At 37.7% G+C, this 121,896-nt stretch overlaps 8 protein-coding genes and 1 long non-coding RNA gene across 17 annotated transcripts; 3 read left to right on the top strand and 6 right to left on the bottom strand.

Moving 5' to 3' along the window:
* Nucleotides 1–5,240: 5,240 nt before the first annotated feature.
* On the bottom strand, nucleotides 5,241–20,768 carry LOC127979425 (KH domain-containing, RNA-binding, signal transduction-associated protein 1). 2 transcript variants are annotated; one of them, XR_008158790.1, is made up of 11 exons: nucleotides 20,491–20,768; nucleotides 18,910–19,031; nucleotides 13,755–13,871; nucleotides 13,373–13,519; nucleotides 12,763–12,899; nucleotides 12,431–12,638; nucleotides 12,234–12,301; nucleotides 10,991–11,049; nucleotides 9,857–10,046; nucleotides 7,798–7,859; nucleotides 5,241–7,449 (listed from the first exon to the last, which is right to left on the bottom strand). XR_008158790.1 is itself a non-coding variant. In XM_052584879.1 (9 exons), the coding sequence occupies exons 1-9, from the start codon at nucleotides 20,582–20,584 to the stop codon at nucleotides 9,940–9,942; spliced, it is 1,059 nt and encodes a 352-aa protein (XP_052440839.1). In that variant the 5' UTR covers nucleotides 20,585–20,768; the 3' UTR covers nucleotides 8,809–9,939. The 2 variants fall into 2 exon arrangements, 1 of the variants encoding a protein (XP_052440839.1); XM_052584879.1 differs by lacking the exons at nucleotides 5,241–7,449; nucleotides 7,798–7,859 and having other exon boundaries at nucleotides 8,809–10,046.
* A 10,331-nt stretch (nucleotides 20,769–31,099) lies between these two features.
* Nucleotides 31,100–36,625, top strand: LOC127979426 (tetraspanin-13). Its single transcript, XM_052584883.1, has 6 exons — nucleotides 31,100–31,345; nucleotides 32,570–32,737; nucleotides 33,699–33,779; nucleotides 34,405–34,518; nucleotides 34,762–34,872; nucleotides 35,722–36,625. Exons 1-6 carry the CDS (start codon nucleotides 31,283–31,285, stop codon nucleotides 35,794–35,796), a joined length of 612 nt encoding a protein of 203 aa, XP_052440843.1. The 5' UTR covers nucleotides 31,100–31,282; the 3' UTR covers nucleotides 35,797–36,625.
* A 1,097-nt stretch (nucleotides 36,626–37,722) lies between these two features.
* On the bottom strand, nucleotides 37,723–39,728 carry LOC127979427 (anterior gradient protein 2 homolog). Its single transcript, XM_052584884.1, has 8 exons — nucleotides 39,562–39,728; nucleotides 39,283–39,409; nucleotides 38,977–39,040; nucleotides 38,814–38,866; nucleotides 38,621–38,697; nucleotides 38,227–38,290; nucleotides 38,053–38,136; nucleotides 37,723–37,964 (listed from the first exon to the last, which is right to left on the bottom strand). The coding sequence occupies exons 2-8, from the start codon at nucleotides 39,398–39,400 to the stop codon at nucleotides 37,915–37,917; spliced, it is 510 nt and encodes a 169-aa protein (XP_052440844.1). The 5' UTR covers nucleotides 39,401–39,409; nucleotides 39,562–39,728; the 3' UTR covers nucleotides 37,723–37,914.
* A 2,908-nt stretch (nucleotides 39,729–42,636) lies between these two features.
* Nucleotides 42,637–53,735, bottom strand: LOC127979429 (serine/threonine-protein phosphatase 1 regulatory subunit 10). Of its 3 annotated transcripts, none has more exons than XM_052584887.1 (19): nucleotides 53,661–53,735; nucleotides 53,212–53,500; nucleotides 48,602–48,717; nucleotides 48,424–48,510; nucleotides 48,206–48,341; nucleotides 48,072–48,123; nucleotides 47,900–47,986; nucleotides 47,633–47,761; nucleotides 47,133–47,238; nucleotides 46,866–46,969; nucleotides 46,654–46,757; nucleotides 46,386–46,545; nucleotides 46,147–46,290; nucleotides 45,721–45,967; nucleotides 45,403–45,478; nucleotides 45,087–45,293; nucleotides 44,863–45,004; nucleotides 44,005–44,361; nucleotides 42,637–43,921 (listed from the first exon to the last, which is right to left on the bottom strand). In XM_052584887.1, exons 3-19 carry the CDS (start codon nucleotides 48,706–48,708, stop codon nucleotides 43,797–43,799), a joined length of 2,370 nt encoding a protein of 789 aa, XP_052440847.1. In that variant the 5' UTR covers nucleotides 48,709–48,717; nucleotides 53,212–53,500; nucleotides 53,661–53,735; the 3' UTR covers nucleotides 42,637–43,796. The 3 variants fall into 3 exon arrangements, with proteins under 3 accessions (XP_052440847.1, XP_052440849.1, XP_052440848.1); XM_052584889.1 differs by lacking the exons at nucleotides 53,212–53,500; nucleotides 53,661–53,735 and adding exons at nucleotides 51,670–51,743; nucleotides 51,954–53,182; XM_052584888.1 differs by lacking the exon at nucleotides 53,661–53,735 and having other exon boundaries at nucleotides 53,212–53,654.
* LOC127979430 (uncharacterized) lies at nucleotides 53,671–55,884 on the top strand. 3 transcript variants are annotated; one of them, XR_008158791.1, is made up of 6 exons: nucleotides 53,671–54,714; nucleotides 54,782–54,879; nucleotides 54,965–55,033; nucleotides 55,110–55,176; nucleotides 55,272–55,332; nucleotides 55,466–55,884. It is a non-coding gene; the product is annotated as an uncharacterized LOC127979430 (long non-coding RNA). The 3 variants fall into 3 exon arrangements; XR_008158793.1 differs by having other exon boundaries at nucleotides 53,671–54,444; nucleotides 54,580–54,714; nucleotides 55,110–55,332; XR_008158792.1 differs by having other exon boundaries at nucleotides 54,465–54,714; nucleotides 55,110–55,332.
* Nucleotides 55,885–56,122: 238 nt separating this feature from the next.
* On the bottom strand, nucleotides 56,123–69,055 carry LOC127979428 (ATP-binding cassette sub-family F member 1). 2 transcript variants are annotated; one of them, XM_052584885.1, is made up of 27 exons: nucleotides 68,842–69,055; nucleotides 68,548–68,594; nucleotides 68,158–68,235; nucleotides 67,689–67,827; nucleotides 67,572–67,606; nucleotides 67,315–67,422; nucleotides 65,654–65,713; nucleotides 65,309–65,410; nucleotides 65,143–65,211; nucleotides 64,588–64,671; nucleotides 64,371–64,472; nucleotides 61,607–61,729; nucleotides 61,430–61,530; nucleotides 61,237–61,322; nucleotides 59,373–59,512; nucleotides 59,111–59,259; nucleotides 58,927–59,010; nucleotides 58,579–58,703; nucleotides 58,376–58,488; nucleotides 58,120–58,291; nucleotides 57,969–58,043; nucleotides 57,805–57,875; nucleotides 57,616–57,648; nucleotides 57,368–57,536; nucleotides 57,213–57,277; nucleotides 57,057–57,129; nucleotides 56,123–56,916 (listed from the first exon to the last, which is right to left on the bottom strand). In XM_052584885.1, the coding sequence occupies exons 1-27, from the start codon at nucleotides 68,897–68,899 to the stop codon at nucleotides 56,750–56,752; spliced, it is 2,628 nt and encodes an 875-aa protein (XP_052440845.1). In that variant the 5' UTR covers nucleotides 68,900–69,055; the 3' UTR covers nucleotides 56,123–56,749. The 2 variants fall into 2 exon arrangements, with proteins under 2 accessions (XP_052440845.1, XP_052440846.1); XM_052584886.1 differs by lacking the exon at nucleotides 65,654–65,713.
* A 1,306-nt stretch (nucleotides 69,056–70,361) lies between these two features.
* LOC127979432 (uncharacterized) lies at nucleotides 70,362–76,582 on the top strand. Of its 2 annotated transcripts, none has more exons than XM_052584891.1 (7): nucleotides 70,362–70,552; nucleotides 71,305–71,555; nucleotides 72,696–73,370; nucleotides 73,543–73,631; nucleotides 74,220–74,420; nucleotides 74,494–74,563; nucleotides 75,229–76,582. In XM_052584891.1, the coding sequence occupies exons 2-7, from the start codon at nucleotides 71,457–71,459 to the stop codon at nucleotides 75,397–75,399; spliced, it is 1,305 nt and encodes a 434-aa protein (XP_052440851.1). In that variant the 5' UTR covers nucleotides 70,362–70,552; nucleotides 71,305–71,456; the 3' UTR covers nucleotides 75,400–76,582. The 2 variants fall into 2 exon arrangements, with proteins under 2 accessions (XP_052440851.1, XP_052440850.1); XM_052584890.1 differs by having other exon boundaries at nucleotides 70,366–70,552; nucleotides 71,310–71,555.
* Nucleotides 76,583–79,188: 2,606 nt separating this feature from the next.
* On the bottom strand, nucleotides 79,189–93,153 carry LOC127979433 (large proline-rich protein BAG6). Of its 2 annotated transcripts, none has more exons than XM_052584893.1 (24): nucleotides 92,743–93,153; nucleotides 92,117–92,207; nucleotides 91,788–91,905; nucleotides 90,756–90,985; nucleotides 90,556–90,627; nucleotides 90,254–90,376; nucleotides 89,978–90,129; nucleotides 88,291–88,420; nucleotides 88,002–88,205; nucleotides 87,689–87,917; nucleotides 86,489–86,793; nucleotides 86,054–86,132; nucleotides 85,655–85,914; nucleotides 85,289–85,571; nucleotides 84,961–85,130; nucleotides 84,350–84,403; nucleotides 84,163–84,265; nucleotides 83,725–83,849; nucleotides 83,501–83,635; nucleotides 83,345–83,413; nucleotides 82,150–82,344; nucleotides 81,899–82,006; nucleotides 81,653–81,799; nucleotides 79,189–79,961 (listed from the first exon to the last, which is right to left on the bottom strand). In XM_052584893.1, the coding sequence occupies exons 2-24, from the start codon at nucleotides 92,192–92,194 to the stop codon at nucleotides 79,866–79,868; spliced, it is 3,465 nt and encodes a 1,154-aa protein (XP_052440853.1). In that variant the 5' UTR covers nucleotides 92,195–92,207; nucleotides 92,743–93,153; the 3' UTR covers nucleotides 79,189–79,865. The 2 variants fall into 2 exon arrangements, with proteins under 2 accessions (XP_052440853.1, XP_052440852.1); XM_052584892.1 differs by having other exon boundaries at nucleotides 85,655–85,971; nucleotides 92,743–93,151.
* Nucleotides 93,154–96,458: 3,305 nt separating this feature from the next.
* Nucleotides 96,459–121,512, bottom strand: LOC127979434 (visinin-like protein 1). Its single transcript, XM_052584895.1, has 4 exons — nucleotides 121,390–121,512; nucleotides 104,341–104,516; nucleotides 101,182–101,397; nucleotides 96,459–101,086 (listed from the first exon to the last, which is right to left on the bottom strand). The coding sequence occupies exons 2-4, from the start codon at nucleotides 104,500–104,502 to the stop codon at nucleotides 100,889–100,891; spliced, it is 576 nt and encodes a 191-aa protein (XP_052440855.1). The 5' UTR covers nucleotides 104,503–104,516; nucleotides 121,390–121,512; the 3' UTR covers nucleotides 96,459–100,888.
* Nucleotides 121,513–121,896: the final 384 nt, after the last annotated feature.

A 121,896-nucleotide genomic window follows, 5' to 3' on the forward strand; every position in this document is an offset into this window, starting at 1 on the left:
TGTACAAACTCAAAACTATTTTGTACAAACATTTTTTTTTTCTGGGATTTAGCAATCCTGTGAATCACTAAACTAATATTTAGTTGTATGACCACAGTTTTTTAAAACTGCTTGACATCTGTGTGGCATGGAGTCAACCAACTTGTGGCACCTCTCAGCTGTTATTCCACTCCATGATTCTTTAACAACATTCCACAATTCATTCACATTTCTTGGTTTTGCTTCAGAAACAGCATTTTTGATATCACCCCACAAGTTCTCAATTGGATTAAGGTCTGGAGATTGGGCTGGCCACTCCATAACATTAATTTTGTTGGTTTGGAACCAAGACTTTGCCCGTTTACTAGTGTGTTTTGGGTCATTGTCTTGTTGAAACAACCATTTCAAGGGCATGTCCTCTTCAGCATAGGGCAACATGACCTCTTCAAGTATTTTAACATATGCAAACTGATCCATGATCCCTGGTATGCAATAAATAGGCCCAACACCATAGTAGGAGAAACATGCCCATATCATGATGCTTGCACCTCCATGCTTCACTGTCTTCACTGTGTACTGTGGCTTGAATTCAGAGTTTGGGGGTCGTCTCACAAACTGCCTGTGGCCCTTGGACCCAAAAAGAACAATTTTACTCTCATCAGTCCACAAAATGTTCCTCCATTTCTCTTTAGGCCAGTTGATGTGTTCTTTGGCAAATTGTAACCTCTTCTGCACATGCCTTTTTTTTAACAGAGGGACTTTGCGGGGGATTCTTGAAAATAGATTAGCTTCACACAGACGTCTTCTAACTGTCACAGTACTTACAGGTAACTCCAGACTGTCTTTGATCATCCTGGAGGTGATCATTGGCTGAGCCTTTGCCATTCTGGTTATTCTTCTATCCATTTTGATGGTTGTCTTCCGTTTTCTTCCACGTCTCTCGTTTTGCTCTCCATTTTAAGGCATTGGAGATCATTTTAGCTGAACAGCCTATCATTTTTTGCACCTCTTTATAGGTTTTCCCCTCTCTAATCAACTTTTTAATCAAAGTATGCTGTTCTTCTGAACAATGTCTTGAACGACCCATTTTCCTCAGCTTTCAAATGCATGTTCAACAAGTGTTGGCTTCTTCCTTAAATAGGGGCCACCTGGTTCACACCTGTTTCTTCACAAAATTGATGACCTCAGTGACTGAATGCCACACTGCTATTTTTTTGAACACACCCCTTTCAACTAATTCAACTAATTGCCCAATTGCACAGCCTTAAGAGCGTGCATATCATGAATGCTGGGTCTCATTTGTTTTCTGAGAATCTACTGAACCTACTGGTAACTTGTTTGCCACGTAGCAATAAAAAAATATACGAAAAACCTTGATTATTCTGGTTAGTCACATTGTACTGCTATTATTTTGAACAATACTGTATAAGGGATAACTGATGTAAATGAAAACAGATTTGCCTCCAATTTTGGGTTTTTGTCATGAACTCCATTAATTCGGTCTGGAAGTGGAAAATCAGAGCTAAAATAGGCACCATTAGGAACATACAAATCTCATCGCCAAGTCTAACATTTACGTACCAATGTTTAATACTTCATTGCAATACACATTGGTTCAAATCCCAAGCTCAAAGTATGAGCAATAGTAATGCTTGTCTTAAAAAAAAAAAGCACCATTAAAAAGCACACTGTGGATGATTCCAGACTAAAATGAAATAAAGTTGCTGCTACCTACTGTATAAATGCAAATTACTCAAATTAGCAGCTCTCTTATCAGTTTTGAACTTAAAACCCCCAGACATAAACTGTTTAACCACTAGGGCTGCTCATATAGATTAACGGGAATGATAAATTCGGTTTTAAAAGCTTGTATCCTGGTACTCCTTAGGCAAAAGGGAAAATAAGGCTCAAATTGCTACACCAATATTCTCCCTGATGACAAATTGAGTATAATGTGATGTAAGGTTTATTGACTTACTTATATGTTGACCATTGTTTGATTAATCATCTATTCTAATCTAATGTAACATTTTTTGCATTTGCCAGATGCTTTTATCCAAAGCAATTTACACTGCATTCAAGCTATTTGTATATTTATTGAATCGAACCCATGACCTTGGTTTCAGTGGCGTCATTCTGTACTGTCAGAGGTATGTAATTTTGCGGCATCAAGCATAGTCTCTATTGCACATAGCCACAAATTGGCAGCTCTTATTGGAATGAATTTTCAGTCACTACAAAATGCTGTCATTGTGATGCCAATTATGTGTATAGATCGCTGTTTTCTTGAATGCATCTAAAATACATCTATTCACTTTCTATTAGTCTCCGTTTAAATTTTTGTTGTGTATGCAATAAAATATCCATCATACCTCCAATTTACCCAAATTATGTTTTCAATTGACACTCCAATACCAAAATTGCACTGGAATCCGACCCTTATTCTCAGTGAAAAGCTCTGATCTATGGAGAGGTGACTGAGTCACCGCTGCATCTGCTGGCTGGGTTTGCTGCAGGGAGGCTGATACTGAGGTAACAGGATGGGTAATTAGGTTGGAAGTCTGAGTCTCGCAGAAAGACCCTTCGCCCTTCCCCTGCTAGGCTTTCTTCAATCCTACTAAAATTAGAGCTGAGCCAAAGGCAAGGCACATCAACTGCAGAGGGTCAAACATGAGACCAGAGAGAGGAAGAGAAGGAAAACTGCAGGTTGGCAGGAGACTACGAGCAAGCAAGGTGAATTGCTAAGACCCGTAGAGAGCAAGAGAGAGGAAGGGAGAGACAGTCTGTGGTGGTCAGTGTTGTGACTAAAGCACAAGGGATGTGTGGGAAGCCTACGGCTCGGTAAAGCGCACACTTTCCCACCCCCACACACCTCCTTCCAAGGCAACTATTTAACATAAAAATTGATTTATATCGAGCCCTAAATTGCTTCCGAGGGATTCACTCCCGTGGAAGCGCAGACAGGGGTCTGGAGTCAAGTGTGTGAGCTAATGAGGCCCAGGGTTTCCATGTGAACAGGACAGAAGAGAAGCAGCATGCACGGACACGTCAACGAAGACCGCAGCAGTGACCTGTGACAGACCGTTGGGTTTAAACTACATTCCCAGCAAGAAGCGATCTTTAAAATGTGATCCTGGGGTTAGCTCGAGAAGGTGGATTTGCTTGGAATCACTAACGATAAAAAATATAAACGGCATCAACTGCAAGAACTTTCCACATGAAAATGCTCCTGGGGCTTTGCTGCCATTTCAGTCTCACTCAGAGAGAACATATTGGCAGCAGACCAGTGAAGAGGAAGGATGAGAGCGGGCGGTTTTGTACAGTCAGCGTGGGTTGTAGGTCAAAATGAGAACAGTTTCCTTTTTAGTCATTTAGCTTTGCCAAACTATGCTCTGAAAACACAAGGATGGAAGCAATTACTCATCTATAAATACATGAAGATGCGATGCAAAGATGCAACACCAAGAGTTTATCGGCAATAATGCAAAATGTACACAATGTTGCACAGAAGGGTTTCTGAAGTGGCATTTACACAGACGGTTTTATACAGATCGGAGGTGGCATGAATGCATTTACATGAAAAATTACAATTGTATACCTTGATACTAAGGTGGCTGAGGTGGGATGAAGCAAGCATAATATAGCTGGGATTGTATGCAGCATTGAATCTTTATACTGAGCAGGCACAGATCAGCCTTAACTTGGCTGTGTGAAGATACCTTAAGACATGATACTTGCTCTTGAACTTAATCCTTGTTGAGCACAGCCAAAGGGCAGACTGGCGCCCACTTCCCTTCAAGCTGTGTAGTGCTCTGCATGTCTCATTGATTCTCATCTGTTGCACCAGATACCTGAGCGCACTGGCATTTAACACACATTCCATTAAAAACACCACAATTGCTCAACAGACCCTGCTTACATCAAGGTTTTTTCTAAACATAGTTTTCTAAGTGCCCAGCTTGTGAAAGCACATCCTCGTTGTGCATTAAAAGTATTCAAGACTAAATGGGAGTCTTCAATTATTCACGAGGGCCACATGATGTACATCTTATCCATCCTTATTGGTTTCAAAACATGCTCAGCACAGCAACCAGCAGGACAAGTAGTTATTACACAGACTGTCTGAATGTTGCTTGCACTTACAATGGAAGTCTATGGGGAATCCGTACAACAGCTGCCTCACGGACATCCACTACAAACACATTTCTGCTGATTTTACAATCTGAGGTATGAGCCAGCATGATTTTCTGTGGTAATAGGCGTGCAACATATGTTATTCATAAAGCATAACCATAAAGGTTCTTTCTAATCATAAGTCTTCAACCCTGCTCCTCATAACTACAATAACCTTTCATAGTGAGCTAGTTAAAGGGACATCCATTTATATATAGTGATGTCCAAAACCATTGTGGACATTTTCGAGTGTACTCATTCAATGTCATAATGCACCTCATTTACAAGTGTACAACCAACGTACACTTAATAGCTGGCCAAGAGAGAACACCCATGAACTCTTATTGTATTAACAGTTCAATTTAGTTAAACTGCCCAACTCACTTGTTTTCATTCGAGGGACTATGTTAGTGATGCAATCTAGTGAATTCTGAATGAGAGTATAGGGAAGGGGTGTTCAGACTCAGTCCTGGGTCACTGCCCTACAGATTTTAGCTCCAACTTGACTCAACACACCTACCTGGAAGTTTCTAATATGCCTAATAAAAGCTTGATTAGCTGGTTCAGGTGTGTTTAATTGGGGTTGGAGTCTATCAATCCTGCAAAGTCGGTCTGCAACCTGCTTCAACACACCTGCCTATGATTCTAAAGTGATCCTTAAATATCTTTGTGTTTGAATAGGGTTGAAGCTAAACTTTGCATGCCAGTGGTTCTCCAAAAACAGGGTTGGAGACCTTGGCTTTATAGCACAAGGGTTGCATGGCTTAAAACAAAAAAAAAGAAATTATATATATATATATATATATATATATATATATATATATATATATATATATGGACAAGGGAGCCACTGACACCTAAAAATGAAAATGAAGTCAAATTACAGTAGCATTTGATAAAGATGGTAGCTGACTGAGTGCATTGCTTCATTCTTTAGCAGCCAAGTTATTGCACTGTATATTTTTCACTGAATTATTTTACTGTAAACCATTGTTATATTTGTGTCAGTTGTAGTCCATTCTTAAACCCTAAAGAGAACAAGCTATCAAGAGACACGAAGACAAGCTTTGAAATAGACACATAGGAGCCACTTTTTTAATCCAGTTTCTTTTTATTTTTGACAATACAAAACAGGTAAAAACATCTGTGAATTAAAGTATTCTCATTGTACAGTCGAACATAATAATATGCAGGCTGTGTGGGAGTGCTCTTGGATGCACCAACTACCAAACAAGTCTGAATGACTTTCAAATGTAAAGAAAAATTCTGTCCGCTCCCCCAAGACACCAAACAGTTTCTCTGACCCCAAAGGCTTTAGTTTGCTTCTACTGAGATAAGGCCAACAGCTAGGCACTTCAATAAGCTCAAATCCAGTTTAGTTGCACTGTAAATACAGGCTCATCAATCTCCTTAGGAAAACAAAAGAATTCAGACTCCTGGCACTTGTATTTCATCACTAATCCCAAGCAATTCCCATGGTTTCCCGACATTATGTTAGGTGTGTCTGCTTATGTGGATGTTGGAAAACATGCAATGGAATGTTACTTCAGCGACAGCCAAGGTGGAGGTGTCCAACTTTTAGTCCTGGAGGGCTACGGATAACTCGAGCCAGATTCCACATGGATGGATTCAATTCATTTTCATCACAGCACATTGAGAGAGACCTTTAGGAGGCTCAGTTATTACCCGCATTTCACACTAAAGGAGGTGGCCAGCGGCCACGGTTCTCCAGGACGCGAGCCAGAAACAGTCATAACTCCTCCCCGTGCACTCAAAACCCTGACTCCCTGGAGTGTGTGTGAACTGGTTAGGTGTGAATCTAGCAAAATAACCATGCAGGAAGATGGACAGTCAGTAGTGTAAGCATTTTTCAATTCCATTTGCATTCACAAAGCCATGCTTCCTGTTTTCGGCATGCACAATGTGTGTTAAAAAGGAAAGAGCTGCCAAGCCACAATCCCCCAGTTTCAGACCACCACACATGCCTTGCATATTACCCCAGAGGCATTCCCCCAGCAGCTGTAAGGGCACGCATGTCCAATGGAAACAGATATGACCATGTCAACAAAGACCCATTAAGTGCTCACAGTGGGTTTGAAAATTTCGTCCTTTTTGATAGTTTTCTTTAACCCCTAAGCATCTGTCTGCTTTTGCCATTTTTCATAACGGTGAAGTCTGCATACAAACCAGTCAATCCTCTACACACGCGTACCCATTTCCAATTGTTTGATTGAAACTTGAGCAGTGTCTGATGCTTATTAAAATCTTTGTTGAGGACTGATTTGTCTCTAATGCAATAATGCATTAGTCATGTTAGCCAGTCAGCAACCAGTGGTGGCTCTGCGGGGGAGGACACACACTGTTAGCGGTGGTAATTGGTCAGAATGACAGGCACGGATCCTGTGTGTGCTGGGGGGGGGGGGGGGGGGGGGGGGGGGGGGGGGTTTCAAGAGATGGAAGCTACAGTGATATACACTGACAACACCACATACACATGCACAGTGCAAAACACAGCAAGGATTTTAAAAAAACAACAGAATTTATGGAAAGCTCTCAAATAGGCCAAGTAAGACCTTTATCCAGAAGGTAAAAAACATTGGTATGATTTAGATCAACCGTTACGCTACACTGCAAAAACCTGGAGCTTTTTGTGCTTGGTTCATCAGACACAAGATTCATTTGTGATTCATACAACTGCAAGAGAGCACCGCCAGCATAAACCCATTCAAACATATCTACTCAAGAGAAAGATTAAAATTACCATGGCAATTAACGGACAAAGTCTGTGCTAAGAGATAGGGGCTGGACAGCTCCAAATTAGCATGTACGTTCCTCGAGCAAGGAACCAGGGAAGAAATGCTCGTCTTGCAGAATAAAGCACTGGAGTATTGTCAGAGGTAGACGTCTGGAGAGCCCAGACAGAATTTTTTGAGCTTGTTAAAATTATTTCTTGGCCAACATGAGCTGTAGTAGTCAATTTAAAAGATGAACACTGCAAATAAAGTGTGCTTAGAAAGCACTTGATGAGGTGAACAAGTATAAAGAAACTTTCAGTACAAAGAAAATGACCTTGCATAATGACTGGAGAGCCAATATAAACCGCACCAAGAGCTTAAGACTTTTCTGCTTTAACACATTACGAGGATGCTGTATCAAATGTTAGCCGACAGGACCATCGATTTCTGCCATTCCACACTGTTCAGAAGCTGTTCAGTCAGACTGTCCATGATTCCTTAAAGGCAGCTGGTGTTCAAAGGTAAGATTGCTCTTACACTGCGAACAAACGCTTGTCTTTTCCTGTAGGAGAATTACAAGTTGATCAGCAAAGCAAGCAAGATGAAGGAGCACACACACACACACAACACTGAGAAATCTAAATCTGCCAGTAGTCCATTCATCACATTTAGCCACTGGAGCTACCAGTAATTACAGAGCTGAGTATATAGTGGAAACCGGAAGCAAGCCCATTAGGGCAGTGCAACTTTGTGCCATTTAGCTCTTCTTGCAGAACACGCAGATTTGGAAAGCTTTGACTCATCAGAATTAAGATGGACTAAAACTACAGAAAACAAACATAGTAACAAAACTTTTTTTAATGGACTTGCATTGATGCAGCTTTCAGTTTCAGTGGAAAAGATAACTGACCTGAGGAGAGGTCTGAAACTCGATGAAATGTTCCATTTCCAGGAATTGCTTGGCATCACAACCTAAGGAAGAGAGAATGCTATGAGCAAACAGCCAAACATTGCTATGATAAACTATTTTGTATTGACGAAGCTCATGCAATCTGCCAAGTTTGAGTCATGCAACTCAAGCTTTTCCAGGTAACTTTTTCAGGTAGGACATTTGAGTTTTTCAATACGTTAAACAATTAAATCGCAAAAGAAAAAAGAAAAAAAAAGAAACAGGAGCAGCATTACAAACATAGATGGATCAAGATTTGACACTGAGCACTTTTAGCATGAGTTGCATTATAATTCTGCTCTGAAATGTTAGTACAGAAATATTATTATAAGCAAAATCTATTACTGCGTGTTTGTATATGTATATTTTTCCACTTTACTTTTATATTTTTAAACGATTGAATCTTTTAAAACATTGCACGCTGTTACCAAACAGTTTTAAGTATATAAATGTAACACTACTCACGTACAAATTTAGGGTTAGGGTTACCTTTACAATGCTGCACTTAAGTTTAACAGTCCTCTCCTGTCCTCTTTACTAAAAGCAGCCAACTTGTCTTTGCATCAGTCTTGACAAATATGGCCCCTGCATAACTTAACTTTTAAATTCAAATTATTTCAGGCTGTAATACATTTCCCATTCTGAGACCAAAAATAAAATGTCATTCAAGAAAAGTTTAATACATACCCAAGCATCGAATGCTTTAGTTCTCTCTATAGACATTAGGAAGCTATCCAGGTTATTTTAAAGAGCACAGGTCTTACCTCTAGGGTCCTTTTTAAGTATAAAAAGAGAGAGAAACATTAAAGGTGTGCTTTTAATTGTCAAATCAAACACTTTAAACAGACTCCTTTAGTGTAGTTTACGTCTTCAGACTACATGCATGGTTTTAAATTTAAAATCGATCCGAAGGTTATGAGTTATTTAAAAGGCCATTTCAGATTTTATGAAGACAAAGAAAAATAAACCAGGTTAAAGTTTCATAAAAAACAATCTAGGCTTTATTGACATATGCTGCAAAACATGTTTTGGACAGATTTAGTTACCTATTTAGGCAAGCTTACACAAGTCATTCTGCATTTTATGGAGAGGATACAAATACTAAATGGCAGTAAAGAACAGTTTGGATATGGGTTGTTTTTTTTCTTTAAATTATGTACAATAAGAGTCAGTTTTAGCTGCAGGATCCCTTTACATAAGAAAGAGATGACCCTTGTGGAGATTGTTGTCCAAATCCTTTTTTAAGCAGTTTGTGCATGCAGTTTATATAGCATGGTGTCATCCATGATAATCTGACTATTTTTCCCCCTTTAAACATAAGTAGCCAAACATGGGTTATTCTACAGAACAGTTTTGAAAAGTAACATTTTATTTTAACAAATTAAGGATTTGAGGACATTCCATCTCAACAGCGTCTAATTGGGCTATATTTCAAAACTCTAAAGATACAAGGAAAAATATTGAGGCCTAAATTAACATTTACAGCTTTTAAGACTATTTAAATCAAATTAGGAATAATCAATGGCTGTTGGAAATACCATTAAAGACATTTTGCATTTCAGTAATTTATACTCCTTATTACAAAACAGACATTACGTTTAGGGTATTTTTGATTTGCTAGTATTAAACAGAATTTTGAAATGTAGCCTACATGGGAATCTGCAACTGCACCTCAGCAGAGTTTTTAAGGTAACACAAAATTAAAGTGGTGTCCTGAGACACATAAAAAGTGGCTGTACAGTTGTTATGCTTTACCTTTCAGCTAAATACTTTTTCCAATCATTGGAACAAACGTTTACCATGGACAAATGCAAAAAAAGCAAGGGTAGGTATGAGCAGAGGAAGAGATATTGGCAAAAACAAAAATAAAATAAAAATAAAAATAAAAAAACAGCCATGTTTAAACTAATCCTTCTAAAGGTTATGTTGATTCTTGAGGCAATCAAATGCCATTCTGTCGAGTTTCTTTAAAAAAGTCCAGAGTAAAAAACAAAAACAAAAAAAACAAACGGACAATTACTTTTGTCGGGTTGCTTAAAGCGTGAGCTGCCATGGGAGACAGTTGTCATGGCGAAGCGTTGGGTGACGTTCCACTAATCAGACTTAGTATCGTCCATATGGGTGTTCCCTTAACCCAGGCTTAGTCTGTCTCTGAGTGGTAGCTTTTCCACCGCCAGCAGCGCGCTGTGTCCCGTTCCAGTCATCTTGAGCTGCGGGAGCAAACCCAGTTAAAAAGTGGGTGAAACAACAGCAAGCAATCTATAGCTCACCAAAAGATATCATGTAAATAAATAATCTCCACTAAGCCCCAAACAAATTTGTATTAGAATGGTTATAAATGAAAATGTACAAGAATTGTTTAAAAGTAGCTCTGTACGATTAATCGCATGCGATTGTCTCTTTACTAAAGCCGGTTCTGTGATTAGCAGTAAATATCCTTCACCTGCTTTCAAATGAAACTACACTTACTACCCAGAGTCGTAGTTCGCTGAAAAGCTACGCAATATTGCATTCATAACCGAATGTGATACATCTGCGATTATGACGCGGTATTGCACAGCTTGTCAGCGAACTACGACTCTGTGTAGTAAGTGTAGTTTCATTTGAAAGCAGGTGATGGACATTTACTGCTAATCACAGAACCGGCTTTACTGACGAGACACGCATGACGATCACATGCAATTAATCGTGCAGGCCTATTTAAAAGTCATTCAAAACATTGCTGGTAGGGCACTTGCTATAAAATAAGTATAAAGTAAACTGGATGTGTGCTTCATCCAGATATGGCTACTTCATAATACACAGTAGGTCAGAGTACCCTGACAAGTGTAGTTTTTCCAAATTCATAGTATTCAAAAAGTCATATTCATACCAAATATAAATGTACTTCAACAGTAATGGTAGACGGCATGCGATTTCAGACTGTCTGTGTGACGGGCTTTATTTCCAAACATATAAATATAACATTGGCCAGGACTCAGTAGGTAGTAATACTTCTGTAACCATCTTGAAATACAGGAACTGTTCTGTCCAGTAACACCAGTGTTATCAACTGTTACATTGTCCACACCCTTGAAGTAACTATAATAAATGTTTGAAACCATCAGCAACAGATGAAGGTTTGTGTATTAAATGACCAGAAAACTAAACTTACCGTAGTTTTCATAGCCCTCCTGTGTCTCTCCATGTCCATAGTCATAGTATTCTGGTTCTCTGAAATAAAAATAAGCAAGCACAAACACTGTTCAAATGAACAACTCTTACACAAGAGAACCTGGCCTGAATTTCCTCAAATAAACTAAGCCAGGGGTTCTCAAATCTACATTCAAAAGGTCCAAATCTGAATTTTCATCAATGTCAAAGGTCAAACAATTGTTTATTACAAAACATGCATAATAAAAAAAAGCCTTTTGCATTCAAAATACATTAATTGCCAAAGTGGCAAAACAATTTAAGTGTCAGCAACAGAGCTCGACTGATAAAGTGTTTTTCTCTGGCTGATGCTGATATTTAGAAATCAGGGCAGAGGATGGCCAATATTTAAAGCGATTTTTTGGCAGATTATTTTTTAATAAAATTACAAAAGACAGTATGAGTTAATGTTTATTGCAGGGCACAAGACAGTAATAGTAGTAGTAGCAGCCTCATTTATAGTAATAATACATGGCTCAAAACTTAAGCACTTTCTCAAAACAGTTTGTTTATGTTTGTTGACAGACACCAGCGTTTCCCCGGTAACAGCTGTAATCAAATAAGCACTGCGCGCTCAAACACCACTTTATCAGGCATTACAGGAAAGACTAAATGAAAATGACATCAAAGCTTTTCTGAAGAGGGTCTTTTCAAAGATGCATTCATTAAAAAAAATTTGAAATGTGCAGTGCTCAGTTTATTCAACTAAGTCTTTTGGGAAATCTATGTCTGTCAGTTTTGATATTGTGAAAATAAATCAATGTAATGAAAATACTGGACACTGCCATTAAGTCAACTGGGCATAATCTAAGTGTAAATATTTAACTCATTATCCAGCGGAGAAGTGTTGCCCGATTACATAAAACTTAAGCTCACTGCATATCATGACAACAGAATGTCACACAGCAAATCTTTAAACATCCTGCCTTCGCTTCCATTTCGGACCATCTCCAAAAATACACAAAGTAGGAAATATAATTAGTCTCTTGAAATACGAAATGGAGGGCCCTGATTGAATTCCCTCCGGGTCCAGATCAGAGTCTGGACTTTAAGAAGTGCTGAACTAAGCCAAGAACATCGCCCTTTCTCCAAAAACTCCATAAACCACAGTAATTATAAGATAAGTTGGTCTTGGGGAGGAAACCTGCACTTTCCAGGTCTCAAACCAAAAATAATATTAATAATAAATTGTACTATTAACTTACGCTTGTGGCTGACTGTAGTAGCTGTCATAGGATTCATAGCCTGCCTCTGTGTAGCTCTCGTCATAAGGCTGAAGAAATAAAGAAAAAAGAAATCAATCCACAGCAGCATAAACTTTGAAGATACTAGTGCACTCAATATCTTCAAAGCAAAATCATAAAATCTATTAAAAAAAAAAGAAAAGAAAAAAACAACCTACATATTCTTCGTATGACTCTTGAGCAGTAGGGTGAGAGGGTGGTGGAGGGGGCATCCTCTGAGACGCAGGGGCGGGTGGACGGGCACGGTTAGAAGCTGCTCCCCTGGGCGGCTGGGCTGATGGTCCTCCTCTTCCTGCAGGTGCTCCCCTTGTGGCTCCACCTCGAGGGGGTCCACCACGACCACCACGTGGGGGCATACCACGACCCCTGCAAAGATTAAAAGTGTTAGGTTCTCTCTGCATTAATACCAGTTTTAGAATCTAAATGCAAATCCAGCTCAAACCAAGTCACAATTAATCTTTTAAAAAGATGCATTCATTAGTGTGGGTACCTGGGTACTCCAGGAGGAGGAAGACCTCCACGGCCTCTGATTGGTGGCCCTCCTCGGCCTCTGCCCCCATGTTCCTGGCCACCGTTTAGAAACTTCATCTCCATGAATTGCTCCTGGCAAATCTCATCCATCATGTCCTGGGAGACAGGCACATAGCTTAGTAAAATTACACTTTCATCACATCAGGACATTGTATCTTTCCATAAATTCAGATGCTTAAAGAGTTGAACAGCAGGTGAAACCTAGACTTGCATAACTCATGAGGCCATTAGCACAATGTACAAAGGTTAAAGTAATTTGTAGTGGAAACGCACACACTGTTTAGTGAAACCTTTCGGTCACTTAGTTTAGGCACAGAAATGAGCTTGAAAACAACCAATTTATCATTAAATATTAATCTGCTGCCACAGGCAGAGCAAGTGGAGTTACAATCCAACAACGCAGGCGGTTTGGACTTAAACAATGCCCCATTTGGAATTCATAAATCACAGCGCTATAAATCACGGCACTATAAACGGAAAGCTTAGACAAAACACAATATCAGCACTTCACTGCAATGAACATGATCTGCTGCCCTTCTTGAATCTAGAGCAGATTTCTAAGTACTTACAGGGAACAAGAACTTTTTGATCTCCTCCATGGCATGAGCCATGCGCACATATGCCTCAGGAACAGGAGCAAACACCTCAATAAACACATGAAGCTCCATGGACAAATGTGCATACTTTGGTTCTCCACTTTTCCTCAAGCCTTCCTCCTAAAAAACACAAAGCAGTTCAGCAGATCCAGTTTACCCTTAGTTTTTCATTTAACCTTCATTCACAAAGACAGACAACCAGAATGTGATGCATCAAATAGCCTAGAATCATCCTTTTATTCCTTTAGAGATTTTAGAGCCATCTTAGAATTCCAACAACAAAAGTAGGTGCCCCTGGTAAATCGTTCTTGCAAATTAATTCAAACTTTTAAAAAGAACCTCAATAACACTTTACCTTGGTTTTGTCCCTCATGGATCCTTTCCCCAGTACAGAGATCTTAGCGCCAGTCTCCTCCTGCAGTCTCTTGATTGTGTTCCCCTGAGGTCCAAGGATCTTTCCAACAAAGTTAAACTGCACAAAGAAACAAAAACTTAAATATTAAACCCACATCGTTAGAAGAATTCTACAGTGCCTCACTTAGACTGACTGAAGTTGTTTTCAAGGACTAAAAACTCAATAGTTTTGATCTTCCTGAAGAGGACCAGACTAAATGCAATGCACAGAGATCAAAGGCCAGAGTCGTGCACTGCTTGACACGAAAGCGAAGGGTAACATTAGGCAGTCTGGGAACACAAGCATTAGGACACACAGCAAAAAATGATTATTTTTTTTTTATATATAAATCACACTTGGAAGACAAAAAAAAAAACATGTTTCTTTGCAAAAAACCAAAAAGAAGCAACACTTGGAAAAAAAAAACTAAGAGCTAGGTCCAACATTTAAAATTAAAGGAACTTTCAGCAGAGAGAACCAAAGAGTCTGCTACTGAATACATCTCAGGGATGGGTCACAATTTTTTATAGGGCTGTTTCGAATGCCATTTTTTGAGCTTCGAAGCTTAGGTGGCAATCAATATCGAATATTCGAAGCTTCGGTGGGTGGGGCTAAATATATAATAATAGTGTGGGTTTGCATTTGTATCATCTTTCACGACTTCACGTTTCACTCTTCGGCATCGTAAATGTGTTGCGGCAGACCCAGTGGAGTGCAGTGTTGCATTTGGTGCAATATGATCAGGTGGCACACATTTTTTTAATATTAATAAACATTTAATAATCTTTTAATTAGAACAGTTTCCGGTACGAATTACACGGGCAGGTTTATGCTCCGAAAACGGACAGTGCACAAGTGATACAAAACACAAAGTCTGTTGAGAGCAAGAACTTTAATAAGGTATTAATAACAAACATTTCTTTAAAACGAATCCCAAAACAGAAATTAAATTAGTAACACGCAGTGATTTCAACGAACTGTAATAAATAAAGAACACGGTAGCATGCTTATAAACAGTTGAATAAGAATAAATGAATTGTTTTTAAAATGACACAAAATGTAATATCTATTACAATTAGTTTTATTCTATATAAGGGATTTATTTTGTCTTATTCTGACTTTGTTAATTTAAATCTTTAAAATGCGCAATGCTTTTATTGAAAGCATGTTGCAATTAGCCTATTTATCATAGCAAATTAAGCGCATAAAAGCAGTTTGTTTTTGCCGCGTGCTACTTACAGAACTCAGGTGATTTTTCAAACTTGTGGTGCTGTTGTGGTAGGCCAGTTTCAAATCGCATATTTGACACACTGCCTTTGTCTTGTCATCCTCACTTAATTTAAAGTGCTCACAAACAGCTGAGGTCTTGGGCATTTTGTACCTATTCAGTATGAGATGAAATAAATCACTACGTTCGCCAACGGGCGGTTCAAGCATGCGTGAGAATGAATCCGCGACAGAAGTCACGTGTTGAAAAAACAAAAAGAATATTCGAATCTCAAAACTGAAAATCGAATGCCACCCCACCGAACGAATATTCGAATATTCGATTATTCTAGTACAGCCCTAATTTTTTTATATTCAATTTGTTGGTTTTTTAATAGAATATCAAATAGGCTTTCCAAATTGTTTTTTAGACAATAATTCTCCATGTTTTTGGTGCTGATGATGCATTCATGCGAGCAGAGGGTGGCGCTGCCAGTAGCACAAAAGTTCTGATGTCAAAGACAACAACATTGTCTCATGCGCATACTGTAGATTTAAGTCAAGATTAAACCACTAAAACTTTCTCAGTGGCCGATTTCCTTAATTCTAGCAGCACCCCACCCATGAAAAAAATGAGCACAACTACACTGAGTGCGGACCTGCTGTACTTACAACAGCTTTCAGCCTAAACTATCCATTGAGAAAAGCCGTTTGTCAGCCAGAAGTGTTTTGTAGCCTCAACTCGGCTGTTATGGTGCATTCACATCAGACTTGCAAATGAAGCGTTAAGTCAATGCAAAGATGCGATAGACATCCTGTAGCGCAAATTGAGCATTTCGGGCGTTTGAAGTGCGTAACGCGTGATTTGCTCAAGTTGAAAAATATGAAAATATGAACGATAATTCACACCGAGTTAACCAATCAGGAGCTTGCTTTAGTAGTGACATGATTATGACTAAGCGAGCAGAGGTAGAAATCCAAAAACAAATCGCCATCACTGTATGGGGATACCCAGAGCTGTACGCTACATCTTCGTACTTTTATAGAAACAAATGAGTGTCCACTCCTTCACTTTGGCTCTCACTCTTCCCTCTTCCAAGCAAGATCCCTTTTATACCTGCATGTAAATAGTTGTAAATATTCTTTATATATTTTTTTTTTATTTGATTTATTTTGTATAAATGTTCTATGATGCAGTCTACATTGGATGCGAAACGACGCCACAAATCCCTGAAAGTAAACTGCTGCTGCGTTCTATTTATGAAGAGTTGACATTTCAAATTATTTTCAACAGTTGCTTTTCGTGTCCAGTGTAGAAGTCTTTAGCTGATGCGGCGCAACATGACAACTGCCGCATCTCGGTGTTGACAGTAGTAAGGAGAGATGACTGAGGACGATGGCAAATGATTTGCAGATCCTTAGCACCACTGACAAACATATGATCTTGTAAAATGTGCGGCAAATACTGTAGCTCCATAGCATGAATAGAGTTTGTGCTATAACGAATCTCGAAAGTGATATAGAGACTAAAAAGCAATTGTGCATTTTTTAAAAAGGGGTGGGGGATCTGGATGCCAGTGCAACATTGTATTATCTATCAGCCATCAGCGATGGACGATAGCATCATCCATCGGCCCAACCTTAGCCAAGGCTGAACCAACAGTGCCACATTTCAGCCAGAATCGACCCAAATGTGCTTCCATATGGGCTTTCTCTGCATCCATACTAAAATCTGGATGAAGAGTGGAGGGCAATCTATTCACTAACACATGGACATGCTCAGTTTTTGAAGAAAAAAAATTTGAGATTAGGGCTGGGCGACATGACGATATAAATCAGATGGACGAAATTAAGTCTATCGATTCATATTGTGCTCTATCATTTATTTCGTGGTGGTGCAAAATACATTGTTTACGGCAATATGGTTTTCATTATTTGAATGACGGTAGTCTTACATGTATTACACAGATGCAGGCAGACACATGAATAACAGCATGCGCGCGCTCATGTGACGTTGCTCTGCCACGAAAACTTATTGATTGTCTGCGCTTTTAAGCACTGCCGTTTAAAACAACTGATTTTAGGCCTGTTTCTGTGTCAGAGGAGTGAGTAAGTCACACATCAGCTGCTAATAGAGCTTGTGAGCATTTTTGCCGCTTTATTGGCTTTGAACGGTTGCATAAACACATATGCATCCAAATACAAGTATCCTCAATCACAGTCGTTTAGGTCTTAAGGGAATGTAAACAATTGCGAGAGAAAGCACATGTGTAAAAGTATATGTTATCCTGACTTCAGTCTTAAAGGGGAAGCTGTCCAATATTTATCCTGTCTGCCATTCATGTAACAAGAATAAGAAAAAGTAAAGCTAATTAGATAAATTCTATAAATGTGTGTGTGCGTGTGTGTATAGATAACTAATTCCTTTACACACTGTATTTCTTATCTATAGTAGTCAATAGTTTTATTCCTATTGTCGTGTAATTAGTTTCTTGTTCTTATTTCATCACAGACTGTTTATCTATCTCCAGTGAGCTTGAGTTTTTTCTTTTTTTTTCTTGTATTAGTTTGATATTGACATTGGTGACAAGGATTATGAAAATTCTATGGTATCAAATCTTAATCATAAAAAAATCTTATTAAAAAAAAAAATAACTATATCAAGATTTTGCCTTTAAGATTTTAGTCATATCGGCCACCCCTAAAATAGATTATTGTTATGAAAAAATATGTAGAGTTGCAAAAAGATGGAACATTTCTAGTAAATTTCGGAAACATTCAATAAATTGTTAACTTGCTTCCAGGATTTTTGGAATATTCCAAGAAATTTCCCACCCCTATGCAACCCTAGAAGTTCAAATTAAAGTTCACATAAGCACCTTCATTCAGGTTGTTCACAATGTTTTAATGCATTTAGAGTGTCATTATGGCTTGAGATAATCTTCATGGATGAATTAATCAAACTTTTGATTTTTTTTTTAAATTGTTATTCATGTTCATGCTCAATTTCTTAAATGGAAATGTACTAACCTTATGAGCAGTTTATCGTAATCAACAGACAGTTATGTTAATAACTCCCATCACTCAGTTATATTAATATGTCTCAGCACATTAAAATCATTATATTGTGTCCAGCTGACAAGTTTGAGGCAAGTCATAAGCAAAGACCTAACATAATTTGCTGCCTCAAACACGGTCCACACATGGCACATCCTCATGACAATCCGTTTTTTTTTTATCAAATCTAAGCAAAAGCTTAATATAACAAGCTGTTCTAAAGAGAAACAGCATTTTTTCAATTGGACTTGAGCAGCATAATCAGTCAATCATTTTCTTGCATACCAATCTGATATTCATGTAATACTAAAAGAAGGGAAAAAAGCGCTCAAGATTGGATTCAGGGAAGAGGTGGAGAAAAATAAAATGTTACTTTCATCTCATCCCAATTTATCTACAAAGCAAACTTGCAAGGTCAAAAAAAAAAATACTGCTACTGCCTCTAAAAAAGCAGAAGACTCAATCAAACGGTCTGATCGCCTCTGGCAGGTAAGATATCACAGGACGTATACCAAAAAAAAACATGCATTTAGAAAATAACTAAAGTCTCTTCATGACAGATTACAGGTCTTTTGCAGTCTTCAATGTTTGCAAAATTTAAAAAAAAAATGCTTATGGTGAGACCAGAACTACTATTCCACTATTTAATGGTTCTTTCCAATACGAATGCAATACTTATCAAGAAATAGGTTCTACTTTCCTTTAATTTTTTGTACCCCTCAAGAATCCTTAGGTAACCTTTCCTTCCACTGAGGTGTTACACATTCATTCAACACCAGATCTGAAGCAGCGCACATGTAATCGAGCAAACCAGCACAGCATACATGTTCCTGAATACCACAGTGACACTCACCTTAGGGTACTGTTTGACTGGTATGAGAACCCTTTCCTTCAGTTTAATGTTTTTCTGGGTGAAGATGTCCAGGTAGCTTTCTGTATCTTTCTCGGTTTCTCCTTTCTCAACCCTCTCGATTTCTAAAAAGCCACACAAAAACAAAAAAAAATATCTGGCACCAGATTTGAAAATTTAAACGCAAAAATTAGAGCATCTCTATATATTTGAAGTTACTTTACCAGTCATTGCTTAAGTAGATTACTTGCATTACAAAACTCAAACACCAGAAACATTTGCGCACATTGCGTTTTAACTTCAATCAGATAACAAGATCATTAATATATTCTGTTTCAAGAATCAAGGTTTAACCCTTAAAAATGGCCATCAATAATCAGGAGTGATATTAACATACTTGGTTATATCACCCTCATTTAAATATGACTGGATTAGAAATTTGTGTTTACAGGCCTGGAAGATTTTCTCTAGCCATCTCTAGGTCATTTTACATCAATCCCACATGTGCTTCTGAGATTTAAGTGTTTGCTTCAGGTTGCAAAGAAAAGTGCTTGCCTCACTGGCAGCAAAAGCCATCAATCAATAGCCTGCTTTTTACTGCAAGTGTGATGCTAAAAACCAACACTTGCATGCCTCTGCAAAGGTAACTTAAGGAACTGATCTGCTAATATAAGCCACAAGATACGGTTAACCTCCCACTAGACTGATGATATAAGACGTGGTGAAATGAGGCCAGGAAAAGACATTTCCTACACCAAAAAACCATTTCATCTCCAGATGTAACACTTCCCGCACTAAAGGCACATATGGTCCGGAACATGTTTTTTATTACTACGAGTAATCTCAAACTTAAGACATTCAGCCGACTTCAATTGCATTTGATCAAACTTGGACGGTTTTCATCTAAAGCTTTCCAGATCTTTCCGTCTAGACATGAAAGATAAGTGAATGTAAGGCTGGGACTTGACGCGTAACGTTACAAAGAAACGCCACGTTGACCCCCTTAGATACAGAGCCCTCCTTACAAGCAAACAAAGGGCAACAAATATTTATATTAAACAAATAATAAATAGTTATAATACGACAGTCATTTTTTTATATCTCACTGAAATTTACTATAATTCTTATAACATTACAATACTAGTTTGCTGTGGTAGAGTTGTATAAAACGCGTAATCTGGTTCAAAAGTTTCCACTTCGAAGAACGCACAGCGGTTAACGTTAAACCGAATCCAACACGCGGCTCAAACATCGCACTGGAGCGGACACGGGACTGCTGCCCGGTGAATGAGGGGAGAACAACTCTACACCACCACGGGTTTTAATGGAGAAGGGTAAAAATAAATTTTATCACCCGGTTAAAGTGGATTTTGTCCCGCCGAGAAAAGCATAAAATAATCACTGAAACGTTTGCACGTGCCGCGCGCGCGCTGAAGCGAGACTTTGTAACGGTCGCCCTGCGTCCCGTGAAAGACTACCGTAGATTCACAGCGTTTCTCTAAATAAAATTACGATTTCTCTACATAGCAACACGTTCCCGGTTTAGCCTCCTCTCCTTCGTTTTCACAAAACAACGGCGTTTACCTGCGGTTAGAAGTTTCATCGCGTGCGTGAACGACGCGTCCAGGCTGTCGCGCTCCGCCAGCAGCTGCGGGAGGTATTTGTTCTCAGTCTCCATGTTCAGTTAAAGGAGGTTTCAACACCAAATGTCTGATGGCAAAACTACTTCTGTATCCACTTCCACCTCTGAGGTCCGAACACACGAGCGACTGCTGTGCTGCTGCTGTAACGTTACTGAGAGGCAATGGCTCCTGTTCTCCGGCTCGCGGTCACAGACAGATGAACAAAAGCTGGAGACGAGCGCAAGTGACTTGAGCTAGCGGAAATTACGTCACGAAACGAGACGTATGGGACCGCCCACTTTGAAAGTTTTTGGATTGTCTATACAAAATTGCATTTGCTTTGGGAAAACGCTGCCAGTCCCATTTAATAACACACACACACACACACACACACACACACACACACACACATATATATATATATATATATATATACATATATGTGTGTGTGTGCAGATCTCATTTGCAAAATGTTCTAAGTGCAATCTGAAATGGCTCCTTTGTTTACGTTCAGTTATTTCACTTTAATGGCAATAAAAAGAACCTATTAACTGGCATTAAAGTGAAATTACTGAACCTTACACACAGGAGCTGGCTCATTTTACAAGAAATGTTCAAATGGCACTTAGAGCCTTGTGTATCTGAACTCTTCATACACACACATACACATATTTCTTCAGATACACTATATAAGTGGTGCACTCCTCATACAAAAATTATCTGTGTTCTTCCAGTAAATATAAATCTGTTATGCATGAATTAATATGCTGTTATGCTGTCTGGTTCTTGGAGGCATCCACAGACGTTTGCATAAGCTTCTGGACTCATCAATGTGGTAAATTATGAAGGGAGGGAGCACAGTGCATAATATAATGTTTGCTGCCCCCCACTGGATGAAAATGGAAAATGATTTACTTTCAAGCGTCGGTGGTGAAACATTTAATTCTATAAAAATAGTAAACTTGATCGGTTGCATATCCTTTGATTTATAAATTATAGTTAATTTACATGCTTATTAATTAGTCACACTTACAAGACAATTCTGCCACAGTCTCATGATCTCTAATCTGTTTTGAATTAGAGAACATATGCTGCACTTTTACACTATTATTATTTTATATGCATCTTTCATGTAAACACAAGCGTGCTTGTTTTCCTTCATCTCTTCTACTACAAACACAGCTCCTCTCTGCCAGCGCTGGAGAGCAGTGAGGTCAACCATTGCTCAGCATTGCTAGGAGGCCAGTGAAACCTTTTTGTCCAGTGAAAGCTTTCAGAACTGTCACACCTGCTTAGGCCTTTAGCACCACTTGCACCAGCCTCCGCTCCCCTTCTCCCCTCAGCCTCGCTCAAGGTTAACACACTCTGTTCGAGCATGTCAGACTATTCAAACTCATAACGAAGTGGCTGCTGACCGCTGTGGCCTTTGAGATTGGCTAGCGTATATTCCTCACTTTTTCTTCTCTGCTGCTTTTGTGCTTTGCCTCACTCTTTCTCTTAACAAGGCCATCGATTAAATTCCCAGGATAAATAGTTACAGCAGACTACACCATAAAGGACTCCACAGAGTTAATGTGGTGTGGCAGATTGCTATTTGCTTTTACTTATTTTTTAACTTCTATTACTTTATATTGATATTCGTTTGTTTATTTCCTTGATGTTTCTTTTATATCTTGTAATTTAAAAAGCGTTTGAATATAATCAGGTGAGTTGTTTTGTAGCTCACTGTGTTCCCTTAAAATTTCTCTCTCATCTTCTCAGCACCTGCTATAGCCGGAAACTTATGATAAAACATCTTGTGACATGAGGCAAACACTTGAAATTTTGTTCAAAAGCTGGTGTAGCAACACATTTAACAAATCCCTTCTGTTCTGTTGATAACTGACAATTGGCACATTAATTATGTTAAGAAAACCTACTTTCCAAGACAAGTTGTAATTTTAGGTACTGAAATCTACAGAAGAACACAGCTTTAGAAACACAGCTAGATAACCATTATCTAATCAATAACACTACTGTTTTTTCATACCTTCCGCTAAACTATGAATCTATTTACAGTTACATTATTAATGTGAATAATGCATGATTCATTTTAAAGTTTAGATCATGAAAACCCACTAGCAAGGACTCAAGTATTACCAAATCTGTCAGGAAGGAATTGCACATTATTTGTAAATGTATTCTAAAGTGAAAAGCAGGACAACTCAATTTGCAAAGACTCAGGTCATTGTAAGCTTTTGAGGTTTTTGTAAGGTTTTGGGGGTGGCTGTACACATAAGTGTATGTAGTTTCTGAGTAGTTCCAGTATGAAAAAGAAACTGTTACTGTACTGTTACTGATTAATTAATCAGAGTTTCTTGTAAGTTAAAAGTAGTTACTATAGAATGGTAATATTGTGTAAACTTTAGTTCATGTGTAGTTAGTCATTAGCGATATAATCTAAATTGTTACTCATACAGTAACACAATAAACACACTGAGCGAGTAAGTCAAGTGATATGAGAACAGCTCCCATGGTTTAACTGCTGGTGTGTTGTTTTCCTGATGTTGGAGCTGCACATCAGGCTCTGACTTCACATTGTGAAGCCAATGAATAGTGACTTTTCAAGCCAATTTAGGAGGCAGATCTCAGTGAGGAACTGTTGGACTTGTTTCTCCCAGTTACTCGACATCCCAAACGGAGGTCATTCATCATTTTAATCTCTCCCCGTGTCCCTTAAAATGAATTGCATGGATAAAACTGAAAAAGCTCCACAAGGGTTTCGTAAGGTAAAAAATCAAGATTTTATAAATAACTTCAAACCAAGCAATCAATTTGACCCAAAGGGAAGCTGAATAATGGATTATTTTCAAGAAAATAAGTTAAAATTAGCTCTCCAGTGTGTTTGATGTGAAATAACTACAGCGCTGCTTTTAGAAGGTGCCTGTAACAGCACACTTTTCCACATGTCACAGCTTCACAGGAGCTCTGATAATTAATCAGCACAGGGTTTGATTCCCTTTAACCTGCTTAAGGGCCTCAAGCTAGATCTGTTTCCTGAGAGACCAAAAAAAGCATAAGATACACTAATGATGCTGGAATAATCACTTCAAGCGAACAACATTTTCAAAGCTTTTCCAAGCAAGCACACAAACATGTACGCACCGGCTGAGAGTGAAATGCCATGTGTAATGTGCTTTTCCCGCTCTCTCTTTGATCAGTTTCCATAAAGACGGCATGCCAGTGGCACTTTATCCGCTGCACATTGGAGCTCTGGTTTCACCAGTAGACCTAATGATACAGAGTTTGGGGGATGGGGGGTACGCTGCAGGTTCAGAGTCTGAATTGCAGTTTCAATGTTTCATTAATGGTTGGTGATTTCTCAGTTTTGGTCACTGCGGTACATGAGGTTAAAGTGCAACGAACACTGGACGTGTCGAGCTGAACTTGTGTGCAGGTTATTTGAAGCTCAGGAAAATAAAGGGCTGTTTTTAAAAAGAAAGCTGCTCGAGATGATGAGCACTAAATTATGAAAGATGGTGCCATGAAATTATAATGAGCAAATAAAAGTAGTGATAAATGGCATCTGTGAGAGTCTCAGTGATTTCAAATCACTATAGTTAGCACGTTCACTCCTTGCTCAAGTTAGAGGGAGTTTCAAGGGTATTCCAGCAAAGCAGAAGAAAGTGATTCTAACTCCAGAAGAAAGAAATGGCCACCTTTATTTTTCATCGACAGCATTACATGGAGATTACATATGCGTGTGTGAGGTTACATTATGAAATAATTAATTAAATGGTGAATTGTTACAATTAATAATGGCTTTGCGTTTCTTTTTAAATGGTATTTATTACTGTGATACAAAGCTGAAATTTCAGCAGCATTTAACAAATTTTTCAGTGATCCTTCAGACATCATTCTAATGTGCTGATTTGCTGCTTAAGAAACATTCATTATTTCTGGAAACGGTAAAACATTTTTAACATATTATGGTTGCATAATACATTTTCTAATAAAAGTTCAAAAGAAGTCTTGTGGAACGTTATAAACATTACTATTACTTGTCATCCATTTTATTTCTCCTTGCTTAATAAAAGTTTTCATTAAATTCAAACAAAGCTAATATATTACACACACTCTCTCTCACCTTCTATCTCTCTATCTCTCGCTCTCTCTCTCACATACACACACACACACACACACACACACACACACACACACACAAACTGATGTAATGTATTCATTTTAATAACCAAATACTCCTACTTTATGTCAAAAATTGTCTCATTTTCTATTTTATCATCTGAGACGATGATGAAAATTAATTGAAGCATCACTAAGAGCAACTTTATGAGGCGTTGCATTGTTTTAATCTCATCGTCTCTGTTTTTGTATCACTGGCTTGTTAATGTGTGAAGACTGAATTGTCTAAACTCGTCTTTATCTAAAAGTATCCACACACACCCTTCCTCCATAACGACTTTGAAACAGTGCTTCAATTGCTTCTTTCAGTGCCTTTGTGGACATGATGTGTGACTTCACTTTTAGTTTTTTGATTGGCTACTATATTCATGAAGCGTTATCTCAAGTCTGCTCAGGTGAATTTGACTGTCTAACTAGATCCATCAGGCTTGACCTTTTGTTTGGGTGAACGCTTGTCTTTCTCTTGTCCACCCGACTGATTCGAAACACACGATTTAGACAAGCAGTTTGAGGCAGCCGCGGGCATGATTTGCAGTAAACGGCGTACTGCCAACTTTACTTTGCACTTCACACATAAGCCCAGCCATGTGCACCTCAAGCCATGATCCAGAGCATCCCAGAAGCTCTGAAAGCCACACATCCTCAAACGAACCAACCAGATTAGGGTTAATAGCCAGTAATTTCCTTTTCTTTTTACTTAAAATGTCTTCTGTGCTATAGGTGGCCTCCATGTGGTGTTTGTCATTCATGTCATTCACTGAAGGCCTTCATTGGGCAGCGTGCCATCACATTAAAAGACTTTATAATTACTCGTGCATCAAGATTAGCATGCCCATCTGAACAGATTTCTCATATCCCCGCTGACTTAAGTCAATCTATATGTATTGAAACGAAGTAGACATTTAAGTATCTGCAAGGTCAGTGACATTATAGTTGCGTAGTTCCTTTGAGGGAACCTCTGTGGCTCCGGCACTAAAGGTACTAATTACCTCTCACACACGGTGCATTTTCAAAGTGCAGACAGGGATGAGATGCGAACGGGCTGGGGTGTGTGTATATGCATAATTCAAAAGCTAGGCTGAATATGAGCCTTATGTAAATCATCAGTGGCCTACAGTGGAGATTAACCAGAACAGAAAGGAAGGAGAGCGCCATGAGTAAACTATGCCACACTTACCATGGCCAGACTGTGTCTGATCCTAATCGCCTGTCAACGAATTAACAAGAGCCCTCAGCACTTGACAGCGAGGCCTTGAGTGCGGTTATCACCCTCGAGTCCCGTCTCAATGTCAGGCTGACCGTGTTTCACCAGCACATGTGCACACCCCCGCGCGGGCTCACTGCCTGCCAAAGACACAAACACTCGGAGGATGGAGGGTGTAAATGACCTTTTAGAGCAGAGGGCTGAAAGACAGCAAAGAGCGAAGCGGAATATCAAATCATCTGCTTGCTTCACATCCATTGTGCATATAATGTGTGAATAATTCAAATATACAAATTTAGAAAAAAAGCTTTATATATGATACAATATATTTACATAAATACATTTTTTTAACAAGTTCAGATATTTTTTGGACATTTTTAAATATTTTTTATATAAATACACTACCATTATACAAGTTTTTTTTTTCAGCATAACATAAAACATAAAATGTATTTAAAAATGACATAAAGACATGTTATTATATTACATAAGTTTTTCTAGTTAAAATATTTAACAAATATTTTACCAGTTTTAATGAATTACATTTTAAAATATATTAAAATAGAAAACAGTTATTTGAAATTGTAAAAATGTTACAGTTTTTAGTGTATTTTTTTTATCAAATAAATGCAGAGGAGAGCAAGATACTTCTTTATAAATAAATAAAATCTTTTGAACAGAAGTTTATATTCATACTTTTTAATTTATAAATATATAAATTAAATATATATATATATATATATATATGTATATATATATATATATATATATATATATATATATATATATACATCGTAAATATATCTTCTTGCCCTCTAAAATACATTTTGTACAATATATTGGCATCTAAAGTTAAAAACAAGTGGCATCTTATTTATATATATATATATATATATATATATATATATATATATATATATATATATATATATATATATATAATATTTCATTAAACAAGTTATTATTATTTTTTTGCATTTTACCTGTGCAAAACTTCACATGCGTCACAACAGCCCATGGTTGCTGTAAATATAAATCTATGAAATTTTTCATTAATTTTATGTCGTGACATGGTGAAAATCCAGGTAAAATACTTTGAAAGAAATACCTGCTTCCTCTCCTCAACAAAATATGATTTGAGGTTTCATTCAGGTCTAATTTACAAACAAGCGCTGGACAAGTTCAAAGTTTACAGTTCAAAGTTTAATACTTTAGGTCGGATATTTATTCCAATTTAGCAAGCACCCTTAATAATATTGTGTATCAATACATTTTTCTGCTGTAACTGAGTGTGATATTGTGAATAACTCGTCCTGCACTCTAGCGGGCCCAAGTCAAAAGCTATGTTAGCGCAGAGGAGGGAAAGAGAGGTCGAGGGTGAGCTTTTAAGACTCCGGAATGTGCTGCTCATTGTAAATGGATGGTGTCTTGTCTTCTGAAAGCTTTTGAAGTCCTCTCTTGATATAACAGGTCTGTGAAAAATCTGTGGGGCCGTGACATAACTGAAAGAATGTGCCGGCAGGGGACTTCTGAGAGCATTAATGTACCATCACCAGATAAAAAAAAACCTACAGGACCCCGGAGAGATGGAGCGGTGCACATCCCAAAGATTTCACACTCATTCAGTAGTAATAGAAGGTTCATTTCAAATGTGCTTGTAGTGCATGTCATCAAAAAAGCATGAATAAAGTGCACAGAAAGCACCGGGGTAATCCTTCATCTTCATCAGGGGCTCAGATCTGTCAGTGGGGTCTTATTTCAGGAGACTGGCGAGTCTCTTAAAAATGCTCTTAACTGTTTGAAATTGCTTTATTGGCAATTCACTGTAATTTAGGCAGAAATGTAAGTATATGATCTTGGATGACAGCACTATTGAGGTTTTTGCATATGGTTATCAGTGGTTTAATATATCTATTTAGCAATATAAATGATTTATGTTTTTTATGTCTTTTACTGTTTACCAATGTTGCATTTATTTGATCAAAAATACAGTAAGAACATTGTGAAATATTATTAAAATTTAAAAGAATGGTTTTCTATTTGAATTATTAAAAAATCATACTTATCTTATACTTAAAGTGGTTGATCAAAGAGACTTTGCTTATGTGCATGCCATGAAAGACATCATTTTATATGTTGTGAGACAGGCAAAATAACTCTCAGGCTTTAATCTCAGCTAGTTGCTGAACAAGCTTTCTCCCTCTGTTGCCTTGAAGGCAATAAAATAGTGGCCATTTCCAAGGATTATGCTATGATTTTCTGTTAGAGCCAGCAGTGTGGACAAGATTTTGACAGATTCAGGGCGGTTAGTGTGATTTCTTTTTACCGCACCCCTTTATAGTGGCTAAAATAGGGCACGCTGAATAAGTATGGGTGCCAAATCTAGAACTTATCACCCTCTCAAGGGCAAACCAGCAACTAATGTTCTCTGCGATCGTCGCACTTTAATATTGAGATCAGAAAACAGGGACGTTTTATCACTTTTTTTTTCTCTGTGTTCAAATGTGAGATGCATATATCAGCACAACTGAAGAAATAAAAAGGTGATAATGAGTTCACAACAGCAGCATCACAATCAAGAAGCTGAGATAATGTGACATCTGCAATGTGTGGTGAATCTTGAAGAGAAAAGCCTCCAGTCAGACTAATATCCGCTGCTTTTAACACCATTAACAACATTGACAAGACCATCAGGAGTTGCTCAGGTGTCATGTCCATTTTCTGCCAAATAGAGGGGAATACACTCAATTAAATGAGCAATGTTGTGCTAATTGTGTGTAAAATGTGTGTGTGTTAATTAATAAAAATAAACAATAATGGAGATAAAATAAAATCTACGAAAATGTATGTATTTATCGACTTATTTTTACTTAAGATATTTGTCAAAATAACTTGTCATTTCACATCACGTTTTCATTAAGTTTAATTTGATATATAAAATAACAAAAACTAAAAACTAAATATAACATTTTATAGATATATTTGTAAAAAATTACAAAAAACACAAGAAAATTAAAACATAACGAACATTTTCATAGAAATTAAAATAAAATAAAAATAAAATCTAAAAATAAAAAACAATTCAAAGTAGTAAAACTAAAAAACAGACTTTGCTGCCACCTCGTGGTCAATGGATTAAAACGCTTTTGGAAAAAATGCAAGAAACTTGTATATAAAAACAATTAGATTGCATTTACTTTGTGTTGCAAATATTGTGCATTTTGTTTACTTTATTATATATTGACCTGTATGACTGAAAAACGTGATCGGAACATTTGCTTTGCATAACAGTATAATTAAAGAGTCATGAAAACCTTCACATAGGCTACCTTTCATACAGTACAATCATCTTTCATTTAGCAGAAGGCACTTTCTCATCCCGTAGACTCGGACTGTGTAAGTGCCCAGAGGCCCTTGAGACGTGAACACAGCCCGCTTCTGTTCTCTTCTCTCACTGGGTCAACTTTTACTCTTATTATCTCTGTGCCTCAGGAAAACCTGTGTATCTGGACTGGAGCAGACTGCCCTCTAGTGTCTGCAACAGCACATCTATTAAAGAGGAATTTACACTCACATTACATGTTTCAGATCACATTGCTAAAGGTTTAATCCCAAAAAAATACAATAAAAAAAGAGTTTCTTTTGATGGTAGCCATTGACTTCCATAGTATTTTTTTCGTCAGTGGCTACCATCAAAAGTTTGGTTATTATTCTTCGAAATACCTTTTTTTATGTTCAGCAGAAGAAGAAAAAGTGAACTATCCCTTCAATTAAAATGAAAAGGTTAATATGCTGAATCTAAAACTTAATCATAATCATTTTTATGCATTTGCTCCTGGGGTGTGATTATCATAGACAGTCAAAGATATGATTATGCATTTATAGTAGCCTATTATTACTTGAAGTCATCTATAATGCATGTTACATTATTTAGCTCTAAGGCAGATACCAGGGCTAGATGTAACATGAGGATGTTGTGTTTCATAAATATTTGACTGTTTAAATACTTAAAAACTTGTAATGGACTGTTTAATAGTAGCCAAGTTTCCATTGTGACATATTATTTCATCCACTGACATGCGGCATTTTGTCACAAATGTCAAAACTTGTATTTAATCAACTGTATATAACAATTCTGACAAAAAGTCCTGGCCCACCTATAATACACTTCATGTTAATTAAGATTTAAAAAAAATATATAATAAATAAGTAAACAAATAAATAAATAAGGATGGAAAATGTTAAACCTAATGTAATATTTTCTTTCATTTCTTTACATTGCGAATACAGACACGTAGGCATAAACTGGAAGATGCACAATATGTAGCAATATCACGGATTATTTGCTAACCCATTTAGTTAATTATATTAGTACACATACTATAATCAACATTTTCATAATCGTAGTCTCAAATAAATGCTTGTCCTCGCATCTGTTACTAAGGGGAGGTGGTGCAAACCACGTCCTGTCAGTGAGTCTGTGTGATCATCATTCAAGAAAAACCGACCAATCAATCTGACCCGCACAGCCAGTCCCGCCTCCGTACATGGTTGCCAAGTCGGAGTAAAGCCCCCTTGGAATATGTAACTTGCGCTTATAAAGTGTGTACAAATATTTTATGAGAATATTTTAGTTTTTAGCGTGTCAAAAAAAAAAAAAAATGTGTAAATGAGCAATGAGTTGTTGTTAGAATTATTATTATTATCATTAGTAGTAGTAGTAGTAGTATTGGTATTATTATTTATTTGCTCCTAGTTATTTGAAAGGAGCCTGCCAGAGGAACCTATTCCAAAGTACATTTTATAAAATAGTTAATTATATTAATTCAAATAATATATAATGTATTGTATATTGTTTTATACACAATTATAGTTATACAAATGATGTAAGTTAAATCATATAAGCACAATTTGTTAGTTTAGTGGCAGACGTGTTTTCATTTACAGTCCAAGGGGGAGAAAGCTAAGGATCACTATAGCATATCTACTGTGCCTCAACTGTGTACAATCATGTAATTTTTAAATACGGGAACAAACAACTATTATATTATTACATTTGCAGTCAAACAATGCAATGTATGGGAATGCATGTCACTTTCACTTCACTCCAACACTAAGCAGCTCAACTTCATCCTTTACAAAAAAAAAAAAAAAAAAGGATGGGTTTTATTTTTGGGATCTGGCAACCTCTCATGCATCAGCGTTCACTGTGAATTGGTCTGAACCACACGCGTCTTATTCTCTCGTGCTCAGCTACAATTTCGTCTCTTAAATTGTTCGATTTGCTTGTCATGTAACTGATATTTCCAAAAGCAGAAATTAACAAGGGGTGAAAGCTTTTGTGTGGAAAGGAAAAACAACATTCAAGATGGGTTGCGCTGGATTCACCTGCTCCAAGAACTCCCTGTGCGCGCTCAACATCCTCTATGTGGTGAGTAACCAAGGCGAGAATAGAAGCAAGCATATGGAGCATCTTCATCGGCCTTTATCATGACATTAGCACATCTGCTTCACAAATACTCATACAAGAAATGTTGTGTCTGTGTGTCTGTATTGCAGTCCACTGTGTCTCAGGGTTCATGTGAATTATTTAGAGAGATTCTTTGTGTGGAATGAGGCCGACGAGCGGTTCTGGTTTCACGCGCAAGCCTGTAGAATAACATCCCGGTTTCCTCGCAACTCGTCTGTTTGGGCAAAGTCACATCCTGCTTTTGTTCTTCTTATGCAGATATCCTGCTTCATTAGTCTGGAGCTGATACTGTGCTGATTAAGCTCTTGTCTGTACTCACTATTCAAGAAAACATTATTATCAGCTGGCATCATTAATAGATGGAAGCAGAAGCTCAGGGGTCATTTCCCTTTCTTGGTCAATGAGAGCAAAATGGACTAACCCCAACATATTCATTTCAGCTTTAAGGGATGAATTGGCTGAAACATTTAGTTTTATAATGTGTGCTTGTGTTTTATTGCTCAAGTGGCATCGCAGCTGTTTGGTGGGCCATTCACAGAAAACTGAGCCATTTGTGTTCCCATGAATCACCACTGACAGAATTAACAGAAACCTGAACCCAGTCACATTGTTTTATAGATTTAACTTTAACTGTATATCTGATTTCACTGTGTGTGTGTGTGTGTGTGTGTGTGTGTTTCATTCAATTAGTCTATCAATTAGTAACTTTTTAGTTTTTCCTAGGCTATAACTAGATATTTAAGAATCTCTCATCCTTATTAAACATTTTTGGAAAAAGTGGACCATTTAACTGAATATTGTAGGGCATGTCTCTTTTTGAATCAGAAAAATGTAATTCATATTATATAAAATATTGAAAATCAAAACATTTATGTATAATAAGATAACGTGGAATCTCCTGAGAATGACTATAATAGTTTTATTAATATTTTGATTTGGCTTTCATTCAGGCTTTCATTATAATTTCAGTTTTGGTGCTATTTTTTATTTATTTATTTATTTTTATTCCTATTTAGCTTTACTTTATATTTCAGTTTTACATTAAGTGTCTTTATTACTTCAACTTATTTATTTCACCTATACTCCTATTTCAATTTTAGTTTTCCATATCCACTTTATTTCCATTAATGAGTGTCTTTTAATCATTTTTTTAACACTAACAGCACTGTTCCTCCCGGTCTTCAGATGGTGAGTTTGCTGATGATTGGCATCGCCGCCTGGGGCAAGTGTTTTGGGTTGGTGTCGAGCTTCCAGGTGGTGGGTGGCATCATTGGAGTGGGGGTCTTCCTCTTCTTTGTTGCCCTAGCTGGACTTATTGGTGCCATGAAGCACCACCAGGTTCTGCTGTTCTTTGTATCCTTTACTGTGATCATCTGGTGCTCTACATCTCATTTGTTCGGGTTTTGAAGAAATGCAGAATGAATAAATAATTGTAACTGTTTTGCAATAATTATACCAGGGTGTAAAAGTTTCTGATGTAATCCTCATTTTGTTGTTGTATCCATGCTTGTAGTGTGCAGTTTCTTCTGGTAAACTGGACACAGCTGGAGTCAAACTGTGCAATCAGTCAAAAATGATTAATTGTAATAAAATGGCTTAGATAATTATATTGATTTTCTTTCTAATGTATCAAAAATGTATACATTTTCACATATTTATTTGAAATGGCCTCATGCAAACAAAACAGAGTGCGTGTTAAATAATGTATGTTTGCATTTCATTGCATGAGATGCTCTGTGTTTTTCTTCATTGCTTTTGGAGATGAGACATGATTATGATGTGCTCATGTAATGCACTTCACTCTGTGACCATAGAGTGGTGCAGTTAACATGACAAATGACAACGCACAACTAAAAAAAAAAAAAAAAAACTCTCAAATGAAATAAAATGAACTAATCCCAAAATGAATTTGGGCAATTACTAAAAAATTTTACTAAAAGAAGTTTATATATGATTGCATGATCCTTCTGGTAGTCTGTTTAGGGATAGGAGACTATTTCTGTATATTAAATTTCATACTCAATAAGACATAAAATAAGTCATGTTTGTATTTTAAGCATAGCTTACAGCGTAATACAATTCTGCATTGCCATTTATTATTGGATTTCAATAGAAAACCCACAAACAACCACCAAATGTGCCTTAATTTACTTTGTCTTGTTGAATCTAATTTTGTTTTATTGAAAGTTCTGATATTTTATACAGAGATTTCTAATTTCTACTGAAGATAGTGGTAGACTTGATGTTAATAGTGGCATTATTAATATTTCTGCATTGTATGTTTGTGTTTTAATCCTTAATTCATTGACAATAGTATATGATCATCCTGTCGCTGGTATTTGTAGTTCAGTTTTCAGTGTCTAGTGCATGTCTGGCTATCAATGAGGAGCAACAGGTAAGATAACATTTTTACAAGGAATATTAATTACTAAAATTAATGCTTTAATTCAACTTGGATGCATAATATTGATCAAAAGTATTTATAAGTATTTAGCCTATGACAAATAAAATAAATATATAGATATATCCTGAAAATAGTATCATGGTTTCCACAAAAATATTAAGTAGTACAACTGTTTTTAATATTAATAAGAAGAAAGGTTTCTTGAGCAGCATATTAAATTGATTTCTGAAGGATCATGTGACACTGAAGACTTGAGTAATGATCACAGGAAAAAATTATGGTTTAAAATGTTTTGGAATAGAAAATATTTATTTCAAATGGTAACAATATTTCACAATATTGCTGTTTTTACTGTATTTTTGATCAAATAAATGCAGCCTTGGTGAGCATAAAGAACTTGAACGTAGACGTAAAAAATCTCACTGTCCTTAAACAATGGAATGGCATATATATAAAAAGAAACATTTTTGATTCTCCCCCCAAATATTTTAAATTAACTTTTTTTGCTACACCTGCCAATTAGACCCCTGCAAACTCAGATCTGTATAAACCGAGTGTTTAGTATTTTGTACAGTATTTTGTCATGCGTTCTCATGTGTTTCATCCCTGTGTGTAGAATCAGCTGTTGGAGGTGGGCTGGAATAACTCTCTGAGCACTCAGAGGGACGTGGAGAAGAGTCTGAACTGCTGCGGTTTCTCTCACATGGATATCAATGGAAGCTGCGCCGCTGTAATTTCCTCCGATACACAAGTTTGATTGTTCTTTTGTAGTGTTCCTGTAGCACTGCATATGCTGAATGATATAAATGACACCTGTGTGGGTGATAATAGTTGTGCTACTAATTTGAATGCTAATGAAAACATAATGAACTGCAAGTATGTGACAAGTTCACAGAAGACAAACACATAATTTGTTCTGTTATAATAACTTGGTGCTCTTGTCAATGTGTTTATTTTTTTTGCCCTTGTGCAGCCCTGCTTTCGTTACGGCACTTGCACCACATGTGCAGCAAAGATCCAGGAGCACGCCGGTGAGGTGCTGCGCTTCGTCGGAGGGATCGGCCTCTTCTTCAGCTTCACAGAGGTCAGCCTGCAAAACTAACTCCGGCTTTCTCTTCTTTCAGATTCTTCACAACCAGAATTTTTTCTGGATCTTTCCTCATTGTCAGGCATCTTAAAAAAGAAAGACTAGTACGGAATACATGTTGAAGGAGTGGTTTACCCAGAAAATGAATACTTGCTGAAGATGTACTCACCCTCAGGCCATCCAAGAAATCACCAATGGATCCTCTGCAGTGAATGGGTGCCGTCAAAATGAGAGTAAAAACAGCTGATAAAAACATTACAAAAATCTTTAGATCACATCTTTTAAAATTTAAAGCTCTGTTTTTCTACTAAACAAATCCGTCATTAAGACATGTTTAGCTTAAAACCCTTGCTTCCGGCTAAAACATGACACTTCTTTCCATTATATTGCTATGTCCAGTGAAAACGTCAACTCGTCTGAATCAGGAATGAAATATGCAAAGATCAATCACAGTTTACAATTGAAAATGGTCCAAAATAATTGTGTTTATTGTTTTGGGGTGACATTGGGATGCACTTTTCTCTGGAGAAAGTTATTATGGATTAGAAGTGTTAAAAGCCTTTATGGATTTGTTAGAAACACACTGCTTTTTGTTTCATTAGAAATTAATTGATGGACTGGAGTCGTGTGGATTACTTATGGTTTATTGGGATATTTATATCAGCTGTTTGGACTCTCATTCTGACGGCACCCATTCACTGCAGAGAATCCATTGGTGAGCAAGTGATGTAATGCTAAATTTCTCAAAAATTTTTCTGATGAAGAAACAACCTCATCTACAAGTAAAAAATTTTTAGGTGAACTACACTTTTCAGCGGTTAACTTTTAGTTTCCTGCTTGTTTCAGATCTTGGGAGTTTGGCTGACTTATAGATACAGAAACCAAAAGGACCCGCGGGCGAATCCCAGCGCCTTCCTGTAGGTTTGATCCCTATGCTGAATTCTCTGGATTTGTCTTCTGACCACTGGATTTCTGGAGTTGTTAAAGAGAGTGTGCGTTTGCTTTTACTGAAGAGGAGACCAGCCTGCGTGTTCTTGCTGCTATATATTATTATATGTGCTTGATTTTCCAAGAGTACAGTGTGACAGCACTGTACTATACGTTATGAGGTTGTACTTATGCTTGAAGAATTCCTCTAAATGAAAGAACAGAACACTAAAACCCAGTTTGCAGTACCTACACTAATGGGCAAAACAACAAACACCATTTGATTTTATGTTAACAGTTTTATGTGATATATAAAAAAAAAAATATTAACAGAAAATGAGCTGCTGTGATCAAAACATGCATGACACTATTTATGTCGACAGTTTATATATGCTTATATCAAAATGTGTCCATATCAATTCCACATCAATTTCTTATATTAAATGCACACGTTATCAAATTAGCACGAATGATTAAAATGCATTAAACTGAAGTTGCCCGTTATTGCTAATGCAATAAAGTTGCAATAAATAGGCTAACTGTCAGAATGCTATATATACTGTTGGACTTCATAATTAGTATGAAAATGCTATTTGAAAATTAAACAATTGATAGAAGTTTTCTTGAGCCCTGTTTAATGATCTCATACTGCATATTTATCTGCTTGTTTTATTTTCCATTATGTGTGTGTTACTTAGTTTACCAATTAGATTTTGTGTATCGTTTTGGCTTCGTGCATGAATTCTTTATTGAAATGTACACCTATATCCAATGGTTCTGTGAACTACGCTGTCCAAAATAAATAAAGACCCTGAGGACACAATTGTACCTTGGCCAGTTTTGTCTTTGTATAACTTAATTGTTGGGTTTCCACATTACTTAGGGCTAATGCTTGTATTGTCTGAAATCCTTTAAGGAGTATTTCAGTAGAGCAACTTCCTTTAACCTCAAACCAATCAGAGACTGACACGCTCAGGCCAAGAGCTCAGTGTATAACAAAGGCAGCTAGTAGCCAGGCAACAGTATAGCTCAGGAAAACATGCTGCCAGTTACTCTGACTCCTCCCACCAGGATACTAGCCGGAGGAGACTCCGTTAAAGGGACAGTTACACACACTGTCTAGCGGTAGCCATTGACTTCCACTGTATTATTTATTTTTTTCATAGTGTGGAAGTCAATGGCTACCAACAACTATTTGGTTACCAACATTATATATATATATATATATATATATATATATATATATATATATATATATATATATATATATATATATATATATATATCTTCATATGTGTTTAGCAGAAGAAAGAACCCCATAAAGGTTTTAAATGATGACAGAACTTTGGAGAAATTTAGCATCGCCAATGGATCCTCTGCAGTGAATGGGTGCCGTCAGAATGAGAGTCAAAACAGCTGATAAAAACATTGCAAAAAATCTTTAGATCTCATCTTTTAAAATTTAAAGCTCTGTTTTTCTACTAAACAAATCAATCATTAAGACAAGTTTAGCTTAAAACCCTTGTTTCCGGCTAAAACATGACACTTCTATTCATTATAATGCTATGTCCAGTGAAAAAGTCAGCTTGTCTGAATCAAATTATTGTTTTGGAATGACATGGGGATGCACTTTTCTCTGGAGAAAGTTATTATGGATTATTGAATGAAGCTTAGAAGTATTAAAAGCCTTGATGGATTTGTTAGAAACACACTGCCTTTTGCTTCATTAGACATTAATTGATGGACTGGAGTCGTGTGGATTACTGTTTAGCAGAAGAAAGAAGCCCATAAAGGTTATAAATGACGACAGAACTTTCATTTTTGTGTGAACTGTCCCTTTAACTGGAAAACCCACATGACCTCTGCTTTGAATAAACGGTGCGAACATAACAGCATAAGCAAATTACCAGGAGAAACAAATTTTCAAACAACTTCATTTATTGGAAAAAAAAACCTGAAAAGAAAGCCTGAAGTTTACCGTAACAATCTACTCAAAGAACATATTGTAATTTTGTACAGGGCTTTACAGTGCGTTACATGCCGTCAGTAAACAAATGACAGAATAAAAGTGACCCTCAGGGAAGTAATATCCTTTCTGCTGGGCTTGTGTGTTCACAACTCTGTCTTCAGAAACTTCAGGGCTCTTTGCATGTTGCTCAACACTGTGGAAATAAAACCAGGCGAATGATGGTGTCAGTCTGGTGACGGGGAGTAACTTATTTTTGGCATTAAAACAGCTTTCAGACTTACAGAGTTTCATATCCGCAGGTTCATAGGCGTACAAGCGGTTGGAATAGCGGCCAGTGATATCTGCACGAACAGTCATGGAGGGATCTGGCAAACGAGAAGGACTGAATCATTTATGCACAATACTTCATAATGTGTAGCATTACTTATGTATGAGTCATGATAAAATCAACTCACCGACGAAGAGGATTCTGGGAACGTACTGGCCATCAGGAGACAAGTGTTTGTCTGTGGTTTCGTACTGTAAAAGACAAGACAGTTCCCTTTACAGACATTTATACACATAACAGACAGACTACAGCCTACAGATTAAGACACAGACTGCATTATACATTAACCATGAGCAATACTGTGGTTGCAGTATTCATAAATCTTTATGTTAGTTAGCCTAATAAAAATGTTTATAAAAATAATAGGTATATAGTAAAAGGCCTGTTCATTTACAGTGTTGAATTTCGTATTGGTAGATAATGGAATTAACATCAACTGAGATTAATGAATGCTTTAGAAATATGTTCAACTAGTGTAGGCTAATTAACTGTTAACAAATGGTAGAAAATTTTTTACTCACCACCAAGTTCAAGATCACGAAATCTTCATCGGCCAGCTTCTGGATGTCTTTATCCTCAGCGAAGGCCTTCTTCAGAGCTGACGAAATAATATGAAGCATGTAAAAATTAAAATCATAATACAAACATGAAGAAAAAATGGAGAATTGTAAACTAACCAACAGTGAAAATGTCAAAATAAAAATCAGTCCTTACACTGGCTGTGGGGACAGTCCTCCAGATGAAAGATGACCATGAGGGGCTTGTTCCTAATTAAACAAATTATACAAGTTCATCAACAGACCTTCTATACACACAGAGGTACTTAAATTTTAACACCATACTCTATAATTCTGTATAATATAATCATTTTTCTCACTTGGATCGTGACCAAAACAGAGCTTCCTCGTACGTCTGTGCCCAAATCAGCTGATCGCCCCATCCTGAAAGGAAAAGAAAAGTGAATATGAATCCTAAAAACCAACATCTACTCAGCCGAATCAATATTGCACAAAGGTATGAGACAGCATTTCACACAGCAAAGAACTAGAAACATTTCCCTATACTACTTTCTGCATAGTTCATATGCAGCTTCAGTTATGCTATTCCAACAGCTCACCAAAGCAACATAATTTTACAAAAGCTGCAAAAAAGCAATATTTTGGCATGCTTTCATGAAGCTGACCTCTGGAGAGAGTCTGAGGAATCCTCTTCTCTTTCTTGGGAGTGGTCTTCTCAGGCTTCCCGATGGCTGAAGACAAGGTCACCAGGACCAAGAGCACTGAGAGTATTCCTTTAAGCATCTTCACAAGCTGAAAAAAAACAAAACATTTTGATATATAGCTGTTAGGAAATGACAAAGCATGATTTAACATCAGTCCCAGCAGTTAATGGTGTTGAACGCTTGAAAGCGACCTCCAGAGAGATATAGCAGATCAAAGTCCCTGTGATGTGGAATCCTCACCTGTTTTCGGCTTCACTGTTGAGTGTGTTCAGACTCAGACTCCTCGTCTCTCTCTCTCTCTGTCTCTCACCTGTATGTCTCTTATACCTGTTCACCTGAGGCTCCGCCCACCTCTCTTCTGTTCTGGAATTTGATTCTGCGCTTTAATCTATTCCCTCTTATTTTGCAAGCAAACTTTGCATTAAGTCTTTTATTTGGCTCGGCGCCAAGGACAGGTCAGCAGATAGTCGTGATACGCGATTGAAGACAAGCATGATTGGGCTTTTTAGGATTGGCTGAGCTCGGAGCCATGATGTCAGAGGGGTACATTAATGGGCTTTTGTAATTTGAGGCATGACGTGGTGCTAGAATGAGAAATCTCTTTATTACACAGGAATATCTTGATGCATATTTTTATCATATTATATTAGATTATAATCTAACTGTGCAGTATGTTTGTAAACAGTGTATAATTGCATCTGAAGGAAATCTACTATTTGTAGGAATATTTTGACATTATAAGGTACTAGTGCATTCTAACCTGTTTTTTGTAATATAATAGGGTGTGTATTGTACACAGGATTCTTAATAGTCCATATACAAAGCGTAGTTTGCCGGTGAAATCCTGCCTTGCAAACATTTGCTTAATGAAGCGCTCAAAAGGAAGTTTATTGAGCACCGTTCCTTCGAAAGGACTGACGTGTCCTTAAGATGACTGATTCTGAATGAAGATGACTTTTGGTGTAACTTTTTCTGTGTAACCGTTTATTATTATCATTATTATTATTTTACATTATTTTATTAATTCATTATTGTTTTATTATTTAAAAAATCATTCATTTTATTTTCAATAATTATTTCAGTTCTCTCATTTTATAACTTCAACCACTTTTGTAATAAAGTCTAATTCTAATAAAGGCTCTAATATATATATATATATATATATATATATATATATATATATATATATATATATATATATATATATATATATATATATATATAAATTCTTATATTTTATTTTATTAAAAGGAAAATCAACACCTTTTATGTTAATAATATTTAAAGTATTTTATTTTTATTTTTTTTATTTGCATTAAATATAATGAAGGGAAAAGCATCACGTTTTATTTTAATTAAACTAAATTGTATTTTATTTAATTTTTCATTTTATTTTATTATTCTATCACCTTTCCATATTAATTCTAATAAAGGAAAAGCATCACCAGTGACCTTTTAGTGTAATCATTTGCTGATATGTTTATTACATGGCAGTTGTAAATGTTATTGTGTAACATCCTCTGTCGAGTTGTTCAAACATACAGACTGCGTTAACATTTCTGGAGCAAATCATTGCTGTAAACTGGAGAGGTGCATGTTTAACTGATTTCATCTCCTCTGAAATGAAGGCCTGACAAAGCCTCTTTCCACTAGTGGCTGTGGGATAATGTGACAGCGGAGGATCAATGGTGTCTTTGTGCCGAGTGGAATGGAGTCAGGGCCTTCACGACAAACAACTCCACTCAAGACTCAATGAATCCAGTCTTTATGACTTCACTCTCTGTCCTTCAGCTGGACGTTTCACTGCCCCTATATTGTGCTGAAAATGACGGGTATGACTTACTCCCACTCACAAACTAAAGCTTTGGCACAAACGAAACAGCCAAGGATGTGATTCAACTAAGGCAACAATTATTATTATTTTTTTAACCCTTATGACAAAGTAAAAGGTGCTTAACCTTCAGGAAATGTATATAATAATAATAATAATAATAATAATAATGAACATACTGTATAATAATAGCCCAAAATACATAATAAAATAATTTTAAATAATACAATAAAATGTATTTTAATAATTTAAATACAGTATAGTATCTTATCTAATTAAATGTGACAAATTGTGTTTTCAGCACCAATTACTCCAGTCTTCAGTGTCACGCGATCCTTCCGAAATCTTTCCGAAATGCTGCTCAAGAAACATTTTTATTATTATCAATGTTGAAAGCAGTTGTGATTAATGTTTCAGTGGAAACCATGCATTATTGATTATTGATATATTCGTTTATCAAGATTCTTTGATTAATAGAAATATTTGAAATAACAATATTTGTATAAAAGAATATAACAATGCACAATGTTTATATACTGTATATAACATTTATATTAATAAAATGCTAATATAAATATATTTTGTATTTCAACAGTTTGTAATAATATATTCTATAATATATAATATTATATATTTTTTATAATTTAAATAATAAAACTATATAATTTGAATATTTTTTTTGTAACAATCTTTACGGTCACTTTTGATCAGTTTAATGTGTCCTTATAAAATAAAATCGTTCTCACTGACCCCAAAACGTTCGAAAAATAGAATCCATGCATTTACATTTACTTCCATTCTTACATTTATTGCAGCTCCGTTACCAAATTAGTTACTTATCTGATCACATTTTGTTTGATTTACCGGTTTATCTTGAAATAAACATTAAACAAATTATTTCCTGGGAAATAAAAGAATGTAAAAGAACATTTGTCAACAGCAATCTAGCATTACATCACGATCACAAAACTGCTTGGATCTTTTTATACACAGCACAGACCTAGATTTATTTCCGGTAGCATTTTTCCTGTACAGTGGCTGAAGAGGACACACTGAAAGCTTGTAAAAATGAAATGAACGCCACATAGGATGAATGAAATGCTGAGGTGTCCTTAACTCTAATTAATCCTTCCTGCACCTCGCTCACAGGCAGAAATTCTCTGAAGCTGAAGTCAATATTTGTCCTCGAGGGCTGGGTGCACAGACCACCCCTGATCACACACTCCAGCAGCCATCTGCACCGACTCCGCCCTGAGAACACGGATCTGACGGCCAGGAAGACAAACGCACCGCAGAGGACTGTTAGCCATCTGACCGCACTGCCATAAGAGGGGGAGGAGAATTCAGTGGGATTGCGTAGGATCCTAACGTAACCTTGTTTGACATATTCAAACAACCAGCCATTAAGAAGTGAAAAAAGCAAACAGGCACCGAGAGAGAGTGCTCCTTATATATTGACACTTGCTCCGAAAAGAACAGTTCACTTGAGAGAAAACGGCATGTAAGCTTTATTAATTCACAAGTAGAAAAACACCTTACATTTCTGAATGTGCCTTTTATTGTGTTTATGTGGCGCTCTGACACATAGACATCTCTCCGACAACAATAGAAAAAGCAAAATCATCAGACTTGTATCAAAATAAAATCATGGGAACATAGCGAATCGTAACCAAAAAAGAAAAAGAAAATCAAGTCCCACAAGAGACAATGGCCACTGTTTTCACAGAAAACACCTGAATACGTTTGGCCTTGATGATAGTGGTTTGCAGCCCGGGTTAGGCTCAGCTGAACACTGATAGAGCAGGACAGACCCGCACGGGAACATCCGAGAACATGAACACACAGCAAATCAAGCCACAGCATCAACATCACTGATTCTCCTGATTGTCACGCTACACAGAACAACAGCGGATGTTTCTTTAGCAGGCTAGGATCACTTTCCATCACAAAGTATCGATTCAAGTATTCAGTGGGACTTCAAAAATGCTGACAAACTGACCCCTCGAGTACATACTATTTCCAATTTCGGGGGAACATAATGCCAATTAATAAATACATTTCAGTGCTGCGGAGTATCTTTTAGAAACTAAAAATCGTAGATTGAATGAAAAAAAAAATTATAATAATACAAGGACCGTGTGGGAGGCATCTACACATTTCATAGAAGTACGGTTTCTCCCTCTTCGAAAGAAACCTGAAAATAAACTATCAAAAAGTATCGATTTCATTGATCAAAGAATGACTGACGTGTGAATTATTATTTAGAGAACTGCACATCCAGTATCTTGGGTTCTTGCCAGCAGGAGAAGCTTAAGGAACTGTCGGCCACTGGCTGAAGACAATCATTTACATCACGTCCTAGTGGTTCTAGAGTTATGTAGTACAATCTTTAGCAGTCAGGTCAGTGGTACACAGATTCACAATAAAAATAGAGGAATCACTATATACAGGTAGTCTCTTCACAGAGGATCTCGGATCTTCTCACAGCTTTCCAGATGAGGGAAAGTTCTATTACTGTTCAGATCCAATGAAGCAATTGTACAGTCAGAGGAAGCAGGAGGGATGGAGCGGTTCAGTTACGAGGCTCATTTTGAGTCCTGTTGCCCACTAGTGGTGAGTTCAAGGAACAGCAGTTGTCAGTGTGTTAGTGTCCATGCTGGGGAGGAAGAGGTGGGCCGTTTACACCGGGGTGGTAAAACGCACAGTTGTTTTCATACCGACAGTTTCCCTTCATCATGAAGTGACGACAAACCGGCCTTTTTGACATGTCTGAAATCGAACAAAAAAAGAATCATATTTACGTGCTCGTTTTAAATGCTGGAAATTTAAAAGCGTTTGGCAGTCAACCTTACCGCCCATGTTGTTGTGTCCCCCACGTGGTCCTCCGCGTCCCCCTCGTCCTCTGAAGCCCGGGTCTCCTCCTCTCCCTCTGCCCCGGTGGAAGTGTCCTCCCCGGTGTGGGCCTCCTCTCATGGAGTCGTCGCCCCAGTAGTTGCCGTTGTCCGCCCCGCGGCCCGGTGGTCCGGGCGGAGGACCCATCATGCGGGGGCCGCCGGGGTTGAAGGGTGGGCCGTGGCCGTGGGGAGGAGGAGGAGGATGGTTGAAATGTGGTCCAGGGGGCTTGTTTGGAGGGAAACCACCGTTCATGGGCATCGGCATGTTGTTCATGTTGTTCATGCCGGGGCCATGGCCAAGCAGACCCGTGTTCACTATGAAGTGAGGGAAACAGAACATTAAAGATGCTGCTGAACCACCATCCAGTTATTCCTCAACACATCAGTGTTATGGTGAACTAAAACTAATAATAAAAGGCTTTAGTTTACTGAAATAAAATTAAAGATATTAAATGGAAAACAAACAAACAAAAAAGGCTAATAAGTTACTGAAACTAAAACTGAAATTAAAGCTGAATAAACTAATAAAATCAATAAAATATATATTTTTTTTAAATCACAAAAAAAGTTACTAAAATTAAAACCTTAGAAATTAGAAAAAAATTAATAAAAAGAAAAAAATAATATTCAACTACTGCTGAAATAAACCTAAATAAAAAATATTTTTAAAACATACATAAAAAAGCTAAAAACTTAAATGTGACTAAACAAAAAAGGAAAAAACAAAAGAGTAATTTAAAATATGAATAAATATTACAGTCATATATGAACAACACTAAATAGTGTTGAAACAGATGAAAGAGAGCAAAGACGTACTTGGCGGAGCATGGGGAGGTTGGTTCTGATTCGGATTCTGGTTCTGGTTTTGCTGCAGAGAGCCCAAAAGCTGCTTGATCTTATCAGAGAAATCCGGCTGTTTGATCAGGTCCTCTGGAGACTGGTTAGATCCCTGAGCACCCTGAAAACCAGAGGAGACGCTTCAAATAAAAGCCTTTACACATTCTCCTGGTAAATAACATCACAGATCCATTAAATCTTACCATGATAGATGAGAGCAGTTCCTGCACATTGACAGCGGGGTTATTACTGGCTGCTGGGGCGTTGCCTTGCGCCTGAGGGCTGCGGCCGCTGTTGCCCAGACTTCCCATGAGGTTAGCTAGAACAGGAGGCAGCTTGGAGCTTTCATTAGAGCCGCCGGAGGCCAGGATGTCAGCGGGCTCCATGTAACTCTCCTCCATACTGCTGTCCTACAAAACCACAGAGGAAAGAGCTCATCAACATACCACGTCTGATACGGTCAAATGAAAGAAAGAAATGGAAGGGGAAAGCATATGAAAAGGTCACTGGCTGTCTTACTTCATCCAGTGGGATGAGACGAGGAGGCATGGGCTCATACGGCTCAGGGTCGGGCTCATGAGGACTGTCTGGAACACTGCAGAGAGAAAGGAAACAAGCCATATAAGTCCATTCAAAGCTCCTGAACACAATTAACCCTGTTTACTTCATTCACCAGTGTGGATCATTCATTCGTGCAAGGTTTTATTTAAGCATCTATTAAAAACTTTTTTTGTTAAAGCTAAAATAATATATAATATTATAAACCTATTTTTGACTAAATACACTATATTGTGGTCATTAAATGTCTTGCGAATGTTGTTTCATGCGTTGTCTTACCTCTCTTTGCTGAGGAAGATCTCCTGCAGAATGCCCATCTCTCGGTCTCTCTGGATCATCTTCTCTCTGCTGCTGGAAGCAGGAATGACCAGACTGCCTATGAGGGTCAAAGGTCGAGGAGGAGTCCAAGGCACCCTCTCCTCCATGGCATCGTGAGAATGACGACGAGCCATTTCAAACGTCTGCCTGTCCATCATCAGCTCCCGTTTGGCCGCCTCACCGAAGTCCTTAATTTTATTAACGTTCACTGAGACAGAGAGAAAAGGAGTGAGGATTATTACTGAACAAATCCCACAAGTATTTTCAGGTTTTAATAGTTTTATATTGTAATAATAGGATTAATTTTACTGTATTTTTTAATTGACTAGACTTACAAACTGAAAAACCTTACAAACCGCAGTGTAAGTAAAGAAAGTGCTGCTTTACCTCTCTCAGTCTCATCCAGATCAAAGTAGAAGTACTCTTTGAGATGATCCTCTTCCGCCCACCGAACACTTTTCTTTTTCTTTCCTTTCTTAGTCAGAGCCTCCTCCTCACCGCGAGGTTCAGCCAGAGCATTGGGTTTTTCACCTTAAAACAGGAAATAAGGCATTTTAAATTCAGCACATTCTTTCATACGGCTCTCATAGTGAGGCTGTGGCCCTGTTCTGTGCAGCAGGACTCACCGGTTTCCATTGCGTCAGGGTCCTCGGTGGGCACGGGTGTGCCGGGCTGCTCCAGGTCTGGGTTCTCATGAGGGGGTGTCTGAGACGAGGGCGTCTCAGGGGAAGAGGGTTTGGCCTGTGTGCCTGAGTATGACTGCGGCCTGCTGTCAAACGGACAGGGCTGTGGGGCACATGAGAGATGAGAGGAACAAAACACAGTTAGTGGGTCTGTGGGAAATTAAACTCCATGAAGCACAAACACAAATGATGGTTGTCTGATGTGGCACACCTTGTTAGTGGTAGGGGAAACTGCTTTTGGTTTCTTTTTCTTGATCTTGATGCCAGGCACTGGAGCGGAGTTGAGGGCATCCAAAAATCCAGTGGCTTCCATCGCTACAAGGAAGAGAAATGAAAATGAAGCACCAGTCGGAGAGGAAGCCCTACTCTCCTTTTTTGCAGATGATCATAATCATATGGCAGGTGCTGAATGGGCATACTCACGCTGTGCAGGTATAATTTTGACTTTGATCTCTTTGGTAGAGTTGGGAGTGGTGTTAAGGGGCTTGTACTTCTTCTCCACTGGTGGTGTGTCAGTCAGCGATGTGCTGAATAAACAGCAGAGTCAGAGATTAATGATTCATTTTCAAAGCCACCGAAGTAAAACTGCTTTCAAATTCATTCAAATCTTCAATCAGATGATAAGGGGCCAGTCCTGGATTATATGTACCTGTTCATTACTTGCAAGAAGGAAATAGAGCGTCCACTTACCTTGGTCTTTTGAGAAGAGCAGGCTTGATGTTGTATTTGTCTCCAAGTTGTGGTGCAGGAGGGGGTTTCTTTACAGGAACTGGAGCTGGACTCTCTACCTCCAAACCTGAAGACACAATGTTTAGAGTTAACGCAAACAGAATATTTTTTTTAATGTGTTACCGAGACATAAACAATTTAAACAAAATGGTTTTTGATTTAGTTAATAAAATTAAACATACATATAGCATTTTAAATATATATGTAAAAAATATAAATGTTTCATTCTTGGCAACTAACTGAAATAAATTTTAAGTACTAGAACCAAAACAAAAAAAGTTGACTAGGAATATTATAAATAAAAAAGAGCAAAATTCAGAAATACAAATTTACAAAAATAAATTTTTTTTTTTTTTTTAAATAATGAATAAATACTTGAAACATAAAATTACTAAGACCACAAATATAACTAAATACTCTAATAATATATAAATGATACTAAAATAGCACTGGTGACTAACCTGTAGAGCGGATCTTTGCATGACTTGGGGCATAAGCTTTTGGTTTTTCTTTCTTCTCCTCCTCCGCTACTTTTTCTCGGGGCTTCACCTCTGGACGCACTTTTCCATCCTCCTTTTTCCGTTTCTTGTCTAATGGAAAAAAAAAAGAGTTGGGTTATGCGCCAATAGCAGGAACCCCACTTTCCAATAATTCAAGTTAAAAGTGCATTAAGTCTACTTTAACACAAACAGACTGACATAGTTGACGATGTAAACTGGAAACCCTACCATTGGGTGACACTCCACTGGAGACGCTCTGAGAGCGGATAATAGCCATCCAGCCTTCCACCAGCACAGACGCCAGCTTCCTCAGCTCTGAGAGAGAGAGAGAGAGAGAGTTTAAACCTGAGCTCTGGAAGACAGTCTGTCCAGCATTGATTCATGGAACACGTGCTCTTACCTTCTGTCTCGCCGCTCTTGCTCAGATGTTTCACAAGCTTGGCTGTGTTGTTCTAGCAGAAGAGAGAGCAGGTGTTAGAAGACTGCGGGGCCTGTGTGTGTGTGAGTTTTATGGGCCGTGGTGTGGTGCAGTACCTGTTTGAGGTGGTCCACAGTCAGGGGGAGTTTCTGCAGGGTGAGCAGTATGAGCTGCAGCAGGGGGGTGTTGGTGGTGGTCTTTGAGTAGGTGAGCCAAGAGTTCAGCAACTTGTAGCCTCCGACTCGAATAAACCTGAGCAGAAGAGATAAGAGTTAAACATAACCTTAAGAACAAAAAGGTTTGAAATGTTTCTTCCGATGGCTATTATTCTTACCGATTGAGTACATCATGTGACTTTGTCTGCAGTAAGATGTTCAGATACATGCATCTGCTGACCATTTTATGCGAGGCCTTCATGAGACTGTTTGAAAAGAGGAAAATATGTTAGAAATACTATTGGTAAAGGAATGTTTGTTTGTTTTTTAAAGAAATTGAAAGGTACAGTTTCTCACCTGAAGACTTTAGCAACTCCCTCAAGGCTTCGTAGCTCTCCATCTTTCCCCAGCATAGCTTCCACTCCTTTCAGCACCTCTCTGGGGTCCACCGGGCCCACGGCCATAGCTGCTTACTGACAGAGGGAGAGAAAACACGGGTTATTCTTGTGCTTGTGCCACTGGGGAGAATCTGGGATATGGCATGAAATCACCCAGTCAATACTGAAATAATAAGATCACGGCACTTCAGGAGAGCTCACTGGAACAGCACAAGGACAAAGTTTGTAGTATTGTACATTTACGAAGGCGACTGCGGATCTGAAATAACCTCGAAACAACAAATTCTGAAGACAGTGGGAACGAAAATGGTCACATGACTACCAAAGACATCACAGTACAGCTGCGCTTAACGCTGAATGTATGCATTCAAAGAACGGATAGAAACTTCTGAATGTTTTATATATTGTACTTAATCAGATGCGGATGTATTATCAGTTTTCTGGCTCACACCTCACAATGCAATCATGACCACAGAACAAGCTGTGTGTAAAAGAATTGTATTCATTATTAAATCACACTACTTCAAACAACAGTTGGTTTTCAAATTCATGTTGGTTTCATCTTTTAGAAAATTATGTTATTGTAAAATAAGGTGGGATTTAGATTATTTCTAGAGTACCAAAACTGTTGGGATAACAAGTATAAATAAATATAATACTCCCAACTCTCTACAAAGAATCCTTCCTGGCAAATACAGTGTTTAATATATAATATGTCTGGTGGGAAGTCAATATTTACTAGACTTACTAGAAAGGGGCAGCTGCTACAACTGTTATAGTTTAACATCTCGTGACTTCAGACTGAATTATACAGCGTTCACGTAAACCAATCTTCTAGAATTATTGAATAAGTCTGTCACTTATTTAATTATACGAGAAACTCAAACTGGATGACTGGTTATGTGAGCGCTGCATAATGTAGTTCATAATTCGAAATGATCGAAGAGAAGCATAAAAGTTAAATGTTATATTACATGTGTCATGTCACTGTCATAAACCCACCTGCTTTTTATACACACTGTACATTACCCAAAGTAAACATCACAGGTGCAAAGAACTTGTAAAAGAATATAATGGCTGTGATCAGTAATGTGCATTCAGATTATCATATAATTCAAATAAGAATTATACAAGAGGAGAAATAAAAAAAAATGCAAAATTAAATTTGAGAATGCACTTAAGAGTTAAACATAGTTTTTACAATTTATTTTATTAGCAATAAAGTAGTTTTATAGGGATGACCCTTGTTATCCTCCAGAAGTTCAATCGTAGCACAACTAATACCATTTCAAGAGAAACTAGGGAGGGCACAGTAGAAGTGTTCAAATGATTGACTGGATTTTCTTGTTTATCAGAAAAGCATCGTCACACCTCAGCTGTAGAGCACACAGGGACTCCAGCATTAATATCATATTTCCGTGTTAAACACTGCTGTGATCCATCTGTCTATAACCTAACATCAATAGATAAAATATCCTATAGTAAAATGAGATGATTGTAGACACTTACAAAACATTTACAGTAAGTAACACTGATTATAAAAACTGAAAACATGAAAAAAACAGACTTTACCCATATCCACAATTGTCACTGCTATGAGGTTGATGGATATAAAATGTGTAGGACCCACTCTAGCGTCTTTCAATTTAATTGTAAAACTTTAAATACTAACTTGATACAATGCTCTTATTGTGTACATACTTGTTTTTACACTGTACTTACATTTTTAAAATACCTGCATGTAATTATTTTTTAATAGAACCTACCCACGAACCCATCCTGACCTAACCTTCTCACCTTAATGCGTTGCAATACACAATAAGTACAATGCACCAAATAAATGCACAAATAATAATATATATTTATATTTTGCTGCAAGTACATAGTAGTTAAACACACCAGATATAAAGTGTGACCAACATGTATACTAATATTAAAAAGTAATTTTTAAATATATCCCAATAATACTGCAGGTTTTAAAATCTCAGTACATTAAATTGACATTTTATTTATGTTTTCATGAATTCAGTATGTTTTATGCATACAGAAGTCTAGAACAACCAGGTGGGGCGAAATAATACACAAAATGATTTTTTTTAAGTTCCTTATGGGCTTTGAGAGACTATTTCAATTTCCTCATTAGAATTTCATCTGCATTTGAGCTACATTTTAAAATTGCAATATTACATATTAAATACATATTACCCCAATAATGTTGCCAGTTGTGGCAATCTTTTCATATTTTGGCCACAAAAAAAATGTATATAATGTAATGTGAATTTAAAAAAAAAAAATCAGGAATAAATGATGAAGGAATTAGACTCTGAAAGACAAGACTTTACTCTTGTGGATCAATATCCAGTTGCAATAAACTCCTTAAGTAAATAAGTGTATTATCATAACTTAAGGGGTTTTGTGCGACTGAGCACAAGACTTTGTGAGTTGTATGTCGCCACCATGTGGTTATTTCTAAATATACACAAATATAGAAACAGTGTATCTGTCACGCAGCAATAAGAAATGCAAGTATCAAATTTGATCAAAATATATTAAAATACAGAAACAAGTGTAATATGTGAAGTGACGTAGTTAATTACAAAAAATACGGGAGATGGCAGTGTTTCTGGCCGAGTGTGAGCGAGAGACACAAAGAGAGAGAGAGATTGAGCGAGTCACACAGAGAGAGAGAGAGACAGAGAGAGTCACGTGATTCGCCCCGCCCACGCAGGAGCAGCAGCGAGTATTTATCCTTCAGTTCCTCTCACTATAGCACACTCGACGGTACACCGGCAACACCAGCTGACTTAACTACTGCTGAAAATGAACAACGAGGTGAATTACACATCAAAGAGAAATATATACACCGCCTGTCTCTAGATTTTTACGACTGTTAAGCATGCAAGTGTTTAGCAACGTTTGAATTCATGTTCTACGTCATTTCCAAGACAAGGTGAAAAAGGTCTACTAATGTCGAAAAATGAGAACTTACTCAATTTTGATCGTGTGAGAAATCAGGTTTTGTCTTACCCGCAACACTGTTGTTGAAGAACTTTTTATAGTCACAAGCGAACTCCTTTTACACGGAACAATACACACAACTCCTGGAAACGTCAGTTTGTCATAACAAACAAGAAAAAGTCAACAAGAGTGTACATTCACTGGAAAGAAAAAAGCTTTTAACATTGTATGTCAGGTTTCTGATGGAATGCAGATGTGGAGAAACACAATGTTTTAACTTTTACAGTTACATTACACCCTGTCCTATATAAGACTGCAGCACTATAGATCAAGTTCAACCCCATGTAACCTACTTTAACTTTTTAATCGAGAGTAACATAGACAGCTGGCATCTTTAAGCAAATAGCATGATGGTTTTGTGTTGGAACTCGTCAACACAAAGCATCCAGTGTTGTTCTGACTAAAGGCCAGTATTTATGAATTCATGCATCTGCTCGTGGCCACAGGGGGATTTGATTCATCTGTAGAAGTCTCCCTCTCTCATATAGCAGCTGACAGCGCCTCCTCTGATTGGCTGAAGTCTGCGGTACACCACGCCCTCTATCTTTAACCGCTTATCTTCGTGAACAGTTGCCCGGTCGCCATCTTTGAATTCCAACAAGCTTTAAAAAAACACAACGGCAATGTTCTCCCCCGCCTGGCATTAGTCTCGCTCGTTTACAAAATGCTACTATATTTACCCCGCTAGCGACCCACGGATATAAGACGATACCTCGAGCCGTATATGGGGATGATGGCGACACGAGACAGTCGTTCCGAGCTACAGCATTTCCCGTAGATCCAGTCAGAAAAACAAAGCCACCATTGCCTCGAGTGATCCGAGCAAAGCACAACCCGTCCGCCATTATAAAGCAAAATCGACAAGACAGATATCCTAACCTAACGTTACGCACTCGTCAAGCACACAAAACAAAAAAATGCAATCTTTATATTCAGACTGCTATGCATTTGTATAAGTTATAATTGCCTAGGGATGTTTATTTAACCAAACTAGCTCAACGGGTATCAAGTTCCGCAAACTAACAACACCTATCGACATTATTATGAACAAAATGTTGCATTTCAGTCTTTTTTTCCCGTTCGGCTAAATCCACAGGCGCCACTTGGCAATCTTTATGTGCAGATTGCGTTGATTGTTCCAGTGAGCTCTCCTCTGAAAAGAATGCAGTTTATAAAAAGCCCCAATTGAATGCAGTCACTTCCTGGCTCTGCCTATGGCAATCTTTATGTACAGATTGCTTATGACTAGCGATGGCTAGCTTATTATTCGATGATTTATCTATCGCTTCTGTAGAAATCATTAGGATTGCTCCGTCTCACACACAAAGAGAAGCAGGGCGTTGGAGCCGCTGCTCGGTCTTTGCGGTGTGAGCTCATACTCTAGTCTCGCTTTATCTCAGCATGCTGTCTGCTTCTAGACACCGTGGCGCAGTTAGCTCGCCAGGCTCGATATAGCTAGGAATCTTTCATCTCTATTTATATCTGGAATCATTTTCAACACAGACAACTGTTACGCAGTTTCGATTCAAATTGGTTTGAAAGAACACTTACTATTAAAACCTCTCCTCTGCGTCTCGGGCTGCTATTAATATATTGTGCTTAATTTTCAGCTTTTTAACAGTTTAGAAGAACGTAAACGGTCATGACTTTAGCATTATTGGCTGAAAAATGGCATAATGGGCGGGATTATGGTGGCTGAAATTGAGCTTTTCCTTCTTGAACAATCTGGAGCAAAAAAGTAGTAAGAGAATGTCCGTTACTCGAGTAGAAAAAAATGAGTTTTTTGGGCTTTGATCTTCGCACAGTTGAAAAATCCTCGACGCCAGATCTTCAATGAGACCTGAAACGAAACAACAGCACAAAGAAACGTTAGAGAAAGGTGACTGTTTGGCGGCGGAAATCCAGACAACGATCAAAAAGTTGTTTCTGCCGATAAAAACTGATGTGGTAGCTTTTAAATCGCAAAAAGGTGGAGAACCGTCCTCCGACATAACACTTACCTCAGACAAATCCAGGAATGCTCTGGAAAGGGTGGGACTCGGTTTATATAGTTCTGACGTTTTTCGCGTCACCACTGGCTCGCGCTTGCGCGCGTACTTACACAAAATGGAGTTGAAGATCACGCGGTCTTCTAGAAACGACCTTCTGTGTGTGTTCAAGGACGAGCCCATCCCCCACTCCGGTTTCCGGTTACTTTACGTGATTTCTATGCAAAGCTAATCATTAATCTATAGGATTTTTTTTAAATGAAAATGACGTAAGAATTCCATCTACATCACTTTACAATAATCTAGCCCTATTCGTTTATGCAAATTCAAGAACTAGTTATTGTAAGACAGATTCAGCCTTTATGTAAATCACTGTCACGCTGTTATGTTTAAAGTGTGTTTTCAAATGTAACATTCATTCATTTAAACGATCATTTATAGAACAATAAGTGATATACCTATGACAAAAATACAAAACATTGGGACACAATGCAAGAACTAGCTGCCAACACGAGGGTTCATTTCTTTCAGGAAACGTTTCACATAAAAATACATTTTACATTGATTTCTGTCTTGAAATATTTGACTAGGTAAACTGTATGAATTCATTTAAAACGATCTCTTTAAAACTGAAAAAAGTGAGACCCGTGAACGCGCACTTCCGTCACAGTGCACTTTAACCTCTCTCAACAACTTCCTATGATACAAAGACGCAATGGCAGCCTCCTTAAAACGCACTGAAATATTTATCTGCCGCACATTTCCCGTAATTTTACATCGAAATATTCAAGCACAGGTTGGTTGGTTGCAGACAAAATATTTTAATTGATGCTTATATATCCTGTATAAGTAAACATGCATGCTGTTGTCCGCTCATTTCGCGTGCAAACATCCTCAACATAAAGGACACATTACTCGTTTTGTATTGCAGAGATCTGTGATTGTAAAATAACTGCTCCAGTGCTGGGTCTAAATGTTCGTGCTTTATCATCTTCATCATCTGCTGATGACACAGATGTGCTGTCTAGATATTCAGACAGACCATGGGAATACATAGAAATTGAAGGTAAATATTATTGATTAGATGATTGAGTTGATTGCATGAGTGTAATGTTGCTCAAATCTCTGTTTAGAGTACACTGAGCAATATGGATCAAAGCCTGTGTAGTCTAACTAAAGGAGGAACCATAAGGGGGGCGTCCCTCCTCAAAACACAAGAAAGACCTGTATGGTAAGTAGGACACATTTGTTTTGAATTTTAATTGATTTTTCAGATGATTTTTTTCTCAGTCCATTAAGTTTGTGTCTTGTCATAGAGAGGTGATAATATATGCGGCAAACCATGTCCCATCTGTCGTGATCCAAACATCATTGTCCATTACAAGGTCTGTTTTTTGATTCTGACATTTTTTTATTGTGTGAGGAAAATGTGTTTGCTTTAATATAAGTTTTTCTCTGCAGAATGTGAACCTGTTGCAGCAGTTCATTAGTCCTCAAACAGGAATAGTGTATGATTCCACTCAAACTGGTGATTCTTTTCTTTACATTGAATACATTCAAGAGTCACATTTCTGGTACGATCATAATCTGATTAGCTCTTTTCACCTTTAATTGTTTCTTCAGGTGTGTGTATAAAAACAACAGAAACTACTTAACAAGGCCATTGAAACTGCTAGAGATTGTGGTAAACAGACACTTTTTTTCTTTTTATTGGTTTAAGTGCCATTAAATTTTCTATTAAATAAAAAAAGATCAAACTCTTTATATGGTGCACATGCACTTAATGTAATGTTCTTTTTCTCCTTCTTTGGTTTAAGGCTTAGTTTCTGCCCAGGTACCTCATGTTGATTACTTTAAAGAGGACTACTCAAACACTCATGGTGCTGTAGCACTGACTCCTGCCCCATCTTCTCTACGCTCTTGAGAACTGTGCCATCTGTGGTATGGAAGTATAAAACCAGATGAGCGAGAACTGGAAAGAGTGAAGTGGATCTACAAAGACTACCTGAAACCAAACGTTTGAATCCTGTTGTAAAAGACCTTAGGCAGAGCAGTTGCTGTGTATTTGACACAAGAGAGAGGCAGTTAGGAATAGACTTCAACAATGGCAGATCCTTCATTTTAAAACTCATTTATGGCGTTATGTCTACTGTAAGATTTTTTGGAAAAACATTTAATCAAATGAAAAATCTGTATTTTGTCAAACAGCAGAACTGATTAAACGCAGTGTACTTCTCTCCCTCACAAACTCATTTTCATTCCTGTCAGAAATGACATGTTGTGTTACCGCGACTAAGCTACATTTAAATTGGAAGTTTGATCCAAATGATGTTTCCATAATAGTACGTTCACGAGCATTTTCCATTCATGTTACATTTTGTTCAAGCATAATATGAAATCTCTAATAAAGTTGACTGTTGCAAAAAAAAAGAAAATATATTTTTTTGCTTTCCCCATTATATTTGGATGCATACTTTATATTCAAATCAAGTCAGTCAATAGTTTATTTCATTATTCAAGACAGATGAGCTACAGGAAGCATCACTGTATGAATATTTACATAGGCTAAACAACTAGGAGCTTGTTCTGAATGTGAGCTTTAATGACCTGAACCCAAGCGCTCATTCTACAAAGGCAGTTTAATACTAAATATATGCATCAGACATCATCATCAAACTGCACCCTTTTAACCCCATCTGTTCACATTTGATGGTGACATTGTGTGTTTTAGAGCATTGCATCACATGGATGAACAGAGTTGGTAATGATACGGCCAGAAGCTAAGCATAATACAAGAATGTCAGACATCATGACTAAAGAACAAGAGCTGTACCTGCAGTACAAGTTGTCAGCAAGTAAAAATACAGATCTTTAATCGGTCTTCACCTGCTTTAAAAGTAAAAGACATGAAAAACCCATCCTGGTATTTTAGGGTTTGTGTATATCATCCTACACAATTCGCATGCAGGTGCTCAGCACAATCTGTCAATTTAACAAGAAGAATTTATTTTAGTACTGAGGCTTTAAAAATGAGCAATGCATATGCAACCAAAAGCCCTTCAGTGATGTAGTTTGACACGCTTATGAACAGCAGCTGTTGTTCATTCTTTAGGCTTGTTGACCAGGATTTCTCCGAGAGCCTCCAGCACTTCTCTCTTGTAGTCTTCAAAGTCTCCATCGATATTGTTGATCGACTGGTCCTCAACCACCCACAGCTGGCACTGGGTCTCCGTGATCAGCCTGGCATCGTGGCTCACAATTATCACAGCTAAAAATATTTATAATAAAAGACTTAACCCCTGGTTTCTACTAGTATCAATCATTGTATATAGTTTAAAAAACATCTGAATGTATTTACATGCACACAAGATCATTCGGCACAACATAAAATGAATGGAAAAAACATACCTCCTTTGTATTCATTGATGGCTTCTGACAATGCATCAATCGACTCAATGTCCAAGTTATTTGTGGGCTCATCCTGTACATTTGTATGGGGGGAAACAAATGTTATAAAGTACTAATTTTCATTTAATTGAGACATTTAAAACCTTTACTCCTTACCAAAATGAGGACATCAGGTTGCCGACAAGCAAGTTCAGCAAATACCACTCTTGCTTTCTGACCACCTGAAACATTCAGAGAGAAAAAAAAAAAAGAGTCAACGGAGAACAGATGACTTTGAAAACCATGCATGAATGGATTCCTATAGTGCTAACCGGACAGTTTGGAGATCTGGATGGTGTGAGCGTGGCTCTCCAAGCCGAATCGACCCAGGCACTTCCTGGCGTCCTGGTACTGGAGGTTGAAGTTCCTCTGGAGGTACTCTGTAGGGGACTCCTCCATGTTCAGCTGATCAGCATACTGCTGGTTGAAGAAACCTACTTTCTACAGGCAGAAAACGAACCAATTAGCCAAAGTCAGGTTAAGGTAAAACAAAAACAATGATTTTAAACATCTGCCATACCAATCGATGGTTCTTCCTCATCTCTCCTTTTGTCTAAAATGAAAAAGCCTCATAATTAACACCATGAAGGAAAAACAAATCAACAAACATCAGGGGACAAAATGAGTGCACAAGGATTTGTATTAATATAAAATCTTTTTTTTTTTTTTTAGCAAATGGTAATACTTAATAAAGATAACAGGTACTTACAGGATTTAATTTTCCAGTCAAAAGCAGTAGAAGTGTACTTTTTCCAACTCCATTGGGCCCAACAATACATACTGAAACAGAGAAAATGGTCAACATTCTCTTGTGTATATTTGTCACTATAATTAAACTACTAGTCATGATTTCTACAGACATGTGTGACTTACTTCTGGACTCCATGTCTATACCAAAGTCCACATTTCTGAACAGAGGCTTCTGGCTTTCATAACCGAAGTCAACACCTGGGATTAAGAAGGTGATGGTCATCAACCACCCAACAAGTCTGATAAAAAGAAAAAACGCCACTAAAAGCCTCACTGTGCAGGCCGAGAATCGGCGGTGAGAGTGGAGGAGGGTTGGGGAAGGTGAATTTGACGGTATATTCTCTCGGTCTCTTGAGGAGCTCTGTGGCCTCACGGCTCTCCTCCTCATGTTGGCTCTTCTTCCCCTTCTGCTGTTTCCTCGTCAGGACCTCTTTCGTCTGTTTCTCCTGGAAATGAATGATGGAGAAATAGTGGAAGGGTTTGAGAAGACTAGGACTGTGAAGAAATCGAGTAAAAAGTCAAGGACTTACAGCTTGTTTGGTGGATTTTCCTCCAGCCTTCAGGTCTTTGAGCTTTTTCTCTTGTTTCTCGTACTGCTTCAGGAGTTCCTTCTGTTTCTGCACGTACATCTTCTTAAACGTCACTAAGAAACATCAAGCAAACATAAACTACAGTAAGATGATTAAATGTCTGTTAGATTTCATCAGCGATGCTGTTCAGAGACTGAACTCACGGTAGTTGCCCCTGTAGTAGTAGAGTTTCTGGTTGTCCAGGTGAATGATATCTGTACAGACGTCATCTAAGAAACTCTGGTCGTGGGACACAATTAGAAGCGTTTTCTTCCAGCTCTGTAAGTAGCTAAAGAATAAAATATGAAATGGTGATTCATCCGAAGAATGTAGCACACACAAGATTAAAAGCACAGGAGCCTGACAATCTCCACCTCCACTTATTACAATCAAAACACACCACCAACTGGGAACATTTGAAAGGAGGCCATTTATAATTTGCCTGAAATGTAAATACATCAACTACATGAGTTTGTTTCCTTAATAGCATTGCTTAAAGAAAAAGTAATTACTTGTTAAGCCAGATGACAGCGTTAAGGTCCAAGTGGTTTGTGGGCTCATCCAACATCAGCAGCGTGGGCTCCATGAACAATGCTCTGGAAGAAAGACAACTTTTCTCATTTCTCATGTCAGAACAAATTTTATTTTACATTCATTAAATTAACTCAGAAATTAATGCATCCTCAATGTGCCCACCTAGCCAGGGACACTCTCATCCTCCAGCCACCAGAGAACTTCTTAGTGGGTCTGTTCTGCATCTCTGGTGTAAAAGACAGACCAGCCAAGATCCTACGAGCTTTAGCCTCCGCCGCCGCAGCTCCAATCGCCCTCAACTCCTCATAAACCTGCGAATTACACACAAACACACACACACACACACACACACACACACAGTTATCCTCCTCTACTCCATGGATCAGTGTATTAAGAGGACCTCAGCGAGCTGCTCTCATCTGACCTTATCCAGTCTCTCAGACACGCCGTCGTCTCCTTTCTCCAGCTGACTCTGTAGCTGCCGTTCCTCCTCCAGGAGCTTCAGTCTGCGCGTGTCGGCCTTCAGCACCGCCTGAACTGCAGGAGTGTTGTCCGCCACCACCTCTGAAGAGCGACACAGAGAGAGAAGTCAGGGATCCGTACAGCTGGATTTATAGCTAATTTAAGTGCTCCAAAATTTGGCTACATTCGCGATCAAAAGCCAAAAAAGCGAAGTATAATATCTGTGATAGCTAAACATGTTGCAAGAGAGGTGTCACCACCAACATGACAAAGAATTTCAATTTAATAGATCATTAAAGACATGATTCAAACACCAACGTTATTCTATTCTTAAATCACAAAGATTGGTCGGTTTCATTCCTAAGACTTTGACGTGTGCAATCAATGTTGTGATCATTTGGTTAATCGGTGCAGAGTAAGATCACTCAGTTTGATTTGAACATTTAAATCTGCATTCACACTGTCACTGACCTAAAGAGAGTAGCTGTCTTTCATGAATGAAACAGCTTCAGTCTTTTTAGCCACACAGTATCATTATTTCGTGTACAAACATACAAATCACAGAAGTACTGGGATAAGAATTTATAGTTAAGATATAAACTATGTGTGATGTGTATGGCAGCAAATCGAGTAAATTACCTTTTGAAAGTAATTTGACACTTCAAATGAAGATTTATTGACTACATCGTTACGCCTTTAGGTGGTGAAATGTATTTTGTCTTTGAATCATACAAGAGATTAGTTCGAGAAAGCAGATTCATCCAGTAATTCCAGTAAGTGCATCTTGAGTGAGACATTTAAGCATTAATTTCATTTTTTTTGTTTTTGGTTTCGTGATTTTGTTTAGTTGTCTAATGTATTTTCTTCATAATCATGAGAGAACCACAACTTCCATCGAGAAAAAAAAAATGTTTATTACAGCTACTAAAACTATAATACAAAAAAGAAACATTAAAGGGTTATTTCACCCAAAAATGAAAATCAACCCATAAATTACTTGCATATATGACTTTCTTTCAGACGAATCCAGTCGTTGTTATATCTAGCTTGTGCTCACAGCTGTAAACGAAACAGTTCGGGGGGAATGACGTATGTAAGAAGAATGTCAGAGGATTTCGATATAAGCAAAGAGGAGACTGGTTTCCCTTTGCTAAAGTAAGGACATTTTGCTTCCTTTGCCACTGTTAACAAACATTTGTTTTCACGAGACTAAACTGCGCATTTTTCTTACAAAAACACATCGATCCACATCGATGAACAGAAGGCCTTTTTCACCCCATGGAGCCATGCGAGACACTTTCTATTAAGAATGGGCGCTTTTTATTTCACTTCTTTTGGACTGAAGCACTTCAACACCCGCTGAGTGTCATTAAACTGCTTGAAAGATCAAAGACAATTTTTTTAAATAACTCTGACTGGATCCGTCTGAAAGAAGAAAGTCATATTCACCCTGGATGACTTTAAGGTAAGTCATTTATGGGCTAATTTTCATTTTTGGGTGAACTAACCCTTTAACTGAAATAAATTTAAAAAAGTAAACTTATCTTATTTGATATAGCTCAGTAAAACCTGATGTACTAACATAACTAAAAAGAAATAACAAAATGAATAAGTCCAAATCTCAACATGTAAAAAAAATAAAAAAGAATTTTTTTTTAAATTACAAACAACAAAATTACAAAAATATTAACTCATTCAAATGAAAAAAATTATAATAATTATATACATATACATATATATATATACACATATACATATATATATATATTAATAAAACCTATAATAATATCTTGATTATACTAAGATATCACAGGGTTGTACTGTACCTTGCTCACAAAGCAGCACATCAATATTGGGAGGAATGCTTAGAGCTCTGTTGGCGATGTGCTTTAGTAGAGTGGTCTTCCCTTTCCTGATTCAAACAGGGGTATGGAAACAGGTTTCACGATCATAACATTTCCAAACTGAACAAAATCTTATGTGCAATGTAGTAATATCAAATTTAAACCATCAACCCACCCATTTGGTCCAACCAGACCATATCGTCTCCCAGCAACAACCAGAAGATCTGCGTTAACAAACAGCTCTTTACCATGCGCTGAAATGCTGAATCTTTCCAACTATAAACATAAAACAGAAATAAGTACATAGTACAAAATATTTTCAAATGTCTCAATCATCTCCCAATCATCTAACCTTGATGTCTGAAGCGTTTTCCAGCATGGCCTGTCGAGAGGACAGCTCAGCCTGAGAGATGGAGAAGTCTCCCTCGATGGCGTCCTGAGCTCGTAAACTAGCCACCTGCCGCTCATACTCCTTCTGCACAGCACAAGAGGAAGTGTCTACAATCAGTGTTGTTATTGTCCACTAAAACTATTCTTTGGTTAGTAAAAAAATATATATATAAATGGCCGAAAGTTTTGGCAGTGATATACATTTTGTGTTTTACAAAGTTTGCTGCTTAAGCAGTTGTGGTGTTCATTCACATTGTTTCTGGATTATTGTGTAGACTGATCAGATGCATTTTAAATAATTGCATCAAAATGGCTTCACATGCGAGGAAATTGGTACAAAAAATATTGCACCCGAAAGAACCATTAACCGGATCACCAATAACTTTAAGGAGAGAGGTACGACTGCAGTGAAGAAGTCTTCAGGACGTCCCAGAGTGTCCAGCAAGCGGCAGGACTGTCTCTTTCAGAGGAGTCAGCGACCAGAGGTAGGATGGGTGGATCGAGCCTTAAGTATCGATACTTTCGACACTGATGTTGTAGTGAAAGGATCAATCCTCACATAAAAATATAGATTCTGAAGTTTTTTAACAATTGATTTGATTTATTTATCAAAAAATCCAGCCTAAATGGAAAAACAGACTATATTAGCGAATAATTGTGTTGGATAGAACAATTTATCCAATCGGAACATGCAAATGCTGAAAGACAGAACCAATCGATCACAGACAGAGTTTGCTGCAGACGCATCAGTGTTTTTCCAAACAGGGCTGCGTTTCCCAAAAGCATAACAAGCATAAGTAGACCTCAAGAAACCATTGCCACATTATTACATTACATTGTTAATATATATAAACTTAATTATGAAAAAAATCAACACAATTCCACACAATTATGAAGCAGCTATAATAATAAATGTTTATTAATAATACTATATTAGAATGATCTCTGAAGGATCATGTGACACTGAAGACTGGAGTAATGATGCTGAAAATTCAGCTTTGATCTCTGATGCACTTTTAAATTACATTTCAAAATATATTAAAATAGAAAAGTTATTTTTAATTGTTATATTTCACAATACTGCGGCTTTTACTGCTTTTTTCTTCAAATAAGTGCAGCCTTGGCGAGCATGAGACTTAAAACAAATATTTCATCTTACTGTATCTTTTTTTTGTACTCTTTTGTAATCTTACCGAACTTTTGTGTACATATAATATTTATTTAAATTGGCTAGTCTGTGCAAGTAAATTTATTTAAATTGGTTGTTAAAAGTTCAAATGGATTGTGTTGTGTTTTGTAATTGCTGTTAATAAATCTGTCAGAAAAAAAAAAGCTAAAGTTTCACCTTTAGGGGTACAACAGCCTGGCAGCCTTTTACAAAAATCAACAATGGTTTTATTAAAGTAACCACAGTATTTGTCGTAAAACTGCAGTAACCACAACTTTACCATGGTAATAATAATAATAATAATACATTCTAGTACTTTTATGTAAAAAAATATTTATTTTCCATGAGGTACCCTCAAAGTTGCACCTTTGTATCTTATCTACCCTTCAAGCATGAATACTTGTATGGTACTAATATGCTCCCCTTTTAGGGGTACAGTTGCATCTTTGAGGTTACTGCCCCAGTAAAAGGCTAAAATACAATTATAGTATATTTTATTTCTGACCATGTAAACAAAAAAAGGCTTTTGAAAAGTTAAAAACATGGCATTAAAATCTAATATTAAGTGAGTATAATTACTGATTATATTATATTACTAAATTAAAAGATCAGTTTAGTTTAGAGGTATTGGTTTCGACGATGCTGGGCTTGAGAATATAGGTATCGGATTTAAAATAAGAGGTATCGCCCATCCCTAACTAGAGGTGAACGCGACTACCAGCATTATGTTATTCCATGATATGGATTTAGCTTTACCGTGAAAGTCAAATTTACCATTTATATAGTTTTGTTCAGTTTGATAAGCTTAGCAAATTTTAACACAAATGACGATAAAGAATCGAGGCTGAACATTTTTGTCTTGTGTGCAACGCCGTACTACACAGGCATTAGTAATCAAACCCTGAGCATCGTAACTGACCACATTTATAGAGCACTAATCGTCTACTCCTCAAACATACAATATTGTATTTTTAATTTAATTCATACGGTCCAACCTCATGTTGAACATTTGCACTTTTTGAGAAAAACTAAAATGGCACAATAAAAAAATTGCTTGTAATTGTTTTTTTTCCTCCCTCATATCATAATAAAATATTGATATCTCCTGGGCAGTGTGAAATATCATGATATGAAATTTAGATCATATAACCATCCCGATAAAAATAAAACCATATAACCATGCCAATAAAAGCCTTTAAAACTTATAATATGCTTATCATTGATTTTCAGTATACCATAGAAATATGTAGAAAAAGTATCTACAAATACTGAAGCAGAAAACTTTGCAAAACACAAAATTAATGTCACTGCTAGGGCTGGGTGATATATCTAATGATATGATCATGTAAACCTAGTCAGTAAATCTGGTTCAGTGATTACCTCTAAATCACCATCACCTACTTTCAAATGGAGCGCCATTTAATAGACAGAGCCGTAGATCACTGACAAGCTACGCAATACCGCGTTCATTATCGATGTATAAATAAATACAACAAGAATATATAAAAATAACACTTTTATAACATACATTATAGTATTCAAAATGTGCATACGCTACCCTTTTCTTGTCCTTCTTCTTCTCTTTTCTAGTCAAGTTTGCAGAAGAGTCGTCCTTTTGTTTCTCTTTGGCCTGCTCAGCTGCGAGGACATCCTCTGCACTCTACGGGACAAGAAGCAGAATACCAAGAAAATAAAGGACAAAGAGATAGAAAGTGGATGAATGAACACTTGGAAATCATGAATATTTGGAATACAAAAAGAGAAAGTTCTTGTACCATCATTGTGTCATTTCCATCACTATTTTCCTCCTCTTCATCGTCATCATCATCACTAGGTGGAGGGCGAGCAGGCTTCCCTTTCTAAAAGTTATAGAAAAGATTATGACAAACATATTTAACTTGGAACATTTTACATTAAGTGTTGTTGGTATTTTTAGTAAGGAAATTAATACTTGTTTAAATCAAAAGTGACAAAATATTTGTATTTCAAATAAACACCGTTATTTTAAACTTTCTATTCATCAAAAAAAGGATCGTGGAGTCTACAAAAACATTAAGCAGCACAACAGCTTTCAATAACATAATAATATAAAACGTTTTTGAGCAGCAAATCAACATTTTTCGAATAATTTCTGAAAGATCATGTGACACTGAAGACTGGAGCAATGATGCTGAAAATTCAGCTTTGCATCACAGAAATAAATAACATTTCAAAATATATTCAAATAGAAAACATTTAAAATGGTAATATAACTCAACTATGAGATTCCAGATCAAAAAGAGTATGTATGCACATTTTAATGCATACATACAAAAATATCATAAACTGACCTTGGGCTGTTCTTTCTTGCCTTTCTTCTGAGACTTCTCTGGTTCTTTCTCTTCAATTTCATCTTCCTCCTGTCAACATTAAATGCTCTTTATGTTGCATACACATGGATTTTTTTTTACTGGCTTTTCAAAACAAATCGGATCTATCAAAACCTGAGTCACACACCTTAGGTGGTTTAGCAGCGAATTTCTTGCCCTTCTTCACTCCTTTCTTTTCATTCTCATCTTTCTTCTCCATCTCTTCATCTTTTTCATCCTCTGAGGCTTCCTGTGTTTGAGAGAAGAGAGTAAACCAAAGATCCTACAGGAAAAAATCAGAGCACCGCTCGTCAATCAGACATAGTGTTAGTAAAACAGACAGGAATGTACAGAAAAGGGTTAGTTTCCGTGATGAGTGACGCACTTCCGTCATGCAGCAATAAAGAAAAAAACTGCAAGGTGGGAGAGACAGAAGATGTGAATTTGGAAGAAAAGTGAATAAGAATACATAGAAACAATCCCATGTACCCACCTTCGTTAACTTAGCTTTAGCCTTATCTTTTTTCTTGCCCTTGGTTACCTTCTCAACTTCCTGAATCACATACATACACATACAGACACAGGCACATGTGCTTATGAATGTAGAGATATTCCAAATCCTCCCTTCTGTATAACAAACAATGTGACTGCATCCAATCTTGATTACTGGAATGATTTGAAATTATATCCTGAATTAAGACGGACTGATGAGTGCCAAATGCCAATATTACATGATTCACTTCACTTTAACTATACTTCACTTTTAATGACTGAAACAATGACTGTGCTGGCACTGATCGGGAAAATAAGTGAATGAATGCAAATGGGATGAATTCCACTGGAAGAGATAGAGAGAGAGAGACAGAGAGAGAGAGAGAGGACACAAGGGACTGGCTGAAAGAGGAATAAACACAATATTAGAGTTGATATTATGAGTTATGTGTTGTGTGATGCATATGTACAGTGGTCAGGTATATGAAATCTGATGATGCTGTAAATATAATATCATGAGCAGTGATAGTACAGATAGCCACTTAAACTTTTGAAACCATATACAAATATGAATTTAACAAACAAAGTATTGCATGCAATAGGAGTAGTTTAGCAGTTTATAGTAGTAATTGAAATGTTCATTCTTATAAACTTTTAGAAAAACTATTGTACTCCATATAAGACTATTTTAAACAGCATTTTGGCAATTAAATTAGTTGCTACAAATTCTTTTTTAGGGCTTAAAATTAATTATTACATTTCGTACTATATTTGTACTTTTACAATTTTTAATTCTAAAACTAACTACCGTATTTTCCGGACTATAAGTCGCACTTTTGTTTCATAGTTTGGGTGGTCCTGCGACTTATAGTCAGGTGCGACTTATTTATCAAAATTAATTTGACATGAACCAAGAGAAATGAACCAAGAGGAAACATTACCCTCTACAGCCGCCATAGGCCGCTCTAATGCTGCTCAGTGCTCCTGTAGTCTACACTGAAGACATAGAGCGCCCTCTCGCAGCTGGACGGTAATGTTTTCTCTTGGTTTTGGTTTCCAAATAAATGCGACTTATAGTCCAGTGCGACTTATAGTCCGAAAAATACGGTAATGAACTTTAACCTGAAATCTAAAATAAAATAAAAAAAAAAATCCATGGACATGAAACTAATATTTGTGATACTCAAACTGATCTGATTTAGCTGTAATGTAGGGCTGTGCAAAAAATCGAATGCAATTTTCATGCGCATCTTGTCAGTAAAGGTGCTCCTGTGATTAGTAGTATATCTCCAGCACGGGCGTTCAGATCATGGTTGCCAGGTTTTCAAAACACAACCTGCCAAATTACTTTTAAAAAAAAATTTTTGGCGGGGTTGCCTTGGTAAAAAGCACATTTTAGGGGCTAAACATCACGTTATTTGTATTGGGGTCGCTTCAACCTGCAGACATGAGAAACAACCGCAGACTTGGCAACACTGGTTGGCCTTTACTACACAGAGCCATAGTTCACTGACAAGCTACACAAAAACAATTTGCACAGCCCTACTGTAATGTATAAAAAGAATAATTTCCCATAAAACTAAACATAAACGTGTATATAAGTCTATACATATAAACTAAAACTGATACATAGTGAATGACAGTGAAACTGGAAGCACGTACCTTTGAGCTCTTCTTGCTTTGGGGCTTCTCATCAACATCATCATCATCACCTGCGTCTTCATCGTCGTCACTTTGGCCCTGACTCAGAGCAGCAAATATGTTGCCACCCTGAGAGAAAGAGAAGTACAGCATTAATAAGCTCTGTGGACTGGATCCCATGACTTAAACTGAACTCTTCTATACACTGTGCAGCAGGAGGAAAATTATTCTGTCCACAAAGTGCATCCAAGTGAAGAGAGTATATCCAAGCAACTCACTTTGTTTTTCTTTCCTCCTTTGACTGGCGCAACTACTGCAAAATAAAAATAAACCACGATGTTAAATACGTGGTGTGATGTGTGGCATACTGGCACAAACCAGGTTTTTGACATTACCCTCTTCCTCTTCTTCATCTTCATCACTGGGCTGGACTGACAGTTTCTTGAGGCGCTTCATGACCTCTGCCTCATCATCATCATCCTCATCATCGTCTCCTGGTTTCCCCTTCCGCCTGTCTTTCTTCTTCTTCTGAGGCTAACAGCAAATAAAAAAACAATCAGAAAACATAACACATTTGACCGTAATTAAATGTACTTTCAATTTTATTAAATATATGGTAACACTTCATTTTAAGGTTTCCATGTTACACATTAAATATACTATTATAATAACAATAAATTATGCATAATTACATGCAAGTAACCATATAGTAAGTACATGTAGTTAATAAGTACTCAGTACTGAAATGTATAATATTATATACACTGTAACAAGGACACCTTAAAATAAAGTGCAACCAAATATATATATTTTTAACTTTATATAATGTATTTATAAAGATTGGAAATCATTAAAATAATGCACCTGTTTCCCCTGTGCCTCTTTCACTGGCGGCTGCTCTGCTTTTTCTGGTTTAGCATCTGATGTCAGCTCCTCGAAAAACTGTCAAGATTGAAAAAAAATGTAAAAATGCAGAAATATGTCAGACTCAGATGTATTGGTTTTAAAATAAAATTATTTTTTTGCAATTGTGTTGATAGAGCTGATAGAGCTGGTGCAACTCAGGAAATAATATTCAACAAATATGAATTAAATATTAATAAGGATAACTAGAAATAAAACATCATATAATGCTAAGATAAAAAATACTTTCGATCTTCTACCTTGAATGAACTCTTGATTTCAAGCATAATGGTGTTTATGATGAAAGTGAACACAGATCACAGTCATGTATTAACACAAATAAAAACTTACGGTCTTCTTCCCCCTCTTATCCTTCTTTCCTTTTTTGACATGTTTGTCTAAACAAAGAAAAATGATCATGTTAAGCACTTTTGTACACATAAATACATTCAAACTCCGCAGGCGCCTAAACTCGCTTCTGTCGCAGGCTAATCAAAATATGACAACTATATAATAAATAGAGATAAGATATAATAAATAAAGATACAATATATAAAGAGTTGTCATCATGTAAACGTGTTCAATAATTATATTAATGTGGGTAGTATTAACAGATTGTGGTGTAATAGAAACGCATAATCTTACCTGTTGTTTGTGGGTCATCACCCTCCCACTCAGCTACTTCTTTTGATTTTTTTGGCATTTTTCTGCTAAACCTTTTCTGTGCCAAGGAATGAAAACACGGTAAGTTAAATGAGACTCAGGGATGTATCACAAGCTGAGCTGACAACGCACACGAGCACACTGTAGCTCAGGAAGATCACATGAGGCCCATCCGCACTGCTACGGACGCACAAACGCCGGGAGCTCGGTTCACGACAGCGCCACACCCTCACTCAGGCCGCCCGAGGTACTGCACTGGCGCTGCCTAAAACCGCTGACTTCAAAGAAAAAGCAGTAGAACCTGTAGATTAATATAATATAATATAATATAATATAATATAATATAATATAATATAATATAATATAATATAATATAATATAATATAATATAATATAATATATCAGATTCAGAATTAGCTTTACTGACAAGTATGTTTACACATAAGAAGAATATAATATAATATAATATAATATAATATAATATAATATAATATAATATAATATAATATAATATATCAGATTCAGAATTAGCTTTACTGACAAGTATGTTTACACATAAGAAGAATTTGTTTTCATGACAGAAGCTTCCACAATGCAACAGTATGACAACGACAGAACAAACAACCACACACACAGAGAGAGAGAGAGAGAGAGAGATAGAGAGTACAAGTAGATTCAAGATTCAAGCTTTTTATTTGTCCCATAACGTTACATTGTTATATGGAGAGCATGGACAGTGCAATTATTAAAGAATACAAACACAAGACAATTATACAAAATAATAAGATATGGAAAAAGTAAGAAAAAAATAAGAATAAAATAAAAAGCTTATAAAATAAAATGGGCAGGACAGTATACTATACACTAAATATTAAGATGAGCAGGAATGTACAAGAGGAGAATGTGCAAACAGGTTGAATGTGAGTAAATAACAAAAAAACAAAACAGGAATAACAATTTGCAAATTTACAATCATATGTGCAGGTATATTCCAATAGATAGTTTTGTATGTACAGGTAAATTATTAGCACATTTGAAGTGTAGACTAAGTGTGTGTTAGATAAATACTAAATATATTAAGTATATAATAAATATATTAATAAATAAATATGAGTAATTAAATTGAATTCAATTAATTTAAATTACATTACATTTGAGCCCTATCCATGGCTCTTTCATGATAATGTAGATCAAATCTGGCTTACGAGATCCAATTTCCTGCAGAGTTTAGCGCTATCCCGAATCAAACACACCTGAGCATGCTGATCAGTGTCTTCAGGATAATCTGAAAATCACAGGTAGATGAGTTTGACCAGGTTTGGAGCCAAACTCTGCAGCGCATTGGCCCTCCAGGGCAAGATTTGAGGAACCCTGCTGTAGACCGTGCGTTTAAGACTTTTATTTTGTAAAGAGAAGGCCCTCATGTCTCTCCAGGGGCGAGAGCGTCTTGCAGTAGGTCGTGTTCGCCGCTAGATGCCGCTGTAGCGGACAGATGCCGCTTCTAGAAGGCGGCGGACGCATGCGCAGTGGCGCAGACTACCACTGGGCAAGGACATAAGGAGAGTGACATTTCTGTAACGTTGACAACGGATTCATATTCTTTCTAAATCACACAGAAATTAGCGTCAGTCAGATTTGGATCCCCTCTCGCATCTGACGCTCCACAGCATTTCATCAGACTCACGGAGGACGGGTAACGTTATGCGTTTCAGGCTCACAAGCGGGACAGCCAACAACTGACTGCATGTGTAGATATGAAGAATTAACAGACTAACTATTAACTTATTTGTCCTGCCTAGTCACACAGGGCACCTATGGTTCACGATCGCTTTCAGCAGAAGCCCTATCTTTTTTTAATCGTGTAACGTTACTTTGTTTCGGAGTGAATTGGTAGTATTTGTTAGTTTTTTTCAGCTCAGAGTGAAAGTGATGTTGATTTGTAAAGTGTGACCAAAGCGTGACGTGCATGTGTCTGATCACTGTAAATACTGCCCTACTACTATACAATACTTGTCTGCTCTAAAACATGGGTACGAGGATTTTTGTAATTCAAACGGATGATTGACCAATTTATTAAACACTAAAACCCGTTCTTTTTTATTATAAGAATTAAGGTCTTGTTCAAAGTTTTTGTGCATCCAGAAATGCATCATAGGTACCAAAATGCTATTTATATTGGTAATTCACTAGGTTTTGAGACACTGTCTTGTTCAGTTTTTGCCCCTTTTCTGCCTCAGATTTGTTGCTGCCACTCACTCTTTAGTGACCTGTCTGCTCAGACATCTAAATGTGTTGCACACTCCTATCACTATCAGCAAGGATGATGACAATAAAGACATTTATAATATTACAAACGATCTATGTTTCAAATAAAAGCTGTTCTTTTGAACCTTCTATTCATCACAGATTGATTTAAATGTTTTTAGTTGTATTTTTCTGGCCCAGGTTAGGTTTTGAAGGACAGACGTTTCTTTGCTGATGAGTGATAAATCAGAGGCATCGGTGGATTGGAGAGTTCATGCTTCGTCCTCTTTGAGCAGCTTGATGATGTCCTCTTACTGAGACTCCTTCGAGGTCACCTCGGCACCCTGACTTGAATGGCTGTCTGCAGAGGGGGTGTCTCTCTTTGGGTGGGGTGTGTCAGGAACCATGGCGGCAGGCAACAGATGATGAAACAGTGCTGGAATTTATGCCAGGTACACATTGTGACACTTTTTACCATGAAAAATGTATTTAAAGATAATTTTGAAAATAAGGGTTAAAGGGTTAGTTCACCTAAAAATTAAAATTAGCCCATGATTTACTCACCCTCAAGCCATTCTTTGTGTATATGACGTTCTTCTTTAAGACGAATACAATCGAGCCTCTTTCACACTGCGATTCCATAAAATACATGGGTAAAGTGTCCTGGAAATTGATTCCCGGGTCGCTAGATTTCGCACTTTCTCACTGCCAGTGATTACCTGGAATATGTGCGTACGTTCACACACAACCCACAAAGGTCCTGTAATGACACAAGACATCAGGGCGTGATGTAATGAACGAGTCGAAAATGTTAGGCACGTTAACTTTCACTGAAGCGGGCGAACGATCTCGGCGTCAGTGCGGGAAGTGAGGAACTAACTGACCTCTGCTCCCCCGACCAGGGATCAGGCCCAGGATCAATCCCGGGACGTGTTTGCTTTCACACAGAAGGTGACCCGGCTATTTTCTGGGTCCGACGTGCAGTGTGAAAGGGGCTTCGGAGTAATCTAAAAAATGTCCTGGCTCTTCAGGCTTTATAATGGCAGTGAATGGGGGCCGTGATTTTGAAGCCCTAACAAGTGCATCAATCCATCATAAAAATGCCCATGTCATCCAGACGATGACTCATGAACACGTGTATGAAACTCAGCAGAAGCTAGAGATTACGGTTTGTACATTTTTAAATATAAATATTTTTCGTACACAAATGCATCGATTCACTTCAGGAGGCTTTTATTCACCCCCTGGGGTCATGTGGAGCACTTTTTATGATGAATGGACGCACTTTATTGGACTTAAAGAAATCTACCACCATTTATTGCCATTATAAAGCTTTGATATTTTTTAATATAACTGATTATTTTCTTCTTAAGTAAGAAAGTCATATACACCTAGGGTGGCATAAGGGTGAGTAAATCACGGGGTAATTTTCATTTTTAGGTAACCTATCCCATTCACATCTGTACACCCAAATATTTTCAAAGTGTAAATAAATCCACTAGCGTACATTTTTTTTCTTCGATGAATCAAAATCAAAAGCTTTGACCAATTACACTTGTCTAATATCTAATCAGATTCTGTCTGATTTGCAGACAACCGAATTTCACTTGAATGACAACTGTAGGACCCTGAGCAGTGCATCATGGGCCTTGGCTCCTCTGAACAGTCTGCATTACCTGTCCATTAAACAGCCATCCCTGTCCCATCCCTTCCACCACGCGTGCCAGCCGAACCCAGCGGCCAGCCTAGAGGAGGAGGAATGGGAGGAGGCCATCAGTTTGCCTGTCCTGCTCAAACCTGGAGAGACAGATGAGCAACACATTGTGGTGGAAGTGCCCTTTCTCGGGCCGGCCAAACTAAGTGAGCTCATTGCTTTGGGAGCCAACAGACCCTTTGACTTGCTTTTTCCTTTAACCACTGTTGATGGAAGCAGAGAGGATGATATTAGCATTACCGGAAAGTTAGGGACTGAGGAAAACCAGCTGATGGAGAGAGGCTCCTTCAGGAGTCTGTTTGAGACAGAGGGATGTCCTGCACCTTTTACTTTGGGATCTCGCTTCTTTTGCTTTCACTGCCCCGGGATGGAGTCTGTTTCGGAGATTGTGGATAAAGCAGTAAAGGGACAGGACGAGCAGAGCTTCTGTCCGGCCCTCAGTGTCACACATTATAGCCATGCTGAGACTGAGAGAGTGGACAAGAGCTCCAGCCAGAGAGACGTGGAGGATGAGGAGAAACTGGCCCTGATGCATGAAAAGCTGAGGGTGGAGGTAAGATGGATGGACCACTCGTAGAAAAGTGAATGGGAGAATATGGAGGCTGTGGGAAAAGAAGTCCTAAAGATATTACATTTATGATAGATTTGTTGTCAGATTGTATTTTTGATTACTGTTATCGCAATGTAATCTTGCTTCATTGTTAAGGTTCTACATTGTGTTTCAGCTTCCCAGTTTCTTTGTGAAAAATCATGACTACAGTATATACTCTGAAGATGTTGAGTTCATAAATGGTCTTCTGAACACCAAAACAAGGTAAAGGGTTTCTAGGTGTGTGTTATACTGGTTTTCAGGCCTCAAAGTAGGTTAAGGCTGTTGTTGTTCAAACTCCTCTGGTCACATATTGCCAGTAAAAGGGTGTGGTAAACTCAGAAAATGATAACAAATTGTCTTTACAGCTGATAGACAGGGCAACAACACAATTACAAAACTAATAATAAAATAATGTTTTAATTTTGGCTGAGGTTTTTGCAAGCAAAACTATCAAGTTTTGTTACCTCAAGATGTTTTGATTGCCACGTTTTTGTCTTTTCTTTTTGTATTTTCTTCTTTCTTTTTGATTGCAATCTTTTTCTTTTCTTTGTTTTTTTTTTCAAAGACATTAAAGGTTTTCGGGCAAAATAAACAATGTTTGTTGCATCTCAAAACTTTTTCTTTTATGTTGCAAGCATTTTCAAAGTTTTACCAAGCAAAATGTTTTCAAATGTTAAAAAAAGGTGCAAGCAAAATGTTTTAGATCTAAGTATGTTTAGAAGAAAACAAATGATTGGTGGCTTTGTTTGCTAATTCCACAGTGACAAGTAGTGACCCTCATGTTTCAAAACTGTTCTTCTATCTCTAAAGGGGTCGTGTAGCGTACCAGCTGACTCTGACGCTTTGGCGATTGATGTGTCTGTGTTACTATGCGGAGGCTCAGCTGGAAGTGCTGAAGCTGACCAAGCATCCAGAAGACGGCTCCATCAAAGCTCGCTGGAGAGTCAAAGGCCTGCCCTTCCACTCCGTTCTGATCTTCTTCTACAAGAAAGACAAGAGCCACCTCTACAGGTGAGACATGCTGTGATTCAAACCTTGCTCTGTGCTCGTCTTTGTGTATTCTTAATTATTTTTTTCTGTTCAGAACATATGATGCATTCTCCACCTTCTATGTTGGCTCTGATGGACGGATACACCGGCATAAAGTTGAAAAGGTGAGGTTTGCTTGCAACTAAATCTTTTTTTTTTCTTTCAGAGTCATATTACATTCCTGTTTAAAAGTTCGGTGTCCGCATGTTTTTATTTTATTTTTATTAATAGAAACTTTTCCCTCCTTAACTGGAACACTGATGGATATATCAGAGTGATTTATGAGTAAAACAAAGGGGATTAGAGGTAAAAAAAAAAAAAAGGGGGGGGGGGGGGGGGGGGCAGTTTTGTTTTAAAGCTGATTTGTTTAAATTATTCTGAGTGGAAGTTCCCTAAACTTGAAGTACCCCCCTTTATTTAAAGTCGGGTTAACAAGTATCATAACTTTAACGCTTGTCACTTAATTGTAGCATTTATCAACCATTTTGACTTGGAAGACCAACATAAAATTCAGTGTTGATTTGGTCCCATTTACTTCCATAATATGGACAAAAATTCAATAATATCAGAAACTTTGTTTACCAAGATTCTTCAGAATATCTTCTATGTTCCAAAAAAAAAAAAAAAACAACAACTGAGAGTTAGTAAATGACAGAATGTACATTTGGTGAACTGTCCATTTAAGCCATCCTACAGCCCCCTTGGATATCTGCTGAGACCCTCTGATTGAAAAACAAGATGTTATCGTGTCATCTCTGGTTTAATCGTAGTGTTTTGTCTCTGTTGGTAGGTTATGGAGGCTCGTCCTCCCTTGCTGCCCAAAGTGACCTCAGTGCTGGCCGGGGCTCTGGTGGCACTGGGCATTCAGGAGCACCGGCCCGCTCTCAACCTGCTCCCACTCCTGCTGTCCTCCCTCCGACAGACCCAAGCCTGGGCCGCAGAGCAGGACCAGAGCCATTAAAAAGACTGAAAAAGATGCAGCACTGTATTGTGTAGGTTGAGTGAATGAGATAATGAAAACTAGTTTTTTTGGGGGAAATCGGAAATCTGTTCTCACTTGAAACAAACTTCTTTGTGCGGTCTTTAATTTCCATTGTTCAAATATCACCAAACTGGTTTCAGAGACTATCTAATACATGAGGCCTAGGAAGTTAACTAACACAGCTGTTAACAGGCAGGTTTTGATGACCCAGTACCGTACAGGTACATTCAATTCTATCTGTGTAAATACATTTAGGCAGTTCAGCTGTAAAACTAGCTTTTAAAGCACATGCCAGATAAAAGGTGAAGACGGTTCAGCTCACATTCACAGATTTGAATTAGCAGAGGAACTGGTCATGATATTTAAATATTGATCAGCTTAAATTTTGTATTTCTATATTAATTGGAGTTCTCATCAGTTGCATTGGTTTAATGGTACGTGAAAACCAGCGGTTTCATTTAGTAGCAGTGCAGGGTTGCAGCCTTTTTGAGTGATCTTTAAGGGAAAGTGATGTCAGAGACTGCCTTTGAGCATGGAGAGTTTAGTTTTCTGTCTGGACTTGTTCTTGTTTGCCCTTACTTTCCATGCTTGAATTGTTTTCAATGTGCAAGTCACATAGAAGTTATCAGCCAATATGGCTCCCTGCATAATTACATTGCCAAATCTGCACTGGTCTTGCCACGCCGTCCATGTAAATTAAGCACTCTTATTTGAAAGACACAAGCTTTCATATTCTTTCCCATTGAAGTATATTCAGAAGTATATTTTCATCTGCAGAGCAAAGCGTGGGCAATTTTTCTGCAGTTTAATGGGTCATTTTAGCTCAGTGAATTTAGTGTGATAGCACATGCTCTCCACCCATATGAACAACTGCTCCAGCTTCCTGTGGTGAAGACATAGGCCGAACACTTTAATGGACTTCCTGTGTCACAAAGTAGTCGGAACACATCTGTGTCAAGTGCTTGCGCTTTTAAATGGACAGTAAAAGCATGAAACACTATCACTCCACTATCTGCATTTCAAAGCTGAAAGGTCAGAACCTGTAAAAGCAGATCCATATAAAACATGGCTCAGTAATTGTTCTGGTGATCATTTCTGTGCTAATTACCCAAAAACCTGTGTTGAACATGTCGTGTGACAAATAAATGCATAATGACATTGATATTTTTGGTCCCTGTTCTTCTGATTTATCCACTTTCATATAGGTATTTGAATAGTCTCCAATATATATATATATATATATATATATATTTTTTTTTTTTTTTTTTTTGAGGATCAAATAGGAGTTTATACTTATATGAATACTTATTTGAATATTGTTTAATTCTCTTTATGGTACACCACCTTTCAAAAGGATTTATATATATATATATTTATATATAAATATATACAGTATTGTTCAAAATAATAGCAGTACAATGTGACTAACCAGAATAATCAAGGTTTTTCGTATATTTTTTTATTGCTACGTGGCAAACAAGTTACCAGTATGTTCAGTAGATTCTCAGAAAACAAATGAGACCCAGCATTCATGATATGCACGCTCTTAAGGCTGTGCAATTGGGCAATTAGTTGAATTAGTTGAAAGGGGTGTGTTCAAAAAAATAGCAGTGTGGCATTCAATCACTGAGGTCATCAATTTTGTGAAGAAACAGGTGTAAATCAGGTGGCCCCTATTTAAGGATGAAGCCAACACTTGTTGAACATGCATTTGAAAGCTGAGGAAATGGGTCGTTCAAGACATTGTTCAGAAGAACAGCGTACTTTGATTAAAAAGTTGATTAGAGAGGGGAAAACCTATAAAGAGGTGCAAAAAATGATAGGCTGTTCAGCTAAAATGATCTCCAATGCCTTAAAATGGAGAGCAAAACCAGAGAGACGTGGAAGAAAACGGAAGACAACCATCAAAATGGATAGAAGAATAACCAGAATGGCAAAGGCTCAGCCAATGATCACCTCCAGGATGATCAAAGACAGTCTGGAGTTACCTGTAAGTACTGTGACAGTTAGAAGACGTCTGTGTGAAGCTAATCTATTTTCAAGAATCCCCCGCAAAGTCCCTCTGTTAAAAAAAAGGCATATGCAGAAGAGGTTACAATTTGCCAAAGAACAAATCAACTGGCCTAAAGAGAAATGGAGGAACATTTTGTGGACTGATGAGAGTAAAATTGTTCTTTTTGGGTCCAAGGGCCACAGGCAGTTTGTGAGACGACCCCCAAACTCTGAATTCAAGCCACAGTACACAGTGAAGACAGTGAAGCATGGAGGTGCAAGCATCATGATATGGGCATGTTTCTCCTACTATGGTGTTGGGCCTATTTATCGCATACCAGGGATCATGGATCAGTTTGCATATGTTAAAATACTTGAAGAGGTCATGTTGCCCTATGCTGAAGAGGACATGCCCTTGAAATGGTTGTTTCAACAAGACAATGACCCAAAACACACTAGTAAACGGGCAAAGTCTTGGTTCCAAACCAACAAAATTAATGTTATGGAGTGGCCAGCCCAATCTCCAGACCTTAATCCAATTGAGAACTTGTGGGGTGATATCAAAAATGCTGTTTCTGAAGCAAAACCAAGAAATGTGAATGAATTGTGGAATGTTGTTAAAGAATCATGGAGTGGAATAACAGCTGAGAGGTGCCACAAGTTGGTTGACTCCATGCCACACAGATGTCAAGCAGTTTTAAAAAACTGTGGTCGTACAACTAAATATTAGTTTAGTGATTCACAGGATTCGTAGGACTGAACCTACTGGTAACTTGTTTGCCACGTAGCAATAAAAAATATACTAAAAACCTTGATTATTCTGGTTAGTCACATTGTACTGCTATTATTTTGAACAAAACTGTATATATATATATATATATATATATATATATATATATATTTTTTTTTTTTTTAACCGCAAATATGCATTAATTTGATCAACAGTTATAGTAAAGGCTTAATAAATTTTTTTTTTTTTTTTTTAACAAATCCTGTTTCTTTGAACTTTATATTTAAAAAATGTACCATGGTTTCCACATTAATTAGCACAACTGTTTTCAACATTGATAATACAAAAAATGCAAAGCTGCATATTAGAAATATTTCTAAAAACCGTAAGACTGAAAACTGGTGTAATGGCAGCGTTGCATCACAGGAATAAATAACATTTTGAATTAAAAAAAAAAAAATAGAAAATAGTTATTTAAGATGTTAATAACATTTTATACGTTTATAGAGTTTTAAATGTAATTTTGATCAATTAATGGAGCCTTGGTAAGCATTTGAGACAAAAACAAAAAAAATCTTACTGACCGTAAACTTTTAAATGATTATTTTTTAAATATTTATTAAAATGTTCTATTTATTTTATACTAGTTTTATTTATTTTTTACAATTCAGCCATTTCACCAAAGTTTGAGCTGAATATAGATGAAATAATATCAGTAAAATATGGGTAGCATGGTTGGAAATTGACCATAAATTAAATCATTGTTCAGCTAGCACTTAGGACAAATGCAGGTTTATAGTTCTTGATAACAAAAACCAACATAGATTTATTTATTTTTTTAACATGGAAGAAACAATATTAATTAATGCTACATTTTTCATTCTCCAAATTATTTAATTTCCTGGGTATCACAGTTTTCTATCTTAAAGTAATGAGATACCAATTTGTAACCACATGGAAGTCATTGTGTTTGTTTTAAAAACTAAACCATAGCAAAGGAGTTTCTTTAATGTAAATGGCCAAACACATGGAGGCAGAGACAGCCGTTTCTTTAAAACTAGAAGTAATTCTAGACTTTAACCTTTTATTTTGTAACAGCCACATTCATGAACAAGATGATGGAGCCAAACAAGATGTTTTTGGCATGCAAGAAATACAAATAACAGCTGTATGGCATGACTATGACGAACTCTTCCAGTCCTCAGTGATGAATGTGCAGCTCTGTACATCTAATCACGTTCAACATGTCTGGAGCTTGTAAACATCGATCTTGGCATCTCCTCTATCTACACACGGAGCAGGTCAAGCTGGAACAAATTTAGGTTTTCTTCATGTTTATGTGCCTGCTATTACTGTCATTATTAAAGCAACTTATTACAACAATGTACAGCTAATTTACAATGGACAGGGGCATATATATGAATCCTGTCAGAGTCTACAGATCTACTAAGATTATAAGATGCTGTTTTCGACAAATGGATGCCACGTAGTGGAAAGACAGTTTAGTTTCTCCTGCCTTCATGGCCGGTCTAGTTCACCGGCTCCATATTAAGCCACTATCCACACATTTGACAATGGCAGACATCTGAGATGTGTGTCATTCGCCGATTTCAAAACAGCTGGAACCCCTCAATGCACGAGACACTATTGGCCGATCCTTCGAGACGTCATGGTCATGACTATGTTTGACAGATGACATGACAGAGTAAACAGAGCTGATGTGTTAGGAGTCCTCAGAAAAAGCTCTGTGCGTGTTGGGAAACCGCTGGTGGTTGTAGTCTGGATCATCACTCAGTCGTTTCTTTATATCACTCTTCACCTGGAAGACAATGAAGGATGCAAAAGGTTTCAAAATGTCCAATGCAATTCAGAGAGCAAGATCACAATCTGTGTGGTCTGTGTGGTGTGGTCTAAATTTGTAGCTATGATTATGCAATAATAATGTGGGATTGTGGAGATGGTACCTAAGCTGAGTGTGTGTATATGGGGTGGCTAATGTCATTCCTGGAGAGACACAGTACTGCAGAGTTTTGCTTCTTCCTAATCAAACATCTAAATAATCAAGGTCTGTAGGGATACAAAAAAAAAAAGTTCCAGGCAGGTGAGTTTTAATGAGGGTTGGAGCCGTGCTCTGCAGACTCTCTAGGGTCAGAGTTAGCCACCCCTGGTGTACATATTCAAATTCGTTGGGAAGACTTTGAAACTCACAGGAACAGTGTGGAAAACTTTTTTAAGTTGTTTTATTTAACTGAAATAAAGCTGAAATATTATAAAATATAAATATCCCATGAAAATATATTTATAGAGAGATACATGCTGTCATGGCAATTAAAATAAGTTAGTTGCTAAGTACTTAAATAAAATAAAAATAAAGTTAAATATAATTATTAAATATAAATAAAGGCAAAAGCACCGAATAGATTAAATGGAAAACAATTTCTAAATGTAAATGTCTAGGGAGAACACAAATGAGTTGTATTAGCAACACTTCAAAGTCATATAAGAATATAAAATAGTTAGAAATACCCGTTACTGTACCGTTTGATCACGCTGCAAAAAGCGATGATGTTCTTTAGTAATTTTCCAAATATTGAAATAAAATCTGCTTATGAGCTTAGAATTATGAACTCAGTAAAAATGCAAAACAAGTTTTCAGACCCTACCAAGAGATATTTGTTCCGATATTTTGTTGTTGTAAGAATAAATTAACTTGTCAGCACCAATAGCACTATGGGTCAACCTGCACTATGGCTGTCCCGAGCTCAGGGACCTTTCCCGATCTCGTCCCTATCTCTCTCACACTTCATTTCCTGTCAGTTCTGATCAGTCCTATCCTGATAAATCTGAAAATTGCAAAAAATGTATCTCATAAAAAAAGAAAACAAGAAAGGTTCATGTTCATTCTGCATCTGAAGTTAAGGTGTCTTGATTTAAGGATATTTGTACTGGAAAATGAGACAAAAATACTGTGGAAGATATCATTCTTTTGCTGATCATGCAACGTTTCATGCCACAGCTTTACATCTAATCACGTTCAACATGTCTGGAGATTGTAAACATCGATCTTGGCATCTCCTCTATCTACACACGGAGCAGGTCAAGGCAAAAATATTTATACGTGATGCAAAAGACTACCACGCTAGCCATTAACTTTACCATAGTAAACCTTGTAGATACGACCACTTGAAGAAATCAGACGTCACCTTCTCATTTTCTATCGCAACCGTGTATTTATTTAGTAACATATTTTATAAGTCTCATCTTGACACTTTAGCTCAGTATATGTCATAAAAATATAATAATGTTTTTTTTTTTCGGGAGCTCCCTCTGCTACTCAGATCGTATTTTTAGAAAATATAGAATGGATCCCAGGCTATTAGCCCCACCTGGCTCGTTTAAAGCACTGGCTCGCACTCACCCGAGGGCAAATAAGGACTTTTTAAGCCTCCTGAATAACACTGGTCCACGCAGGTGTCTCAGGGCAGATCAGGTGTGATTTTAGTTTCTTACCTGTTGTGTATAAGCTTCCTGCAGCTCCGGTGTCTCTAGCTCCCCCTGTAGGCTATCAGGGGCAGTAACTGGATGCACACCAGATGTCCTGGCAGCTCGACTAACAGCCTCAGCGAGAGAGAGGTGAGGACCCTCCCCCTGTGTGGTCTGTGAAGGGAGGAAAGCAGTTCTAACTGAATGGTTCATTTTGCATTGGTGATCTTTGGCAGCGTTCTAGTTTTAAGTGAATGTAGATGACACACAGACCTTCCTCCTCTTAGCTGGCATCCCATGCAGATACGCATCAGACAGAGGCGGCTGCGCTTTCATCTTCCTCTGGGTCAACATGTCATGTCTTATGATGGGTACCCACTCCTGATTAACATATATTTAAAAAATACACATTATTATTATACACAATATCAGTTTTTGGTTTATTTTTGTCAGTGTACTAGAAAAAGTTAATAAAATAAACATTTAGCATATCCACTAAATCACAACAGACAATGGAGTCTCACAGGAGGAACAGTTGCTGCCCATGGCTCCGCCTCTCCAGCAGACTCCTCCCTGTCTACAGGTGCCATGGCTACTGCTCCTCGAGTCTCCTCTAATGATGGCCTGCCAGGTGGCTCATCACCATCAGCAGTGTCTCCTGAGGATGCCATGACTTCCTCTGCAGTGGTGGCAGGAGCAGGGGACAGACCCTCTTCCATCTGTAATATATAATCACTTATTACTCTTATGACATACAGTTTATAGTGCAGACAAACATCCAGATGTGTTCAAGGCCTAAGGGATAGGATGTACACAAAGGACAGTTGCTTATGATGTGTGTGTGTTATTGTTAACTAGACTAATATATTTTTGAAACTTTAATGGCAATTATATATGAGAAATATAAAGAAAACTAAAAAAAATAACAGAACTAAAATATTAATTAATATTATTATAAATAATGATCACAAGAAAAGCACAAAAAATAAGTAAAATTACAATGAATTTTTTTTTTTTTTTAAATAAAACAGAAAATTACTAAGTTTTAGATCAGTTATGCTTTTTGTTTAAAGGCTTTTCTGCTCACCAAGGCTGTATTTATATGATCCGAAATATATATATATATATATATATAGAGAGAGAGAGAGAGAGAGAGAGAGAGAGAGAGAGAGAGAGAGAGAGAGAGAGAGAGAGAGAGAATCATTACAATTTAAAATAACTTTTCTATTTGAATAGATTTTAAAATGCACTTTATTACTGTGTTGGAATTTTCATTCAGATATGCTGGTTTGAAGGTCAATACACATTTATTATTATAAAATTTTATTATATTTTCTAAATAAGTTCTGCTCTTTTGAATTTTCAATTATAATTTGTTTTTTCCCTCACACTGAATACTGAAGTAATTAAGCTGAGAATTCAGCTTCACCAACACAGGAATAAATTGCATTTTAAAATATATAAAAATTACTCAAATAAATGTTTTATTGTTATATTTCACAATGTTACTGTTTTTTGCTGTATTTTGGATAAAAAACAGCCATGGTGAGCAAAAGACAAGTGTCTTTTAAAAACATTTTAAAAAGTCTTACCAATCTAAAACTTCTGAATGGTAGTGAATAAACTTATGTGCTGATATGTTTTTATCAGCTCATTTACAAATAATCATTCTTCTATGCCCCAGTAAACTAGACTCAATATCGTTCAGTTAAAACGCACCTCAACACTCGTGTTATCTGACTGCTGGCTTGCATGTGTATCTGACTCTGTTCTTTGAGACGACCCGCTCTGTACGTGAAAAGAATAATAGAAGCATATTCATTTCTGTATTCTGTGGTTCAGTTTGGGAGTGAATCCTGAAGAGAGAGTGAATACCTGCGCATTGATGACATAATGCTGGATCTGCTCTTCAGTGACTGGATTGTGCTCTAAAATAACATGCAGCCTCATAGACATCATACTGGTCAACCAGTTCACCAGACTGGGGTTCACTTCAGCTGACATCCTCCTCTGAGTGAGGAGGAAAACATGAACGTGTCAAAACATGCATTCAGTGCATCACCAAGCAACCTTCATGAGGATGAGTCAATGAATCTTACAATTCGGTGGTTGATGACCGTGGTTAAAGCTCTTTGCTCTCCTCTTAAGCAGTAGAGATTGAGAGCCAAACACTCAAATAGACCCTGGGTGCACATATACAGCAAGCGCTGGCCAAATGTGTTATCTGGAAAGACACAAGAAACAGAGCAAATGTTAACAAAAATATTACAAATGATAATATACTAAAAATTAATACTAATAAAATGACACTGAAAAAGTCAATAGAAAATAGATCTTTTATTATTATTAAAAAAAAAAAGTTAATGTTTCCATTCCACAAAACAGTTTCCATTTGCCCTTTGTATCATCTCTTTTGAATTCTTGATTGAATTTATTAATATAAAAATGCCCCAAATAAGGAATAAAGATGTGTAATTGAAATACTGGGGTCAGAGCAGTTTTTGGCTCTGTGTTTGCGTGGACAGTATAGTGGTCACCTGTACAGCGCAGAATGTGCGTAGCAATGCGAGTAAACTGTTGTCTCAGGAAGGACATGTTGGTTTGGATGATGTCCACTCCCTCGCGAACAGTCACAGTGGACTGAAACAGATACAGCACAGAGACTTAGTCAGCGGCTATGATGAACAGATGGTACAGGATAAATCAGGTGCAAACAAGACTTACAAAACTCTCTGCAATGTACTCCTCTAGTCCATTGATCAGATCCTCAGCAGCACTCTAAACAACAAAAACCATTCCATTAGTATCATGAGCAAACACTAGTACAGTGACAATATTTACCTTAACATTTAGTCATTTATCTGATGCTTTTATACAAAGCGACTTACAAATGAGGACAAAAGAAGCAATCAAATCAACAAAAGAGCAATTAAACAAAAGTGCTATGATAAGTCTCAGTTAGCCCAACGCAATACGCGTAATGTTGCCAATAACTGATGTTTTTGACAATATCTCTTGCTATGGTCTTTCTGATTTTTAATCAGCTTAACCATGATGAAAGTGTGACTAAGATTTAATTGACTAAAACTGGACTAAAATGCTCAGACATTTAGTTGAATAAAACTTCACTAAATAAAAACAGACCAAGGTTGATAAATATGATAACTAAAAAGTACATTTGTCACAGGACCAAGACTACATTAAAAATGCCTGACAAAATGAACACTAGTGTGTAATATGTATAGTCAACGATAATTTCATAATTGGACCAAATTACTGAGTATGTCAATTGAGGATGAAACTCATGTATGAAAGCAGTGTGAGCTCAGACTCACAGCTATGTTGGCATCGGTGGGCTCTCGGCCTCGCAGATAGTGCTCAACGAAGAAGGCCGTGAGCTGGGGCTGGATGCGGCTCAGAGGCTGAGGATTACCATGTAGCAGCAAAACCATGTCTACCATTGAGAAACTCTGACACACCAGAGACAGCAGATCTCCAAAGAACCCTGACAAATAAACACAGACAGCGAGTCAGTACAAGTACTAGGGATGCACGATAAATATCGGCTGATGTGTATTATATATCAGTCGATCTTTATTGTGCATCCCTAACAAGTACATCAAATGCAACTTTGAGGTGAGCCAATGAAACTCAGTAACTGACCCACTGCATCTCCAGTTCCAGGAGTGAAGAGGTTGGTGGTCTGGGAAAGTCTCTGAATAAACTGGGCGATGCTCTCAGTATTGCCTTGACCAGCACCCAGAGAGCCCATCATTGTGGACAGGACGCCTTGCACGATGCCTGTGAAAAGCTCGGGGCTGAGGGTCTCTCCTCCTCCACTGGGAGGCTGAGGGGCGGTAGTGTGGGCGGCTCCTGAAGGGGCAGAGGGCGTGGCTTGTGAGGGTGGAGGCTGCTGGTTTGGTGGAGAAAACACAGGCTGGCCTGACTGCAAAGAAAACAGGACGTTGAAATGAACACATTTGGTAAAATCAGACTACAAAACCCCATTTGCTTTTGAAAGGCACCAACCTGAATGAACTCAGACAGGCCCTGGATAAATGCAGGGACACCTGGAACAGTCACTGTAATGGAGGGAGGAGCCCCGGACACCCCTCCACCAGCACCTCCCAAAAGTGAGCCCAGCAGCTGAGCTAGGTTATCTCCTGGGACGCCCTCATGGGACTGACCCACGGACGCCGTACTGGTGGTGTGGGTGGACGTCTGACCGGATGTGTTGGCTGAAGACGGAGGAGCGATGGAGGAGGAGATAGAGGAGGAGAAAGGGGTAGCTGCGGAGGTAGAGAAAGAGAAGGAATGGGACGATGAGGTAGTGGACGTCTGGGCGCCTGATGATGGAAAACATGGAAGGTTTATAAGCTGTGTAATGTTGGATCTTGAACAGGAACCAAATAGGTAAAGACCACTCACCTGTGTGCAATGGCATCAAAAGCTGCCCTACCAAACCACTGACCATCTGTGTGAGAGGAGAGGACGTCATAGGGTTGCCCTTGATCGAAGAACAAAAATTTAGTTTTATGCAAAGAGATTAGATATGGTAAATGGTAAAACCATCACATCAATGAAATATAAGCTTTTTTAAACAACATTTGAGCATAAGAAACAACATTAATGGGGACAGTTCATGTCAGATTTTGTTACTGATTTGAAATATGTAATTTAAGTATGAATCATATTCTCTATATAATTGTGTATTTGCCGAATACAAATCTTGAATGTGGCAAGCAGTTTTTGAGATTTCAGGATTTTAGAGAGGTGTTGCAAACATAGCCACCAACTTTCCTTGAAAGGGACTTTGGTTTTATGCCTCTCCAAAACACAATATTTTATCGTAAAACTTCATACTTGGTTAGTCTGTTGCCCTGCTGAGGGGGGCACTGCCCGCAGGTTGATGGTGGTCCCTCTGGTGCTCATAGGTTGGGGGATGCGTGGAGATAATGTGGGCCGTGTGATGACCACCCTGGCCTGAGGTGGCGGAGGAGCCTGGCTGTCTGTACTCTGGGCACCAGTGCCTGCAGTGCCCTGCTGCTGCCCCTGGGGTCCGGCAGAGGCTGCGGTTGCCATGGCGACAGCCTGCTGGGAGATCTGATGCATGATGGCCTGCATGAACTCTGGTGGTAGTCCTGGTACATGGATGGGTGCTGTGGTGCCTTCAGACAACAGATGCACAGAAGTCAGTGAAAGCTGACTACTAATACTGCTGTAAAATGTAACTTTTTGGTAATTAAAATTAATTTTAATTTGAGGTATTACAATGAGCATTAACTAAAATAAAAACGATATCAAAAAATATATATATTTACAATTTTTTTTTATTGTTTACTATAACTGTTTAGTTAATTTTTGCAATTTTTTTGTTAATGCTATTAAAAAAAAAAAAGAAAGAAAAAAAAAACTCCAGTACACTTTAATTAAAACTCCAGTACACTTCTGTATAGGGCTGGGCAATATGGGCAAAAATTCATAACTCTGTATTTTTTTGCTAATTTGCGGTTAAAATATTTTTTTTAGGTAGGATTATTGTTTTTCCGCAGCCAAACACTGCACGCTGGAGATCCGGCATGGGGCCGGAGAACTTTAAGCCCTGCCCATGGGTAACCCACGTTTAAGACTATAACGTATATGGTGAATTTGTTACCTGGAAAACATTTATTGTTTTGTGTTCAGTGTAAAACAGTAAGTCAAACTGGTTTTGAACCACATGAGTGCATGTAAAGAGGGCGTATTTTTTGAGTACATTTTTCTCTTTAAGACACTATCACATTACTGTGTGCACGGCTGGTTTACCTGCTTTAGAGACAGGTGGAAACTAACCGGTCTCTCCAGCAGCACTGGGGTTCTGTTGCCTTTGGCCCTGTGCTCCACTGTCTGAATCAGTGGTCGGCAGTTTACTTTTTTGAAAGCAACTATTTTAAATTGTAAAATCATATCTTGATGAAGAAGTGTTTGGAATATTGTGAAGTGCAGCAGACCAGGAATGGGCAGCATGGCTAAATCACAGTGCTAAGAACACTGGGCTTCTGATTGGGTAGGTTGGTGACATACCATCCAGGTTCATCTGCATCATGACCACTGGCTCCATGGTCTGGTGAGTGATTCTGATCACTCTTGGAGACCCCTGACCGTGACCCATCTGTTGACTGACTCCATTCGGTGGAGGAGGAGGTGCCTGACCCTGAGGCTCTGATTGGTTGCTGGACTGTGAGGTTTGGGCCTGACCCTCGCTTGTCTGTCTGCTGTTTGCCATCATGGTCACAGTGGAGCCCAGGTTCATCTAGAAGATGACATATATTTTGAGGCTGACTGTTTGATACTAATAGTATGAAAGTAGTTTTGTATGTATAGTTGGTTAGCTCACTGGAATGGGAATATGGGGCGGTCCACTCTGCAGCACAACAGGGGAGGTGTAGTGTGACATGGGCCGCACCACATGTAAGTGGCGGGGTGGCTGAGATGATAAATTGCATCGGAGGTCACTCAGAGCCACCAATGTGTTTCCAAGGAGATGGAGTGACTCTCCAATCAAATTGAGAGTGTGCTGATCCTCCTCTCGTTCTTGAGTCTGTCCAAGAAATACATTTTCAGAAAATGAACAAGCCTTACAGCGCGTATGACAATTATGTAACATTAAACTATCTAGGGCATACATTGTTATTGTAGTCAGCAGAACTGGCCGCCCCAAGGATGGAATGTGTTCTCTCCATGAATGGACGGAGGCGCTCCTCCACCCTTCGTACCTCTGACAAAACCTCCACCAACTCCAAAGGGCTGGGGTGACTTTTGAGACATGGAAAGAAGTTAGACTTGTACATGTAAAAAAAATTAATGGGCCAAAGACATGACGATAAACTACCGTTCAACGTTCAGGGACAATTAGTTTTTTTTTTATTTTATTTTTTTAGCAAGGACACATATCAAAAGTGACATTATAAACTTTTGTATAAAAAATTTTAGATTCGTCAAAGAATCCTGATTTTTTTATTATTTTGGTTTCCACATACAATATTGAACTGTTTTCAACACTTAATAATATTTCCTGAGCAGGAAAACTTGTATTAAAATTATATTTTAAAAAGTATATTAAAATTTAATAATATTCCACAATATTAGCGTTTTACTGTACTTTTTATCAACTAAATGAAGCCTTAATGATCATAAGAGACATTCGAAAATATGAAAACTTACATCAAACTTGTACGGTAGTGCATATCACATGATTTTATATTTTTATGGCAAGGCAAGGTTCAGGTTATAAAACATCAATGTCTCCCCCAAAATAATATTACGAATAATCATGATATAAAAATTTTAATTACTTATCTTGAAAAATATTGAAGTTTGTATCGTGTATTCAAGGTTTAAGGAAAATACATAGACTTTTTACTTAGAGGGATGGTTAATTTGCTCTTAATGTAGTTCAGGTAATTCAGGTAATTATGTAAGTAAGGTTCAGTTTCTAGCACAGTCCGGGTATTTCACTTCATGAGACATAATATATCGTCTATAAAAATATTTTTTATTGTTCTACTAGGGAAAAAAAAAAATCACTTATTGCGCATCCAGAATGGATGGAGTGTGAGTAAATTAAAGCTGCGGTAGGGAACTTTTGACGCTCTAGCGGTTAATAACAGAACTGCTTGCGTCTTGCGGAAGAACATTGTAGCCGGATCTACTTCTCTCTGTTTATGTCTATGAAGAATCACAAAGGTACTGGGTTACTCCGCCACGGTACCCCCGAAGCAATCTAAAATAGTCCGAATATAAACACTTATTATAGGTGCACCCTAGTGATTCAGGACAGGCTAAAAACACGATTTGGAAAATGGATTCATGATGTACTCCCTTATTATATAAATTTTTCTACATTTTGAACACAAACAAAGTTACGGACCACAGCTCTGATTGGTTGATTTCTTACCGGGAGCGGATGAATTTCTGCAAATGGCAATAGGACCACTGGGAGGAGCCAGAGGAGCTTGATTTTTTCACATATTATCTGTCTCATATTCTACTGTCAGGACATAATGACAGGTTAAACAAATATGTAAAAAATATATTTTTACAAAAGTTACCTACTGCAGCTTTAAGAGTAATTTTTTTTCATTTTTGTGTGAACTATCCCTTTAATGGTTACACCACATGACATTTTTAGAGCTATTAAATCTAAATATCCTTGCAGATTGTAGACAATTTTCTATAAAGCATATAAAATCAACATGAATACCAGAAATACATTTCTAAGAGCCTGGTGCGTGCTTTTTACCTAGATTGTTAAAAGCTTTTTCCTTATCATGGGCAATATTATTTGTCTTAGATCCTAATATTTTCTCTTACTTGGGTCCAGAGTGAGTTGCTCCATCTGTCTGTGAAGCTGAGGATGAGGAGGAGGCTGGAGGTGGGGAGCTGTCCATTGGTTCTGATGAGAAAGATGATGATGGCTGAGGATGTGGGTTCTCTTGCTGAAATGATGGTTCACTTGACTGACCCTGAAACAAAAAGTTAAAGTTACTTTTAACTGGAAATATGCATCAAGCCAAAAGGCATTTGATATATAATTAAGAAATCCAGAAAGTTAGTTTTATTTGTTGGTTGTAGCTATTTGTTCTGCACCTCAAGTCTGTGGATTAAAGTCTGTGTCTCTCGCAGCAGGCTTTCAGCCAGCTGGAGCCTCATCCTGGGCTCACTCTGCACTGATTGCTCCACGTTGATATCGACATCCACAGAGCCACTGCTCTGTGAGAGAGGAAATAAATTACTGTAGATGTGTCCAGAGATAACCTTTCATTTTAAACAACAGACTGTGACCAGACAAAGCATAAGTGCTTCTAATTCAAACATTCAGTACACTGCTTATAATGTTCATAATTATGCAAGTATGGTTGGTGAAGTTAGAGGACGCAAGGATGACTCACTCCTGTGCTGGTGCTCACTCTGACATTACGCCCCATTTCTCCAACACCAGCCAGCATCTGCTGCACTGACATCTAGAGAGGTGAAATTTACATTTCCTTTAATAACAAGACCTTTAACATATGAATTACAATGACCATCTGAGGTTAAGCGGTCACATGTTGCAAACATGTGTCTCTTCACATTAGGAAAGCACTGCAACCTGTATTTGCTGTTGGTCCATGATGTTCACAGGCAGGTTAAATGTGCCCAGCATTACATAGTTGTTGGCATTACGGTCATGTGGAGTTCCTGGAAAAGTGGAGGACTGAGAGGAGGTGGATCCCCCATCCGTTGTACTTGAGGAGCCTGAAACTCCACATCCTCCACCCCCAGACTGACTGCTCTGGGGAGGTGCTCGCTCCACGAGATGAATGACCTTCCCATCAACATCTGAAAAAAAAGCATGTTTTGAAAAGATGTTTAACTGCATGTTGGACCCGGAAAATTGCTGGAACATTGCCGGGTCACCTTCTGTGTGAAAGCAAATACATCCCGGGATTGATTCCGGGATTGGTCCCGGGTCGGGGACTTAGTAACATTGCCGGGTTCAGTCTCGGAACGAGCTTTGTGTGAACAAGATGACGCACGTTATAGCGCGACTCTTTTACCAGGTGTTTTGAAGGCAGATCAACGTTTGAGAAGAAACAGATATATGCAAACTGTAATGAAGCAGAGATCAGTTTGTTCCTCACTTTCCACACTGACACTGAGATCATTTGCTAGCTTCAGTGAAAGTATAAAGTGCCTAGCTTTTTCGAATCGTACATTACACGTCACGCCCTGATGTCTTGTGTCATTACGGGACCTTTGCGGGTTGTGTGTGAAACGCACGCACATATTCCGGGTAATCACTGGCAGTGTGAAAGTGCAAAATCAAGCGACCCGGGAACAATTGCCAGGACACCGTGTATTTGCCTGAATCACAGTGTGAAAGGGGCTTTAGAAACATATGGTCAAAAATAGAAAGAGTAGCATGCTGTTCCGATTCACCAACAGCCACTCGTTCAGTTCCTGAATGAATTTGTGTTTTGAACAAAACGGTTGAGTGAACGTTTCAATGACTCACTAAGAAAAACAGTCCCTCGTCTACCACCTCCTGGCTCGATTGCACCAAAAAGTTACATGCAGAGTAATATAGAAACAGTTAACAGTCCCCCAGTGCCAAAAAAACATAAACAAAGAAGTGTCTCACTGTAATCTGTGAGTGTCCTCTCATCCTGCAGCACTTTACCCTGGTAGATCAACCTCTGCTTGTCCACCGGGATCTCAACAGCAGAAGCGATGTGCTCTTTAAACTGCTTCACGGTCCACTGAGTGAAAGTAAAAGAGGTGGCAATCAGATTACACAGACAACCAACTTAATTGGTTTATCAATTTAAAGGACATTTAACAGCCTTTTGTTATAGCGGTCTGGTTTATACTTTGTTAAATTAGCTAGCTACATACAAAATAATCAAAGCACAAACAAATTCCTCACATGATGTGACTGATAATATCATGACAGAGCACACAGACACACACCTCTCCCCTGACGGTGAACGTCCTGCTCTGGGAGTCCAGAGTCTTCACGGTCACCTCTACAGCTCCTGGTTCCTCCATGACTCCAGAGTTTCTTTAAAAAGGCGAGAAGATTTAGAAAGCTTCCAAAAATGATTACAAGGACTAGTATTAGCAATTAACCTCTATGAGTTATATCATCTACACTGGCAGCAAAAATAAATCAGACCTCATTTTAATAAAATAATCTAGTTTTACCGCGTATTATGAAACATAATATAGTTGCAGTGCTGCTTCCGTCATTATAACACGAGCGTCTCGTTTTGTCTCCATAGTAACGCTGGGGTTTGATGCAGTCTATGGGCGCTGCTAGCACTGCGATGCTGACAGTACTGATAACGGACATCATAACAACCGTAAAATAAACACAAGCCATATTTTAATACCGTGTATAAACAAAATAGCGACGCCTGATCTATATATGACCAGTAGAGCCACACATAACTGTTACTGTTCAAGACCATTACTATATTAGCAGCTAACAACAGTCAAAGCGACTCGGTTGTGCATTCTAGAAAAAAGCTAACGTTACATTATGAATAGCAGCAGAGGATATCTGGGTTAGAAATGTAAATGATTAAACACCTTACTTTTAAGAGACAATTGTGGCAGTTCGGCGATTTAAGTGTTTAATTATAATTTTATCCTACACAACAGCTATAGGGACATGCTAGCTGAGCAGCTAGCTAATCCCAGACGTTGCTTTGGCAGGAAGTGATGTCACGTTCTGCAACTAAACTGCGATTTCAAAATAAAACTACAAATCTAAATCCGAAAGTGTATATATTTGTTTGTTCGTCTATTATCGACCTGGTTTGTTGCCATTTAAATGTATTGATTTATTATTTGGTTTATTATTTATTCTTAAACGTTGACAAAACGAACAAAATGTATTAGATATAACGTTAAACATGAATTAATGAGTCTATCACCAGTAAAGGAGAGATATTGCTAGTGTTTATTTTCATCTGCCTACTCTCTCTCAACCGTCAAAACTGGGGAGACATATATTTTTTTTAATTTGTCCCTGCGCTTTTAGGAAAATCAATAGACCATTTACGCAAAAAACGTCTATTACATTTAAGCAGATTCATTTGCAGAAAATTCAAGGGAAAACAAAATAGAAGCCTTGCCAGCTGTTTTTTTTTTCACCGGTGGGCGGGGCTAACGTAAAAGTTGTAATGTTATTGGCTCAAGCTAACCTATCGTTTTAATTTCAGCAAATCACAGTGGGCGAACGCATGATTAATATTCATGAGACAATTAGTCTGACATCGAGAAGGGTATTCCTGCACAACCGGAGGCTACAGTTACAGGACCGCAATTCTGTGACCGCAGCTTTAGGACCCTAGTATTTTTGTAACAGCGCCACCTACTGTACTGAATCAACACTAATTAAAGATGGACGACGTGGACAGCAACCAGACGGTGAGTATCAATATTTAATTAAGTTTTATTTTATAACGTTTAAACGGTGCAAAGTTTACATAGTGAGAACTGCTACCTATGAATTAATAATTAATTCCCACCAAATTAAGAATTTGTGAGCTAGTTTTATTAATTACTACGACGTTAATTCGTGGCTATGATTTCATAAATTATAATTGTGTTTTAATGACGAAGTATTATAAGTGAATCTAGCCTGCACATTAATTAAACTTATCAGATGACAAGAGCATGGTTGATGTAAGGTTTGTTAGATTTACCTGCAGCTTAATGTATTAGAGTGAATACTGGCTTAATAGTCGTTGTTTTACCATATTTAGGTATAAAATATATTTCATAATTAAACTTCACTGACTGCCTAGTTGCAGTATGTGTTAGCCTGTTGTTTTGGCATTATTTTGCAATGGTAAACTAGGCATTTGGCAATTTTAATAGTTTATTACAATTTGGTCTAATCTGCAGGTCTATTCCACATACAGTTATACATTGCTATAATGTGTTAGTTTCTGTCATGTTGTGCATGGCCAATATGAAGTGATTTTATGGATTCGATTAGGCTCATTGTAGGACAGATGATTAAAAAAGGCACTAGGGATATTTTCATGATCTCAAAATATTCTAAACAAGTACACTCTCACTTTTCCAAGATACATATAACAATCAAAAAGGGAAATCCCTGCCCGAATTGAAGAGATGCACCACATGCTGCAAGGACTTTCACTTTTCATATATATATATATATATATATATATATATATATATATATATATATATATATATATATATTCCAGTTGAATATGTTAAACAAATGTTTCTTATTTATCTCTCTCTGTCTCTCGCTCTCTCTTTCTCTAGAGTTGAAGCCTACAGCCATTCTATCCATGCAGCAACTGATGGAAAAGGGGTTCACTTTGGTGCTGTTGTGATGTTGTCACAAAAATGACATGTAAATTCTGTACAGACCAAGAGTTTGGACACACCTTCTCATTCAAAGAGTTTTCTTTATTTTTCATGACTATGAAAATTGTAGATTCACAATGAAGGCATCAAAACAATGAATTAACACATGTGGAATTATATACATAACAAAAAAGTGTGAAACAACTGAAAATATGTCATATTCTAGGTTTTTCAAAGTAGCCACCTTTTGCTTTGATTACTGCTTTGCACACTCTTGGCCTTCTCTTGATGAGCTTCATGAGGTGGTCACCTGAAATGGTCTTCCAACAGTCTTGAAGGAGTTCCCTGAGAGATGCTTAGCACTTGTTGGCCCTTTTGCCTTCTGTCTGCGGTCCAGCTCACCCCTAAACCATCTGGATTGGGTTCAGGTCCAGTGACTGTGGAGGCCATGTCATCTGGCGCAGCACCCCATCACTCTCCTTCTTGATCAAATAGCCCTTGATGCCTTCAGTGTGACTCTACAATATGTATATAAATAAACATTCTTGAATCATTCTTGTGTCTTGTCTTGCTTCTCAACAACTTTTAAAATATTGGCAGTAATTTAGTGACTCCATACGCTGATTCCAACTTTAACTTACCTGATAATGAGCTAATTCACCTTAAGGAAGTGAATCAATATACTGTATAATTCAAGAGACATTTCAAGACTTTTAAGGTTCTTCATTTTTTACAATTGTTTTAACATTGATATACATCAATTTTACAAAATTGATATTTCATTTATATTTTGTGTAAATTCATGTTTAAATTTAAAATTGTGACTCAAAGCACACTTAGTAATTTAACTCTGCTGCATTTTGAAGCTTACATTTAAAAACATGCTACTGAGATTAATATATTGATGCTATATACAAAGTAACGTGACTGCAAACGTGACTGCAGTTTCAGGAACGCAGTTTACAACAGGATACTAGAACTGCGTTCCTGAAACTGCAGCCATCGCTATATTGGCCAGTACGGTAGGTGGCGCTGTCAGGAAAAACTAGGGTCCTAGAACTGCGGCCCAGATCTGCGGTCCTGAATCTGCAGCCTCCGGTTGTGCAGGAACATACTATTGGAGACATCTAGTATAGATCATAGACTGTAAAAAAAAATGTCTCTTAAAAGTAAGGTGTTTAATCATTTACATGTCTAACCCAGATATCCTCTGCTGCTATTCATAATGTAACGTTAGCTTTTTTCTAGAATGCACAAGCGAATCGCTTTGACTGTTGTTAGCTGCTAATATAGTAATGGCCTTGAACAGTAACAGTTATGTGTGGCCCTACTGGTATGCGCTGAAAAAAAAAACGATCTACCCGAGTTAAGACGTGATCAAAGAGTATTTGACTATTGTGTGTATTGTTGTTCAAGCTGATATTTATTATGTATTTGTATGTAAAAATATATTGCTTTTATTTACTTATTTCAGAAACCATGAATGATAAAAAAAAAAAGCTACCACTACCAGCATTTATTTCTCTTATGTATTTGCGTTCAAACATGGTCGTAAAATCAGCAGACCAGACCAGACCACACCATCCTTAGGTTGGTTGAAATCAACTTCAGCAGTGCTGTAATGAGTGAGATGAGGTAGGCAGGAAGAGACCGATGGCTAAGAGCTAGTTTAAAAAGGTGGAGTGTATCATTTTGTTGGGAAATTGCATGTGAATTGTGTGTCCCTGATGGAACGTCTACATTTATGCAATTCTCCCATCACACTTCAGATGTGCTACAGCCCTGCTGCCATGACAACAGCATTTATCATGACATCACCTCCCTAGGGTGACTCATACTGCACAGGTCTGCATATGAAATATTTGTGTGCATTACAATGAGAGAGAGAGAGAGAGAGAGAGAAGTGATAAGTTTTGCATTTACCTAATAAGCACGAGAAACAAAACACAGCCGGAGATGATTCAGTAGACATCCACATATTTAATTCTCTATGTAACAAAAATAATTACACATCTTTGTTCCAGGAGCTTTACGATATTGAAAAAGTGAACAGAAACGAGACATTTACAAATGCACAGCACACATACAGTACAGAAAGCATTGTATTGCACAATTGGACACAATTACTCCCTTTTCAATGTTATCATTTTTGGACAATATCAGAATTTGCAGTGGAAGGTTACACACATTTTTAAGCTGTAATATAAATGTTAATGCAATCATAATACATTTTCAACAATTGGGTGCAAGTTCAGAACATCAATGTGTATACACGTCTTATTTCTTAATGAATTGTATGTTTTATTGAGTCTTTGGCACAGAAATTAACTTATTGGACTTCAGCTCACTGGCAGATCAGGACAATGCACAAAATCCATAAGACCCATTTTGCACTTCCCAAAATCATTACCCATGACCATTACTGCGTTTATGTAATCTAATCACAGTAATCATTAGATAGTCAGATGGTCAGTCTGAAAGATTGCAGACCATATATTGAGTAACGCTGGTACAGCTCTGAATTGCAGTCTAAGATAAAATTCAGTAAAAGTGGCCAATAAAATTAAATTTTCCCTTGTGAAAAAGAAGTACACATTAGCATACTTTAAAAAAAGAGTACTTAATATACTTAAGTGTGAACTGAATGTAATGTTTTCAGACACTTAACTGCATGTTATTTGCAATTAAATGAAACATTACGGTTTAAATTAACATTAAATGTAATTAGCTGAATTTTAGAGTTATTTATCTGACCCACTTAAGTAGAACTTAAGTACATTATTGTAATACATGGATTTATATTAATTATTTAAAATAAAAATAATTTCTAATCAAAATTTTATGTCACATATTTAAATAAATAATTTTGTAATTATACATTTGTAATGATGAAGTTGCAGTTAAGGGCTTTTAAAATATATTAACCAAGTACTTTACATGCACTTTAGTATGTTCATAAACACATCAAAGTAAGAGTGTCTTCAAAAACATGACAAAAGATTATTAACATAATGATTTAAAATGTAGTTTTAATTGGAAAGTGCTACAAAGTGTACTTAAGTGTATTAGGTTAATTGGCCTTTTAATTTATTACTATTATATTATCTGCAAGTACAGTTTTTTTTTTTAATATACCCAAAAGATCTGAAGTACACTACAAGTGCATATTTTCACAAGGGTTAGCACAGCTTAGTATAAAGAACGCTATTATGTGACATAATAAGAAAGCGATTACACTTGCCGCTCATGAGCAGAGGTGTAAAACAGCAGCAGAGGTGTGTGAATGTGACAGGAAACACATCCCACAAGGATTTCACAAGATTATGAGTAGTGTAAAAGCAGTTGTGACAAAATGTGCTCATAGGCGAGTAAAGAAATTGCTTAAACTGCTGTTATTGAAGATGTAACATCACAGGATATGCTGCAAAATGAATCGCAGGATTAATCTTTGAGTATTGCTACAGCCTTTCACTAATGAAAAATAAGTCACTTGGGTAAAGCTAAAAAGATGTCTAAATTCAAATAATCGTTGGTTTTTTGTAGCACAATGTTCCAGTAAGATCCTCCTCATTGTGATCTAGAAGTATATTATAGGGTTTAAAAGAGAAATCTGGAGAAATTACATCACTTGCTCACCACTGGATCCTATGCAGTGAACTGGATTATTATGGATGTATTTTGGCAAAAAGCAACAGTTTAAAGTTAAAATGCCTTAAAATTTATTTGTTTATTACAAACACTCATCTTTTTGCTTTATAAGATGTTACTTTACAAGATGGATTATTGACTGGAGTCATGTGGCTTACTTATGGGTTATCTTGATGTTTTTATCAGCTGTTAAGACTCTCATTATGACAGCACCCATTCCCTGCAGAATATCCTTTGGTGAGCAAGTGATGTATTTCTCCAAATCTTTTCCAATAAGAAACCAAAGGGGGGGGGGGGGGGTCCTGCTAAAATTCACAGAGGCTATATCACATAAGGAGTTTAGTTGGACCCCTTCGACCCCCTGACAGCCCTGGTTCTGAGTGAAATCATAGTGTTTGAGTTAACTGGGCAAGTCACCACAGGGAGGCAGTCTTAAACTAAAGCTGTATTGTCTCTACTCACTACATAGTGCAACAGCAATCTCATGTTAATAAGTATTGCGGCATAGTAACATTGACAAGTACTACACATTCTGTATCTGGTTTACATTTGTGTCCACTTATATTACAAGAGTATACAATTAAAATCCCCTTGGGTGACACCTGCAAAGCTTATGAAATAAGAGATGAACTGCCAAAGACTGAACTACACTAAAGCTCTAATGACAAAAAAAAAAATACAAATAAATAAACTCACCAGCCACACCAGGTTACAACAAACACGATGACGTAATACTCCTAGCACTGGCATGAGGATAATAAGAAAGAATTAATACAAAGGTTGAGGCATTTGTGTTCCCTTACGTGAACCCACACAGTCACACTGCAGCTTTCACACCAGATTATAGTGAAGAAAATGCACACATTAATGTCCCTGTTTCACAGACAGACAGTAAGGTTTTTTTGTGTTACCACACAAATCATTGCAGCTGTGTCAGATTATGAAAGCAGTTCTAAGGTAGAGAAACATTTACATGTACATATTAAGCATGTGTATAGGCATTATGTACAAAATGTCATCATGTACATATATTGTCAGAACTCTAGCTAACGCTACTCCTCGTTTTCTGGCATGAGCCGTTACGATATCACCCTTTTACTCAACCATGGCTTATCAGTTTTATCTCGGCCAATAACGCAATTAGAAGGCTATGCTTCTTGATGGTATCGTCAGATTATGGCAATGCGTTTAAACTCCACAGATGTATCAGTATAAGTTGCTGGAGTGTTATCTAATGGGGTAAAGCACTGTATATGAAGGCACCCACAAATATCAAAAGGATTCAGTCCTGCCCTGAACTCTCTGTAGTTCTGTAATGCTCTTGTTCTGACATTTTCAATCCGGGCAAAAAAATACAAATAAAAATAAATAAAAAAGATGCATGGTATAAATATTTGGCCGATACCGATAAGCAGATAATTGTTGTTATGCGCAATAACCGATAAATTCCGGAAGCCATCTTTCTTGTGTTCTTGTAATCTTGACACTGCTTCTGTAGATAAATGAATAATAGATAAATTCTATTCTCTCTATTGATTCTATTTTTTCTAAATAAATTATATAAAAATGTACAGTATGAAAAGTGGAAATTCATTTGCTAAAGATCATATTTAAGTGAGTGTTAATGACAGCAAAGATAATCGGGGAAAGGACCATGAACTATTAAGTATCTCGAATACCAGGTAATTTCTAGGGAGCCCCGCACATGCACGTGTGAATGATTTACTATTTCGTTACCTCGATTTGCTAAATTGTTCCCTAAATTTGATAAATCGTGCACACAATTTACAAAACCGTTCTCTTGATTTATAAATCATGTGCACGATTTAGCAAATCGAGGAAACTAATTAGTAAATCTTGTGCACTATTTATAAATCGAAGGAATGAATTAGTAAATCGAAGGAACAAAATAGTAATCGTCTGCACGTTTTAGTACAATGAGGGAACAAATTACAAAATCGTGCACACAATTAATAAATCGAGGGAACGGAATAGTAAATTGTGCACACTATTTACCCTACAAATTTTTTTCTTGCATGTTCTTGCATGGAATTTTAATATCCACCAATACATAAAAAAATAAGTAACACTAAATAATATGATTTTTCATAGCAAAACAAATAAAACAAATATTTTAATATTTTAGAATGTTTTACGTTAATACTATTTCAGTCTTTCTTTTTTCTAAATTTTACATTTAATTTATGTCTTATTTGCCATTTATTTGTCATTATTTGTGAAATGTACTGGCAATTTCTGAGTGAATTTTTTTTCTACACCATATTAATGATATATTGATCATCAATCTGATATATCGTGTCTCCCTAATACAGTTTCAGGCCTAAAAATGCTAAATTTCTTTGCTTTTTGTAATTATTACATTAAATTGTTCAAATATGCTGAGAGTTAGTTGGCTTAGAGGTGACTTTTTTTTAGGAAAGAAATGTCTTATATTAAGGATTCAATCTTTTGAACTTCTGACTCTGTCTAGAGGCTGGAAAGCAGACAGAATGTGTGATACAGGGTGGAAAAGACTCTCTCTTGCATTACTTTGACTAATCATTCCAAATGGCCATAATCATTCCCTTAACATTCCCAAGATTATCATGCAGTCTAACTTATGTTCAACTGTATGTACATTTTCTCTCATTATCTATCACCTACATCTCTCTAGAAGTCTGTACATGGTTCTCCTCCCCTACACCCCCCAGCCCACTTCACTCATCTTCCTGCTCTCCTTCCTTACTTCTGCATGTCACACTGCAGTAAAAGAACAATGGAGGGGTCGCTCTTGGCCGCCTCTTTGAACTCCTCCAGTGTGATCTCGTCGTTGTGGTCCTTGTCCATCTTGCTGAAGATTTTGTCCACACGCTGCTGTGGGGTCAGCCCGTCCTCGTTCATACGCATCATGATCACCGTCCCAACCATCTTGTAGATTGCCTGCACATCAGAGACATCCCAAAAAATGGGATGAACACACATCTAAAGAAAAGATGTTTTATTATGTGATGCAATGCCTTCTCTGAATCCCTCACCTCAATGATCTCCAGCATTTCCATGCGTGTGATCTTGCCATCTCCGTCCAGGTCGTACATGTTGAAGGCCCAGTTGAGTTTCTGCTCAAAACTTCCCCTGGAAGTGATGGACAGCGCGCAGATGAACTCCCTGAAGTCAATGGTACCATCACCGTTTTTGTCAAATGTACGAAAGGCATGCTGGGCGAATTTCGAAGCATCGCCATAAGGAAAGAACTGAAAGACACAAAACAGTATCTGGCTTTTAGTACACTTTTTAGCAGACATGGGGACTTGTGACTTGGTGACTTGGACTCGAGTCGACTCGAGTCGCTATTTTTAGGACTTGAGACTTGACTCGGACTTGGAAGATAAAGACTCGGGACTTGACTTGACTTGAGACACGATGACTTGAATGACTTGAGTGTTAATCACATCATGTTTTCATTTTGAATATAAAATATATAAATTATTTTTTAAAATAAAGTTGATTACTCAGCTGGAGCGCAGGCTGAGAATAGCGTCGTGACTGGATCAGGACACTATCATCAGTCATATGCCCTCTCTACCTTACACACACCACGCCCACTTAAATCAGATATCACATCAACATGTCAGCCTGAGAGGTACCGAGGGTCATCGCTTTTGTCTTCAATAGTTCGCGCCTAAAAACGCGTGGAAAACGCTAGTCGCGCCGCTTTCTCCTTCTTTCCAAAGCGCTCGGGCAGAAGTGCTCCTGGGGCGTCTGTCGTTGCTAAGCATCCATGACACGCTCTCTCTCAATGAAGATGCGGAAATTTCAGCAAAGTATAAATGTATTTGCAGCACTAAAAATCGCTCGCAGTAGCTCTGCTACTAAATTCATTTCAAAATGGCAATCCATATACAGCCATGAACAGCTGTTCCTTCATCTTAGCTGAGCTTTCAACGTTGATACGGGAAAGGATGAAGCTGATTGGTTGGTTATTGTCACATGACCTGCGGTGCGCTTGCGGCATTCTGAAAAGTTTAGATGTTGAGCGCGTTGCTTCCATTATGAGCGCGCATACCGCGCGCCTACATTGGAAATAACGAACTTGCGCGCACAAAAGACGTGATGTGAACGGCCCCTAATGATCCGCTAGCAGGCCGTCAAAAAAATGCATTCCAGGGGCGGCGCTAGGGTTGGGCTAAGGGGGCATAAGCCCTGAATATTTTGTTACCTTGTCTTTCTCATAGAGCAAAACAGTTAATCAGAAAAACAAATGTAGCTGCCGCGATTACCCAATCATGACAAGTGCATATTATATATATATATATATATATATATATATATATATATATATATATATATATATATATACAGTACAGAATATAAATATGACGTATTTTCAGTTGTTTCATACTTTTTTGTTATGTACAGTACAGACCAAAAGTTTGGACACACCTTCTCATTCAAAGAGTTTTCTTTATTTTCATGACTATGGAAATTGTAGAGTCACACTGAAGGCATCGAGGGCTATTTGACCAAGAAGGAGAGTGATGGGGTGCTGCGCCAGATGACCTGGCCTCCACAGTCACCAGACCTGAACCCAATCCAGATGGTTTAGGGGTGAGCTGGACCGCAGACAGAAGGCAAAAGGGCCAACAAGTGCTAAGCATCTCTCGGGGAACTCCTTCAAGACTGTTGGAAGAGCATTTCAGGTGACTACCTCTTGAAGCTCATCAAGAGAAAGCCAAGCGTGTGCAAAGCAGTAATCAAAGCAAAAGGTGGCTACTTTGAAGAACCAAGAATATTACATATTTTCAGTTGTTTCACACTTTTTTGTTATGTATATAATTCCATATATAATTCCACATGTGTTAATTCATAGTTTTGATGCCTTCAGTGTGAATCTACAATTTTCATAGTCATGAAAATAAAGAAAACTCTTTGAATGAGAAGGTGTGTCCAAACTTTTGGTCTGTACTGTACATAACAAAAAAGTATGAAACAACTGAAAATACGTCATATTTATATTCTATACTCTGAGAGAGAGAGAGACAGTGTGTGTGTGTGTGTGTGTGTGAGAGAGAGAGAGAGAGAGAGAGAGAGAGGAGAAATGTAACAGTTTAATGTTGTATGTAAACTGTGTTTGAGAGAGAGAGAGAGGTGTTCAGAGAGGAGTCTGTTGGATGTTTAGTTTTATGGACTCAATGTTGAAAATGTAAAACATTTCAAACACTGTTGGCAGAAGTGAAAAATAAATAATTTTAGGAAGTTACAATTTTGTTTGATTCCATGATGTATTTTACTGAACATGAGTATTTACAATGCAAATCCAAATTATTTTAATTTACTGACAGTTACTTATATCTTGTCTTTTAACTTTATTAAGATCAGATTCTGCAGGTAAAATAACAATATTAAGGTGACTTGACTTGGACTTGACTTGACATAGCTTGTGACTTGACTTGACTTGACTTGCCCAAGAAAAAAATACTTGGGACTTACTTGAGACTTGAAGGTTAAGACTTGAGACTTACTTGAGACTTGCACATGTGTGACTTGGTCCCATCTCTGCTTTTTAGTAATTTAATTACATAGCCCTACTTAAGGGAATACTTCACCCCAAAATGATAATCACTATTTTTATTATATTTTTATAGTGACTTTTCATCATTTTTGTAGTTTTACAGTCTCTAGTCTTAATATGATCTAATTTTATGGAAAATATGAAGGTCAAATTTCTGCTTAACATCTTTTGTGATCCACATAAGGAGAAATAAAGTTATACTGGTTTGGAACAGCATGAGTGTAAGTAAATTATGATGACAGAATTTTCCTATTTGGGTGAACTAACCCTAATATGCTGGTTATGTTTTAAAGCATGGCAGCTGGTTTGAGCTGGCTTAAGATGGTCCTTGGTTGGTCATGAGCTGGTTTAAGCTGGTAATGACATATTCCTGAGCAGGAACTAGTTGCTTAGGACCATCTTTGGACCAGCACATGACCAGCTTTAACCAGATATGGACCAACCAGCTCAAACCAGCTGCCATGCTTCAAAACATACCTACTCAGCATATGCTGTTTTTTTTTTCCACAGGGAAAGCCTTGACCATATCTTTCATTATGTTTTTTTTAATTTCCTTAATGTATCTGAGGGTCACACTGAGAGTAGGAATATCTAATGTGTAAAGCATCCCTTTGACTTCCCTCACCTTGACATAGAGTTGCTGGAACTCCTCCAGATTGAGGATGCCAGATGGACAGTCCTTCAGGAACCCCTTATACCACTGCTTCAGCTCAGCTTCGTTGAACTCTGTACTCTTGGACAAGTCGTCAAGCACCTCAGGAGCAAGCTTGCTGTTGTGTTTCCCCATCTTTCTACACCTCTCTGTGAACAAGGTGGGAAAAGAGCAATTAAAATACATTCATGCTTTATAGTTGTGGTTCTCAACCCGCGGTTCTCAGTGAGGAAAATACCCGCGAATGAACACGTACATACAAGAAAAGTCACAGTATCAGCAGTGAAAGTAGGAGAGTACTGGACTTTCGGTTTGCACCACCACTAACTTGATGTTCAGGCAAAAGGAAATGCCCATACTACGCAGCAATTATCCTTAATTGCAGAAATGTGGCAAAAAAATCTATGGAGAGAACCTCAGATTACTACATTTGAAAGTTCTTTCCATATTTTGATCAACATTGGCTACATTTGTGAATGCACAATGTCATGCAAATTTTCTGCAATGTCACACAGACTGCAACTTATAATCGCAACGTCATTGTGCTGTTACTCCTTTCGAGCCGAATTTCACAAAATTGGTTATCAGATGTTTTATTAATGGTAAGTAGAATTATTTATTTATTTATTTCAGTGAATGTAATCGATTAGATATCATAATATTTAGGCTATGATATTATAAATCTGGTTGGTTTATATTGGTGAAGTAAGACTTGCACTTGGACCATAGTGCTGCTGCACAGTGGAAAAAAAGTTGAGAACCACTGCTTTATAGACTGACAACAGCAGTCAAAAACAGAAATGTATTTTGGACAGTATGTCTTTTGAAAAGCTTAACGTGAAGGAGAATTGCACAATTTCACACCTCTGTCATTACTTCTCCCTCAAGTATTGGAAAAATCAAGAGTATAGAGCAAGACTGTATCATTACCAAATACGTTTATCATTAACAAAGACTTTTGTAATAAAATGGTATTGCATGTTCTCTCAAGTCGAGTTCCCATTCATTTTCTCTATAGAGAAAGAGATAAATCATTCGAGGCACACTTGAACATTGAGTTCTGAGGTTAATAATCAATGGTATATGTTTCTGTTGAAGCCATCAGTCAGTGCTATTGCACCATATTTGTTAAAATGTAAATATATTCAGGTGAAGAACTACATGACCATTTTTTTCTTTAATGTTTTAGTTCACTTTTGTGAAAAAAAAATTTCAAAATATAGGTGAAATAATGTTCCATTGTCGTTTAGTGTAACAAATGAGTTTATAAATATAAAATTGAAACAACATTAAAGATTTAAATGTTAAAAAAAATAAAACAAAAATAACAAAAATTTCAACACTATCCACTTCATTTTAAAGGGGTGGTCTTCTGTTAGAGTAGCAGCTGTTGCCTGCTATTCCTTTGGGTTTTACACTTTGCCATGGCATTATGGCTTATATCCAAGATATATTAAACCAAATACAAATGGCCCTGGGCTTTGAAAATGGATATATTTGGGTGCACAAATGACAAATGAGGCACTGCATTAATGAGTCAGTATCTCCGCTCTCGGATTATTAAAGTTCATTAAATATTGAACAGGTCTAAATAGTTGACGAGGGGCACATGACGAAAGAATACAGCAGCAGCAGCTTTGCAGAGGAACTCATCTGAGACGTTCAGAGACCCGGTCGCCCACGGTGCTATTTTCTCCCCTGATAGAAGGTCGTTTTAGTGGGATCACGATGACTAATCAGAGGTGAGCATTCATCTCCTCTCGTTTTCTCTCGCTCCCTCTCTGTCGCTGACCTTTTTTGGAATTCTGTGGTCTGGCAGCTTTGCTAATTTTGGCATCTTTCTGATTAGTTAACTTTAGACGGGGTTTAATTAAAGATTTAAGTGGTTAATGAACTGTATGGCTAACAACATTCGCCTCAAGGCTCTGGAAAGCTGATTCTTTGGGCATGGTGAGACAATCCACTATTGTTTTCAAACAGAAAGGCTTCTGCAAGCACTCATGCCCACAGGCCGACCTTTGTTAACTCGTTTGTAATGAGTGACTGCTCAAAGAGCCGGCGTGCTTTGAAAAAGAATCAAAATCCGTCAATCATTACTTCAGAGGCCTCCATGAAACCGCAAATGAAATAAAGAATGGCTCAAATTGGAAAGCAATGTTGGTGGAGGGGCTTATGAAAGTTAATCTACACCCATATTGCTTTGGAACCTGTGAGCGAGTTGTGTGGTTACCTGGGAGTTGTGACATCAAGTTGAACACATTTTAACTATCCCAATATTGATTCTTGAAACCATTGGATCGATCTTTACTCTATTTTCAGTGGCTGTGTGAAAATGTATTTGCTGCTCTTATTGTTCTGAAGCTGTATGTGTTCAACTGTACTCTCTCAAATGTGTTGCCTGGACCCTGTTGTTGATTCTTAAAATGAATAATTGTATAATGTATAGTAGTTTCCCTGTAACCATGGTTCCTGTAACACTTTTCAGCAGAACAAATTTTAATAGATGGATTTTGACCTCTTTTGAGGTGGTTCATTTAATGAATAGTTGATCCCACTTTATATTAAGTGGCCTTAACTACTATGTACTAACACTTAAATTAAGAATTTGATACAATGCACTTATTGTGTACATACATATTGGCAAAAAACAAATCTTTCATCACTAAGTGTGCAAGTTTGTGTTGCGGTTCATAATGGGATCGTATTTAGAGTCAGGTAAGGAGGGAAATTAACTTGTAAAGCACTTATGACCAACATGACAGAAACAAAGAAACTGTCAGTCTTAAAATGTGTGCAGGGTGACACCCTGTAGTTTCATAGCATGCCCTTGACCTGTTCTTTTTACCCATTTCTACAATTAAATTCAGAACCACAGATCAAGTCTACCAGCATGTATCTCTTCATTACTCACAATGAGGACAACAAGGAACACATGGTGAGCTGGAGAGGAGGGGGGTAAGGAGCTGCGATCAAGGTGTCTAAATAGAAACATAAAGACCTTGTTTACACCTGCATTAAGATACACTTTCAGTCAGCCATTCACAAGTGGTCATCCAAGAGGCATTACTATTTACACCAGCTTTACCATATGTTTTAAATGCATCTCCTGTGTCCACCTGTATCTGGATTTCGTCTTGACCCAAGCCTCTTATTTTGTCACACTCTACATCACTTTCACGGGAGTCATATACAAAAACGATTGAATAAATTGTTGTTTAAAGAGCCAGTAAGATGCAAATTCTAAGCTTTCTATCACTGTTTATAAGTCCTGTACAATAGGTTTAAATCCATCCAAGGTTAAAAAACATTGTCATTTTGTCAAAATATCATTTTAAAATTACCTCAATTCTCAGAGATCCCCAAACGGTTCGCGCGAAGCTGTTCAAAAGATTCAGTTTCCTTAAACCCCACCTTTCGGTAGAATACTGTGTTCTGATTGGTCAACTGACATAGTTTGGATTGGTTGTTCCACACACACCTCCACGGTAAACAATGCGTTAACATCTGTTTGGGGTGAATTATGTCTTATTCCTCTCATTGCGAAGCAAACAGTAAAATAAAAAAACTTGAACAGTCTCGCTGCTTTTTCTTCTGTGTGGGCGTATTCAAGCTGCGCGCTTCAGTTTGAATCTGAATAGCCGTTCAACGCGGGGGTGTGGTCACATTAGATATAATGAAGGGAGACATGAAAAACAGACATCGCGTTGTTTTCATATGGATTACTTTATCACAGAATATCTGTTTTCGGCAGCACTTGTTTAGTTTTAAACTAGACATGTCAAGCTTTCTATAGATCTTTCTCTCATGTCTCTTCGTTGAGTATTCACGGAGTTACACTTCATTTTAATGACGTGTTTGTACATGACGGTCAGCGCAGAGAAAGGCTGCAGACAGCACACATACTGATAAGACGCTCGGGAGAAAACAGACACATAACTTCATAATCATACTTCGCGTTGTGATTCGGAGATGCTCGTTGGTCTAAATAAAGTTGGTAATGAACCATCTTTTATGGCCAAACGCTTTGAAAATCCCGCTGTATTCACCGGGATTAGAAAAGCAGTCATCAGTGAAATTGAAAAGGGATTTGTTGTACTGCTCTGGTATTGTGGTAAAAATTAATTTTAGCCATTGGTTCTTCTGATCTTCATTCTTTGGCAGTGAAAATAAAACAAATAAAACAACTTGCCTTTACAATTAAAAACACACTCTCTCCTCGACATGATGCTCTCACACCAACCAGAGCGTCTGTGTGAGGGGGTGGGGCAGGTCAGAGTTCCGTTTCTCCCAACACGGTAGGCGGAGATTATTATGCAAAGTGTTCTAGTGACGTACATAGAGATGGGCAAAAGATTTGAAACCTATAACGACTCGTTTCAGCGATTCAGAGTCGACTCCTTACTTTATAAAGCCAATAACTTTATAAATCGTGTACTTTTTGGTTTAATTACTTTGCATATTGTTTACACTGATGGACAGCTACATCATACACTGTGATACAGGTAATTTTGGATTTCCCATCTGTGTGGCTCTTTAAGGTCTGGAAGATGAGGGAAGTGTTAAAGGGTTAGTTCACCAGCGAATGGAAATTTGTCCATCTTCTACTCACCCTCGAATCATCCTAGGTATATGTGACTTTCCTTTTTCAGAATTATCCAATCAGAGTTTTGCAAAAAATTTTCCTTGCTATTCCAAGGCTTTCAATGTGGTAAGCGGTGTTTGTTGTCAACAATTCAGCTAAACAGTTTTGGTCAGCTGTGGCCTAATGGTTAGAGAGTTGGACCTGTAACCCGAAGGTTGCAGGTTCGAGTCTCAGTGCCGACAAGAGTTGTAGATGGGGGGAGTGAATGAACAGTGTTCTCTTTCACCCTCAAAACCAATGGCTGAAGTGCCCTTGAGCAAGGCACTGAACCCCCAATTACTCCCGGGTGCTGGAAAAATAGCAGATAACTGCTCCGGGTGTGTGTGTGTGTTCCCTACTTACTGCTGTGTGTGTGCACTTGGATGGGTTTAATGTAGAAAACCAATTCCGAGTATGGGTTACCATACTTGGCAAATTTCACGACTTAAGAAACGTACTTAGGAAGACGTGAATTAAAGTGCGTGCATCTGTAATAAAACGTCCCTCACATGGCTCTGGGAGGTGAATAAAGCCCCCCTGAAGCGAATCCATACGTTTCTGTAAGATAAATATCCAGATTTCAAATGTAAAAACACTTTTTTACTAACATCTGCTGACTGTGGGATGTGGAAGAATTGCAGGCGGAAGATGGCAGACATATGCGTCCGTGTGCATGCCGTTGGGAAATGTAGGAGAAAACTTTGTTTTCTTACCAGTCTCCTCTTGGCTTATTTTGAAATCCTCCAACATTTTACTTTATAAATTCTCATTTTGTGCTTCTAATTCGTGACCAGCATTTTGTTTTATTCTCTCTCCGTGCTTGTCATTAACCACACAGCACTGACAAACTATAACATCCACCTGCACGTCTTCCGGTTCCCAACAGTCAGCAGAAATGCGAAAAAAAGGGTTTATTATGTTTGAAATCTGGATATTTATCTTACAAACACGCATGGATTCACTACAGGGGGATTTTTGTCACCCCCCCCAGAGCCATGTGAGGGATGTTTTATAACAGATGCGCGCACTTTATTTCACGTCTTCTATACTGTTGACAACAAACACCCACTTACCCCCACTGAAAGGCTTGGAAGAGCAAGGACAATATTTAATATAACTCCTATTGGATTAAGTCACATACACCTTGGATGCTTCGAGGGTGAGTTGAAGAATTTTCATTCTCGGGTGAACTAACCCTTTTAAGAAGGAGAACAGGAGTGGAGGGTTTTTTTTTTGATAGAGAGCCAGAAGCCAGCTGTGTTTGATATCCAAGGTGAAGGTTGAACAAAGCAGCCCCATCCAGAGCCATGGACAAGGCCCAATTTAATGCCTGTCAGGAGAGCAAATGTTGCAGAAAACTGAGCTTCCAAAAGCACCTCAGCTGATAAGAAATATGGGCAGTCTAAAAATGAATGGAAAAATGACAAAATACACCAAAAACCTTTAATCTTCTGATTGGCTTGTGTTGATAAATAATGGTTTAATTTGGAAACTCAGTCTTCTTTTCCCAGTTGTTAGCTGTGGAATAAAATCTCTCCTGGGTTTCTGTCTGATGAGTCAGTTCCAGCTTCATTTGCCGCCTGAGAGGCCATTTCTGCTTATCAGTGAATGATTGCATTTTTGTGGCTCCTATTCGATTATGACAGCTGCTTGTGGATTAGTCTAGTGGTGCTGAGGGAAGAAATGTGCGAGACATTGTAAAGGTGCTGTCGTCACTATGCCGCTTCTCATTCTTTGAGCAAAAGTGATGCTTATCTGTGAAGCTTTTTGCAGATTAATGCTTCATGTTTTAAGTTGCTTGAACCACATGCCATTGCCCTAGAGGTTGTTGGCTAGTCAGTGAAAAATAAACTTCTGAAGGGCAACCAGAGAGGGCTACACGGTTAGCTTTATGCTTCCAAACAGGTAAATGATTGTTCTGATAGCTTTCTTACAACTGCTCTTTCAAAGCAAACATTAAACTCCTTTAAGGAAAGTCAAAACAGTTCATTGAAAGTAGAAGTCTTTGGAAGTACACTCAAAAATGTACTGTACATGCACATATAAGGGAAAGTGTCTGGTTTTACATGCTGTAATTGGTCACCTTTTCTTAGTTTTTTTTCTACATTTGATCTAATTGAAGTTGAATACTATCAGCACATTTAAATGAATCTGTGGTATGAAAAATAGATTTTTTAAAAACAAAAATATTAGTCTCAATAAAAATATGTCATTAAAGGGGGGGTGAAATGCTCGTTTTCACTCAATATCCTGTTAATCTTGAGTACCTATAGAGTAGTACTGCATCCTTCATAACTCCAAAAAGTCTTTAGTTTTATTATATTCATAAGAGAAAGATAGTCTGTACCGATTTTTCCCGGAAAAACACGACCGTCTGGAGGCGTGACCTGTGGGCGGAGCTAAAGAATCACGAGCGCCAGTAGGCTTTTGCGTTGAGAGCGTTTGGAAGCTGTGACATTATTACCGTGAGGAAAAAAACATCATCCAAAACAAACCATGACTAACAGTCAGATTCAGCCGTTTATTTATGATCCAGAATCAGATCCCCAGGGCTGAAACTGAACGAGAGCAGCAGCAGCAACGACTCGCTCCGAGCGGGGCTCGAACCCGGGTCTCTGGCATGGGAGGGGACGCACTAACAAGGAGGCAGAGATATTTTAAGCAGTTTTACTCACCACCTGCGGTTCCAACACACGATCGTGACCCTTTTTCGTTGGGACTGCATTATCCTTAAGAAATAAACGATACGCAAATCCGTCGTCAAACTGGGCCTTGTTTGTAAAACAAGCATTTTCGAAATGCAGGGAACAAACACAAACACTTGCACAACTCCGTTGATGCTCTGTAAAAATAAACTCCATCCACTGGTCCCTTAATGCTGTTTCTCTTTTGGTAATCTGTGCAGGGTTGTCTTGCCCTGGCAACCAAAAACACACGTCTTTTGTGACATTTCGCGACGCTCTCGCTCTGATCAGTGAAGTCTGTTGTGCTCTCAGTGCTGTGCTCTACGGGAGCGCGCGCTCTTCCGGCAGAACTGCCCTAGGACCCATATAAGGAAATTCCGCTCCATCTAACGTCACACAGAGCCATACTCGAAAAAAACTTTCCGAAACCTGTGACAAACCGGAAGGAGTATTTTTGGAACAGAAATACTCCTTCAAACGTACAACTTAATTTTTGAAACTTTGTCCATGTTTAGCATGGGAATCCAACTCTTTAACAGTGTAAAAAAACTCAGTATGCATGAAATAGCATTTCACCCCCCCTTTAAATGACGTACACTAATAATGTTTTTATATATATATATATATATATATATTGTATGAGATAAGGATGAGGAATGTCACACTGTATTTTAGATTTTCTTATACTTATATAACCTTAAAGTCAACATGAAATGGCATTTCCATATTTTATTCCAGTAATGTGATGCATTTAAAAGAAAAACATTATATCAAAAATAGGAATACGTTTTGTTGGGAACCAAGATGTGTCTGAGATGTTGAGCCAGAAAGGTCCTAAAGGTCTTTTTGTTTTTGTTTTTGGCTATTAGTAGTGGTATTAATAAAAGTAGTATTCGTATTTGTATTTGTACAAGTCTGCTTTAATTTGGCTATTTGACTACTGGTTATTCTTTCCCTTGTTACCTAGCTGACATCCGGTAAATATTCTTTTATCGCTGTTTTAGAATAACTTGCACAATTAACTTTAAGAAAGTAAATATAGTCTATTCTGACTTTATGTTGACTTTAAAGACCATAAAATCCCAAAAATGAATAGCTCTCACAAACTTCCTGTGACAAGGTCAAGAGGTCATGCACATTAATTCTGCTTCATGTTCTTTCAGTGAATTTGTTTTTACAGAGTCACGCATAGCTGTTACCTTCCCGTCAACAAGAAAAAGAAGCAAATGTCTTTTGTGGCCTTGTTTCATGGCCTCTCCTATCACTTTCTCTCTTTCATCAGTTCCTCATTGTCAGTCGGATTGATCGATGGACAGTGATTGGCTGTGTGGTCACTGCTGATGTCTTTGATATTCCAGCCACATCAGTCTGTGAGTGTTCCTTTTAAGAGCCACCAAATGAGATGAGAACCCTGGGAGCCGAGATGTGCTGGACACCGGGATATTGGCAGTGGATTAATTCCACCACAGCACACACACACAAATACACACATACAAAGACAAACAGGTCTGGCGCTTAAATGGATCCCAGGTGGGGAAAAAATGATTCTTTTTTTTCAGGGCTTGGACATTGTACTGGCAACTGTCAGAGATTGAACGAGAAAAGAAGAGATGATTCAATTTGATACTCTTACAGACTTTATTCACCTCAGTGACCCTCTGCAAACTCTTTCAAGATTGACACGCAGAAATGGTGGAAGAGTAGTTTCAAGATTTCTAGATTTAAACCCTGAGAAACACACAGAACCTGTCATATAACAATGGAGGTTATATGGAGGTCAGATAGTAGTTCACCAGTTTGGCAGCACTGGTTTACCTGCTAGACTAGCATTACCAAGACATTAGTATGGGAAATTGTAATTTGTCTTTTTTTAGCATTTGTAAAAATTAAAATTTGCTGAAAATTTCCTCACCGTCATGTGTATAGGAGTTGTTTCTTCATCAAAACATATTTGAAGTGACAAGACATTCAGCCAAGTATGGTGACCCATACTCAGAATTCTAACCCACTAACCCATCCAAAGTGCACACACACAGAGTAGTGAACACACACACACACTGTGAACACACACCCGGAGCAGTGGGCAGCCATTTATGCGTTGTAAAAAAAAAAAAAAAAAAAATTCAAATGAGTCAACTATCCTTCATATTGCTTTGTCCAGTAAAAAAACAAAAAAAAAAACAAGGTTGTGTCATCTGAATCAAGAGAGAAATATGCACAGATCAAGTGAAAACCAGTTTAAACAAATAACAAATATGTTGATTTTGATGTGAGAGGACGGCAGGGGTTGGATTTTTTTTTAATTTAAGGAAGCGTTATTATGGATTATGACATCCTATTTTGGCCAGAAGGAACAGTTTAACTTTTAAATGACATGATGGATTTAAACACGCAGCTTTTTGCTTCACCATATGTTAATTGATGGACTGGAGCCATGTTGATTACCTGTGGGTTAATGTGATGTTTTTATCAACTGTTTGGACTCTCCTTCTGACGGACAGCACCCATTCACATCAATGAGCAAGTGAGTAAAGCTACACTTCTCCAAATCTGTTCTGATGAAGAAACAAACTCATCTACATCTTAGATGGCCTGAGAGTGAGTACATTTCCAGCATTTAAATTGTTGGTTTAACTATTGCTTCAAGACTGCTGACCTTTCATTCCAATAAAAAACTACTGTGGCGTCTCTTTGAGCTTCTTGTCTGAGCGCATGTGTCTCTGAGAGTTTCCACCAATCCCAGCCACCACTGTCTTCCGTCATTGCCTTTAACTCTCTCTCTCTTAACTCCCCGTGACAGCTCAATATAACAGGGGCCATGAACCTCACAGGGACAGCGAATGGGTTTTATCTGCATAGTCAGACATAATAGATCAAACGCAATGAAGTAGCTGTCATTTAAACAAATGGAGCTCCAAATGAAGGTTTGGGAGGAGCATGTTCATCTAATCCTGTCAATCACAACACATGGATAAATGGCTGCTTTCCTTGTTCCTGTAATAATTCTTGTGGCATCGTTCCATCATCATTGCCTTTTCTTTGCATCATTTCGATATAGTTGGATAACTGATTAAAAAATACATTTAGTGCTTTTGAGAATGCATCAGAAATCATAAAATTGATTTTGAAATATTGATGTATTTATAGATGTTATCAAAGACAGAAAACACGTTTTTACTAATGACTAAAATGTATTATTATTAACATATAAAGGTGAAACAGGACACACACACACACACACATCCAATTGAGCATCACTGACCTGAATAGAGAGGGTGCTTTAAGTACCCTGTAAGGATGCTTTATAGCCTTTTCACAATAATGTTCCGGCCCTTTAATGGTGGACAAAAGTGGCATGTTACAATTGTGCTTTATCAAAATCCTGGGATGATACCAATGGTGAATAATTGGTTGTCCTGGTAACAGACCAGGAAGCTTTAACAACCCTTGTGTCACAAAATTCAGCAAATAACAACTGGTTAGATGCCACGAATGGATGTTTGCTTTTCCTTTTCTGTCTCTTTCGTTTGCTATTTTCTATTCAGGGTTGGTTTGCAATTTAAAGGAGCCATGAACTGAGAAAGTTATCGACGAGGTCCCTCTATAATTATTTGTCTAATTCAAAAATTTTACTGTTTTCCATAGCTGATGTCTTTTTTTTTTCCAGCAAAGTAGTTAAAGGGTTAGTTCAGTCAAAAATGAAGATTAAGCCATAAATTACCCTCCAGTCATCCTATGGTGTACTGAATATGACTTTATTCTTTCAGACAAATTCAAGTGGGGTTATTTAAAAAATTGTTTGATGCAACTTAGCAGGTGTTGCACTCCATCGGTCCATAAGAAGTTTAATAAAAAGCTCATCCATTGAAAAAAGAGTGTCTCACACGGCTCCGGTTGGTGAACAGAGGCCTCTTATACCGAATCGATTAATTTTTGTAAGAAAAATCTCTATATTCAAAACGTAATAATCACGTTAATCTAGCTTGTGCTCACAGTTGTACAAGGAAGCAGCTACGGGAGCATGACGTATGAGGTCAGTGTTACACATGCAGCGGTGAGTCTAGTGAAAACAAACGTTTGTTAACAGGAGCAAAGGAAGCAACGTTTCCTTACTTTATCAAAGGAAAACCATTCTCCTCTTGGCTCATATCGAAATCCTCCGACAGTCTTCTTTACAAATCCTCGTTTTTTACCTCTAATTAGAGACCGTTGTTTTTGACAACATTGACCTCATATGTCATTCCCCTGGAACTGCTTAGTTTAAAAGGGACACAAACTACTATTCTGAAATCACATTTCCCCTCCCAAAAAAGGTAACTGTACAATATAAGTAATACATACAGGAAGTTTGAAAAATGCAAAATCATGATCAGAAATATTAGCCAATATTATGATCCTTCTCTCAATCTACAAAAGTTTTATGGATGTTTACGTCACTCCTGAAACTTTTTATGCCACCTTCTCATGACTGCAGTTCAATTACAGATGAGTCATAAAATTCTTCACTGACTCATGTGGCATAACAACCAATAGTGGGCATAAATAATGCAGCTATTGGAGACATGCACGCTAAAGGTCAGCCATGATTATCTGGAGTCAAAGGGGCACGTCCAAAACTGTCAGTCATCATCATCATCATCTGCCAAAGGAGCTTTTGTGAGCAAAAGAGCCAGCATAAAGGAGATTCTTCAATTATACATGAACAGATCAGTGTGGAAAATACAGTCCCTTTATTTTCCCCTGTATCTGTCAGTAACGACAAACCTGTAGCAGGACTATAGCAAAGCTGGGACGCTAAATGCAGGATTAACTTCTTAAAGCATCAAATGCCTAAACAGCAATAAAATAATGATTGTAGATGCATCTTCAAAATTCAGTGTCATTTATTTGAGCCTAATTTGGGTTTATTTTTATTTCTTTTACATCAAGTACTTTCAGGAGAAACATTTCAGACAAAGTTGATACTAAAATGCAACAGCTGCGAATCCCGTCTCCTGAGCTATGAAAGCACAACCCCTAAGCAATAAAAAATTGTCTTTGGGATAAACAGCTAGTCATGTTTACCGGCTCTAAGCTAGTCCCATAGCATCATGTTAAATTAGATCCTCTGGTGTTTCTATAGTGATGTTTCCCCGCTCCAGTGCTGAAGAAACATATTCTCCTCTCTCAAGAGAAGAGGGCAACCCAGTGAAGGTCACCGCACCTGCTCTCTACCTCTCAAAATATTGTAAGTACTAAGTACTGTCATTTGTATCTGCTAATGAAACACTGTTGCAGCTGATGGCTTGAAATACAAAGAAGCATAATGCAGTATTTTGAGGAACCTAAAAGCACTGTAGTTCCACAGAACACAATGAAACTCCCAAATGCTTCCTCAAAAAACAACTGTATTATGTTCTGAATTAAAGATAATTCTGTGCAAAGAGTAAAAAGGGGGTTAATAGTAATACCAATTACGGTAGTTATTGCTGAGGCACACAGGGTGAGTGATTTGAACCCCTATTACAAACACCAACGCATACCAAAATCTGAAACTTGTTGAGTAGAGGTTAAGTTATTTCTATATTTTCACCTGTCAAATGTTGTCAGATGGAAAGCCATAGATTTATATTAATATTCTGTCATTGTTTACTTGCCCTCAATCTGTCCTAAACCTGTATGAGTTTCTTTCTTCAGTTGAACACAAAAGAAGATATTTTGAAGAATGTTGGTTACCAAAAAGCTGACGGTAGCCGTGGACTTCCACAGAATTTTTCCATGCTATGGAAGCAATTGGCAATTACCAAATAAAAAATTTGGGGTGAACTATCTAAATTAATTTCCTTGTATAATTAAAAATTATACATAAGATGGTTGTCAGATGATAAACTAACCACCATCTAAACAACATTTTATAAAATGATTTCCATGCTTGTGGTTTTATAAAGTTTTTAATGGTACTTCCACTAGTACAAAACAGCAACATTGTAAACAGTTGATTTCAATAAGCTCATGCCATCCATCTCTGTTAAGCAGAACAAAATATTGTATCATTAAACGGCTGTTCCAGATGCTGCAATAATACAACTTGAGCAAAATCAGTAGTTAGTATTCAGAACGGCATGTCACACAGGTGCACAGTCTTTCTGGGTTCATTTTATTTTGCTGCATTTGATTTAAGTGGCTTGGCAGGCTGTATTTGAACTGTGCCCTCTCAGGGATGGTACTTGGGGGGGAATAAATAGGATTATGAAATGTGGTGACCAGTCTGAGCAGTGCAATGCTTCTGAAAAGAAGTGCACTAAATAAAATTAGTTGCATCAGATACAGTTCCAGTGAAAATAAAAACTGCAAATCAATCATAAACATCAAAAGTTTGGAATATCATCTCTCAGGAGGTGCAAATGTAACATATATGCTTAGTTTCTATTGTCAGTGCAATGTAAAATCAATTTGTTTTCAAATCAATAGGGTGGAAACTGACAAGCAGTCAGAAGCTAAAGGATGTGCTGCACATGCTATCTATAGACTGGAAGCACAGTGGGCGTCATTCTATGTCAACACAATGTTTGCCATGGAACAGTCAGTTTTGGTTTGATGGGTTTGGTTTCATGGTTTGAATTGCATATCCTGTCTTATCTATATGCTGTAACGTGTTGGGTAAGCACATTGAACAATTTGTTTCTAACACCCCGGGGCGTCCTCCGATAACTCCAGCTGCTAAATGTATCTGACAGCATCGCCCCGTTATGACACTGTACTTGCCTCTCATTCAAATTCAGAACAGGAAGCAGAGCAAAGAACAACAACAACAACAACGGCAGAAAAAAAAGATTAACAGAAAGAAAACAAGCTTTGTTTGACATGACGAACATGCACAATATTAACAGGATCCCATCGGAGAGGGGAACAAAATGCAACAGTCCTCGTTCATTCTTCCATGCAGGCATTCCTTTGTTTTTCCATATCGAGCCTCCCGGAGGCCATTAGATCGGTCCCGCCAAAAAGCTGACAACTGTGTGTGGCTTTCAGAGCGCAGCCATTTTAAAGCTGCCATCCATCTCCATGAAAACCAGAGCATGTGACGTGGGTAATCAGTCAGTCGGCCATGCGTGTGAGTGTAGCATGATACTGCCCACTGCTCTTGTTGGGGACAAAATCAAGGGGACGGCTAGATGTGTGTGTGCTAACCTTATGACCTGTCCACAGCCTTTTAGTTCCCCTAAAACATTTTTTTTTTATAATAATCAGTACGCTAAATTTCTAAGGTCTCTAAATTATTCACCTAATCAAAACTTGCTGAACACAATCTTGAATATATATTGATAGTTTATTCTTTTTAAGCAAGTCTGTTTTAGTGTAATTCTTGTGCCTTTTTCCTGTGAATGTTTAATTGAATTTTATAAGTAAAAGTTTTGGAACAGTCTTTTGTGTACATCTCTCATTCAAGATTGTATTGTATAATATATATTTGCTATCTTTCATGTTCAAATATGAGCTACATATTTTTCACTATCATAACTGTATGGACCATAAAAGCCCGATATGTAAAATATGGTTCTTAACAAAAAAACACATCCAACATTTTTTATAATATTCTTTATATTTGTCAATCATAAAAAAAAATGCTTTACAAATAATACGTCAGGCTTTACAGAGGTTTACAACAGGAAAAGGTTTCAGACATTTCAAACTAAGAACGGATTTTACAATCACCCTGCACTTCAGCAACTGAAGTGTGTCATGGTCAGATGAAGTAATGAGACCCTAGCTCTCCACTCTTCTCGCCAATGAAACCATCCCACATCTCTCTGCCCTCTGCCGTGTTTCATCTAAGCATTGCATACATAATCACGTCTGCATCCATTCATTATTTGAACTTAATGAGCAGTGGCCGTGAGACATACTGAGTTCATCGAAGCTTCATGGCCACTTGCAGGCCCATCCAAATGGCAGCATGGATGCAAACAGATGTGGTGCCAACACACCGATGCTCTCACAACTGGCTGCTGATCATTTTAGTGACAGGTGAGTGGTGAGCACTTTGTGATCAGTGAGCAGAGCACTCAAAGCGCAGTCAATTATTTATTAAAGTTTAGCGCTTATATGCAGATTGTTTGCAAATGTAAGAGCACACATTCACAAAGAAAGAAACAGAACAGTATTGGGATGTGTTTAAAAGTGTGTACGCTGTTTACAGCTTCTTTGATGCCTAATGCCAGAGGCCTTAAAATTATATTATGACTAAAAAGGCTAAATGAGCTTCTGATGCCCAAAACTGCTGCAGTGTCCTATAATGCCACAAAATGCTGCATGCATCCATGAAGCCCAAAAAATTTCCCTAAAGTGCACAAAACTGCTGCAACAGCCTTTAATGCCTAAACATTTCTGCATGCATCTTATGATGCCAAAAAAAAAAACGCTACATGCATCCATGATGCCCAAAAATTATCCCTACGAATAAGCCTAAAATATGCTGTATTCACCTAAAATGACCAAAAAATGCTTCAACTGCCTATGATACCTAAACAATTCTGCATGCATAATAAATGAATAAATAAATAAAGCATGAGCCTATGAAACCCAAAAATGCTGCATGAATCCATGATGCCCAAACATTATCCCTAAACTGTGAAATATGTCTCAAATATGCTGTGTGCACTTATGATGCCCATAGTAAGCTGCACAAGCAGTAATGCCAAAAATGCTGCTGAAAGAAAAAGGCTGCACACATATATGATGGCAAAAAATGCTACAAGCACATATGATGTCCAAAAGTGACGCACAAGTCCATGATTCCCAAAAATGCTCAATGCACTATGACGCATTCATGATGCCCAAATATGAGATATGAAATATTCATAAAATATAATGAGGGAACCTCTGATGCCCTAGAATCAACGCTAGAGCAACGAAATATGCCTAAAATATACTGTACACATATGATGCCCACAAAAAAATGCTGCCAAACAAAAACGTCCAAAATTGCTGTAGGTATGTTTCACAATCTGCTGCAAGCACCTATAATTGTCAAATAATTCTACACGAGTCCATGGTGCCCAAAATGCTATACATACCCAGAAATGCTGCAGTGCCCAATGATACCCAAAATAAGACAATTTTGATGGCCAAAGATGCTGCCTAGGAAGGATTTTGAGACACAGCCATGTTGTCCCACTCATACATGCGTGGGGCAGACACAACATTGACTCACATCCACGCATCCATGAACTTTTCTGGCACCGCGCTATTCATAAACAAACCTTAACGCCTCAAGCTTGTGTCAACAGCACAGGCTAATAAATGCAACAGACCAGTTCATCAGTAGGATATAAAACCACAGGCCAACTTAACACTCATTTGAATATAAAACCAAATGAAATGTTTTGTTCACGTTCCATTATTTTGTTTAATCTTACTTTAATAACATAAATACATATACGCTATAGCAATGCATGACTAAGATTAAACAACATAGCAGTGTGTTTTAAGTAAAAGTTGTAATGGCACATTATTGAAAAACATTTGTCCCTTTATAGCAAAGAAAAAAGTGAATGCAATAGTATTAATGTGTTTTAGTATATGTGGATCAATTTATCAAGTGTTACTAACCGAAATATAAAATCTGTATGTTGTATTCAGCGAAGCTTGAAGGAGCAATGTGCGCATTGTGAATTGACATGATGAAATGACAAGACAGGTAGATAACTACTTCAGTACAGATACAATATTACTCACCCAAATATCGTGAGAGAAGTATCCGGTCTTTTATTTATCGCTCAGGTGACTTGTACACTCGCTGTTGGAGGAGTAAACTGTTCTTCAACAGAGAAACGCCACCTATTTGTTTCTTCTCTGTGATGAGGAGGATGAATGGAGCGGTTTCGTTTCCCTTGCCAACACATTTGCATAAGGACCGCCTAATCCGTTCTGTGATTGGTCGATATCAGAGATTAGAGCGACTGTCAACAATTATTCGTTTTTAATTGGATGCTCTCAACTGTCAGTCAAAAAACAGCTCGTTGCCGCATACCTTACGAACTAGAGCTTGTTGCACCTTCCTGCGGGCATCACTGCGTACCAACAGACAACAGAGCAAATGTGCATGTTTATCTTCACTCGAACAGGTACTTTAATAATTTGCATTCCAGGTGAACACGTGGAAGAAATTTGAAATATCTATCTATCTATCTATCTATCTATCTATCTATCTATCTATCTATCTATCTATCTATCTATCTATCT

Source organism: Carassius gibelio, chromosome B19 (genome assembly GCF_023724105.1).
Source record: "Carassius gibelio isolate Cgi1373 ecotype wild population from Czech Republic chromosome B19, carGib1.2-hapl.c, whole genome shotgun sequence".
Lineage (NCBI taxonomy): Eukaryota > Metazoa > Chordata > Actinopteri > Cypriniformes > Cyprinidae > Carassius > Carassius gibelio.

What these genes read in the sequence shown, in the direction of transcription:
- LOC127979425 (XM_052584879.1), bottom strand. Translation starts at nt 20,584, where the DNA reads ATGGAGACTGAGAACAAATACCTCCCGCAGCTGCTGGCGGAGCGCGAC. An exon ending in CAGTCAAACAGTACCCTAAG is followed by an intron (nt 13,872 to 18,909) that starts GTGAGTGTCACT and finishes TTCTTTGTGCAG; the next exon opens with TTTAACTTTGTTGGAAAGAT. An exon ending in CCATGAGGGACAAAACCAAG is followed by an intron (nt 13,520 to 13,754) that starts GTAAAGTGTTAT and finishes TGTGTTTTTTAG; the next exon opens with GAGGAAGGCTTGAGGAAAAG.
- LOC127979426 (XM_052584883.1), top strand. Translation starts at nt 31,283, where the DNA reads ATGGGTTGCGCTGGATTCACCTGCTCCAAGAACTCCCTGTGCGCGCTC. An exon ending in ACCAGGTTCTGCTGTTCTTT is followed by an intron (nt 32,738 to 33,698) that starts GTATCCTTTACT and finishes CATTGACAATAG; the next exon opens with TATATGATCATCCTGTCGCT. An exon ending in TCTTCTTCAGCTTCACAGAG is followed by an intron (nt 34,873 to 35,721) that starts GTCAGCCTGCAA and finishes TGCTTGTTTCAG; the next exon opens with ATCTTGGGAGTTTGGCTGAC.
- LOC127979427 (XM_052584884.1), bottom strand. Translation starts at nt 39,400, where the DNA reads ATGCTTAAAGGAATACTCTCAGTGCTCTTGGTCCTGGTGACCTTGTCT. An exon ending in GGACTGTCCCCACAGCCAGT is followed by an intron (nt 38,698 to 38,813) that starts GTAAGGACTGAT and finishes TTATTTCGTCAG; the next exon opens with CTCTGAAGAAGGCCTTCGCT. An exon ending in TCGTGATCTTGAACTTGGTG is followed by an intron (nt 38,291 to 38,620) that starts GTGAGTAAAAAA and finishes TGTCTTTTACAG; the next exon opens with TACGAAACCACAGACAAACA.
- LOC127979429 (XM_052584887.1), bottom strand. Translation starts at nt 48,708, where the DNA reads ATGGCCGTGGGCCCGGTGGACCCCAGAGAGGTGCTGAAAGGAGTGGAA. An exon ending in CTGTGGACCACCTCAAACAG is followed by an intron (nt 48,124 to 48,205) that starts GTACTGCACCAC and finishes CTCTTCTGCTAG; the next exon opens with AACAACACAGCCAAGCTTGT. An exon ending in GCTCTTCTCAAAAGACCAAG is followed by an intron (nt 46,970 to 47,132) that starts GTAAGTGGACGC and finishes CTGTTTATTCAG; the next exon opens with CACATCGCTGACTGACACAC.
- LOC127979428 (XM_052584885.1), bottom strand. Translation starts at nt 68,899, where the DNA reads ATGCCAAAAAAATCAAAAGAAGTAGCTGAGTGGGAGGGTGATGACCCA. An exon ending in TGATGACCCACAAACAACAG is followed by an intron (nt 68,595 to 68,841) that starts GTAAGATTATGC and finishes TTCTTTGTTTAG; the next exon opens with ACAAACATGTCAAAAAAGGA. An exon ending in GGTCTGGTTGGACCAAATGG is followed by an intron (nt 61,323 to 61,429) that starts GTGGGTTGATGG and finishes TGTTTGAATCAG; the next exon opens with GAAAGGGAAGACCACTCTAC.
- LOC127979432 (XM_052584891.1), top strand. Translation starts at nt 71,457, where the DNA reads ATGGCTGTCTGCAGAGGGGGTGTCTCTCTTTGGGTGGGGTGTGTCAGG. An exon ending in CTTCTGAACACCAAAACAAG is followed by an intron (nt 73,632 to 74,219) that starts GTAAAGGGTTTC and finishes CTATCTCTAAAG; the next exon opens with GGGTCGTGTAGCGTACCAGC. An exon ending in GACAAGAGCCACCTCTACAG is followed by an intron (nt 74,421 to 74,493) that starts GTGAGACATGCT and finishes TTTTCTGTTCAG; the next exon opens with AACATATGATGCATTCTCCA.
- LOC127979433 (XM_052584892.1), bottom strand. Translation starts at nt 92,194, where the DNA reads ATGGAGGAACCAGGAGCTGTAGAGGTGACCGTGAAGACTCTGGACTCC. An exon ending in TTTGATGCCATTGCACACAG is followed by an intron (nt 85,972 to 86,053) that starts GTGAGTGGTCTT and finishes TTCCATCATCAG; the next exon opens with GCGCCCAGACGTCCACTACC. An exon ending in CGGTCATCAACCACCGAATT is followed by an intron (nt 83,636 to 83,724) that starts GTAAGATTCATT and finishes CTCCTCACTCAG; the next exon opens with AGGAGGATGTCAGCTGAAGT.
- LOC127979434 (XM_052584895.1), bottom strand. Translation starts at nt 104,502, where the DNA reads ATGGGGAAACACAACAGCAAGCTTGCTCCTGAGGTGCTTGACGACTTG. An exon ending in TCCAGCAACTCTATGTCAAG is followed by an intron (nt 101,398 to 104,340) that starts GTGAGGGAAGTC and finishes TGTGTCTTTCAG; the next exon opens with TTCTTTCCTTATGGCGATGC. An exon ending in AAATGCTGGAGATCATTGAG is followed by an intron (nt 101,087 to 101,181) that starts GTGAGGGATTCA and finishes TCTGATGTGCAG; the next exon opens with GCAATCTACAAGATGGTTGG.